The sequence below is a fragment of the Gymnoscopelus microlampas genome (assembly GCF_963454915.1).
Source record: "Gymnoscopelus microlampas genome assembly, chromosome: 6".
In the NCBI taxonomy this organism is placed as follows: Eukaryota; Metazoa; Chordata; class Actinopteri; order Myctophiformes; family Myctophidae; genus Gymnoscopelus; species Gymnoscopelus microlampas.
The window spans coordinates 29,921,682-30,065,860 of record NC_139943.1 but is presented as its reverse complement, the minus strand read 5'-3'; the positions used below and the strand labels follow the sequence as shown (position 1 = coordinate 30,065,860).

The 144,179-nt window shown below is 42.2% G+C and overlaps 2 protein-coding genes across 2 annotated transcripts in view; both read left to right on the top strand.

The window, feature by feature from the left end:
* LOC311047608 (receptor-type tyrosine-protein phosphatase eta) overlaps positions 1 to 22,334 on the top strand; it is a 57,901-nt gene extending 35,567 nt beyond the window's left edge. Inside the window, exons 16-37 of the mRNA XM_084060380.1 lie at positions 3,672 to 3,929; positions 4,208 to 4,468; positions 4,956 to 5,210; positions 5,935 to 6,204; positions 6,494 to 6,763; positions 7,377 to 7,628; positions 8,069 to 8,356; positions 8,952 to 9,215; positions 9,849 to 10,142; positions 11,069 to 11,224; positions 11,747 to 11,960; positions 12,297 to 12,418; positions 14,019 to 14,106; positions 14,695 to 14,739; positions 15,754 to 15,841; positions 16,339 to 16,429; positions 17,207 to 17,280; positions 17,969 to 18,103; positions 18,689 to 18,805; positions 19,095 to 19,255; positions 19,943 to 20,078; positions 20,598 to 22,334. Of these exons, the coding sequence (XP_083916506.1) occupies positions 3,672 to 3,929; positions 4,208 to 4,468; positions 4,956 to 5,210; positions 5,935 to 6,204; positions 6,494 to 6,763; positions 7,377 to 7,628; positions 8,069 to 8,356; positions 8,952 to 9,215; positions 9,849 to 10,142; positions 11,069 to 11,224; positions 11,747 to 11,960; positions 12,297 to 12,418; positions 14,019 to 14,106; positions 14,695 to 14,739; positions 15,754 to 15,841; positions 16,339 to 16,429; positions 17,207 to 17,280; positions 17,969 to 18,103; positions 18,689 to 18,805; positions 19,095 to 19,255; positions 19,943 to 20,078; positions 20,598 to 20,729 (3,971 nt within the window). The 3' untranslated portion in view covers positions 20,730 to 22,334. The remainder of the gene's footprint in view (positions 1 to 3,671; positions 3,930 to 4,207; positions 4,469 to 4,955; positions 5,211 to 5,934; positions 6,205 to 6,493; positions 6,764 to 7,376; positions 7,629 to 8,068; positions 8,357 to 8,951; positions 9,216 to 9,848; positions 10,143 to 11,068; positions 11,225 to 11,746; positions 11,961 to 12,296; positions 12,419 to 14,018; positions 14,107 to 14,694; positions 14,740 to 15,753; positions 15,842 to 16,338; positions 16,430 to 17,206; positions 17,281 to 17,968; positions 18,104 to 18,688; positions 18,806 to 19,094; positions 19,256 to 19,942; positions 20,079 to 20,597) is intronic.
* A 1,583-nt stretch (positions 22,335 to 23,917) lies between these two features.
* osbpl5 (oxysterol binding protein-like 5) lies at positions 23,918 to 131,226 on the top strand. The gene is made up of 22 exons (XM_084060924.1): positions 23,918 to 24,199; positions 49,003 to 49,070; positions 90,450 to 90,614; positions 91,522 to 91,604; positions 104,888 to 104,968; positions 105,655 to 105,756; positions 105,962 to 106,165; positions 106,840 to 107,042; positions 114,072 to 114,291; positions 114,910 to 115,094; positions 116,189 to 116,270; positions 118,231 to 118,329; positions 118,500 to 118,596; positions 120,253 to 120,351; positions 120,630 to 120,727; positions 121,907 to 121,996; positions 123,540 to 123,676; positions 124,344 to 124,523; positions 125,149 to 125,281; positions 125,535 to 125,649; positions 126,234 to 126,336; positions 126,611 to 131,226. The coding sequence occupies exons 3-22, from the start codon at positions 90,473 to 90,475 to the stop codon at positions 126,747 to 126,749; spliced, it is 2,592 nt and encodes an 863-aa protein (XP_083917050.1). The 5' UTR covers positions 23,918 to 24,199; positions 49,003 to 49,070; positions 90,450 to 90,472; the 3' UTR covers positions 126,750 to 131,226.
* Positions 131,227 to 144,179: the final 12,953 nt, after the last annotated feature.

Below are 144,179 nucleotides of genomic sequence, written 5' to 3'. Positions count from 1 at the left end.
ACACACACACACACACACACACACACACACACACACACACACACACACACACACACACACACACACACACACACACACACAGTAAACTCTGAGACACACTCTCTCTCTCTCTCTCTCTCTCTCTCTCTCTCTCTCTCTCTCTCTCTCTCTCTCTCTCTCTCATATAACTAGTAACCAAATGTCATTGTAGTGGAGTAAAAGTACAACAGTCCCAACTGAACTCACAGTCTGTCTGGCTGTGAGGGGGGTGTCGTAGCCAAAACAGGTTATGTTAATTATAGTAGCACTAGCACCATCTCTCTACAATGTAGTCTACAAGTTGGGCATTTAGCAGACGCTCTTAATAAAGAGAGATTTACAGTAAGCAAGGTAAACACGAGGTAATACATCTATTGCATAGAAATAATAATCTAGGATCTCTCTCTCTCTCTCTCTCTCTCTCTCTCTCTCTCTCTCTCTCTCTCTCTCTCTTCTAACAGAAGAAATTGTAATACACATTATAAGGGAAAGTGGTATAAACTTTGGCAGGTAAAAGTTGGAAGAATGTCCTAGTTGGATTTGAACCGGGAGACTTCTGGTTACAAGTCCTGTATCTAATCCACTGCACCACATTGGTTCTTACTTGCTCTATTCACTACTAAGGTCTTCACTGAAAGATTAGATAAAGGTGAAAGCGCCAAGAAAAAGTTGGAAAAACATTCTGGCTGGATTTGAACTCAGAACCTTCTAGTTGCAAACCCTTTAGCTAAACCACTACACCACAGTGGTTCTTCCATAGACTGTTCACTTGTGTGTTCTTCACTGTAGAACTGGTAGCCTGCCAAAGTGTGTACTTTTTTTTTTGTCTTCTTTGAAATCATTTGCAGTTTGGGAGATATTTAACTTTAAGCGCCCAATGCATTGTCAATGCGGCAATGCACATTTAAAGGGAAATGAGTGCAGGCTACTAATCCTACATACTTACTGCTAGTAACCCCATTCATACTTTAACATGTTCATCTTACTGTGGACATGTTTGCCTGAAAAGGAATCTTTGAAATGTTTAATAGTTTTAGAATTGTACTCTTTTAAAAGTTCAGAGATTTATAATGGAGGCGGATGGAAGGTTAGGGTTAGGGTTAGGGTTAAGGGACCTCAAAAAAACACTTTCACCTAGAAACTCCATTCAATCTGACTGTCTCTCTCTCTCTCTCTCTCTCTCTCTCTCTTTATCGCCTGCAACTTCTAAATAAAGGTTTCAGACAATGACATGCAAATTAACTGGTATAGCACCTTGGCCATCACTTGGCCAACTTAGGCCCTCACAATGGACTCAGGAGCCAGGTCTTGTGATCCCCCCACCCCACCCCACCCCACCCCACCCCACACACACACACACACACACACACACACACACACACACACACACACACACACACACACACACACACACACACACACACACACACACACACACACACACACACACACACACACACACACACACTTGTATTTTTGTTTTGACTACATTCAATTGCAGTTCGTTTCCATTTGATTTTTAAGTGGATTTGCTAGTTTAGTTTTTACTTTGTGAAAAGGCTTAGTTTTAGTTGATATTTTATTAGTTTCAATCTTCATTTTAGTTTTATTATTGTAAGGGTAGGGGCAATATTCAACTAGAATAGTGAAGATGGCAGATCTACAAGCTCACAACACGCAGCAGTTGTAACATTGCTACTGCTGTCATCGGCTGCGTGGAGACAGAAACGAAAACTGATACTGAATATGTTTTGCTTAATCATTCTGAATCAGCTTTGCTTAATCATTCATCAAAAGTTATGAAAGTTCTAATGAAGGAACGGGACTCTTACAAGGTTCAACTGGTGACATTGACAGAAAAGCATCAGAAAGATACATCAGACATATAAACATCCCACCAGAGAGAATGAGTGTTCTTGTAGAGAACTTGTAGATCTTCCATTTCCACTATTCTGAGCTTGTTGAATACAGCCCCTGACTACCCTTACAATAATAAAACTAAGATTAACACTGAAACAAAAAAAAACTCTACTTCTTTTCACAAACTAAAAACTAAATTAAATTGGCAAATACACTTAAAAATCTAATGAAAACTAACTGCAATTCAAAACATGTAGTCAAGATAAAAATGTGTGCGTGGGGGGGGGGGGGGGGGGGTGGACAACTCCTACACAATAAAATCCTCTGTTGATTTATCTCTGAGAGTGTAGCCTAAAAATGTTTGGATCCACTAGTAAAGTTACTATAGTCTGGTGACAAGCTCACAGTCAAGAGCCATTGTGACGGCCTATTTTTGGCTAGAGACAAACAAAGACCATGGCCAAGGTGTTAAACTAGTTAATTTGCATGTCATTGTCTGAAACCACTGCTGATGGTGTGTATGACTTTGTTTTCCAACCTCGAAAAGTTTTTTGATTGAATACTTTATTTAGTAGTTTGCAGACAAAAAGCACATGAAAGTACAGTTCAAATACAAGGTTGACTAAATATGATTTAAAAAATCCAAGCCATATGGCTTGTTTAAATTGGGGTCCTAAGTTAGTTAGTACATTATAATCTCCTGTGTTGATTTAACTCCGTTTCACATTCTAAAATAACATAATTGTGCCCAAAAGTAGTTTATAATGCATTTTATTGAAATGTTACTTTCAGTTGACTAGTATAGTTACTAGTTACTGCTCTCAGAAAGTAGCAGCTTTGGGAGCTGCAATTCTTGTATCTCTGACTGACTTATCTATCTTCTTCCACCATGTTCCATATAAAGAAACAATTGCTTTTGAATTCATCCTAAGGACTCTTTTTTTCCCTTCTATTTTCCATGTTTTGGATCTGATAAATGTTTGGTTACTAGTTAGTTTGTAGATTTTGAATATTATCACAAAACATACAGTAACCACTTCAGCCCTATACACATTTTGGCCATTTGAAAATAGCCGATCTACAAGCTCACAATGCGTCGCAATGTGACACATAGTGAGCTTGTAGATCTGCTATTTTCAAAAGATTTGTATACATTTTATACATTTGAAAAGTTGTGAAATGGGACATTCCACATAATTAGTAGAGTACTTTCTACTTTTGGTACTTTAAGTACATTTTAATACCAATACTTTTGTACTTTAACTCAAGTATAGTTTTATTTCCTGACTTTTACTTGTAACAGAGTATTTCTACTTTGCAAAAGCAGCAGAAACAGTCTATAGCTATGTTGCTCACTGTGAATGCGCCACCCTGTGGCAGAATGGCCACACTACACACTGAAATAAGATATAATACATTTAGGGGGCGTGTCTGAGAATCTGGGGGAGTGGCCGACAGAGGTACCCAAGGGACAAATCAGTACCTATGGGTACTGCTTTGAAAATCGTGAGGTTCTCAGCTGGCTACTACTGTACAAGCTCATAACGTTATGAGCTTGCAGAAAGCTTATAAGCATACAAGCTTACAAGCTTATAAGCTTGGGTTTTGGTCCCAGGGAGACATCAAATTTCTCTTTTGGTTCTTGAGCTAAAACGTTTGAGAACCACTGCCCTAAAAGACCACTGGGGGTCCCCGGACCCAATATTGAGAACCAGTGCTCTATATATTCAGGAGCTCTCAAGTGATGGTGAAGTCAGGTCTAAACTAAAACATCTGCTGGTACTTGTTCACAGTGCCCAAAGCGGTGAGCGGCCTGTCAGCTGAGGGCGTGAACACCACTGCCATCAAGCTGACCTGGGACAGACAGGACGACTTCAAGGCCAACTACTCCTACCTGGTGACCGTGGGGGACAACAACGGGGACAGCGTGTCCGTCCACACAGAGACGCACACCTTCGCCGGTCTGACCGCTGGACAGCAGTACACCTTCACCGTGTCGACGGTTGTCCAGGGGGTCAGATCCACCCCGAGGAGCTTAACCAGCCACACAAGTGCGTTTATAGTGGCTTTTTTTTTTTTAAATTAAAATAGTTTTAGATTCTACACAGTATATCGTATGTCCAAAACTGTTACTTTTCAGGATTCAAATTCAAAAGTAGCAAAAGTAGCAGATCTGCAAGTTCAAGCTTGCGGATCTGCTACTTTTGATACTTTTGTGTGTGATGCTGATCAAGTAGGGCATTAATTACAAAAGAAACCCACAAAGTTAAGAGGTTTCTGCCCGACGGCAACAATATGTATAATATAAGTTTCTTTTTTCCCCACCCAGAGCCTGCAGCGGTGCCCGACATCAAGGCCATCGGAACCACAACGAGCATGTCTGTGAGCTGGGGCGTCGCCGGCGGTCGTGTGGACTCCTACTCCGTCCTGCTGCACAGAGGAGACGAGTTGGCAGGAAACCACTCAGGCCTGAGCAACAACACCAGACGAGTGCTGTTTGAAGGCTTGATACCTGGAACGCTGTACACCGTAACGGTGGCCACCGCCAGCGGACCGCTCTCCCAGAACTCAACCGCTGTCAACGCCACCTGTGAGCCACATTGCTAGTCATTGCTAATCATTTTGTTTTTCTAAATGTTATTTGATTGATAAATAACAATGAGCAATAAGGGGTAGGACTAGATACGTTTTAAACTTCATCCTATACCCCTTTCGAGCACTCTGTACTACATGTATTCGTTTTCATATTTTCATATTTAAATTATTTTGAAGTGTATTATGTTTATTTTATGGATTTGTCTTTTAACAGTGTCCGAAATAAACAAATCAATCTAAATCAATTACCGATGCACGATATTGGAAATTTGCCGATTATTTGCATGGTTAAATCGAATCAGAATCAGAATCACATTCAACTTTATTGTCACATCACAGGTGTAAAACAGTGGGTGAAATTCGTTTTTGTGCAAGTTCCATCCTTTTTGTTACTTCCATAAAAAGGGGGGAGCAAGGGGATGAGAATACAGTTGCCGGGTTTAAGTGGTTAAACAACACTCTGTTTTCTCCTGCCTCTCCAGTTCCCAACCCTCCCGGTCCCATCGTGGTGGAGTCTCAGACCACTGCTTGCATCAACATCAGCTGGGCCAGACCTCACGACATGGAGCCAGACCAGTACAACTTTACCGTGTTCCACTGGGACCGGTCCACCCAGACCAGTAACAACTGGACGCTGCTGGACAACCTCCTGTCTGGAACGGCCTACGACATCTCTGTTGTTACTGTGGGCGTGTTGGGCTACCTGAGCACAGTGGAAACCACGCGCAACTATACCAGTGAGTTTAACATGTCATGATACGGCGGTTCTCAAACGTTTTCATGTCAAGGACCCCCAAATTAAAGGTAGGGTAAGTGATATTTTTGGGTGAAAACAAAAACGTTTTTGTTAAAAGGTTAAAGCATCATTGCTATAGAGTGTTTGTTCAGTAACAGGGGTCTCTGTGTCTCTCCAGCTCTTTGATAAACAGAATGTTCAGGTAGGTGGCCAATCATCAGCCAATCAGGAGAAAGTGGCAATTTTTCAGCTTCAATTGTATAGTGTTTCAGTTCCAATTTTGTCTGCTTCTTTGTGTCATCACTTCCAATTTCATTTGTTTATCCTGTGCCCTGTGTGAGTTCTCTCTCCTGATTGGATAAAAGTTGTATCCCGACCTGAAAATGTATTTTCTGTTTAATCAAGAGCTGGAGGGACGTGGAGACTCCTGTTACTGAACAAACGCTCTGGACCATGTTATTTTATTTTAACAAAAATATCACTTACCCTTTAATATTTGTATATGGCCACTGACTGAAAACAGGGGCATCATTTGCCGTCTCAGGGGATGGCAATTGCCACTCCCTAGTGTTCACAATTAACCTCAAATTCAGTTCATATTTACCCCCAACTCGGAACAATTCTTTGCAGATAATCTGATTTCAGATCAACACTGGGTGCATCTTAATCCATCTTCATCATGTGACACATGTTATAGATAATCGTATCCCTTTTTCCCCCTCCAGAACCACACTCGGTGAGCATGCTGAAGGAAGCAGGGATCTCCCCCACGGAGGTGATGTTAGTGTGGGATCAGCCGGAGAGCAGACCTGGCTACTCCTACACGGTGCTGGTTACCATATCAGAGAACGGCTCTTGGGTGGCATCTGACATAGTCTCCACCCCTGGATACAATGCCAGCGGCCTGCAGTCTGGCACCAACTACACCTTCACTGTCACCACACAGACAGTAGATGGCACCCAGGCCAGTCCCGAGGCTGTGTCCTATTTCACACGTATGTTTTAAATTATTTGTTTCTCAAACTTTTCGCATGTCAAGGACCCCCAAAGTAACATGTATTTGTCTGTGGGACCCCTGCCTTAAAAAAAAATTTGCCAGGGAGTGGGACCCCCATACAAGATCTGTTTTGAGAATAAAGCAAACTCCATGTTGATCGAATTCTTTTCAAGATTATATGTACATTGTTTTGTGCATTTCAGAGGATTTCTTCTGGATCTTATGTTTTTTTTTTCTTCTTTTGATGTTTTTCCAAAGTTACCAACAGTATGTCTGCTTGTTTTCAGGGCCATACGGTGTGAGTAGCTTGGAGGCCGAGACATGGAACAGCACTACCATCCAGCTGACATGGAATAGCCCACCGCAGAGCCAGAGCGCTTACACATACCGGGTTGAGACCGCCCCCTCCGGGAGCATGTCCACCACAAACAGCACGGTGCCGAGGGAACAGGCCCAGGTGTCAGGGCTGACACCAGGAACCAACCACTCCTTCTGCGTGTTTGTCAGAGCACAGGACGGCACCGAGGGGACACCGTCCTGCATGTCTCAGTACACCAGTACGATCCTGTCTTTTACCGTCACTCTTTGTTTACTTTAAGTCCTCACGCTCAAGTACAAAATCCTAATGCTTTATTTTGCATTGAAATCTGGGTCCCCCACTCCAGTGCTGAAATAGAAAGCCAATAGAGTACGGCTGCAACTATCGTTTTCTTTTTTTTTGCAATTGTGTTTTCTTTGATAATATGTTTTATGTTTTCATTGATATGAATATATGAAAAAATAGACAGAAAAAAGCAACATTTTAATGTTTTCCTCCAAAATCGATTATTTTAATGAAAATAAATTATACATTATTTGTTATTAATCAATTAAATTGATTAGCTCGATTAACTGTTGCACCCCTATAATAGAGCTCGCCTGCTTGCTCAGGAGAGTTACATAGTGTAATTTTAAGGTGTTTTCACCAAGGGAGCGGCACTACGCCTGCGCACTAGTAGAAAAAAAGTTCAAAAGTGATTCAACTCTGGCGTGAGATGATTTTTGCTTACGCAAAAAGATTATTCACCCACTTCTTTACGTCTGTAAACCAGTGATGTGACAATAAAGTTGATTCTGATTCAGAGCTGTAACACATGTCTCTTTCTTTGGTCTTCTCTCCCCTGCAAACAGAACCTGAAGCGGTCCAGCCTACCGTCTCCAACGAAGGCTCTAACAGCAGCATGCGGGTGCGGTGGACGGCTCCGGCCGGGAACGTGGAGCGCTATGTGGTCCATCTGAACGACAGTTCAGACACCTTCGATGGAGGGGAGTTAAACACCACCCTGTTCTCCAGCCTGTCAGCGGGACAGGAATACACTGCCAGGGTCACCACACACAGCGGGCCCTTCAACGCTACGTCTGGGTTCATTACCAGTGCAACTTGTAAGTGTGATGGACATAATTATTAGTTTGATGTGGTTCTCAAACTTTTTTAATTTGGAGGACCTCCATAACCCAAAGTTACAGACCTGTAAGGGTCCATTTGGAACTCCCTCGAGGAATCCTGAGGGTCCCTGGACCCCACTTTGAGAACCACTGTGATAGGGGAACTAAACCCATGACCCATTTTGTGAGTTTGCTGCCATCTGACGGTTAGAAGAGCTGGAGAGGTTGTTTTTTCTATTTTAGACTTTTTTTTGTTTTTTTACTTTTCCCCTAGAATGACATGCTCAAAATAGGGATCGATTATTGATTGATTATTTTATTATCTTATTGAATATATATTTAATTCGATGAACTGCACCCCTACTTTAGATGGCAGCAATCAGACCTTTTCATTAACCATGTACTGCATTCATTCAACTTATTGAAATCTCACCCAGTTCCCAACCCACCCGGGTCCATGGACACCTGGACGACCACCGGCACCATTCAGGCATCGTGGGGAGAAGCCCCCCTGATGACCAACGCCTCCTTCCACTACGTCGTGTCCCGATACAAACAGTCTGTCCCATCAGCCCAGGAAGGCAAAGTCAACGTCTCAACCAGCACCAACACGACACACACCTTTCACAGCCTGGCCTCCGGAACTCCTTACGATATCTGCGTGGCCACAGTGGGGCCCATGGGCTTCACCAGTGAAGAGGTCTGCAGCCCCGGCGTCACTACAAGTAAGACTTTTACAAATACATACACATAGTCCTGTCAAAAGTTTTACATAATCTAAAACAACATTTTTAAAATCACATCAGCACTAGCCTGGTATATGGCCACATTGACCAAACTATATCACTTACTTATGTAGTCTAGTACCTTAACAGCCCTTTAAGACCTGAGGCGATTCTTTAAAAAAAATCTAAATCCTAAGAGTTTTTTGAAAAAAATCAAAAAAATATTTTAGATTTTTGAGCTTGTATATCTGCTATTTTTGAATTGCCAAATTAATCTAAAGTGACACAGATGCATTCCAGGTCTTAAAGGGTTAACACACACGTACTCGTACTCACTCAAACCTTTGTGGTTTGTGGGAACCAAAACATTGACAGTTTACATTAAGTTATGCTGTTCTTTCAAATTTTTATGTTGCTCTTTTTTATGATCTTAATGTCCTGGTTTATTTTAAATATGTGTCTGGTTCGTTCTTTGTTTATGTGACAAGCACTATGACTTGCAGAGAACAGTATCTTGCTCCCATGTATGATGAGTATGTATTGTGAAAGTGACGATAAACTGATTCTGAGTCTATATCTCTGTTTCATCCACCAGATCCAGAGAATGTCACGTCCCTTGCAGCTTATCCAAAAGAGGAGAGCATCTCACTGCATTGGGAGAAGCCTGCTGGCTACCAAGAGAGCTATCAATACTATGTGAGCTGGGCTGACTCCTCTGGCCATGTCAACAACATCACAACACGCGAAGAGAAGAGTACGGTCCAACAGCTCATTCCTGGAAGCTCCTATCACTTCAACGTGACCACAGAGACTGAGAATGGAATACAGGCTGCAACGGTGTCCGTTTCCAGTTGCACAAGTACGTTCACAAGCAATTCAATTTGATATCACTTTGATTCTGTACGAGAAAAAAGACAGTGTTGAGAGTTTACACTTTGAGTTACAGTAAAGTAACGCTTACCATTTAGGAAAAGTTTCAGATTGGGGTTATGGTTTGGCTTAGGCATATAGAGTGAGGTCTAGGTGTTGGGGTTATGTAAAAATTACATTAACACTTAACCTGCTTGAATTATTTCAGATTTTCAGAGATTTTTCATTGAAATTAAAAAAGTACTCAGGAGCCGAGATACAGAATGTTTAAGTTTTAAGTAAACAAGGAAGTGGATGGGAGTCTAGATCTTCGAAAAATCATATCTCCTTGGTCTTTGGGTCAAATAAAAAAAAAAATGCTAAAAACACATTTATGCGTTATTGGCAGGCAAGTGATGGATTCAATAGAACGCATATGCGTGATTGGCAGACAATGAGTTAATAAAAAGTGCTGGGTTAAAACGCTGATGTCCTCATAAGTATAGTTATGTAAAAGTGTGTGCGTGCGTGCATCCATGTGTGCATGTGTCTATTGCAGCTGCTAATCCAACTAACTGTATTGCTTTGTGTTCCAAGTCCTCCTGTCCCGCTGATTCGTGTCCTCCTCTATGAACCCTTGCAGATTCCAGTCCGGTGTCCAAGTTGCAGTGCCAGAACCCCAACAACGGCACGGAGGCCCGGCTCATGCTGGAATGGACCAAACCCAAAGGCCTGTACTCTGGCTTCACCGTGGACACCGTGGAACGTGACGGCGGCAACGGCAAGAACACGGACAACGTGAGCATGTGCGACGGTGTGTGTCGTCACACCGTGCCTCAACTGAAGTACCACACCCAGTACGACCTGACGGTGGTGACTCTCAGCTGTGGACAACCCAGCACTCCTACGCAGACAACCTGCACCACGGGCATCACCGGTACGTTCAACGCCTCCTTTCAATAGACCAGTGGTTCTCAAACTTTTTCATGTCAAGAACCCCCAAATTGACACTTATTAGCCCGCGGACCCCCATTTGAAAAGATATGCCATGGACCCCCATAAGAGAGGATTTTTTTACGGCTCTAGCAGTGATTCTCAACCATTTCAATTTCAAGGACCCCCAGTTTGACATGCATTAGGCTACGGACCCCCATTTAATGGCATTTCTATCTCTGGGACCCCAATTCATATTGTAAAATCAACTCTGAGAGTGTACAAATGGAACCAAATGGACCCTAACGGGTTCTCAGAGTTACAGACCCATAAAGGTCTATTTGGTTCCTATCTATCCATCATTTAGCTGGGGACCCCCTGGAACCTCCTCAAGGACCCCTTGGGGTCCCGGACCCCACTTTGAGAACCAATGCAATAGACCACTTCAGAATGTTTGTAAACAAACGTGTTAGTCAACCTGTGGATATTTAGGACAAAATAATGTATTTCGAATAGTCAATAATGATATCGTATGTGTCCTGTTCTTCCAGAAATAAGGTTAATGAATAATACTGCTCCATTGTGGCGCTATCTCCCCGGAAATACATTTTTGGTTGTAGTGATGTCATGATGATCTCGTCTATACTGTCATAGATTTGAGTCAGATAACAGTTAATAATGAGATAAGTTGTAAATCTCATTGAATGAGTGTGTTGCATACACAGTCCTTTCAACAGTCTTTAATATACTCACGTCACTAGATTTTTTTTACATTGCGTACTACACAATGTAAAATCCTCAGTGTATCCAGGACCATTTGTATATCCATTTTTAACTCTTGACAGCGTACAAATGGAACTGAATGTACCCTTTCGGTTCCATTTGTACACTCGGAAAGACTAACATTTCTTCCTCTTTGTTTTTGGGAAGCCCCCCCTGTCCCGTCGGAGCAGATCCTGCAGTCACTGGTGAAGGAGGACAGCAAGAAGCACAACCAGTTCTCCATCCGCATCGACCCGGATCTGTTCAACAGCTCCGGCGGACCCATCAAACACTATGGGGTGCTGGTCACTAACCAGCTGGGAGGTTTGTTTTGTTCTCTTATTCACAGCAGTGGTTCTCAAACTTTTTCATTTCAAGGACCCCCTAATTAAAAAAAATCTAATTGTATCCCATCAGAAATGATTTTGTGTCAGGGACCCTCACACAAGATTTGTGTTGTGAAAATGTTTCAGAAATAGTAAAGACTTTCCAATTCTTTTCAAGATTTGCCTCTGAGATGTAGTGGAGTAGAAGCAAAAGTATTTACAGTATTAAATTGGAAATACTTGAGTAAAGTACAAATACCTCAAAATTGTACTTAAATACAGTACTTGAGCACTTGTACTTAGTTACTTTCCACCACTGTCAACAGGTATATTTACAGAGGAAGGAGGGGTGGGGGGCAGAGGATGCTACTACCAAGGTGTTCAAGGAGTTAAACTAAGCTCAGCCATTCTTTTAGTTTAGTTTTGAGTTTGGGTAGGGAGTTGAGGTCTTTAATGGGTTTTGGAAGTTCATTCCGCATTATGGTTTAAGCATGGACATGGTTTCTTTTTTCTCCCCCAGATGTAGATACTGCTAATCTCAAGCAGTACTTAGTGAAGACCTATGAAGACTGGAGCAAAGAGAGTGACCCTAGTCCCATGTACCTGGCCACAGCGGGAGACCTGGCCGTTCAGGGCCGCAGTGGAGAGGGTCTTTCTGTGACCGTTCAGATAGGAGACACAAGCCACTGGAAGAGCTACAGCAATGGCGCCCTGAGCTCAGGAGACGAGTACCGGTACGAACACACACAAAACATAACGTACCACTGGAGATTCACAGAAAAGTATAGGGCTGTCCCGATCATGACATTTAACTGTCACTTAAATAATTGCAATTAATGATTTGATTGCGTTTTTGTGGCATTGGATCACTGGATCATTGGAATAAAGAAATACATTTCTGTTTGGCTTTTAAGCTTTGTAAACTAGAAATTCTACAGGGCAGATAATGAGAGTCTACTTTTTCTTGCTATTTTTGGAAAATGTTTGAAAATGGGTTAACAAAAATAAGATTGTGGACAAATCATTATTTTAGTGCATTGGACTGATTTTAGTTTTTATTTATGTTGCAGATACGCAATAGTGCTGTTCACCGATCTGAAGATAGGCTCAGATGGCCTTGTGGATATTGAAAATTCCTTCGTCTCCATAACCGGCATCCATCCGGTGCCAGTAGATCTCCCAGTGAACATGGGTACCTCATTCACTTTTTTTTTTTTTTTGCATTTACTCTCCAATTTTCTCCCCAATTTAGTCGTTGTTCCAATTGATTCCTCCCCACACACATTTCTGTGTTGTCACTGCTGTTGTATCCTACTGACTCACCTGCCAGTGAGGAGCCCCCACCGGGAGGACGCAGAGCCTTTGTCCTACGCCGCCCAATACTCCCTGTATGACAGGTGCCGCCGCATATTATTTTATGGTAACTAGATTCTCCAGAGGGGACGGTGGGGGCGTTGTCACATTCTAATGCAGCCCAAAACCCTAATTTTGCACCTGCTCCGGTGGCTTGCCTCGCCAAGCATCGGACTGCCGACCCCCTCTAGTTATAAAAATATCACACGGTGCTGCCCCAGCCCGTAGGTTTACGTGCGGTGACAAATATCCCCACCCCCAGAACACGGGCCAATTGTGTTTGTATATAGATGCTCGACAAAGCCGGATGCACCGTGGTGGAACTCACAACCTCTGGTGGTGGGAAGGCACTTTACCACTGCCCCACCCGAGCATGCGGTACCTCATTGCGAAGGACTCTAGTCTAGTTGATTTGTGTGCTGTTGAAGGTAGTGTAAGTGATATTTTATAATATTGTTGCTGTCCGGCAGAACCAACTCCATTTTGACGCTTTTGCATTTTTTCCCATAAATCAGGGTCATTGAACAGCCTTTACGTCTGTGTGTTGGTAAAAAAAATATTGAACCAATGGAAGGCATTAAAAAGCGCTTCTGACAAAACCAGCTAACTCCACCTGAGTTAGCTGGTTTTGCTGACTCCAGGCTCCACCCCCTTTTGACCTCCAACCTCATTGTGTTCTTGGAGGTCCATTCAGCTGTTCTTATCAATGATGAACAAAACCTCCTAACCACTTTTTTTCATTTCCTGAAAAATTAACATTTTGGAGTTAGCTGGTTTCTGCCGGACAGCAGAGATATAGTAATTGTTGTTGTTAAAAAGTTAAAGCTCTATATTCTGAGCGTAATCATTGCTTTTGAAGTCCCTCCAGCTCTTTAATAAATAGAAAATACATGTTCAGGTGGGTTTGCAATTTCAGCCAATCAGGAGAGAGTACCCATTCATCAGCTTAAATTTTGTCTGCTCACTTCGTTGTGTCATTATTACTTCCAATTATGTGTGTTCATCCTATGAGTTATCTCTGCTGACTGGATACAAATGATTTCTATCAGAATGTACACATATTTTAACAAAGAAATATCACTTACTGCACCTTTAAGATCCTGGGGTTTAATGAGTTAAGGACCCATTCCTGCATCTTTTTGTGTGTTTTCATTTAATTCGTTTTCATTTGATTGAATACTTTATTAACACGATTATTAACAGTACAGGTTGTACAGTCAAAGGTTATGCTAAAAGGATAACACAAAAAGCCCCAGGGCATTGTTTCCATTGTGGTCCATACTCAAATTCATCAGCAATACAATACAATACAATACAATACAATACAATACAATACAATACATATTGGAATAAAGCTCAATACAATCATAAGGTAGATTCTACTGAGACGAGATACGATAGTGATCATAGAAATTGTCTTTGTGTGTCTCTTACAATAGTACTCATTGGTATTGGTGTGGGAGCGGCACTGGGGGTATTTGTGGTTCTCTTCACCATCACCATTGTCTCCGTCCTCTACTGGAAGAGGTATGTACTGTATGGCTGTTATCGTCATAAACATCACATGAATTTAATGGCCGCAACTATTTTCTTAGATATCATTTTATCGATTATGTTCTCGATTAATTGAATAATTACACACAAAAGTGTGTTTTCTTATATATCAACAAATCAACATGAAATACTTCTAATTGTTTTCTTTTCTTTCTTTTTTTTTTTTTTTACAATTCACTTAATCGATTTGTCTGATTAAACACTTGAGCTCCATTTTTACCTTTGTTGTGGAGAAAAAAACAAATCTGCGGTTTTCCGTGTTTTCAAAACATTTTGTCAAAACAGAAACAAAAAAATGGCCACCCTAAAATTGATTACTTTTTATAATCGATTAAAATTGATTAGTTTGATTAACTGTTGCAGACCTAAATGAATTGCAATATTATGGCCTCATTGTTGCTCCGTTCTACGGGTCTAGAGTCTAAATTAAGCTTAAGACTATCCTGAAAGCCCTGACAGTCAAATGAATACTCTTTTTTTGTTGTTGTTTTGTTTTGTTTTTTACTGTGAATAGGACTTAATTCCTGTACAATTCATATTACTGATGTTTGTGTTTCATAGGTTGTCTCGGAAAGACTCTCCAGACATCCAGATTCATTCAATGAGGTGAGCTTTCCATCTCTGCTATTACCATCCATTTCATTCTAAACAAATCAATGACTAAAGCTGTTTCCATAAATGTTGTACAAATTGCTGTGTTTTATCTCTATTTTTCAGGAACAAAGTGTGAGTACAAATCCATTACATCCTCATCTGTCTGACATGTTGTCTTGGGTCACACTGACATCGGCCTATCTGACCCCTGGAATCCCCTTCAAACACATTTAAAAACTTGATTAAGTGCCATCAGTTGATATCCACTTTGTTTCTCTTTGAAATATTGTAGTATTTAGCTGCTTATATGTCTTCCTGTCTGTGTTTGTCTTATTGATGTTTGTTGTTGTTTTTATTCACTTGACAATGTCACTGTAAATGAAATTGAATGTTCCATCCAAATCAAATGATGAGGGCAGATTAAACCGCAGCAATACCAGAGACATAAATAAAAAAAGTTTTCACTAACCACTGCTTTCTATTTAACCACTTGAGCCCCAGCATGCCTATTTTTGCATTTCCAAAAATAGCCGATCTACACACTCAAAATGTGTCGCAATGAGACGTGTTTTTGTGCTTGTTGATCGGCTATTTTTAGCAAAGAGATTTGTTGTAGACGGGAAAAAAACGGTCCAAGAACAGTTGTAAGTTAAGTCCGTTTCACTAAGACTAGAGGGTTTAAGTGGTTAAACCTATTGTTTTCTGACCCCTGGATATCTATTTAAATCTATTGTTTTCCAACCCCTGGTATATATTTAAACCAATTTTTTTCTGAACCCTGGATATCTATTTAAACCTATTGTTTTCTGAACCCTGGTATCTATTTAAGCCTATCGTTTTCTGAACCCTGGTATCTATTTAAACCTATTGTTTTCTGACCCCTGGTATCTATTTAAACCTATTGTTTTCTGACTCCTGGTGTCTATTTAAATGTTTTGTTTTGTGACCTCTGGTTTCTATTTAAACCCATTGTTTTGTGACCTCTGGTTTCTATTTAAACGTGTTGTTTTGTGACCTCTGCTACAGAAGTCTTGCTGTGCGGGTGGAGGACTACGAGGCCTATTACAGGAAGCAGAAGGCAGACTCCAGCTGTGGTTTCGCTGAAGAGTTTGAGGTTATAAAGATCAAAGATTATATCGCTGCTGTCGGGCAGAAATCTTCATATATCCATATGTGAATGTTTTTTGTTAGTTGTTTTTTTCGTAAATGAATTCCCTACTTTGCCATTCAAGAGTGTCGTGCAAAAGTAGCTATTTTAGCTATTTTGGAAATTCTTTGAAAGTTAAAGTGGTTAAGCGAGTCTGTGGGTTTCATGAATATTGAAACAATGAAAAGTATTAAAAAGAGCTTGTGAGTAAATAATAACAACGTGGATCCATTGGAACACAAGTTATTTTTTCCATTTCCAGAAAAAAGTTACCGTTTTGGACATACAAGGTTTCCATCCGACATCAACGACATGCTGTTCTGGTACTTTTACAGATGTGTGCACATTGCAAAACTCCTAATTGAAACCAAAGTGTGTGTGTGTGTGTGTGTGTGTGTGTGTGTGTGTGTGTGTGTGTGTGTGTGTGTGTGTGTGTGTGTGTGTGTGTGCGTGTGCGTGTAAAGGATCTGAAGCCTGTGGGCACAGCCCAGGCTAGAACTAGTGCTCTGGCTCTGGAGAACAAGCCCAAGAACCGCTACAACAACGTTCTGCCTTGTGAGTCTCCTCCTCCTCCTCCTCCTCCTCCTCCTCGCCATCAGTGCTGTCTCTGCTGCCATGACATGAGCATTGTTTACTATCATCACTGCTTCTAAAACCTTTTTAATGTCTGGGACATATTCAAAGATATGCAACAATTTTCCACAATCTTTCAAAAATAGCAGATCTACAAGCTCATAGCGCGGCACGAAGTGATGCGCTATGAGCTTGTATATCTGCTATTTTTGAATAGCCCAAGTATAAAATATGGTTAAAGTGGTTAAAATGATTGTAACGCTATATTAACACATTTTGCTGGGGACCCCCTGGTACCCCCCTGGGGGACCCCACTTTGAGAACTAATGATTTACATCACTGCTTCTCAACCTTTTTTTAATGTCAGGGACCCCCCATAAATCTGAGAGCGTACAAATGGAACCGTGGGTGGGATCCGCAGCCAAATCAATTTGGTGGTCCTTGACATGAAAATGTTTTTAGAACCACTGGTTTACATGACTTCAGCTATGATCCCCAGTGATCATTTTGGGGGGTCACGGCCTGAAAAGGTTGAGAACCACTGATCTAGATGAGGGAAGTTGATCCAGAATAGGGAGACTACTAGAGTCTAGTTAGTAGTAACTAGTAACTAGTAACTAACTACTAGACCATCGTGAGAGAGGTGTTCCAGCCTGGCAGCAGGCAGGCATATCAACAATAACCTCTAGAGGGCACTCTTTTTCTGTTCTCCATTTCTATCAAACATTCATTCATTCCCCTTCTCTTCTCACCTCATAGATGATGCTTCTAGGGTGAAACTCTCTGTCCACGGGAGTCCCTTCGACGACTACATCAATGCTAACTACATCCCGGTGCGTACTCACAGCTCTGCCTGCCTCATCATCATCATCATCATCATCGCTTTGCCCTATCTGGCAACCTTACATACTGTATCTAAATGTAATTTTGCACTTGCTGACCTAACGCTATACTCCGGCTCATTCTTTACAGCAGGGGTTTTCTATATGGGTTCCGGACCCCTAGGGGGTCTTCAGAGTAACTGCAAGGGGTCTGCCAAATCTTTGTGAGATGGGGAACATTAGCCGAAAATAGTCGAGCTACAAGCTCACAACGCCTCGCGCTGCGAGACTTTTGAGCTTGTAGATCGGCTATTTTCGAAGAGTTGGTGTAGAGGGAAAAAGAGCAGACCAAGTACAGAGCCAACGGTTAAGTTGACAAAATATTGAGGGTTTAAAAGGTTAACTGTCTGAAAATACACATTAACATGAATCCAACATATTAATAGAAAATATAGTGTATGTCGAAATCTATGAAAAAAGTTTGATTTGCAGCACAGTTTTATACAATATGTAGTGGGGGGTCCCTGCTTCATCTCTCTCTCTCAGTTAAGGGGTCCTTGGTCTGAAAAACGTTGAAGACCCCTGCTTTACAGGTTGATGATGACTATTGTTGAGCATGGCTGCAGTCTCACGTACACATGGAACTTAATTAGTAGAATGACTGTATATGTTTTTGGTTGTCGATGTTTTTGGTTGTCAGGGCTACAACTCCAGGAAGGAGTTCATTGCGGCGCAGGGACCCTTGCCCTGCACGGTCACCGAGTTCTGGAGGATGATCTGGGAGAAGAACGTGCAGACTCTGGTCATGCTGACACGCTGCAATGAGCAGGGACGGGTACGTGCAAATATGTCAACTCTCTCTCTCGCACGCACGCACGCACGCACGCACGCACGCACGCACGCACGCACGCACGCACGCACGCACGCACGCACGCACGCACGCACGCACACACACACACACACACAGAGAGAGCAGTAGGTTCAAATATGTAAACTTTCTCACACACACACACACACACACACACACACAAGCACGCACGCACGCACGCACGCGCACACACACACACACACACACACACACACACACACACACACACACACACACACACACACACACACACACACACACACACACACACACACACACACACACACACACACACACACACACACACACACACACAGAGAGAGAGAGCAGTAGGTTCAAATATGTAAACTCACAGACACACACATAGAGCTGTCTGTGCAAATATGTGTAAACACACACACACACACACACACACACACACACACACACACACACACACACACACACACACACACACACACACACACACACACACACACACACACACACACACACACACTCACACACAGAAAGAGAGCTGATGTCTAGCTCACACACTTGTACTTTTCTCAGGTCAAGTGTGAGGAGTATTGGCCTGCTCAGATGAAGCAGTTTGGGAACATCACTGTGACAACCACCTCTGAAATACCACTGGAAGACTGGACCATCAGGGAATTTAACATCAAAAATGTAAGTTGAGCGATGCAACAACATCATTACCGCAGAGCATGAGTTGACTTTGAATGTTTGGATAGGGATGTTGCTTAGCTAGGACTATCATTGTTCTGGTATCAAGAGATGGAAGACAAGAGTTATATCGATTGATTGATCGATAGATGGATGGATGGCTGGATGGATGGATGGATGGATGGTTTCTTTGTTCTCAAGGAGGACACCAACGTATTATTTACTTTGTATAACACCTACTTTTTCAGGGTGGGTGCTTAGAATTTAACACGTGAACGCTTGTACCCTCCAGGTGAGAACAGCAGAAAGTCGCTCCGTGCGTCACTTCCACTTCACCGCCTGGCCGGACCACGGGGTTCCGGAGACCGCCGAGCTACTCATCAACTTCAGACACCTGGTCCGCGAACACATGGACCAGTACTCCAGACACTCCCCTACCATGGTCCACTGCAGGTCAGTACCCTTCCAGACACTCCCCTACCATGGTCCACTGCAGGTCAGTACTCCTCCAGACACTCCCCTACCATGGTCCACTGCAGGTCAGTACTCCTCCAGACACTCCCCTACCATGGTCCACTGCAGGTCAGTACTCCTCCAGACACTCCCCTACCATGGTCCACTGCAGGTCAGTACTCCTCCAGACACTCCCCTACCATGGTCCACTGCAGGTCAGTACTCCTCCAGACACTCCCCTACCATGGTCCACTGCAGGTCAGTACTCCTCCAGACACTCCCCTACTATGGTCCACTGCAGGTACCACTGACATGTAACGCAGTAGTGACTGGATAAACCCATGCCTTTGCAGTGTATCATTTCTGTTATTGTTGCTGGTGGGCAGAAACCTCTTATCTCCATGTCGTAAGTTAATGCCATACTACAGTGTCACACAAAAGCATCAAAAGCAGAAGATGTACAAGCTGGAAAGCTTGTACATCTGCTACTTTTGCTGTTTTAGAATTTGAATCCTGAAAAGTAACAGTTTTGGAGAAAAAAAATCCACCCGACAGAGACTATATCAAAACTGTAGGTGTATTAATCGTCTCTCTTTTTCACTTCCTTATCTCTGTCACTCTCTCTATCTCTCTCTCTCTCTCTCTCTTGCTCTCTCTCTCGCCCTCTCTCTTTGTTTCTATTGACAGTGCGGGGGTGGGGCGTACGGGTACCTTCATCGCCATCGACCGCCTCATCTTCCAAATCGAACGGGACGGTATCGTGGATGTGTACGGCATCATTCACGACCTGCGCATGCACCGAACCCTGATGGTGCAGACGGAGGTATACGCCATAATTTACACCAGTCAGTTCTCTGAATTGAATTAAAGCTGGAATTCATAAGATTTATTATGTCCTACCCGGGGTTTCAAACCTCGATAATATTACACTTTGAGCCTCATGCAATACCTCTTGTCAACCAGTAGGTGTCCTACCCGACCACAGGTCAATAGCAGAGTAGGGAGACCCCCTCCAACCACCACAATTGTGTTAGTTACTGTATTAATATATGATCTATGATTTGTCAGAATATCATTTTATTAACATAAAAAGCTATGGATTGCAGCTATATACCAACACAATAGACTGTTGGGGTGTAGACCTGGGAGGCCACAAACTAAAGTACCATCGCATTGCCTTTGTTTAATGAATCACTTATGCCCTATTTTAGACTTATTTTTTATGTGCATAGTTCCCAACTTGCATCGTTCCCGAGTAGGCCGGTGCCCGACAGGCACCTGTCTAGTACATATTAATGTGAGGGTCCTGGAACCATTGTTTTAAACGTGTTGTTTTCCACAGGACCAGTATGTGTTCTTGAACCAGTGTGCGATGGACATCATCAGATCCAGGACTGGAACGAATGTAGACCTGATCTACCAGAATACCGCTGCGCTCACCATCTACGAGAACTTCGAGCCCAGGAGAAGCTGAGGCCTTTTTTTCATGAGATTCTTATTTATTTTTGTACTTTCCACTGCTAACACTTTTGCTGAATTCATCTGAAACTGAGCCTTTTGTTTTCTAATATTTATTTGTGGAAAAAATGTTGAACATTTGACAAAGGAGGGAACTGTATATGAAGGTAATACCATGGGCATACAGGATATCCTGGGACCAAATATTAGTTTAGATTTTCGTATTTTTCGTATCACATTTTTGTTTTCTGCTTGCTTACTAGATAATAATTCATTGAAGATACACAGATTTGCTCAGGTCATATTAGTGTACTGTATGTTGGATGCTGTATATATATTATATGAGACCTTTTGTTTGTCAAAGAAAAATCCGAATTCATTTCTTGTATTATATGTTGTTGTTTTTTCCCATTGTTGATTATAATGTTTTGCACAACAGGTTTGCTGGAAAAAGAACAGAAGTACTACCTAATAAGAGATTGTAGCCCTTCCAAACTACTAGAGGGTGCACTTTGTTAATTATTCATTTTCTGTGATTCGGGTCAAAGCTGAAAAAAATGCTTCTGCTCTTGTTCTGAGGCCTTTTGTGAATAGGGTTTCAATACAGTAAATAATTAAATACACATGTTTTTACCACTGGCATTACCATTAGTGAAGAAAGGTTATTTTATACTCTCTATGCACTGTTCTGAGTTCTGACTAATGCACTGGATGCATCGATATTATATGCCTTCCGTTTTTGTTTTTGTTTGTTTGTTTGTTTGTTTTTAGCCTACTTCTTCTTACTGTTTTGTAGATGTGCTCATCATCATCGGTTTAAGTATTATTGGGTTATGAAAAAAAGAAAAAGAATGCAGAATTGTTTGTTGAACTGTTTGAGAGTTTACCGCCGATGGATGTACATGACACACAGTAACATCCTTCCGTTTGATCCATAACACTGGTTATATTGTAGATTCATGTTACGTTTGATCCATAACACTGGTTATGTAGATCCATGTTCAGTCGTAGCCTGCTGATATATCTACTGTAGATACATCAGTGGTGGACAAAGTACTCCTCCCCACTTTAATACTTGACTCAAAGTATAGATACTCCTTAGATAGTAAGGAGTCAAAAGTAGAATATTTGTCTTTAATGTACAGATGCTCAAAACCTTTACTTTAAGTACAGTACTCAAGGAGATATACTTAGTTACTGTCCACCACTGATAAACATTCCTATGACGTTTGGACTGCTGGAAGAGCATACGCTTTATTTTTAGCTTCTAAAGGACAAGTTTTTCCATGAGGCGGTACTGTTTATTTTTTTATGGTCAATATTTGTATGAGTGTACTGTACTGTAGCTTTTACAAATCTGATACTGTTTTATTGCCGTTGTATAATAATGTACATTGTTTCAGTGATATATATATATATAGATCTATAATTTTCTGAAAACTTTTCAAAGCACTTTTTTCATGAGAAAAGAAAAACAGCAAACATTCACTGTTGTAGGAGTGTGCGATGCTTTGTGAGATGCTTGCTGGTACAACGCAGAAAAAGGAAAAAGCCGCAATGACTTTTACCATTTGCAATTTGTCAAACAAAATGGAATTAAAGATGTTTTGCTTTTTCCCCCACATTTGCCTTTAAGAGCTTGTGTCTTTGTGTGAGCGAGAGAAGAGAGAGAATGTGTGTGTGTGTGTGTGTGTGTGTGTGTGTGTGTGTGTGTGTGTGTGTGTGTGTGTGTGTGTGTGTGTGTGTGTGTGTGTGTGTGTGTGTGTGTGTGTGTGTGTGTGTGCGTGCGTGTATGGGGCTGGATGTGTGAGTGCGTGCGTGCTTACATGCTTGTGCAGTAATCCTATAGTTGTATATTTATCACAGACTTATTCACAATCAAGATGTTTTGACGCTCGTAACGCTACAATGCAACATTAACCCGGCAATCTTCTGTTGCAAGATAATTTACAAATTTGCACCGTTCAAATGATAATGGTCTGCGTGACAGCCATTGTAGGTTCTGGCAGCAATCCAGCCGGCTAGCTGCTATCTTCATCACATAAATAGTTTCCATCTGCAATGGAGGAATTATAAGCACAGACAAAATACAAGAATAGGTTGCACAAAGCAGGGGGATGTTGAAGTTGGCACACCTCTGCATTATTCACAACAACTTAGACTTTTACTGGCAGCTATAAGTGCACCCTCATGGGATGAATAAGTAATGGATGCCATTTCTTCTCGCTCCAGGAGAAAAAAGCCACTTATGCTTTACTTACTACTGCCAAGCATCATCAAACCCTCTAATTTTAGAACGTACAGGTTGGTTGGCTAAACCATCTGGGACTTTTGCATATTGAAGAAGCCAAGGCAATTATTTTCACACATTAAGACGTTATCTCCAATTACTGACACTTTGAATCTCTGAAAATGCTATCCTTCGTTTTATTGTCTTTATCGATGGTGTGACACTTTTGGGATCAGGGGTGAAAAACGAGAAAAGACAGGGAACTACCAAGTCTATACCGTCTAATCGTATAGACTCTATCTATACGGTTAGACGGGCACAGAGGTCAGAGAGGGCAAGTCCTATAGTCAAAAGGGCAATGGCATCTCCCCATAAATGTTTCCTCTATTGTTTGGCTGAATTGTAAAAATGTAAGCCTGATCATGTAGCCTTTTTTGGCTACATGATCGGTACAGGCAACGGAATAATTGTTTTGTGTAAGTGTGTGTGTCTGTCTGTGTGTCTGTCTGTCTGTGTGTCTGTGTGTCTGTCTGTGTGTCTGTGTGTGTGTCTGTCTGTCTGTCTGTCTGTCTGTGTGTCTGTGTGTCTGTCTGTCTGTCTGTCTGTCTGTCATTTTTCAAGGTTTACATTATTATTATTATTATTGTTATATTATCAGTCCAATCATAGTGTTTTGCCAATTATTTGGGGGGCCCACTTGCAAAATCCTGAGGGCCCACCAGTGGGCCCGGCTCCACAGGTTGGGAAGCACTGCTAGACTCTCAACCACTTTTAAATGGATGGACAGTGGACACACACAGTCCCATCCAAGCAACATGTGGCCACAGGGGGCGCTGTGCACCCTGTAGAAAAGTAACCCCAGAGGGCCCAGCATGGCCACAACAGTCAGCAACATGTGGCCACAGGGGGCGCTGTGCACCCTGTAGTAGTAAACCCCAGCCCAGAGCCCAGCATGGACATAACAGTCAGCACTCAGCAGCAGCAGCATTCATTCCATTGAAGAGATGACGGAACTTCTCTGATTCCTTCCAGCCAGCAGTCTGCTCTGTCTGTGTGTCTGTCTGTTGCCCCACACACACCCTCAGTCTGTCTGTCTGTCCACTTCATTCCACTATGAACAGTGTGTAACGGACTGTGTGGGAAGGAGAAGGAGAAGACATGTCTCTACTGTTAGTGTTACTGCGCTGAACGGGGGGAAACCAAGAGGAAGAAGAAGCTCCAAACAAACTGCTGCATGCCGTGCCGTTCACCTCACAGTAAGTTTATATTACGGCATATTCATTTCATATGAAGCGACACAGAACACATTCCAGCCTGGAGAATGGATATGGCTCTCCCCACGCGGCTTCTTCTTTTCTTCTTTCTTCTTTTTTTTGTTGGTCCCTTTTTTTCTTTTCTTTCACGCGCTGGACTGGAGACGAGGCTAGCGAGGCTAAAGCTAACTACTAGGGCTGACACTTTAACCACTTACACCCCGTATGGTTGAGCGGAGGAGTCCCTCTGGGGCTCTGTGTGCTAGTGTCTTTTCTGTTTTGCGTAATTGTGGGGAAAGCTTTCGCTGAAATCAGCAGATCGACAAGCTCACAACACGTCGCGCTGCGACGCGTTGTGAGCTTGTCGATCTGCTGTTTTCAGCGAAAGCTTTCCCCACAATAAGGAACGATGCTGGGGGGTTTAAGTGGTCTTAATGTGATTTTTCTTTTTCGCCCCCCCCTGCAACACACACACACGCGCGCGCACACACACGTTAATATGAGGTGACTTGACGAAAGCTTTACGTCGGGTGGGAACTGGACGCCCACGTCTGTCGCCGTTCTGTTCTGCTAGACAGACACTTATTATGTGTTGTGTTTTATCAACGTTACAGTGGCTGCTACACAGTAATAACAACCTGTATGTAATATTAGCTAGTCAGCTAAAACGGGAGGAGGATGCCACATGCTTGCCTTTGACTGTCACTTGTTTGCATGGCAACCATTATCCATTAGCCCTGTGTGTGTGTGTGTGTGTGCGTGTGTGTGTGTGTGTGTGTGTGTGTGTGTGTGTGTGTGTGTGTGTGTGTGTGTGTGTGTGTGTGTGTGTGTGTGTGTGTGTGTGTGTGTGTGTGTGTGTGTGTGTGTGTGTGTGCGCGCGCGGGCCGGTTGAGACACAGACAAGGGCGGATCTGTGTGGAGCTGCTCTTTTATGGATGATATATTGATTCATCTTGTTGCCTGTTGGTTGGTTTATGAATGTGATGATGATTGTAACTCATGAGGAGGGAATGGATCGCCGATATACAACACACAAGTCAGAAATAAGCATGTGCGGATTAGAAGATCTAGTAGTCACAGTCAGGCTATAACCCATGCATAGTAATTATTAATAACCTCTAGCAGAGTCAAAGGCAGTGGTCATGACAGTGTAGTTGCGTTACAACACACAGTATGGTAGGTATCAAGGTGGGCACCAAGGAAGAGTGGGCACCTTGGTGTTAAATTGGCAGTTTTTTCAAAAATGTAAAAAAATGTAATATTTGGAAAATGTTTTAAAGTAAAGCATACACTCTGCAAAAATAGCAGATCTACAAGCAGCTCGTAGATCGGCTATTTTTGGCGAAGATATTTAAGGTGTGGATGGCGGGGGGAAGCAAACTTCCTACCTCAGTACTAACTCAGGTGTTGCTGTTTTACTAAGACTAGAGCAGTGGTTCTCAAAGTGTGGTCCTTGGGGGGGGGGGTTCCAGGGGGTCCCCAGCCAAATTAGTTAACATAGCATCACAATCTTTTAAACACATCATCCATTTATACGTAGGATATTGAAAAATAGCAGATCTACAAGCTCACAGCGTGCCACTTTGTGCTGTGCTGCGAGCTTGTACATCTGCTATTTATTTTGATAAAATGTTGAATGATTTTGATAATTGTTTTTAAACATACATCTTCTCTTCTGGGGGTCCCTGGCACAAAACATTTTCAGATGGGGGGGGGCCAAATACATATCAATTTGGGGGTCCTTGACACGAACAAGTTTAAGAACCCCTGGACTAGAGATTTTGACTCTCTAGTGCCTCTGACTGCATGCATAGAGACCTAGCCTGCTGCCTGAGTGACTGACTGTCTATGTGGAGGTGGCAGACAGTTCAATGTCAAATCCATGCAGTGCAGGGCCAAGCCAAGCCGGGCCACTTCTTCTGCAACGTGATAATCCCCGCTGTTGATGTTGTGGAAGCCACAGGTGTAACCTTTCCCTCCATGTGTTCATAGTCAACACGTGATGGTTGTCAACAAGCCTTTGAGGTGCACAGACCTCTCTCATCTATTGTAGAAGATGTACACAGAAAAATGCTTGCACTGCTGTTTTTTTACTGTCAATTTTGTGTATTGGTTATCTCTGAAGACAGATTCTTCTAACTTCTTCTTTCACTGAATGGGTTCCCAGATTGGTGTATTGGTGTTGATTAACTTTAACCACTTGAACCCCAGGCAGCATCCATATGTTTAATCTGGAGGGGAACATTAGCCAAAAATACAAGCTTTTTGTTTATTTTTGGTGAAGAGCTTTGGTGTAGAGACACAGTACAGAGACGACTCGGGTCGACTTTCCACGTCTAGCCCTATAAGTGGTTAATAGAAATAAGACGCAGATGTAATGATATCCTACTGTACACAGTATGTTGATTACGCCACTGATGAAATATGCAGGTTTGACTCATTCATTCCATTTGGACCAGAGATTAATCTTCTCACTTCCACAGAGATAGAAATAGAAGAGATTTAATGTAGTTTATCTTTCCGAGATGGGTACAACACTGTAGGAACACTTTAGTTAATTGTTAAGGGGGGGGGGGGGGTAAAAATAAATAATCCAGAGAGAAGGTACAGTACACACGGTAAAATCCTCTTTGTTAATTTATCCATTTGTAGGGTACAAATTGTCACTGTCTGGTGGAAACCTCATATGTCCAAAACGGTAACTTTTCAGGATTTAAATTCAAAAGCATCAAAAGTAGCATATTTGCAATCTCGAAACGCGTCGCTTCGAGCTTGCAGATCTGCTACTTTTGATGCTTTTGTGTGACGCTGTAGTATGATCAAGTAGGGCGTTGGTTTGCGGAAAAACACAGAAAGTTAGAATACGGAGATAAGAGGTTTCTGCCCCGACAGCAACGAAATGTATCGTGCCCTCGCAGAGTTAAGTTAACGCTGAGGATTTGAAAGTGTGTTGAAACCACAAATGGAAATGATTAGCTACAAGTGACATGTCAGGTGACGTTTTGGTAAATTGCAGCTTAATGAGAAAAGAGAAGCATAACAATCTCTCCCTTGTTCCCTCCTCCCTCACGTCTTTTTCCCCTCTGGTTTCTTTCAGCCCCGGTACGCTTTTCTTTGCTTGGTTGTCTATTCCACTGGTTCTCAAACTTTTTCATGTGAAGGACTCCCAGATTGATATGTATTGCTGGCTGCGAACCCCCCATCCGAAAAGGTTTTGGGCCAGTGAAGATTTATGTTTGTGCCAGTGAAGATTTATATTTCTAATTATGTTTTTCAAAAGAATTAGAAAATAGCAGATATACAAGCTTGAAGTGACGCGCTGTGAGCTTGTAGATCTGTTATTTTGGAATAGCCAGCATATAAATGGATAAACTAAACTGGTTAAAATGATTGTGATGCTATGTTAACTACTTTTGCTGGGGACCCAGCTCGCCCCAAAACACAGTCGCCCCCATTTCTCTCGCACACCGCTCGCCCCCAGCGGTTCTTGTGTTCTTGTATTCGTTTTACTGAGGATAAGGTTAGGTTTAGGCATAGTTTTACTGAGGTTAAGCATAGGAATAAGGTTAGGCATAGTTTTACTGAAGTTACGATTAGGAATACCTGGTGGCGACCGTTATCAGGTCGCCAGATTTGACCTGGGGCGAGCGTGCTTTGGGGGGAGAGCATTCTTGTATTCCCCAAGGACCCCACTTTGAGAACCACAAGTCTATTCCTTTTCCAACACACCTTTTGTCTAAGTTTGAAGTGCTGAAGTAGCTGCTCTGCCCTATGCAGAACATTCAGACAGGGCTGCAGTTCTCTGCTCACACACAAAAATCAACACAATATCGATCGGGTCGGAACACAAAATATTACCAGACTGCAGATTTTTGTGTTGTAGCGTTTATATCTCCTGCTGCCGGTAGAGATGCTACTATAACTGTAGTACAACAAGGCATTACACCTCTGATGCCCAAAGCCGATAAAACAGATGACTGGGGGACATTGTAAATAGGCCAAATCGATCCGTCAGAGAGCAGACATATATAATTTAGTGTATCCCCCATTCTATTATGTAGACTGTTGACTCCTTAGTGCTTTTTGCAGGTTTTTATTATAGCTTGTCTTTTCCTGCTTATGAAACGGATTTTTATCTTCTTAAACCAAGCGACCCGCTGTTAATACTTTCACTAGAGTTCGGTGTGAGTTGACTCAATTTGGGTCATGGAGGCTTATTGGTATTGATTAGAGGCTTGTGGTGGATCTGATCTCATTCTCTCAGCCCTCTGTCCCGCTGTGATAGAATCTGCCCTGTGCTGATCCCAGTGTTGCACAGTATAACAAAGTACATTGACTTGAGTACTGTACTTTAAGTACATTATCTGTACTTTACTTGAGTGTTTGTATTTTACTGTACATATCAAAGACGAATGTTGAACTTTGTTTTTGACTCCACTACATTTATAGGAATGGAAAAAGAGCAAGTTACGTTATGAATTAATAACCACTTAAGCCCTATTTCAAATAAAGTGAAAACGCTACTCTACGAGCTCACTACGCGTTGCATGTCGACATGTTATGAGCTTGTATATAGTCTCTGTCGGGTGGAAACCTCATATATCCAAAACTGTTACTTCAAATTCAAATTCAAAAACGGTAAAAGTAGCAGATTTGCAAGCTCAAAACACGTCTCTTCGCGCCGCGTTTCGAGCTTGTGGATCTGCTACTTTTAATGCTTTTGTGTGACGCTGTAGTTGGATCAAGTACGGCGTTAATTTACCAAAACACAAAGACAAAATATGGAGATAAGAGGTTCCTGTCCGACAGCTATGATATAACCTGTAGTTGAGTAATATTGGAGCAGGTGCACTATACTTTTGACTCAAGTACCGGGGTTGAGTACTTTGTCCAGCAGTGACTAATCCGGCAGGGCATTTTAATGGTGTTGGCCCTTAAACCTATCAACTAAAGCTGTAGGGGAGAGAGGAGGGGAGGGGAGGGGAGGGTAGGGGGGGGGGGGAGTGATGGACACCAGAGCTTTACTGAGAGAAGGAAACAGTGTGTGAGTGTTTGGGAGAGTATTTGAAGGGCCGTCTGATAACTTATAAGGCTTGATTGTTTGACACTTTTTGATTAATTGATTGAATATTTTATTGACAGTTTTAATTCAGTATAGCGTGTAACTTTGCCCTGTGTTTACATAACAAAACAATATAGATTTTTTAAAACCCATTATTTCCCTCTATACCAGCAGCCATCAGCCACTGGATAGTAGTGTGGTGCATGTTAACCTGCAGAAACACACTGCATGCCCTCTCGCTGTATTTTGGTGTTTTCACCATTTGTTTTGGTAGCCCAAAAACTCCTTTTAAGTTTTCACAAAACTTCTTCCTACTCCTTTTTCGAACATGGAAGGATGATGTTAAAATAACTTTTATTTCCTTTGTGTTCAAAATAAATAAATAAATGAAATGCCTGTCTACCAAAACAAACACCAGAATACATTGTGTTTTTTAGGTATTGTTTTTTTTTTTTATGTTCTGTTCAACAGAACAAGGTCAAAGAGTTTCATAAAAGGAAAGAGAGGCTAAAAATGTGTTATCATGTGTTAAACATAATTTGCTTAGTCTTCTTCTAGTGCAGTCTGTACTTACAGTACTTACTTGGTGAACTTTCTAGGGCACAGCGTGACAGTTTGACCAGTGCTGCTTTTACGTAGGAAGCACCTGCAAGATGTCTCAACCTCCCTGCTGTGGTGTGAGGAAGCATTAGAATGCACTCTGTACACAATTACTGGTACTGTACATACTGGTACTGTACATACTGTTACTGTACAGCATTGGTTCTCAAAGTGTGGTCCCGGGACACCGGGTCCTTGAGGGAGTTCCAGGGTCCCCAGCTAAATGATAATGGGAACCAAATTGACCCTTATGGGGGTCAATTTGTCCTCATGGGCCAAATTGACCCGTATGGGACCCCAACGGGTCCATCTGGTTCCATTTTACACTCTCAGAGTTACGTTAACATTGATTTTACAATATAAATTGAGGTCCCAGAGATAGAAATGCCATGAAATGGGGGTCCGTAGGCCAATACATGTCAAACTGGGGGTACTTGAAATTAAAATGGTTGAAAATCACAGCTAGAGCCGTAAACATCTTCTCGTATGGGGGTCCCTGGCATATCTTTTCAGATGGGGCTCCACGGGCCAGTAAGTGTCAATTTGGGGGTCCTTTACATGAAAAAGTTTGAGAACCACTGCTGTACTACAGACAGGGCTAGGAACTAGAATAGCGTTGCTGTCGCGCAGAAACCTCTTATCTCCAATATTTGAACTTTTTGTGTTTTTTCGTAAATTGCTACTTTATGCAAAAGTAGCAGATCGGCAGGCTCGAGACGCAGCTCGAACCACTTAAACCCCAGCATCCATCCGTATTGTGGGGAAAGCTTTCACAGAAAATGGCCGATCAAGCTAGGCATTACTGATAATTATTTATCAAAAATGTCATTTCGCAAATATTTAGTGAAATCGCTATAGTAACAGTCATTCCTGCAGTATGGTGACAATATGGATATTGAAGCACTAGTTTGCTCAATACTGTTCTAGTTCCCTCCAGCAGCATCATGTGGGGGAATCTAGGGTAATTCTCTGTATTGGAGCTCTTCTCTTTCTGCCTCCAGAGAGGTTGCATTTTTAGCAGCCTTCTGTCGTGCCAATGTTCCTTTCCCTTTCTGTCGCAGGGTTGTTTTTATCCCTTTCCCCAGTTTTTTCCCAGGTTATTTAAGGCTGGCCTTTTTTGTCTAAAAGCAGCTTTCCTCTCAAACACGTCACGGACCATCTTTCTCCCTCAGAGAGTGAGAGAGAGAGAGAGAGAGAGAGAGAGAGAAAACTGTTTGCTGTGAATAAGATAGATAAAAGCACACATTAACGGCAAGATCACAATCTTGAAAACCGCTGAAGACTTGTGATCTAAAGCTGCCTTCGGACATGCCTAGCAGACTGATAGAGGTTTGTTTCTGGCATCCTGTAGATCAGTTGGTTCTCAGACCTTTTTCGTGTCAAGGTCCGCACGGCCAATATTTTGTGCCAACAGGGATCCCCAACGCAAGATTTGTGCCGTTGAAGAAGTATTTAAAAAATGTGTTGTTTGTGTTCATTTATCACCTAAAACCAGATATAGTCCTAATGGAATAGTTCAGATGAAATATGTGCCAGTCTGATATTTGAAAGGTCAGACCTAAGAGACATGAATGGCTGGCCCACAGCACTGTAATCCTGCTGTGTGTCAGCACAGCACAGCATGGAGCTAAGCATGAAAGCATTTTGTTGCTGTCGGCTGGAAACCTTGTATGTCCCAAAACCGTTCCTGTCTTATTATTTAACCCATTGAGACCTGAAGCCGATTCTACACGTCTCCTAAATCTCAACAGTATTCTGAAAAACCTATGTTTCTATATCAGTGGTGCTCAATCTTTTTCATGTCAAGGACCCCCAAAATGATATGTTTTTGGCCGCGGACCCCCATCAAAATATGTTGTTCCAGGGACCCCCCAGAAGCAAAGATTTGATTAGTTAAAAATGTTCGCTTTAAAAATATATGTATTCAGAAGATTTGCTCACATTTTCACGATTTTTCAAAAATAGCAGATCTACAAGCTCGTAGCGCGGCACTCGGTGCCGCGCTATGAGCTTGTAGATCTGCTATTTTTGAATAGCCCAAAGTGTAAAATAATGCTTTTTAGCTCAAATCAAAAAATGACACAGTTCCAGGTCTTAATGGGTTAAATGTTTTCTATTTGTTTAGAATAGTGAAAATAGCCGATCTACAAGCTCACAACGAGCCGCGATGCGACACATTGCGAGCGTGTAGATCTGCTATCGCTACGTTTGTGCGACGCAACATTCATTCAAAAGTTTAAATATGGAGATATGAGGTTGCTGCCCCGACAGCAACGAGTTCTTTATGGCTGACAATCAAGCCTAAGAAGATATGCAAAGGAGGTGACAGACAGTTAGATGCTGTGATGACGTGATCTGTCTGTATTAACCATGTCAGTGCCGCTGGGTCTCTAACACATTTAGCTGCTTGCTTACAAAGGGGCCATTATATACGGCAGTGGTTCTCAACGATGGCTTTGGGGACCCCCCAGGGGTTCTTGACGGGGGTTCCAGGGGGTCCTCAGCTAAATGTGTTAATAATATAGCATCAAGAAAGTCACAAGTCACGAGCTTATAGATCAGCTATTTTTCGGTGTATGACACTGGCACACAACTAAGTATAAATCATGTTTAAGTCCAGTTCCAACCCCTAAACCTAACCTAACCTCTAATTGTCTAATCCTGACCCTAACAGCAACCTGAATCTTTTCCTTATCCTAAACTATCCTAAAAATCTTTTTGTTTAACCATAAGGGTGCAGTCACTCCAAACTTAGATTCTGCCAATGCGGAGGATTCTGCCGATGCTTTTCAATGGGAAAGGAGCGGGTTTTCTTTTTGCAGAAATCATCAAATGGCAACAAATCGCTCCGTTCCCATTGACAAGCATTGGCAGAATCTGCCGCATAGGCAGAATCAAAGTTCAGTTTGACTGCACCTTAAAACAACCATTTCTCTTGTGAGGAGGACCAGGAAAATGGTCCTCACAACGTCTATTTCTCAAATTCTACTATACTAGGACATTTGGTCCTCACAAGTTTAGTTATACAAAACACACACAGACACACAAACAAACACAGACACACAGAGAGAGACACACACACACACACACACACACACACACACACACACACACACACACACACACACACACACACACACACACACACACACACACACACACACACACACACACACAGTCAAGTGACCTATGACCGCTCATGTTTGTTCCGGAGCTGCATGCATGGGCCTGGCTTTGCCAAAAGTGTGTATTTATAGACACAGGTTGCTGCTTGTCTCTCCTCAGACGCAGACACAGCGGGTCAGAGAGAGAGAGAGAGAGAGACAGACAGACAGACAGACAGACAGACAGAGAGAGAGAGTTCTCACGGTGGTGGTGCTTTTTGCAATTTGATAACCACCTCTCTCACTCACTCACTCAGTTCAGATTAGTGTCCTAGAACTGCTGATATATCCTTACTATACCAACTCTATGCCAACTCCACTACAGCCACAGTCATTCAAGTAGGAGATCGTTGTTGTCGCTGCAGGAACCTCTTATCTCCATATTGTACGTTTTTGTGTTTTTTTCATAAATTAACGCCCTACTACGTGATTATACTACGGCGTCGCGCAAACACATCAAAAGTAGCAGATCCACAGGCGCAGTGTTTCAAGCTTGTGGATCTTCTACTTTTGCTGTTTTTTTTAAAATTTGAATACGTTTTGAACACAAGGTTTCCCCCCTCGACAGAGACAAGATGTCCCATGCATGGTGGTCCGGTTCCACGGTGGTCTTCCCAAGAGATGTTACATTTCCTGTTGCGCTGAAGCTAGGCCTGGCACAAAGATGACATAATATTTCCTGATCGCAATTATTATTTGAGATAATCACAATATTTTTTTGCATAATCGTCGTTTCAATGTTGAAAAATGTAAAAACATTTTCCAAAAATAAGTGGAAATAGCGACATTTATTTGTATACTTCAACAACAAGCCTATTCAATGTACTTGACACAAAACAAAGAAAATGTATTACATTTGTATATTTTAATTAGTTTTTTTTAATCTCCATATTCTAACGCGGCGCAAAGCGACACGTTTTGAGCTTGTACAGCTACTTTTGCTGGACAGTTTTGGACATATGAGGTTTCCACCCGACAGAGGCGATATTTGAATCCTTTCATGAGACCACCACATTTGCACTACAATTCATTGCTGGGTTTTAACCACATGACCGACTTACTTACTTACTTACTTAACCACATTATCCCTAGCGTCCCTATTCTGGGCATGTCATAATAGGCAAACATTCCGTGAAAATAGCAGATCTACAAGCTCGCTAAACACATCACGTTGTGTGCTTGCAGATCCGCTATTATAGATTTGGTGTGAAAGTCGGGGGCCAAGAGACCAGCCAAGAGATCTGCGGGACCCCGATCAATGAAATATTTAATGTGTAGTTGTGAGGAAGTGGTTAAATTGCAAGGCTCGTACCTTGCTTAGTAATTACGCTGTAAACGTCTGTTTAATCAAGGCTGTAAGTGGTTGGTTAGTTCCCAAGCTCATCTGTTGTCATCGGTTTCCTAGGAGCTGTTTTCTGAGCACTGGGGACCTCGCCTCGCACAGATGACTGCTCAACTCAACTTTATGATAAAATAGTGGTGGAAAAAGTCAGTCTTTTTGAAAAAAAATAATAATCATGTTTTCAAGATTTTTCAAGAAAAATAGCAGATATACAAGCTCATAGCGCGGCACTCGGTGCGAAAAAAAAAAACATTTTTACCGCGATCGGCCATTTTGTTGCTATCGCCCGTTGAATAAGGCTCGTTTTCACTAAAAAAAGAAGAAATCCGAGCTAGATGTGTTTTTCTACAAATCACAGCATAGGAGTTCCTAAGTTGTGTTTTTGTCCATATTTCGTGCAGCCCCAGAATTAAAAAAATATCGAAATTAACGGTAATTCAAATTTGACCTAACATTTTGTAATGGTCAATTTACTTTTCGGGCAAGTGGGCATGACCTTTGGGCAAGTAGAACGTGACCTGTACTTGCTCAACGGGCAAGTGCCCCCGAGACCTTTAGTGTCAAGTTAACCCCTGCAGGTTTACCGGTGTAAAAAAAGAAAGTGGCTGAAATGTTTGTCTTGAAAGCCCCAACATTGCAGTTTCAAGAAAGATGGAAAAGCGATAGAGAGAGAAAGAAATAGAATAACAGGTCAGATTGATATCAATATGGACAGTGTGAAATGAAATATAGCAGGAACTGTAACACACACCAAAGGCTGTGGTGTGAGGTGATGATGATGACCACCTGGGGACAAAGGACAAAGGTGTTGCACACTCTGGATCCATATGTTGTTCTGCAGTGATATATATATATATATATATATATATATATATATTATATATATATATATCCTCTGAATCAATCAGTGTGAAATATAGACATAAGGTGCATAGTATATACTGTATAAGGTGTGTGGTTAGAAATAGCAGTGTTGTGAGGCAGTTAAATAGCAGATGTTCAGGTATGTACGTTAAGGTGCATAGTTGCAGTTCAAAAGCAGCAGAATAAAATAACAGCCGTGTGTACGTATTAATCGTCTCTGTCGGGTAGAAACCTCATACTGTATATCCAAAACTGTTACTTTTCAGTATTCAAATTACAAAACAGGCAAAAGCAGCAGATCCACAAGCTCGAAACGTGTCGCTTTGCATCGCGTTTTGAGCTTGTGGATCTGCTACTTTTGATACTTTTGTGTGACGCTGTAGTATGATCAAGTAGGGAAAAGACACAAAAAGTTAGAATATGGAGATAAGAGGTTTCTGCCCAACAGCGTCTATAAGGGACAGTGTGCCAGTGCGGCAGGCAGCAGCGGGCGAGGCACACCTGCAGTCATACTGTATATTGTATAGACTAGGGATGCCACCGATTATTCGAATTTTTGAATATTCGTTACAGTCTCCATAATCGAAAATGATTTTTAAAATTCGATTTTAATAATATATATATTTTTTTAATTATTAAAAAAAAAAAAAAAAAAAAATACTTTTTACTTTTTTTTTTTTTTACTTTTTACTTTTGTATGCCTTAGTTTCAATCAAAATATATGCTAATACTAATAATAGTAATATTATAGTCTTAATAATTGTAAATGGCCACAGTTTCAGAGCGTTTCACTGTTTCAGCCCAGCCCAAACATGAACTCTGCAGCCGCACTGAGGCCCCTGCTGGAAAGCATCCCAGCCCAAACATTAACGTAACTAATAATTGGGCCGCGCAACCCGGAAATGACCATGATAATGCTAAAACAGGAGCGAAAAAAAAAAATTGAAAAAAAAAAAACATTTTTTTTTTGAAAAATATTTTTCAAAAAACGGCGCCGTCGAATAATCGAAAAATATTCGCCAGGGCTGTCCGAATTTCGAATTGGCTGAAGGTCAGATTGTGGCATCCCTAGTATAGACACAGAATAATAATAATCCTGTGTGTTGGCCTGTGTTGCCAGGCCAGCCTGACAACAGTTTGGTTTCCCCTAAAACAGTGGTTTTCAACCCTTTCCATATCGAGGTCCATTATTTATTCGGCATTTGAGCCATGGACCACCATTTGATTAGATTTAGCCTCTCAGACCCAAAACGTAGAATATTTTGTTATCGTTGGATAACATTTTGTCCTCAATTCCATGCTGTATTGATGTGGTACCATAGGAGAGATAACAGGCAAACGTTGATCAAAATAACAATTCTTTAATTAACTAATGCAGACATTTAACACTAATTTAACTCTTGAGAGTGTAAAATAATAATTTTACGCTCTCAAGAGTTAAAGATCTATAAGGGTCCATTTGGTTACCAACTCTCCATCATTTAGCTTGGGACCACCTGGAACCCCCTCAAGGACCACTGGCGGTCCCCGGACCACTGGTTGAGAGCCCTGAAAGATAAACCATCAGCTCTGTGGACTGGAGTGGTGGACACCCCATGTCATGCTGATAATCTGCAGCTTTAAGGGCTTACCTGCAGTTTGTGCGTCATGTATACAGGGGAAATGCGGCTGTGTCATCACTGACACATATGGTCCGGTTGCACCAACAAGGATTACCGTAAATAAAGCATAGTTTAGGGGAAAATCAAGGATTTGTTTATCAAGGATTTATTTTGATATGCACCACTTAATTTAAAAACGAATTGGCGCTACCATTTTTACATTTAAACCACCAGTTAGGCAAGCCTAACTGAGATTTAAATCTTGAGTTTAAGGGCAACAGGGTTCAAATTAATCCAGGTTTTCTGTGAAAACTAAAACCAAGATTAAAAGGATGGTTTAAAACTAAACCTGATTAGTGAAAACTAGGTGTGTTTTGTGCAACTGGATTAATAAATCTTTTGGTTCTTGATATATTTTCGGTACATTTTCCAGCCCTACTGACACACTGACTCTCAAGACTTTTGGAGCAGGACAAATATGAAAGAGGAGTTTCTGTGATGCGTGCTGGTTTATACGTCACTGGTTTTAACTAGGGATGGAAATTATCATTGATTTAAATCATAAATCGATAGTCGAGTAGTTGATGAACACGTCCTTACGCCCGGACTACACCAGGCTTTTCAAAACGAGTGTATGCGTGGAATTACTGTGCGCGTACAGCGCGTTTGGAAAAATCCAATTGAAATCAATGATACCGGCTTCACCAGGCGCACGGATACGCAAGCTTTAAAATAAGACTGGATCTATATGTGTGTGTGTGCGTATATGCGCGTGTGTGCGCACATTCTCTGGTGTGTGCCGGCCGTCAGTCTGGGCTGTTTGGAAAGGCTGACACACTGTATGTGTGTGGATGAGGCCTGGATCGACTCCAACTGTAAGCCATGTTGTCATGACGATTGGCCCTTGGAGGTCCCTGGTTGACTACTGATCGTCATCACATCATTCATATCAGCTGTTTGAGCTCGTTCATTTGGCTTCCTTGCTCCTCCTCCATACTCCAGGGTTAGCACCATGGACCCGTGTGTGTGTGTGTGTGTGTGTGTGTGTGTGTGTGTGTGTGTGTGTGTGTGTGTGTGTGTGTGTGTGTGTGTGTGTGTGTGTGTGTGTGTGTGTGTGTGTGTGTGTGTGTGTGTGTGTGTGTGTGTGTGTGTGTGTGTGTGTGTGTGTGTGTGTGTGTGCGCGCATGTGATATTGTTGTTGGGAGGCAGCAGGCTCAAGGGAAAGTGCCAATGTGTCAAATTACCCCCGAGGGGATCTTGTGATGATACCCGAGAGGAGCCCCCCCCCCCCTTCTTAGCCAAACCGCTCACGGAAAGACCTTAAGTTTCAGTGCATGGACACAGTTTCCATAGCAGTGGTTCTCAAAGTGGGGTCCTTGAGGAGGATTCCAGGGGGTCCTTAGAAAAAGTAGTTAATGTAGCATCAAAGTTTAACCACTTTTAACCCGATTTTTTAAAACGTTTTAACAAAACAAATCTTGTATGGGGGGGTCCCTGGCACAAAATAATTTCAGACGGGGGTCCATGGCGCGGCCAAATACATTTCGGGGGTCCTTGACATGAAAAGGTTTGAGAACCACAGTCCTAACATGGCATAGATGAAGTCTACACATTATTATTACCACATCTCAGTGGCATGGAAGTAGCTCACCAAGGAGCAGAGCTGCTCACATTTTGCCCCTTTGTGCATTTGAATGAAGTTCTTTCCTTTTGTTTGGAGGGAAGACTCTTAACTGGAGAGATATGAAACCTGAGAGATCAGAAAGATGGACCTCTTAAGTTCCTCCCGCGTGTGCGTGTGAAAGGCTTACATTGAGCACTGTAAAGACAAGAGTGAGCGACCGCCATACAGGAGAACATTGCCCTACTTCTTCTTGTAATGCATAGGAAGGAACTGCGAAGTGCAAAGGCCTTATAGCACACAGCTATTGTCATTTAATCACAACAGCGTACATAATTCAAAAAGGACAACCTAAAGTAGCACACAGTTGAGCCACGTGACTTCTGCTATATTTTAATGTGAATTTACATCATTACATCGTAGGTTCATAGGTTTGGAATTTGCAGTGTGCCGAAGAAAGAGAAAAGAAGAGAAAAATAAAGGACAAGACAAAGAAGACTAGACTAGGACACAAGAACTCAGTCACACTGTCAGTCAGTCACAACAGGTCACAACAGGAAGGAGTAAAGGCTAAACATATACAGGTTATATAGATAATGCAGGGAAGGGAAATAAATGCCTTGAGTTGAGATAAGCTTTCAAATTCAGCCGATCTAAATCACCCCTCCATGAGGAATAGTTCAGAAGTTATGCATGATAAGGTATTAATCAGTTTCACCTCATCTGCATTACCCTTTGATCACCAATGTGTCAGACATTAAGTAATAGATCTATTATATAAAGTTTGTGTTATGATTTGATGACAGTGTATTGAGTCATTGTGGACAGAGAGACAGACAGCCTCATTACATTAGTTTTGCAATCAGGACACAGCTCAACTAAAAAAAACAACCTGCCTGGCCTGCTATTCAGTTATGAAGATGGATTGCCATTCACATACAAGTTTTCCTTTTTTGGTGCGCTGTTAGACTCAAACTGTTTATTTGGAGCAGGCGGTATCTCCTCTCGATCTCAGCAACCCGCGTTCCGGGAGTTCTGAATCAGGGAGTGGATCTTCGGTCTACGGGAAGTGAAGTGATTTCAATGGAGATTTGATATGCACAGCGCATCAAAATAGTAGACAATTGATGGATTATGGAACACTGAAATACTAAGACATTACCTGTATGTTGATGAGAACATGAGATCTGGCCCACCAGCGATTTCCTTCACTTGTGTGCTGTATGAGCAACTTATGACTGATATATTTTGTAACAAATCTTACTTGTGCTGAGCTGTCAATGCTAATGAACAGAAAGGGCATCTCTCTGCACCTCAGCAACATCAGACAGGCCACAGTGCATCTCAGAAGCAGGATATGTACGTATGTACGTATATGTAGCAATAAAAAGGAAGAGTACCGGAGAAAATGGGCGGTTGAAGCCTATTTTATTTTACTGCAGGTGCAGACTAACGTTTCTACATTTCATCTTCATCAGTCCTCTGATGAAGATGTGACACTGAAATGGGAAATAAAGCTGGCCGTGTGCTCCAGGCCCCTAATATTTCTACAGATATTTTCTGGCAAAAACGTTGCCTGTGCTATGCGCCACTAAGGCTGATATTTTGTTGCCAAACAAAAGTCAGCTGCCAAAAAAGTCAGCGCCCAAAATGTCTGGTGACCATCTAAACTTAAACGCCAAATGAATAACTTACCCAAATGTGGCACTTGGCTGGTGTTAATTGTGGACCCTGCTGATCAGCCCTGATGCAAATCCTAACTGGTCAGTATGGTAGGGCTGCTGCAACTATTGATTATATTCTTTCTCAGTGAATATTCCCTCAATTAATAAAAATCACACCCAGTGTGAAGTGGGCGGTGTGTGGTCATCACAACATGACTCACTTTAAAAAAAGTATAAATGACTTTTTTTAAAGTCCATACTGCTATTCATAGGGCTGCACGTGTGTCATGTGTTTCGCTAGCCAATCACAGTCCTGAATTTGCAAAGTCAGCCAATCACATTACAGTTAGTGGTGATGACACTAGCTGTAATGTGATTGGCTGATATGAAAAAAGTATCGATTTGCATTAACAATGGAAGGGTTAGGGGGTACACACATTTTTTGGTCGGTGTCCAAAACTCACTTATAGGGGGCGGCTACACCGCCCCAAAAAGTGAAAATATGGAGATATTCGATTAGTTCGGTGTTACAACTCTAACTGTATGGCCCTGGCTGGCTGAAACTGTCGCACAGGAACACAAAACCCATGGCTTTGCAGGGATTGCTCCCTGAGCTGAGCAATGCATGTAAGTAAAAATAACAATTACATCACAACACAGTGTGGGCTGGCCAGCGGCTTCCTAACAGAGAGCCAAGAGTGATTCATAGGAAGGAGTTTAAATCTGAGGGTCCAGGCCTGATTCTTTACAGCTGATTTATATTCCTGCCTCAGGCTCAATGTAGGGAAGTGTCAGGAAGGACATAAATAATACCTATAGACATGAACTTCTTGCTCTATATGGGTGGATATACTGTAATAGCTGCAAGCAACTTCATAAGACCACACCTACACAGCAACAATCGGCTGTTCAGAGTTGTTAACTCTGAAACTGAACATTCAGAATTAAATTAAATTTCAGAATCAATTTCCTCAGGCAGGAATCTCCCTGAGGAAATAGGAACTCTTTCTGCCTGAAAGAGTTTTGTACTCGAAACGCGTTGCGGAGTAGCCTGTAAGATTTGAAGCCAATTTTGTGTTCAAAAGTTGAACAAAATAGCCGTTTGAAGGCATTCATTAAAACTATTCTTTCATATTGAGCAGTTGTCTCCCTCCTCAAATGTTTTTTTGTTTTTTGCAGGGTTAAATTAACCCCATCAACCCTGGTATTCCTAGGTCATTATAGGTGAAAACCTTCACATTTTGACGTGCTACATTGATTTTAATCGGAAATCAATGGGGCTCAGATCGGGCTTAAACCTTTGTCCAAATTTGAAGTCATACATAGATATGTACATGATATACCAGTGGTTTTCAACCTTTTCAGGTCGCAACCCCGAAAATAATCTTATTTGAACTGGGAACCCCCCACCCTGACAAGCACTTGGAATTGTAGGAGTTGATGTGATATATTATTTGACAATTTGGCCAATGTTTGACCAGTTTTTATAGTGTAGTTTGTTGATTGCTTTTGATGCAGTAATGCAATTTTCTTTCATTTCATTTAATTGTTTTGGTATAAAAAAAGGTCTTAAAAGACGTCTCAGGCTGGCCACATGAAGTCTGAGACCCACATTGGAGCTACGCAGATCCCATGTGGATCCTGAGAGCCACATGATTAAAAAAATAAATGTGTCTGCAACTTAGATGGATAGATAGCTTTATTGTCATTCAACAATACATAAAATGCATAATTGAACAAAATTCCGTTCCACTGGCTTACTATAATCTAAAATCTAAAACTGCTCCTATAGTTAAATGAATACTAAAATACTACAATACTAAATTCACCACTAATAAAATCACAGTCAGTTCATAATGATACTATTTCACAGCAAAGAGTCCTCAGCAGCATACAGGAGAAAGGATAGAGGATTTTTTGCACTTATAGGGGATTATTGCACTTTTTTTCTGAACTCTGACGGCTTGGGTAAAGAAACTCTTGCGAAATCTGGTTGTTCTGCACCGGATGCTGCAGAACCTTTTTGCCAGAGGGCAGCAGAGTGAACAGTCCATGATGTGGGTGGGTATAGGGTCTGTCCTGATGTTTGTCCTTGATGGGAAGGCAGTGAAGTACCGATGATCTTCTCCGCCATGCAAGTTAATGCATGTGGTTTAGGAGTCTTAATTGCTTGACACAGACACATACAGTACATATACACAAACTCCTGTTGGTCACCAGCGTAAACTCAGCTGCTGTAGAAGACAGCTTGTTTTGCCTTTCAGTTAGTCAGCATTTTACCTTACATTTATTAGGATTAATTTGCCATGAATTAGGGCTGCAATATCTTTCTTCCCATTATTCTATCGATTACTTTTTCGATTAATCTAAAAATCGTAAAGTGCCGTTGTTCTTCCTTGGCCTACGGGAAGTGTACATGCAAGGTTCCACACTGACCAGGTTTTTTGTCCTTCAACTACCTCCCTTCTTTCTATATGATTTTTACTTAGCTTTTATCTGTCTCTTGCTGCCTTGATTCCCATCACAATCACAGTCCAGTTTACTATCATATAATCCCCCCCCTCCCCCAATCCGCCCCAGAACCCCTTCAGACTTTCTTAATGGGCCATTGGGGACTCTTCAGGGGAAGAAGTAGAAGTGTATGTGTGTGTGTGTGTGTGTGTGTGTGCGTGTGCGTGCGTGTGTGCGTGCGTGCTTGACGTGTGGGGGGTGGACAGAAAAGCCACCCCTTGAAAATGAAGTGTCTCTAATCAGACCAAGCCTCCTCCATTTCCCCAATTTTCATCTGCGCCCTCTCAGCTCCCACATGACTTTGATGTAATCGCTTAGTTGGAAGAGACCGAGGCTGGCCATACGGTGCGCAAAAAGAGTAAGACCTTCAAATCAAAGTCAAATATGAGGGGAGTCAAGCGTCTGTTTCGCTGAGCAAACCTTTCTCGGTGTGCGAAGGCGGAGTGAGTCCTTCGTCCAGCTCCCCTGAGCTAATGGGCCCTAAACCAAGTAGATAAGTTAGGTTGATATTTACACGGCAAAGTCGATGCCTGTGGGTTTGCACTTTGCAGACGTTGTTTGTCTAACTAGGCCTGGCTGCTGCTAGGGCAGAACAGACTGCTGTCTTCATTATGTTCCCTTCTCTGCATCCCCAGGATAACAGAACAGTCAGGAGACCGGTATAGGCACAGACGATGGGAGCAGCCGGCCGCTGCTGCTCCTAACGGCAATAGATTGAAGCTCTAAGGAATGGATGGTGCCTGCCTGGTCTGAGGGCAATTAACATTAAGTGCATTTCAATGCCTTACAGACCAATTACTGTTCATCACACATGTTGTCCCCTGGAATAAACACACTGTCTGTGCTGTTAGGTGTTATTTGTACTGCCTGGAACGTAGAGAGAAATTCATAATAATTATAAATGTAAAAAAAAGAATCAGATACACAAAAAATACAAGATCAACAAGCTCAGACGCATTGTGAGCTTGTAGATCGGCTATTTTTGCTATTCAACGGAAGATGAAGTATATAGGGCTTAGTGGCTACTGGCTAATGTCAATGATGTTGATATCAGACGAAAAACTGCTCTTAGACAACCCGTTCAGGTGGCAGAGGTTCATGTGAAATGCACTGACACATTTCTTGTATCTCCGTGCCTGTACAAGAAACGAGCAGTTGTGCCAAAACAGACACACACACACACACACACACACACACACACACACACACACACACACACACACACACACACACACACACACACACACACACACACACACACACATGAATGATGTGTAAATTGTGCAGTTATCCGCAGTTAAAAGCAAAATGGGGCTGTCAAATGATGGTTTGATGTTCAAACACTAATAGAATTGTAAAAACATAATTTGAAAATGAAAGACAAGAATGAAACTTGTCTTTACTAGACAGAGACAGCACTTTAATTTCATGAAAGTTTCAGATATAAAATCTAATCAAATGCAGCACAGGCCTCTTCTTCCAGCTGAAAAGAACCGATAATTCTACAACCGCATGGCCCTGCACTTGGAAGTTAGCTCGGCCGTGGAGAGAGTGATTTCCCCGACTGATCTAAAAAGTCCCATTTGGAAATACTTGTTTAACGTGTTGTTTTTGGTCAGTATAGACTAGAGTACCGAAGTCCTGAAGTCAAACACACGTCCCCTGAGTCATGGAGAATGGGAATATGACTGACGTCGAGGATTGTCCTTTCGATAACCGGTCTTGTGCACCAAGTACTCTGATAATGGGTACAGCACTAGCAATTAATCCAAATGCAAATAGCCATACCTCAAAACCTATTTTATGCCCGCCCGCCACGAGCTTGCTATCCGCAGCACGACAAGAGGCCCTGCACGAAGAAGCTGAACCTAAAACTCCTCACCTGTAACTCAAGATTTAAACTTACGTGTTTTTTTTTTAGACTGAACTGGATATTCAAACGTTCTGCTGGCAGCTCTCTCCTGCCAACCCTTCATCCAAACCTCGACAGGCGCACTGTGTTTTTGGCACGCTGCACTGAAGGCTCAATTCGATGCAGTCAATAATCATTAAAACTGACACCTGCGGTACAGCGGCAGGAGTACTATCACGATTCAACCCACGAAAGCACAAGGACGAGAGCGCGGCCAGTATGTATACTCAACACTTTCAACGTGTGGAGGTAGTATATCGTCGCTGTCTGGCACAACGTGTGGAGGTAGTATATCGTCGCTGTCTGCCACAAACCTCCTATCTCCATATTTCAACTTTTTATGGCCTACTTCGTCGCACAAGAGTGTCGCACAAAAATAGTGAAAACAGTCAATGTACAAGCTCACAACGTATCGCGATGCGACACGTTGTGAGCTTGTAGATTGGCTGTTTTCACTGTTTCTGAAAAATGCCGTTCCATTTCCTGAAAAGTAATGGTTTATGGACAATGGACATACAAGGTTTCCACCCGACATCGACGATATCAAAGCGTGCAGGCCAGGTCTGAGTCACTCACAGCATCTCTGGACTTGCAGGAGGTGGATCCAAACCGTCTGCCAATCATCATCACACTGATGTTGCAATGATGAAGACAAAATTGAGCAACTACCCTCTGCATGATTCTGCACTGCAAACACTGCAATACGCAATTTGTTACATGCACATTCTTACCACGCACACACAATCACAATGCTGTTGCTGCTTACAGCACGACACCCGAACTTCCCTCCGCCGATCGATAACGATTTATCTTCTTACTAGATAGTGAAACAGTGAAATGGAAATGCATCGACTGTCTCGCTCAAGCCCATAAATATGAGGAGATTGCCTGTCCTCACATTAGAACCCACAAGAGCCAGCTGTGGATTGTGTGTGTGTGTGTGTGTGTGTGTGTGTGTGTGTGTGTGTGTGTGTGTGTGTGTGTGTATCCAGTAACCTTCTCCCAGCAGACCACTTGTCCAATTATTGCCTTCAAACCTGACACAAAAAAAACGTCAATGAGTCTGGTGTTTGAACTGCCTACAAAAAGGAAATGGCGGAGGAGGTAGAGCGGCCGCTAGGGAACGAAGTGTCCTTGAGCAAGACACTGAACCCCTAATTGCTTCCGATGAACAGGTTGGTGCCTTGCACAGTTCCCTCCGCCATCGGTGTATGAATGTGTGTGAATGGGTGAACCAATCATTGCAAAGCGCCTTGGATAAATGCGCTATATAAATGCACCATTTACCATTGAATAACTTTGTTTTGATAATTAAATAACCTTCTGCATTCATAACGAATTCTTAAACGACTTCTGCTTTTCAGAAAACAAAGGTACATCGCTGCCTACATCTATAAATGATCAGTTGCACTTAAAGGTGATGGGGACAGTTGCGAACATCACAAAAACAGAATCAGGCAACAGAACCAAGGTGCAGCCACTTTACATCCTTTCCGAGCGAGGGGATCATTGTAGGACAAACAGTAGCACAAAGAGGAGAATCAAGACTGAAATAGCGTAATGTATATTTGACTGTAAACCACATCACATTCTGGCTCACAGTATCTCCCTCGTCCTGTCTACACGTTAGGCCACATCATACGTGGGCCGAGTCTCGCCAGAAAAATCCACACCCTACCTAGGGAAATAAGTAGTAGGTGTAATAGTTCGATTCCATCCTCTCCTCTAGTGCACTGGGTCTCTCGACTCTCGCTGCCTCTGTGTCTTAAATTACCCTCTTCCTTCTCATTCTTTTTTTTCTCCTTTTCTCTTCCTTCCCCCCTTATTTCTTCCATTCCCTTTTCTCTTCTGGTTCTCAGCCTGGAGCGCCGCTGGCTCAGGGATTCTCTCTCAGACTCGGTTCACGTCGTATTTAGTTTAGATGAACTCTCTGGCCGCCGCTCCCCCACACTCTCTGGTACTTAAAGGCACACATTCTGGCCCTGCAGCCCAGAGCGTCTCAATGGGTTTTGTTTTTATGTTGTTAGGCTTAACGATTCAGATCTCTCACACCTTAATGTCTGATCTCTTGTACATAGCTGCTGCTGCCCAGTACATAAATGTAGATCCAAAACGACAGGTGGTGGTAGCTGGGATGAGCAGCAAGTGTTAAAGCAGCAACAGAACAGACAGCAGTAGGTAGCAGCAAACGGCAAGCAAGGAATGAGCAATGCAATTTGCCCATTTAAATAGGGTGGTCTATTATGAAGTGATTATGTGATTGGTTGAGAATGGAAGCGTGGAGCTGAAACCGACCAATGATCGGCCAGCAAGCAACTGCACTGAGTTCCCTGACAGAACTTGCTCTGCGCATGTCTGTACCAAGCGTGACACTCATATATCCTAAGATTTTTGCCCATCCTTGACATGTTTCTCTTTTACTGTTTGATTTCTTTTTAGCCTTGCTCTCCCTGTCCCCCCGGCCTCTTTTTCTTTTTCTCTTCATGAAAACATCAAAAACGATGGAGCTTGCACACCAAAAAACTAATTTTACCCACGTCCTCACACCTGTAAACCTGTGATGTGACAATAACGTTTATTCTGATTCTGATGGAAAAAACCTAGAAGTTAAGTCATGGGTTTTGTGTGGACATACATAGCCTATATTTTGTCAGTGATTTGGGTTTTTCAATGCCTTGCTGGTATCTTTTAACTATTTAGTTAAAAGATCCTGGTGGGCATAATAGGTGAACATTTTGGAAAAAATAGCAGTTGTGAGCTTGAAGATTTTCTGCCAAGAGATTTGGTGCAGAGGGTAAAAAGGTGAGATCAAGTACAGTACAGTAATAATAGAGACCCATGGTCAAATAAGTATATCGTCTCTTTCGGGGTGGAAACCTCATATATCCAAAACGTTTACTTTTCATGATAAAAAATCAAAAATAGTAGAAATTGCAGATTGTCAAGCTTGCGCCGCGTTTCGAGCTGGCAGATCTGTTAGTTTTTATTCTTTTGTGTGACGCTGTACTATGATCAAGTAGGGCATTACTTTACGAAAAGAACCACAAATTTGAATATGGAGGTTTCTGCCCGACAGCAACTGTATACGTGATTCAAGTTCACCCTTCAGTGTTTAGAATATTGCATTTGCAAGAGCAGTATTTGATGGGGTCAGATCCACCGTAATGAGTTCCAGTGACAGAGGGTCTTAATCACAACTCGGCATGTCTGGGTTTTACTAGAGAAAAAGTCAGCTGCGCTGTGGTTGGTCCATGGTTTGTACATTTATATAGGAAACTGAGCACTAGACACAAATTAGATATTGGGACAAAGTGGTTCAGTCATGAGATTTCATTTGACTTAATTCCATGCATTATGTCCATCATGCATTTTTTTTCTCCTTCCCCTTAGTGCCCCAGACTTTAGATATCTATCTATCTAATCATCTAGCTACTGTGAGACCATGTTTTTAGTGGGAGCGCATGTCTGCGATACTGTATGGCTTATCACACTTGCCCAGCTGTTCCACAATGCATTGTTCTGGGGCATGTACAGGATTAAGCAGGGTTCAGAGACGGGGAAGAACATTTACTGTTGAAACCGTAATCAATGCACAGGAGGCAGCAGCACTTACAATGCAGTAAACGTCTACGCTATGATAATGAGAGACAAAATGTTTCAATTAGAAGTGAGCAGCAACTTCCAGTTATATGCAAACGTCTGACTTGTCTGCTGGAGTCACCCGACTCAATAAATCCTCATGGCTTTCCCTTCTAACTAGGGTGTGTTTGTTTAGTATGAGAACAGTAGTGATCTAGGAGGTGTGTTTGTGTGTGTGTGTGTGTGTGTGTGTGTGTGTGTGTGTGTGTGTGTGTGTGTGTGTGTGTGCGTGTGCGTGTGGTTAGGCTGTAACTGCCACTGTAGCCGTGTTGACTCAGTAAACACTATGCACTCTGAATAGAACCCTGTTTCCTCGCATGAAATAGTTCCCAAAAAAGGAGCACTTCTATCACTGCTCGCTGACGAAAGGCCCGGCTAATGACTTTTTCAGGGCTTCAATTATGCTCTAATTCAGTCGGACGCTGGCATGATGGACGGATTAAGTAGGTCTCTAGCTGCTGTAGCTTCAAAAGCCTGCAGTGTGTTAACCGTCGACTGACAATGATTGACTTGACAGTGTTGTTTGCATGCACTTTCACAAGGCAAACTGGCTGGGCTGTGTGCTTGCTTGCTTGGCCCAGGGTGATGGTAGTGTGCTCCAAGCCTAGACGCCATGGGACTGGGTGGGTGGGGTGGGTGGGACCCCTCTCTCTCTCTTTCTCTCTCTCTCTCTCCCGCCCTCCCCGGCGTGACTCTGGCGGTGGTGTGACCAGAAGGGAGGGATGGAAGGAAGGGAGGTAGGAGGAAGGGAATGTGTTTTCCTGTGTATGTGTGTGTGAGTCCGAATGAAGCCTTATTCTCCGTTTGTACTTCTCTCTGTCTGCAGGTGAGACGAGCTGCTTCCCAACTGAGGCCTTCTGGATGCGGTTGCCCCCACCACGGTCCAGGTGAAAGGTAAGCTGAGCCCTCACCTGTGTGTCGACCTGACCTAGCACTCTGATGCACTCAATAATTCACACGCCCCCGTTCAAGCAGGGCTCATTGCCATCTATTGAAGTTAGTTAATCACACGGTTTGCATAATGTAATTCACTCAGGGCTTTCTAATAGTGGCTCCACACGCAAAGCCCAGTTTAATGGGCATGTGTCTGTGTTTGATTTGTGGGTCAGGGTTCTGTCTGGGGTGTCAGTCTACTTTCAAGCAATATGGCAATGCAGGCGATGGTGCTTTTGGCACCCCAGCTTCCTGAGAGGGGTGACTTGATTTTAGAGCAGGACGGCATATAAATAGGACATTTCCCCATAGGGGTATAGTACACTTACTTCTTCTATCTGTCTGCCAGTATATTTTCTTTTTCTTTTTTTGCACTAGCTATTTGGACCACATAATTCTCTTAGGAGGGACAGTAAAATCTCAAGTTTACTCTTCCCACCAGGCCAGCGTTTCACTTGAGTGCAGAGGAAAGATCAGACTGAATCGAGACCAGGGGTTGGCACTAGTGTGCGGCCTATGCGTTGGTGGTGGGCGGCCGGACAGCCGACGTTTGGAGTTGCACTCGGTCAGAGCTGCTGGACTCTGAGCAGACTTGGTGCGATGGTGAGAAAGAGCGCAAACCTACACAGAGCTTCTTTATGCGGCGTCCTCAAAGAGGAACTTTTCCTGGAGTGTTTGTCACCTTTGATATAATACAGCGGTAGAAAGATGGTTCTCAAAGTGGGGTCCAGCTACCCCCGGGGGTCCTTGAGGGGGTTCCAGGGGGTACCCAGCAAAATTTAACTTTAACCCTATTTTATACTTTGGCTATTCAAAAGTTTTCAATTTTTTTCAAGATTTTTCAAAATGTTTCAGAATAATTTTGAAAACTTTTAACACAAACGTTCTCTTATGGGGGCCCCTGCCACAAAACATTTTCAGATGGGAGGTCTGCAGCCAAATACATATCAAATTTGCGAGTCCTTGACATGAAAATGTTTGAGAACCACATATTATGTATACACAGATCCGTTTTATTTGTATTTATGTATTTATTTATTTGACAGCAGTTGGAGTTCTCTCTAGGGCAGCTCAGTGTTCCAGGGTCTTCATCGTGTGCATTGATTGGTTTGGTAAACAACGGCAGCAGGCCAGCTGTTCAGCACATGATGTGCTCTGACTTGGGCTCTGACGATGGAAACCAGGTGTCAGTGTTTACGCTAACAAGCAGCTAGTCTTGAGAGGGACCAGTGGTGGAAAGTAACTAAGTACTGTACTCAAGTACAATTTGAGATATTCTTTACTTTACTGGAGTATTTCCAATTTTCAGTATTTTAACTTGTACTCCACTACATCTTAGAGACAAATATTATACTTTTACTCCACTACAATTATTAGAAAACTTTAGTTACTGGTTACTTTGTAGATTTTGATTATTATTACAAAAGCACTTCAGAGTCAGACCTGTATACTTTGGCAATTTGAAAATAGACGATCTACAAGCTCACAATGTGTCGCTTAGCGACGCGCAGTGAGCTTGTACATCTGCTATTTTTGAATAGCCAAAGTATAAAATATGGATAAAATGGTTAAAATGATTGCTATACTAATGTAGCTGGGGACCTCCTGGTATCCCCCCCAAGGACCCCACAGTGAGAACCAATGCCCTAAGGGTAGTAAGGTGGCAACAGGCTGTGGTTTTGGTCAGTTGGGAGAGAAAAGCAGCACTTGGCCTCTCATATCAGTCAGGAAGTGTTTACATTCGGCCGCCTCTCCCGCCTGGCTTGTTTGTCTTGGCACGTGAAGCAGCGCGAACAGTTATGAGATTTACCAGAAAATTACACATTAACCAGGGTAGCAGTAACAGCCCTCGCCACTCACTCACACAAACACACCATCTTGAACTTCTATATTTGCGAGAACACTTTCGCCTGATTACGATCGACTACGTTCATTTCCCTAATCTTAAACAGTACCCTTAAACCTGTAAAATAATAATAATAATAATAATAATAATACATTTCATTTATAACGCACTTTACATTCTTGCAAATCTCAAAGCCCCTTTGAAAATTAAAGATTGTTCCCACATCTTTCGCTCCTTTATGAGTACGTTCAGTCCTCACAAGGATAGAAGTACACGTACACGAACACACAGAGCTTCTCTGATTTACTATGGTATTTAAATGCTTTTTTATGGCAAAGCTAAGATTAGACTTATAGATAATATCCTTCATGGTTTATTATAATGATAAGAGCCCTTCCCGCTCTGCCCATGGGTTCCATTAATAAGTCATCGTTCATTACACACCCACGGTGTCCATGTACTGGCCTGCTCCTCTCCCACGTAAACACACACATCAGGGTCAACAACAGATGGAATATGGATTACATTTTTATGTCCAATCTGTCACATATAAGACTCAGTCACCCAATAAGTATGAAGTTCACTGCAGAACTTGTGATTTGAAAAACAGAAAGTTGTAGGAAGTTGTAAGATTATCCCTGTTCTAACATCCAACAAGACCAGCTCAGTTCGTTCGTTAGCCCTTCCTTCACTTATTAAAGTCCCTCTTCCATGTCAGCTTCGCCGTCTTCTCGTGACTGAGCATTTTCTTTCCTTCTTTTTTTCGGTCCTTTGAACTTGGGGCCAGACTTTGCATTGAACCTCTCTTTGATGGACTTCTTCCCTTTCTCTCTCTGTCGAGGTCTGGTTCCTACTTACAAGGTAATTGTTGATCTTATCTGTCGGTAGACACACACACACACACACACACACACACACACACACACACACACACACACACACACACACACACACACACACACACACACACACACACACACACACACACACACACACACACACACACACACACACACACACACACACACACACACACACACACTCCCTTGAGGTTGAGTCCAACTCAGACCTGCTGCTGTGGGAACTTGGAAAGACGCAAAGTCATGTGGGCCACGGCTGGCTGAAGAATCATTAGTCACTGATTAACTCTAAACAGCTAATTATAAACCAGAGCTTCAATATTACAGAATGACACATGATAATAAAACAAGTTAGTGGCGAGGGTCAAGGTTACGGACTGCATTTTAACACATTAAAACCTGAAGCTGATTTAAAAAAATGCCTTCTAAACAGTTTTCTGGAAAACCCATGTTGCTACAGTATATATCGTCGCTGTCAGGCAGAAACTTCTTAAACCATTGTTTTTTTTGTAAATTAATGCCCTACTTGATCATACTACAGCGTCACACAAAAGCATCAAAAGCAGCAGATCTGCAAGCTCGAAACGTGGCGCAAAGCGTCACGTTTTGAGCTTGTCGATCTGCTACTTTGGTGCTTTTGAATTTGAATCCTGAAAAGTAACAGTTTTGGACATGTGAGGTTTCCACCCGACAGAGACCATATATAGCAAAAAATCCAAAATGGCACAGATGCTTTCCCGGGTTGAATGGGTTAACTGTATTTCTTCACAATAATATCAGACGGTAGATTTTGACCTCGTGATTGCTCATTAAAATAAAATCAATCATATTGGGAGAACTCATCGCCTTTGAAACGCCAGTCGTGTCCAGCTTCAAAAACGTTTCATTTGGCTCTGACCTTGGAATATTGAAGCCCAGGAGAAATATAATTTCCTGTTGAGCGTCTGGCAGAATAAATCACGGCTGGAGTACGAACTTGGCCAGCATGTTTTGTTACTAGTGCTAAATTGCTTTTTTGCATGAGGTATCATTGTACAGCTTAATTCACAGAGCGACGCGTCGAGTACCCCTTTTGATCAGGAAAAGCCTCGCTTAACCCATTCAATCCGGGAACACATTTGTGTAATTTTAAATGCCTTTGGCTATTGAAAAATAGCAGATATACGGCACCGAGTGCCGCGCTATGAGCTTGTAGATATGCTATTTTCTTTTTAAATCGTGGAAAATCTTTGAACATGTATTTTTTTAAAGCGAACATTTGTAAAATATTTTGTTCCAGGGACCTTCAGAAGCAAACATTTTAGTTAAAAATTGCCGCACTACGAGCTTGTAGATCTGCTTTTTTCGAATTGCCAAAGTATAAAATAATGGTTATAGTTCAAATCTGAAATGACACAGATGCGTTCATGGTATTGAATGGGTTAATGAGCACAATGCAGTCGGGAGACTCATGTTTATTCATAGTTTAGTCGTGCTTTGTCTTTGATCTCACCGCCTCTTCCTCTTCACCAATGACAGGAAGAAACCAATCAAGGGCCTTATTGTCTTCCTTTCTGAGGCACCATAATGAAGACGTGCGCAAAAAAAAATCACACTTTGTTTGCCAGGCGAGCTGTGATATTTCTGGTTTGTCTTCATCATTGTGCGTCAGCAGGAAGCAGAATAGGGCGACGCCCTGTACCTTTGGACCTTTCGCTGTTAATGATGTTCTTGGGGATGATCTTAAAGCACAATGGCTTCTGTCTCTGCTTCTGTATTGAGACAGGGCGCGCGCACTCTCTTTTTTTTGTATCTTTGAGGACTGTGTGCTGCTCGTTGACTAAACAAGGTAGTGGTTTAGTCAAACCACTAAAACTGACCTCCGCTGTTAATGACGTTCTTAAGGATGATCTCATGGATTCAAGAGTTCTCAGTCGCCACGACTGATTTCAGTCATTTGGATTCCATATGAAGCCAGCATGTCTTCGTGGAAGCATGTTGCGTGGCGAAAATAGAAAAAAAAAAAATGTGGTTATTATTTTAACAATAGAGCATTTGAAGTGGTCAAACTAGCAATATGTTCTGAAGCATCTTCCAAAAACCCTAATGGTCTCGGATATTTCATAAAAAGCAAAGGTTAAAGCCTCAATCTGTGATTTCTTCACCTGGTTGGCAGTAACAACAGGAACAATTAGTAAATCATCATCATTTTACATATTGTGTTAATTGTTTTGGAAACTAGTGTGTGGGGCTCACAGCTTCACAAATCGCACATTAGGAACTTGGGCGTACAGTTTTTCAGTCCTTGGATTTTATTTTGCTTTAATCCATGTAATCTCCAGCTAAAGCACAATAGCTTCTAGTCTCTGCTTCTGTATTTAGACAGCTCCCGCACTCTTGTTTTTGAGTTTTTTGGGCCTGTGTGCTGTGCTTGTTGACTAAACCGAGCTGGCATCTGGCAGCTAGAGCCCCTCGCCATATGCTGACGGACTCCATCAGTCTTCTCTCTGCCCCCATATTGAATTGCAGTCGTGTTCATTCGATTAGCACTCAAAGGCTGCAGGCCTATATAATCCTGTGTATCTGTCAGTGAAAAGCAGCTCCTGCCTGCCAGCCAGCTTCTATAAAAAACATCGCGTCTGTCAGTTATATAGGGGCGTCGAGGGACAAGGGAAATGAGACGGGAGGGGTGGACCGTTTTGGGCGAGAGAGGTGCTCATTTGCACCCGGAAAAGAACGCGTCGGTATCGTTTGCTGCCTGATCAATTAGGGCCACTATGGAAACGAGCCCCCTGGGGGCTTTCTTGTTCTCCTATTAGGATAACCTTTGACTGTACTACATGTACTGTTGTCAAACTGGTTAATAAAGTATTCAATCAATCAAATGCAGCTGGGGACTGGGACAGGCCTGGGGGGGGGCAGGCAATGTAACAATGTGGGTACCGTTCGTTAACAGTGGACGGACACGGCTATAGATCTATTATACCCAGGCATTGAATTACTTGGCAGAAAACACATTGCATAAAGTCAACCCCCCCCCGAACAAGACAAGACCATATCAACCACTTTTTAAACGTGGCATCCCTATTTTGGGCATGTCATAAAATGTCAGGAATTGTCCAAAAAAAGCAGGTCTGATTCATAGGTTCAGGGCCAGGGACGTGCACAGATAGACTCTAGGTGGTGCTAGAGCACCTGCCCTTTGCCCTCTTGACCAGAAGTGCCCTTTTGAAAAAAAGGGGAAAAAATGTTTTTTTTCCTTCAGTTTACACCAGGTGTCTTCAACAGGGGGTCCGGGACCCCTAGGGGGTCCTCAGAGTTACTACAGGGGCCAAATACAGCGCCAAATCTTTACGTGATATGATTTTTCTTTTTACCATAACCACTCGAAACCTAGCATCCCTTTTCTGAGGAGAACTGTAGCCAAACATAGCAGATCTACAAGCCCACAACGCCTCGCGCTGCGAGGCGTTGTGGGCTTGTAGATCGGCTATTTTTGGCAAAGAGGTGTAGGTGTAAAGGGAAAAAAGCCCCTCAAAATGTCTGTGCACGCCACTGTTCAGGGCCATGCAGTTATTACACTGCATGGCCCGAGAAGCAGCCCGCAGAAAGAGAAAAGAAAGAGACAAGAGAAAAAGCACAGGACAAGACAAAGAAGACTAGACCAGGACAACAGGAACTCAGTTACACAGTCAGTGATTGATTTTATTTGGTGACATTACATAAAAAGAGCACTGTAGCACTTCCTGACATACAGTCATAGCATCACCGAGGATAGAGACACAATAAAGCCCCCTGGGGCGTATTTTAGATTGGAACAATTGAACGTCAGGGTATAGTAGCAGCAGCAGCAGCAGGGCAAACTAAGGATACGAGCTCACAACGCCGTCGCAACGCCTCGTGAGCTTGTAGATTGGCAAGTTTTGCCACGTGACACCGTCATACGACTGTAAAATATGGTTTGAGTGGTTAATACTGTACAATGCATTGTTATGAATGATTCTCATCTAGCTGCGTCCTGGGGACATGAGGTTATAGGGCAGCTCTCAGTGCCAGTGTCATATTAACAGCAACTTCGTTTTTTTTCGTGCAATTTTGATGAGGATTAATCCATTAAGACCGGGAACGCATCTGTGTCATTTTACGATTTCTTTGGCTATAAAAAAAATAGCCGATATACAAGATATACGCGCTATGAGGTTGTAGATCTGCTATTTTACAAAGATCTTGAACATTTTTGCAAATATTTGAATACATATATATTTTGGAAACAACATTTGTAGCTGAAATCTTTGCTTCTTGGTCCCTCGAACAACATATTTTTATGGGGATCGGCGGCCAAAATCACATCATTTTGGGTGGTCCTTGACAAGAAAAAGTTTGAGTACCACTGCTATAGTAACAGCAGTTTTCCAGAAAAAATAAGACATTTGTTGAGACATTTGATATTTACAAATGTTGACTTTAAAAATTGCAGATCTACAAGCACATAGCGCTATGAGCTTGTACTGTATATCTAACATTTTTTGAATAACCAAAGAAATCTAAAAATGACACAGATTCCCGTTCCCGATCTTAATGGGTTAATACTGTATAATGCATTGTTATGAATGATTCTCATCTAGCGTCCCAGGGACATGAGGTTATAGGGCAGCTCTCAGTGCCAGTGTCATAATAACAGCAACTTTTGTTGTTTTGTGCAATTTTGATGAGGATTAAAAGTGGGACAAGACAGAGAGAAGACCTGAAACCACTGTTGACAGCAGTCACAGTAACCGGAGCACAGTGGCTGTTTAGCCATCGGGACCTTATAGCGAAAGCCTAGCTGTGCACTGCAGCGTAACTTAGCGTTCATTCAAGTTTTCGGGGCCGGCGGCTTGTGACACGGCTATCAAGTGGCTGCTCAAGACAAAGGGCAAGAACTCGCACTCTTTAGCGACAGCGATCCCTGGCACAAAACATTTTCAGATGGGGGTCCGCGTCCAAATATATATAAATGGTAGATGGTGCCTTTATATAGCGCTTTCATGGAAATCGCTTTACATAGATTGTGCATTACATTCACCCATTCGCACACCGATGGCGGAGGAAACCATGCAAGGCACCAACCTGTTCATCAGGAGCACTTAGGGGTTCAGCGTTTTGCTCAAGAACACTTCGACACTAACTCTGGGAGAGCCCGGGATCGAACTGGGAACCTCACGGTTTCCACGGTTCCCATCCGGCCGCTCTTTCGGCCACTCTGAGCCACTGCCGCCCCTATAGAGCGTCGCAGTTCCCGCCCACTTCCTGGTGCCGGAAGTAAATACTCAATGCATTTTTCCCATTGACTTTTACAAAGATATTTATATAAATTAATTTAAGCCTAGAATCAAGCTATCCAGGATACTGGTGAATCATGACCATAAAACGTTTGATTCTGTGAAAAAACTTTTTTGAAAACGGCAAAACAAAGGGTATTTATTAAATATAGTATATCATATCATTAAATATAAAATAAAAAAAAATCACAGAAAAAAAGGTTTTATGGTCATGATTCACCAGGATCCTGGATGGCTTGATTCTAGGCTTAAATTGATTGATATAAATATTTTTGGAAAAGTCAATGGGAAAAATGCATCGAGTATTTACTTCCGGCACCAGGAAGTGGCGGAACTGCGACGCTCTATATATCAATTTAGGGGGTCCTTGACACGTACAAGTTTGAGAACTACATTTAGAAGGCATAAGTAGAATCGGCCTCAGGTGTTAATGGGTTAAAAAACCATGAAGGTGTCTTCCTGTTGTGGCAGTGTCTATTTATTTACTTCACTTTGTATGTGTGTGGGGGTGGAGGGGGGGGGGTGCAGGCTGGCGCCCAATGGCTATTGGTGGCCCAATAGTTGCTGTGGTTTGCCAGAATTCCTCTTTGGGGCCTTTTTAATGGAGTTTCTTCTTTAAGAATGGACTGGCAGTTTATGCCTCTTTCTCTCTCCTCTCTCCTCTCTCCTCTCTTCTTCTCTCTTCTCTCTTTTCTCTTTTCTCTCTCTCTCACACCTCTGAGGAAGGGGTTCGTTGCTGACTGTCGGGTGTAAACCTTGTATGTCCAAAAAACTGTTAATACTTTAGCTCTTGTCAATATTTTTTATTTGTTGAATATTTTTAAAAACCCACAGACAAGTCTGTATCTGCTAGCTCAACAGCAGATCCAAAAGCTCAAGCACACGTTTTGAGCTTGTGGATCTGCTACTTTTAAATGTTGATGCTTTTGTGTGACGCTGCAGTATGATCAAGTAGGGCGTTAATTTGTGAAAACACAAAAAGTAAAAATACAGAGATAAGAGATTTCTGCCCGACAGCGACGCTTTGGAACAGCTCCCATGGTGTGAGGAGGTGGAGGGCCTGTTTAGTTCCTCTCTCGTCTCTAAGATGTTGTCAGCTCCAGTCAGTCTGCCAGACACAAGGGTCCGATTGAAAGGAGAGTGAGAGTGATTTAAAAGCTACCCTGCGAGGAATATTATCAGGCTCTCCATTCAACCAGAATGGGACCCTGTAAAACAGCCTAATAGGAGCTAGGGACTTCAACTTCCTCCTGTTTTAACCCATTCAATCCGGGAACGCTTCTTCTTAAGATTATTTGTCTATTCAAAAATAGCAGATATACACGCTTTTTTCTTTTTTCAAAAAGACATTTGTAGAATCCCCCAGAAGCAAAGATTTGAGTTACAAACGCTTGAAAAAAATATACATTCAAAGAAATCTTAAAATGACACAGATGTGTTCCCGGATCGAAAGGGCTAAAATGAGGCTCTATATCGGCGGTCATGCTTGAGGGAAACTGCAGTCCAACGAGACAAGACACCATTCAGTATCTGAGCTCATGCTATCACCATAAGCTTCTTACCTTCAGATACGGAAACTTGATTTGAGTCGTGGATTAAAGCTCTCAGTCGCCAGTCGACTGATTTCAGTCATCTGGATTCCATAGAAGTCACCATGTCTATGTAAATGCACATTGGCTATTTTAGGTTATTAGTTATTTCAACTCATTGACTGCCAGAGTTAGAATATTATTAATATTATTCTTCCACGATGATCCACCCGCCGATCACTTTAAAAGACGTAGTAGAGTTTTGTAGAATATGAGAAAGAAATCTGTGCCGTCATGATAATCCGTTCCATAGTTATTGGCAGTTTGCCAAAAAGCAACAGAAAGCAGAGACATTTTTATTTTTATAAATCCTATACACGGTAACTAAACCATCTTGATTTTGTTGTGATTACGTGATCTTTGGCTGTACTCTTCCCCATCATCAGCAACATCATTCACAGGCTGCAGAAGAGCGCCCGCCCTCTATCGTAAACCACTGAAAACACCACATGACCAGTGACTCGTCAATGGCGGTGTGAGCCTTGGATTGAAATGACAAGTATACTCATCAATGGCAATGAGTTAAGATGAAAGAGTATTTGAAGTGGTCAAACTAGCAATAGAATACATGTTACGGTAATATTCCGTATTAAACCCTAATGGTCTCAGATAGTTCATAAAAAGCGTAGTTTCGCACGGTGTTTCGAGCTTGCTCATCTGCTACTTTTTTTTTGAACAAAGACATTTATTTGCTTTTTTGCAGGGAAATTTCACAATGTACAATTTTTTTTTCAGCAAATAAACTAAAATAAAAAACAGAAAAACAAAATAGAAAAAAAAAAACAGGACAGTTTGGCAGACATACTAAGCAACCGATTAAATCAGATTAAATATCAGGACATTCACTTGGAGACGAAATATATTATAGCACAAAAATTATCATGGCACATACACTGACACAAAAACACAGACATATGCTTTCATATAGGCAGATTAAAGTACCCTAATACTGGGGCCCAATGTTTTAGAAACACATTGTACTTCATCTGGAGCTTGGCAGTAATTTTTTCCATATTATACATTTTCAATATCCTCTCATGCCACTGGCTGATCGTAGGTGGTAACGGTCTCAGCAAGGAAACGGTAATCATTTTTCGCAATCAACACAAGAACATGTAGGATATAAACCTTCTCTGTCCGCCAACCCCTCTGGAACCACTCCAATAATATATATTTTTGGGTCTAATGGTAAATCTATGTTAAGAATAGCACGGACTTCCATGCATATTCCCTTCCAGTAACTCTCCAATTTAGGGCAGTCCCAGAAAACATGGGTATGATCCCCAATCTGCTTGCAGTCGAGCCAACATAATTCTGTTGTATTTACATCCAATACCATGAGAGGGGTGTTCTGAAACATCTCATTTTTGTTTTCCAATTGAATTCTTTCCACAATGGGCTGTTTGTGATTTTGTGACCTCCTTCACAAGCCCTCTCCCACTCCTCATCTTCTATTATCACTGTCATTTCCAGTTCCCATTTTGATTTAATCTCTAATGTGTTCCCTGATACTATGGACTGCAAGCAGTTATATATTTGAGATATATTCCCCCCCTTTTTTCCCCTCCATTATCCTACTTAAAAACAGCTCCAAAGGGGTTGACGGTTGTCTCAAAATCTCCCAGTCCTTACGTGACAGCAGATAGCTTCTCACCTTTAAGTATTTGTAAAAGTCCTTTGAATCCAAATCAAATCTATCCTGCAAATGTTTAAATGATTTAATGGAATCCCCCTCAAGCAACTGGTGAACTATAATAAGTCCTTTCTCTGTCCACACTCTGAAACCCGAGTCCAGTTTGCTTGGTAGAAAATCCTCATTCCTATCTATTCTAGTGGCTCTTGATATTGATAGAGACTGCTTCAATTTCTTCCTTACCAAAGACCAGACTTTATACGTACAACTCGTCCATTCATTGTTTAACTTGAGATTATTCCATTTTTTAAGCTCCAGAGAAGGCAATGACTCCTGTGGACATGAATATCTGCTACTTTTGATCTTTTTGTGTGATGCTGTAGTATGGCCATGTAGGGCATTAATTTATGGAAAAAAAAGGTAAGAATATGGAGCTAAGAGGTTTCTGCCTGACAGCGACGATATCATGCCGTTTCATAAATCACAGATTAAGACTAGGTCATGAGATATTATTTTGCTTTATTCCATGCATCTTGCTTACAGTAAAGATGCAGCAGCAAAGCAGATTTATGTTCATAGATGGGGAGGGGTGGGGTATTCATTAAGGTTGAAAAAAATATTTTTGGTGACTTATGAATTCATCATGGGTACAGCATTGCAGAGTGTAAATGAGGACACCAGTTGTTTATTGCAACAAGCAGTAACTCACTTAAGGGCGGTGTGTTTGTTTGTGTGCGAAACGGCTCTGTATTCTGAAAGTAATCATTGCTATAGTAGTGTTTGTTCCGTTTCTCTCCAGCTCTTAAGTAAACAGAATATATATTTTCAGGCACTTTACCAATTTTATCCAATCAGGAGAGAGACCTCATATTACAGGATACAGGCTATAAAAGTGAAGTTGGAAAATGGTGCATTTATATAAATGATGCATTAAAATAACATCTTTACCCAAAGAGCTTTACAATGTGCATCACGTTCACCCATTCACTCACTGACGGCAGAGGAAACCATGCAAGGCACCAACCTGCTCATCTGTAGCATTTAGGGGTTCAGTGTATTGCTCAAGGGCACTTTGACACCAACCCAGTGGGAGCCAGAGATCGAACCGGGAACCTTATGATTCCCAAATGTCCGCTCTACCTCCTGAGCCACTGTTGCCCATCATGATCACACACATGTGCAGAATGTTTGGGGAATTGGAACACTATACACAATTGAAGCTGATCAATTGTATTACCTTTGTGGGTAGGACAGAGAGACCCCTGTAACTGAACAAACACTATTGATTACTATCAGAATATGAGCTTTAAAATTGATCACAAAAAAAAGATCTGCAAGCTTACAATGTCCAGTTGTCCACAAGGTGACACATTGTGAGCTTGTAGATCAGCTTTTTTAAATGTATTTGTATTTATTATTTTTTTATTTTTTTTCAAGCTTTTATTGACAGGATAGTAGGCTGACAGGAAATGGGGAGAGAGATGGAGAGTGACATGCAGCAAAGGCCGTCGGGATCGGGAGTCGAACCCGCGACCCTCTGTCAGGCTACTTTGGAGCATAGGTGTCCGGACCGCTAAGCCAGGGTTTTGTTCCCCTATAATGACATGCTTAAAATAGGGTTTGAAACTTGCTAAAGACCAGCTGAAATTTCTTATTGCTATAAACAAAATTGCAAATATGTAAAATAAAAAACATAATGAATAAAAACAGTCAAGTATAATAACAATGTGGCCTTTTACAAGTTCTATACAACACTTTGTGGTGTCTATATTAATTTAGCTGCCTGGGCCAGTGGACATGATGTTGCTGCTTGTGAAAAAAAACAGACTGTTGAGGCCTGCAGTGTGTCTAGCATTGTGCAACAGAGAGGGCTTGTTGCTTTGTCATCCAGAACTTAAGGATGGTCCTCACGTCTAATCTGCACACAACCAGACCTTCCAAGGCCCTGAGCACATACAGCCTACTACTAACCACACCCACACAGACATCCCCCCAGTGTTGCCATGTCCGCTTATTATAAGTGCCTTTGGGCTTGTTTTTCCGTAAAGTTTCTTGTAAATTTGCGTGTTTTTTTGGGGCTTATTTCTAAAGGGTAGTAAGCTTATTTGGGCTTTCTTTAAGACAGTGGTTCTAAAACAGTGGTTCTCAAACATTGACATTTTCATGTCAAAGATTTTGTGCGAGGGACCCCCGTACAAAATGTATGTATTTAGAATGTTTCAAAAACATTACAAATTTGACAATTCTTTTCTAGATAAAAGAATAAATAGATGTGACGCGTTGTGAGCTTGTAGATCGGCTATTTTCAAGTGTGTGTGTGTGTGTGTGTGTGTGTGTGTGTGTGTGTGTGTGTGTGTGTGTGTGTGTGTGTGTGTGTGTGTGTGTGTGTGTGTGTGTGTGTGTGTGTGTGTGTGTGTGTGTGTGTGTGTGTGTGCGTGTGTGCTCTTATGGCCCGTAGTCGCTTCTTTTGGGCTTGTTTTCATAGACCTGGTTGCTTGTTTCTCTTGCAAAATCTGGCAACATAGACATCCCCCACTCTTCCTGTCGAACAGACAGGCCAGCCTTGCCCTCACCGCACGCACGCACACGTGCACGCGCACACGCACACACACTCCCCTGAGGCCCGCCCTTTACACATCCAAAACCCACACCGTCTTAATCAGCCACAGGCTCATTCTCTTTCACTCCCGTGTCTCACTTTCTCTGCAGCCTCTGTCTACAGCTTAGTATTCTGTTCTCTACCGTGGACGGGGGGTTATTCAGCTTCATAAAAAGGCCTTGTCATGATGTAACAGTGCCTTTAACCCATTAAGACCTGAGGCCCATTCTACAAAAATGTCTTCAGTTTTCTGAAAAAAAACGTATGTTGCTGTATATCAGTGGTGCTCAAACTGTCACGTTTCAAGGATCCCCAAAATGATATGTATTTGACCCCCATCTCAAAATATTTTGTTCCAGGGACCCCCAGAAGCAAAGATTTGAGTAAAAATGTTTGCTTAACACAATACATACATATATTTTCAAAGATTTGCACGAATTCTCAAGATGTTTAAAAAATAACAGATCTACAAGCTCATAAGCTTGTGTCTGCGTCGACACACACACTTACATACTGTATATATAGCTAAAATTTCAAATGACACAGATGCTTTACCGGATTGAATGTGTTAAATTGCCGCAGAGAACTGAAAATAGAGCATGGGAAAGGAGCTCATTTGCATAGCCCCTGATGTATAATTCAAATTGCCGTTGCGATATAACTCAAATTGGCTGATGCGTTGCTTTTCCCCGCTGTGGACACTTTCAAGCCTTGTGGGGTTGTGTGTGGAAATTGAAGGAGTGTCATTTAGAGCCGAACGCAAGGCAGGTTGAGATGTAGCCCCAGGCTAGCCTTTTATATGAAGTAGGGTTTGGTTTCTCCGTGGGAGTTTACCACTTAAAAGGTTTCGGCGGAGAAGGTGCGAGAACATTGTGATTCTTCCTGTATTCTTTCATAGCGGAGTCAGTAACTAAATACCAGAAGCATTGTGGTTCGTTATAAATGTCAAACGGAACACAAATTCAGGTTAGTTAGGTTGAGCATTGAGGTCGTTTTGCGCTTTCACAAATTCCCCGTTTTTTATGTCAAGTGAACCCAATCATGTACTATTTAGAATATAGGAATTGCCACTCTATAAGCCCTTTATAATTTTGTTCTGTCTTACTTACAAGGGAGGGTGCATAATTATGTAACTAAATAATTATTAGTCCCACTAGCGAAGAGGCCCTAAAGGATGGCCATGTCTGTCTGTCTGTCTGTATGTCTGTCTGTCTGTCCATCCGTGTGCCCGTCCATCCATTCACCACTTTGGTCGGGATGGACGGGCAGGCGGATCTACAAACAGTCTGTCCATCCGTCTGCCCGTCCATCCGTTCACCACTTTGGTCCCAAAAAACATTATCTTGAAAACTATTGACTGGATTGCTTGCTCCTCCCTTCGGACCGTTTTCAGTTTGGTGTAAAGCAGCAGCACTGCCTCTAGGGGCCACTTACAGAGCTTTTAGACTCTAGTTATTGTTCAGCTATGCCCTCCTTGTACACTCTAGTCTAAAACAGTCTCTTACACCTGGGAGCTGCTCAGCACAAACCCAACCTGATAGTTGGCCACTAAAGGGCAATTTATGCTCTGAGCAACAAGTGTGGCATGTCAAAAGTGACATCAAAAGGACAAAAAAAAGGGTTGCGGAGGACCTCCGCCGACGGTGTCGCGTACCTCTGGAAAAATGAAAGGTTGCAGACGCTTTAATAAAATGTCACATAGTCTGATTGGTTGTGAAGATGCACGAGACTACATGCACTTCCTTGTTTACGCTTTGTGGTAACACTGTCATGTCGGCGAGTCGCAGACTGTATATATGCTCCAAAACCGAGAACATTGTGAGACACATATAGTGCAGCGTGTTGTTCACACACTTGACGCTCAAAGCGTAAATTGTTCAGGAGTTAAATAACCCTGATCGAGCTTATGCACCATAGCAACAACAGGTGTCATGTTTTTTTATTACTTTATAACCTTTATTTTGGGGAAATCCATTGAGACCAGGGTCTCTTTTTCAATGGTGCCCTGTATACAAAAAAGACATTTACAACAATATGATTTTTACAGACATATACAACAAGGTGCACATGAAAAAAGGCTTCAAAAATATTAAAACCAAATATTACACCAAGCAGGTGCATACGTCTTCTTCCAGTATCAAGTCAGCAAAAAAAAAAAACGCTTAAAAATAGCAAGAGAAACAAGGTCATCCAGCTTCAATTTTCCATACATACAGTAAGGTGCGTACGTGCTGAAGGCTGCATCGCCCAGATTAGGAACAGTTTTTCTTTTGATATTTTTCGTAATGAGTAATGACAGGAAACGGGAAAGAGTCGGGGAGAGACAGGCAGCAAAGGTCCGTCGGACTCGGGATTCGAACCCAGGTCTAGCTTTTCAGGCTGCATCAGAGCCTATATTTGTGGTACGTGTCTTAACCACTAGGCTATCGGCGCCCCCAGTTTAGGAACATTTAATATGTGTCTCTCTCCCCCTCACCTGGGGGAGATAAACTCATCCCCAGCCTCTGACCTTGTGCTTAAAGAAAAGGCTCTTTTTTTCACGGTCCATTTGAGCTATCACTTTCAGCACGTCCCTAGAGGCCCACCTCCATTGTTCCCTCTCCCCGTCCGTCCATCCTTCCGTCCATCCGTCCGTCCATCCATCCATATCTTCCCATCATTAGTGTTGGTTCGGAGGAGCTGCTCTTAAAAGCCTGTGTTTTGCTTCATGAATGAGAGGTCAGGGGGAGGATGGGGCTCCGTGACCTTGACCCCTGACCCCTGAAGCAAAGCCCCCGGTCAGGGTTCAGTCCCGACATTCTGACACAATCGCCGCCTCTGTTCTCAGGAAGTACTATTTGTAGAGAGGGATGCACTTGGTACATACACATCGTCGCTGTCGGGCAGAAACCTCTTATATCCATATTTTAACCTTTTTGTAAATGAATGCCCTACTTGATCATACCTCACACACAAGCATCCAAAGTAGCAGATCCGCAAGCTCGAAATGCGGCGCGAAACGACGCGTTTTGAGCTTGTAGATCTGTTACTTTTGCTGTTTTTTGAATTTTTATCCTGGAAAGTAACCGTTTTTGACTTATGGGGTTTCCACCCGACAGAGACGACATGCGTGTGTAAAAAATAATTAGATTGATCTGAATAAACCTGAATAGATTCATTCTCTGACATGTGGTTTAAAAAAGAAAAAAGATCCCTTGCTTAGGTTAACGTACTGTAACAGAAATATGTTCATGATTTCTCTGTCTTGTCTATTTCTGTCCCCGCTTCCTCGCACAGGAATTTCAAAACAAAACCGTGAGTTCAAAGCATGAATGATTGATGGCTGCTATTCCAGCTGAAAGTGTGAAAATGGAGCCGGATTTAGCCGTGCAGAATGAATCCACCGAAAGTAAGTGTGTGTGTGTGTGTGTGTGTGTGCATGAGTATGTGTGCTGTGTACTCCCACCCACACACACGCCTGCGCAGCCACTGTAAGATCTGCTGCTTCTCTCAAGCTGTTTGTTCCATTGATGCTGAGAGAATCATGAACCACTTTCAACCTGCCGTCCCTATTTTGGGTGTTTCATTCTCTACTAGGAGAAAAGTCTAGGAGAAAATTGTACGACGCGTTTAAGTGGTTAAAGGAGCACTGCACCCATTTTCAACGTTATCTCCATATAATTGGTGCTTACTAATTTGCTCATTATAAGATGGCTTAATGGCGGTGTACTCGCTCTTTGTCTCATTTGTGGGCTATGGACGGTTCAGAAACCTGCCTACCTGTGACATCATTGATGGGGATTCCAAGATAATCGAAGCTACAGTGTTTCTCTTCCTGGAAAGTTAGCATGCCGAAATAAAAGCCATCGTTTTTGCATCAATAACACATATTTAAAAAAAATACACAGCCCTCCTCTGAGACACAGATTGAGTAGACTGGCACCATCTTTTGTCAGCACCATTCTACAATGAGCGTTAGTGAGGACCAATTATATGAAGATAGGACGAATATGAATATGACGAAAAAGGGTGAAGCAGTCCCTAAAGTGTGTGCCAGTGGCACTGCACTGCATGCTGGCTGTGCGAGTGCCTTGATGCTGAGACAAAAGGAAGTGAAGTGAATGGAAAACTGATGCGGAGGAGAGAAGGTACCAGTCAAACCACTCTGTGAAAAGCCAATGGAGCCAGGAGGTGCAGTAATGACTCATTCCCAGTGTTGCCATGTCCCCTCATTATAAGCGACTTTGGGCTTGTTTTTCTGTGAAGTTGCTTGTAAATATTGGTAGTTGCGGGTTGCGTTTTTTTGGGGCTTCTTTCTAAAGTGCAGTTTGCTTATTTGGGCTTTCTGTCTCAGTGGTGCTAAAAAAAGATCATGTCAAGAACCCCCCAAATTAATATGTATTTGTTTGCGGCCCCATATCTGAAAATATTTTGGATTTGAGTAAAATGTTCCAAAAATATTCCACTTTCTTTTCAAGATTCTTTTGAAAATAGCAGATCTACAAGCTCACAACACATCGCAACGCGTTGTGAGCTTGTAGATTGGCTATTTTCAAATAGCTGATGTACATAGGTTTAAAGTGCTCTTGGCCTTGGTCGTTTCTTTTGGGGTTGTTTTCATAAATCAGCTTATTTCTCTTGCAAAATCTGGCAACACTGCTCATTCCTCCTGGGCTAGGTAGCCACACTGCCTGAGACAACAAGTGAAATGACTGCAGATCAAACTGATGCCTGATCCCCTCCTCAGAGAGACAGATATATAGTTGTGTGTGTGTATGGGGGGGGTGTAGTAACTCACAACGTTCTGGCCAGCTAAACGCAACACAACCTCACAAGGATCTGCTGGCTAGCTAAACACAGCTCACTCTGTGTGTGGTCCTGTCCCTGTCACCGCTAGCACTGCTGCTGTTTGCTGCTGCTTTGTCGGTTGTGTGTCTGCTGCGTGCTATGTGTTTAGTGTTTGTTATGCATGTGTGCATGTAAACCAAGGGGCCGCGCATCGCATGGTGGAGGTATGCCACGCCATGCCACGCGGCTGTGGCTGTCTTAAGACTGGCCTACATACTGTAGATGGTCGTTCGCCCGTTCCTGGTTTGGATCAAACTCACTTCCAAGGTTTTAAAAAAAAGGGTGATCCGGGCACTCGATGTTAGAAGAGGGAACAGCCTTTATTTGATGCAACACCGGCATGTTTCGACCTGAAGCGGTCTTCATCAGGGCTAAATGGGCTCATTTGGCCCTGATGAAGACCACTTCAAGTCGAAACATGCTGGCGTTTGTATTGTATGTTTTAAATGAAGGCTGTTACCGCTTTTAACCTTGAGTGCCCGGATCTTCAATGTTTTGTATCTGATGTTTTATCCCATCTGATCCAGGAGCACCTTTTACTATTTTAACTGGTTTGACTATTACGTCTCCGGTGAGCACCTGGTTGCCTAGTTCTCTCTCCCTTCCAAGGTTATTATAGATGTATTAGTTTTTATTTCGTTTTGACTTATTGTTTTCATTTTCAGTTTTTTTTTAATTGCTGGTTGAGGTTTTGCTAGTTTAGTTTAGTGTTTTTAAAAAAAAAAGGAAACAGTTGTAGTTAACTATAATAACCCTGTCACTCCTGGTGCTAGAGCACCAGCTCTAGACTTATTTTCATGGACAAAAAAAAGCTGACTTTGAACGGCAGCAGACAGTGAGCATTTTTGTGTTTCGCGAAGACTCTGCCTCCAGTTATAATGTCAGAAGAAAGAAGTCTTCTGTTTATCTTCTTGGCTTTGTCCTGGATAGTTTTGGTGCGTTCCTGCAGCCATAGATAAATCGTTAATTTTGCCAGAAGAAGACTGTCAGTCAGTAAAACAGGTCACCGAATAATAAGAACCCACAGGAAATGGAGCCTTGAGGGTGTGAGCCATTCTGTTCAAACATTTAATTCTACAGTCTTTCAGTCAAAAAAAATAGACCATAGCAACTAAAAGCACAGCACTCGCAGCAACTGGTAAAATAAACACTTTAAAATTGCCAGGATCGAGTACACAATTAGAAAAGGTGTCAAATACAGAAGAGAAGGCATGCCTATCCAACCATGCTCGGGTGCCAAACTTCATCACACACATCACAAATAAAGGCAGAAAAAAAAATAAAGTTTGCACGCTCAGAAACTCCCTTCATTAACGTGACAAGAGTTTAGAGTTTATTTTAACCTTACGTAACATTTCCTTCTCAAGGCAGTGTTTATCTTGTTTTCCCCTCCTCACCGCAGCACTGACAGAAGCCTCTTTCCTCTCCGGAGCCAGGCTGTTTACCAAGGGCAGAGAGCAGCAGCAGCTACTGCCTGCCAGAGCTATATCCCTAACCCTAAGGCACTGAGAACTGAGGAAGTATTCTGCCCAATTAGCCCTGAATAGCTTGTTGCTTGCCATGTCCCCGGTTGGCCCGAACAGACGGGAGGAATGCCGGGAGACGACCTTGACGATTGCTGTCATCCCTCGCTCTCCGGCTGGCTTTTGATCAGCGGGGCGCCGGGTAGTGTGAAGTGCACGTTCGAGGTGTGCGTGTGTGTGTGTGTGTGTGTGTGTGTGTGGGGGTGTGTGTGTGTGTGTGTGTGTGCTGCGCATGTTTATGTTGGCGATGTCAAAGTTTCCATGACTTTGTTTTTGCAGACGTGGTGGTATTGAAGGATGCAACTGGAATTGCTTTGTTTTGGTGATGGAACTGCAAGTTGTAGCAAGGGCAGCAAAAAAAGAATAGCGAAAATAGCTGATCTACAAGCTTTATATCAACAATTTTTTGCTGTTTGTTGTACGACAAAGTAAGTGGTTAAAGGTAGGATACGTGATATATATATTTTTAAATAAGTGTTAAATAATTCCATATTCTGATAGTAATCATTGCTATAGAGTGTTTCTTCAGCAACGTGGTTCTCGCCATCCCTCCAGCTCTGTATTAAACAGAAAATGCATTTTCAGGACGGGATATTTTTTTTTTTATCCAATCAGGAGAGTGAACTCATACGGGATAAACAAGTGGAATTGAAAGTGATGACACAAAAAAATAAGCAGCCGACAAATTGGAACAGGAACACTGTAAAATCGAAGCAAATAAATGGGTACTCTCTCCTGATTTGCTGAAATTGGCAACCCAGCTGAAATGTATTTTCTGTTTATTAAAGAGCTGGAGAGACAGGAAGAGCCCTGTTATAGAACAAACACTCTATAGCTATGATTACTATCGGAATATATGATTTAACCTTTTAATAAAAAACGTGTTGTTTTAACCAAAAAATATCACTATACCCTACCTTTAAAATATTTCATAAATAGCTGATCTACATAGCTGATCTACACGCTCACAATGCGACGCACTGCGTGTAGATCAGCTATTTTTGTTGCACGACAAAGTAAGCGGTTGAGGGCAGACATGGGTTCAGGGGGGCACACAGAGACACTGTGTGTGTGTTCCTATTTTTAATCCAGAGATCAAAGCTCAACTCTGGCTTCAGAGCATTTTCCCCCACGTCAGCTTCCCCGAAATACACCTGCACCTCCTCCCCATCCCACTCACCCACCACCGGGTGTCCTAGAATAGAGCAGCCACATCATCTGCACCTCCCCGGTGACCCCGTGTCACAGATTTAGACAGGATAGGAATCTGGAGTAGCACATGATGCACATCTAGTTCTTTTCAATTTCATCCTTTTCAGAAAGGAGGTGATTATCCTCATCTGTCGTTACGGTGCATTTACTGAATGTAACCATGACTAAGATGCATGCTTTTATTTTCGGAAACGAGACTCGGTCAGTTATTTAAAAGGACCGTCTGGGAAGGTCAATCAAAGATTTATTTTGTGAACCGAGTGATTAACCCATTCTATCCGGGAACGCATCTACAAATGTCTTCTAAATCCTAATTGGTTTCTGAATATACATATTCAAAGATTTGCACAAGTTTTCAAGATTTTTCAAAATTAGCAGATCTACAAGTATATTTGTATATTTGCTATTTTTTAATAGCCAAAGACATCTAAAATTAAACAGATGCGCTCCCGGAGTGAATGGGGTAAATTATAGTAAAAAAATACCAGTGTTTTGGAACGCGCTACGCCGCTACACATTCATGTAGTAGACAACTGAACATCAACCGTCCTGCGCGCCCACTCAGCTCTCCAGGCGTGACTCTGTGTGTTTTTGCGTATCTGCCGGGGTCTCCCGTGACACCGCATGTACAGTATTTCTTTAAAAGATGCACGTAGCTCACACATGGCTACACACACACTGCAGCAGCGCTGGGCTTCCATCTCACTGTAGTGTGTACATGCCTTGCGGCAGTGGCACACTCCAGCCATGTGTCTGTGTATGGCGGTGTCCGCAGCTCCGCCCCATGAAGTAACGTTGCTGTCGGGGCAGAAACCTCTTATCTCCATATTTTTATTTACTTTTAGTGTCTCCCCCCCCCCCGTAAATTAACGCCGTATTTGATCACACAAAAGCATCACACAAAAGCATCAAACGTTAGCAGATGCTTAAGCTCGAAACGCGGCGCCAAGCAACACGTTTCGAACCTATGCTGTGTTTTGAATTGGAATCCTGAAAAGTGACAGTGTTTTTTTTGGACATACAAGGTTTCCAACCCGACAGAGACGAAATGTAGGTCATCCGGCTAGACTGTAATCCTGCCCGTCGTTCGTTGGAGACGGGCTGGGTGAAAGGGAAAGGGGAGAGGAGGGGGGGGGGGGGTCCTCTTGGCAGGGACGATGGTGATGGAGGGATGCAGAGTGATGGACTGATGGAGAGCATTATGTCTGGATTCTGGCTCTGCAGTCTGCACTTTAACCCAGTCAATCCGCGAACGCATTATGTGCAACCACTTAAAGCATTATTTTATACTTTGGGTTATTCAAAAATAGCAGATTTACAAGCTCATAGCGCGGCACCGAGTGCCGTGCTATGAGCTTGTAGATCTGCTATTTTTGAAAAATCTTGAACATTTTGTGCAAATCTTTGAATATGTATATTTTTTCAAGCGAAAATGTTTTACTCATATATTTACTTCTGGGGGTCCCTGGAACAAAATATTTTGAGATGGGGGGGGGTCCGCGGCCAAATACATATAATGTTGGGGGTCCTTGACATGAAAAGGTTTGAACGCCACTGATAATAGCAACATATGTTTTCCAGAAAACTGTTTGTGATTTAGAAGACATTTTGTAGAATCGGAACCTCAGGCCTTTAATGGGTTAATCTGCAGCATCATGCTGCTGGCGAACAGCTGGCTTTTTATACGCTGGATGTCATAGGATCGCATTTACGGGCGCAACAGTTAATTGAGCTGATTGATTGATTTATATATCGTTGCTGTCGGGCAGAAAGCTCTTATCTCCACGTTTTTAACTGTTTGTGTTTTTTGGAAAATTAACGCCCTACTTGATCATGCTACAGCGTCACACAAAAACATCAAAAGTACCAGATCTTACAAAGCTCGTTTTGAGCTTGTAGATCTGCTACTTTTGATGCTTTGGAATTTGAATCCTGAAAAGTAAACAGTTTCGGTTTCCACCTGAAAAAAAAACACCTTACAAAGAGATGTACAAGCTCACAATGCTTCACATGTTTTGTTGACACAAAAAAAACAGAGGCCGTGGACCCCCATCTCAAAATATTTTGTTCCAGGGACACCCAGATCGAAAGCAACAATTTGAGTTACAAATGTTCGCTTTAAAAAAATATATATTGAAAGATTTTCACGAATTGTCACGATTTTCCAAAAATAGCAGATCTACAAGTGCCACGCTATGAGCTTGTATATCTGCTTTTTTTAGCAGATATATAAGAATAATCACCAAGAAATTAATTGACCCTTTGTCAAGTCCCGCCCGTGGTTGTGCCCCTCTTCGCACCGATTGGTTGCTGTTTCATGGTTGGACAAAAATCCTTCCTCTCCATCTACTACCATTGAAATAACGTGTTTTTCATTTGCTTCGTATTGATATTCTGTGCATTCAATTCTTATTTTAAACTTGGTGTTAGTAAAAAGGAACATCTCAGGTGCAGTATAGTGACTGGGCATATCATGTGTTTTTTCTCCAAAAATTATGTTTTTGCAAATTCAACATTTAACAACGATAAGGCGGAACAAGAGCAGAACCAGAGCCGTATACGAGAGTTACGACACTAGCGTTGACTCACATTGTAAGAATGGAATGTGGAATTGCTCTGTCTATCTCAATGAGATAGTTCCAATGTTTGGAACTATTGCCCATAGCAGCCAGCTTTGCGGCGAGATCAAAGCGCTACTCTCTTTACTACACTCTGGGCAAGAACAAGGCCTGCTGGTTAGTCAGTCAGGGACCAATCAGAAGGCTGACAATGGGTCAATTAGTAGTTGCAGTCCTTCTAGGGACAGCTGTGTCTCTCTCTGTGCTGGAAGTCACAGGGTTGCAGTTCCACTGCACACTGTGACAGACTGCTCATACACACACACACACACACACACACACACACACACACACACACACACACACACACACACACACACACACATACACATACACATACACATACACATACACATACACATACACACACACACACATAGCTGCAGGCTGTAGATAGAAACATAGACATTGTCTGGGGGTCATAGTCATGTCAGTGCTGGCTTGTCACTCATCACCACCCATTGTGTGTGTAACTATATATATCGGCGCTGTCGTGTAGGGCAGTGGTTCTCAAACTTTTTTGTGTCAAGGACCCCCCAAAATCATATTCGGCTGCGGACCCCCCATCTCAAAAATATTTTGTGCCAGGGATTATTCAAAAATCGTTCAAAAAAAGCTCATAGCTAGTGCCGCGCTATGAGCTTGTATATCTGCTATTTTTGAAAAAAACGATTGTGACGCTAAATGAACTAATTTAGCTGGGGACCTCCGGATACCCCCCCCCCAGGAGAACCAATGGTGTTGGAAACCTTGTAGATCTCAAATGGTTACTTTTCACATGAAAAAGAAAAAATGTATCCAATGTTGTTATTATTTTATCTCTTGTTAATACTTTTCATTCGTATTGATAAAACCCACAGACATGTTTTTATTTATTTATATATTTTTTTGCGGGGGGCTTTTCAGCCTTTATTGTGATAGTACAGTTCAGATTAAAACAGAAGAAGGAATTGCTGTCTGGGTTCAATCACAGGGGCTTTTGCAAACAGGTGCTGTTCAGTAGAACAGCTAGGTATACATAGAAGCAAAGGAACACAAAGTTCTGCTTGTGGTGAGGCAGACTGTAGGGGAAAAAAATACTGAGGCACTCCGTCTTCAGGTGAAAAAAAATATACAGATTTATTGAGCAAGGCAACAGCTGATCTATCTACCATAAATGTTGGGAAGGACCCAAGGAACAAAGTATATTATTGCTGGTTAGGTGGGATTGGGATCGATGAGGACGCATGGATAATGGTGGAGACCAATGGCCACCCTTTAGGCATACACAACTGCTCATAGCACAACCGAGTGACAGGAAACAGGGAAGCGGGGAGAGAGACACGTGGAGTGACACGCAACAAAGGTTGTCAGGCTTGGGAATCAGACCCGCGGCCATCGGCGCCCCAACCCACAGACAAGCTTAACCACTTTCATTTGAAAAACCTTTCAAAAATAGCCTATCTACAAGCGAACAACTTGTTGCATCGTAGATCGGTGAGCTTGTAGATGGGCTATTTTCTGTGACACTGTAGTATGTCGAAGTAGGGCTTTAATTTGTGGGAAAACGTAAAATGTTGAAATATGGAGGTTTCTGCATTGTGACCCATCCCAGCGACTAACGGGGCATGCTCAGTGTACTGGAGAGCAGAAAAACCACAGACTCAGTATCTTCAAATATCTAAAATGTGCCTGTAAATATCAAAATAATGCATAAATCAATTCACGTAAGGTCCTCCATTATTACATCACATGACTTCCCGGTGAAGTTTACCTCACGTGGTAAACTTATGGCCTAAAACTATAGCCTATCACACTCATCCAGTTAGCGTTACAAGATTATTCCCTTGATTTGTCTGCCATGTCAAGTCCAAAGAACAATTAACTAAGCATGACATCAAGTTAAAATGACCTAGTTTAGAAACAAACAGTCCTGTTTTCTTAGGGCTGTGACGGCTGTGGAATTTGTATTGCCCGATTAATCATCACCCGGGTAATTAAATCAATGGCCATAATCGGGGGTTACGGCCCCCTGTGCGGCTTGTTTTGATGATGGCGTTGTAAACAAATGGACACAGACTCTATATTAACACGTCAGCTGCCTCTGTGTAATTATATCGGGGGCCGAGGAAGAAGTGCATGCATGTTATTTGATACGATCATGATTATTGCTATTCTTACTATTATAAGATGATGATTGTGACTCCTAACATGAACGCACACAGTTGAAAGCATTATGGTCAGTCTTTGTTTCATTTTGGTGATTTCAGTCTCTTACATTATTGAGAGACTTAAGTGACTTGAGAGAATATCCGTTTTGTTTAGAACTGATTGGAAACAACTTTGTTAAAACTCATATCGTCACTGTCGGTTGTATATAATATAATAATAAATATAATTTGGCGAATATATATATTTTTAAGCGAAGATTTGTAACTCAAATCTTTGCTTCTGCGGGTCCCTGGAACTAAATATTTTGAGATGGGGGTCCGTGGCCAAATACATATAATTTTGGGGGTCCTTGAGTCACAAGTTTGAGAACCACTGATATTATATGCGACATAAGTGTTTCAGAAGGATTTAGAAGAGATTTGTAGAATCGGCTTCATGTCTTAATGGGTTAAAACCTTGCACATATGCAGGACGTTGAGTGAACCAAAACAAGTGCTTTCCAGCTCAACAGTGGTGGGAATCGCTTAACACACGATTATGATGGACCTTTTTTGCATGTGTGTCGATGACCGGCCATCGTACAATTATGAAATAACTAGGCAAGTCCTATACGGTTTAGGAAACTGTAAGATTAGGTTTGGGAACTATGTTTGCTAGTAGGATTAGGAATTATAGGGCGTGTGTTCACCATTCATTGTTGGTTAGGTTTAGGGATTGGGAAACACATTTTTGTCAATAAAAGGCGCCCACACACTTTGGTGTGTGTGTGTGTGTGTGTGTGTGTGTGTGTGTGTGTGTGTGTGTGTGTGTGTGTGTGTGTGTGTGTGTGTGTGTGTGTGTGTGTGTGTGTGTGTGTGTGTGTGTGTGTGTGTGTGTGTGTGTGTGTGTGTGTGTGTGCGTGCGCACGCTCACAGAGGGTCGAGGACTCGGTTACCACACGGACCACACAACCCCTTTTATTTCCACTCTGAAAACGTAGGCTAATTCGGGGGTGTTTTAGAATGACATGACATTATCCTCCGTAAATAGCAATAGTGTGGACAGATGTACAGTGCTCACCATATGATTTGGCCTTAAGGGGCTCTGTGTAAAACAAACTGTAGGCTTCCTCCAACACTGTATGCCAGAGCTAAGCTGTGATCTCATATTGCTGTTGTCGGGCAGAAATCTAATTCTATCTCCATATCCTAACTTTTTGTGTTTTTTCGTAAATTAACGCCCGACTTGATCATACTGCAGCGTCACACAAAAGTATCAAAAGTAGCAGATCCACAACTTAAGCGACGTGTTTTGAGCTTGTCAGTCTGCTACTTTTGCTATTTTTTTATTTGAATCCTGAAAAGTAACTGTTTTGGACATATGAGGTTTCCATGCGATGGAGACGATATTCTTCCTATAGCTCCAACACAGCGTCTGTGTGTGTGTGTGTGTGTACGCCTTTGGGTCTGTGTTAGCCCCTACGGAACCTCTCCCTCCGCTATGTAGCTCCGAGATGAGGTCCCTCTTTAGTTTGTGCCGTATGCTGTCGGCCTTGTCGCACATTTTCCACTTTACATGTTTCTTACCCCTTTCTGCACATCGTATCCAAAAAGTAAAGCATTTGCGCCACTCTCTCAGATGTTTGAAGTTTTAGCTGGCAATAAAATCTATCCAACGAGTTGAAGAAAGTATTTAATTTGCCTCGGTTTTCATCCGGTTCCATGTTTTTAAGACATTGCGCAAGAGTTGCGCCCGTAGACATAACATTACTGATTCCCCTACTGGTCAAATGTTGAATTGCATCTTCTAATGCAAAATATTATGGAACCGGATGAAAACCGAGGCAAATTAAATACTCAAAAATAATCAAACATCTGAGAGAGTGGCGCAAATGCTTTACTTTTTGGATACGATGTGCAGAAAGGGGTAAGAAACATGTAAAGTGGAAAATGTGCGACAAGGCCGACAGCATACGGCACAAACTAAAAAGGGACCTCATCTCGGAGCTACATAGCGGAGGGAGAGGTTCCGTAGGGGCTAGGTCTGTGTGTGCTTGTGTGCTTGTGTGTGTGTGTGTGCATGGGTGTGGCCCAGAACCTGCCAAGTCATTAAACTCATGCTCATCCAAACCTCATCAAATTGTTTTTTTTTTACTTCACCTCTCCCTGAAGGAATATTGTGCCAGCCAGAACAAAACGAAGCGGCTTGACTGGCAGAGCATGGCGCCTAAACAAAAAAACACTTCAGGAAGGTTTCAGGGCTTCATTTAACTACAGTACAGCGGCCTGGGACGATTTCTTTCCGTCCCCAACCTCTTGCCGAAGGCTGTCATCATCAGCCGATAACATCTCGGCACATCAACAGCCCCCGTACGGACTTCATAACAGTGACAGAAACGGTCACGGTGCGCTCATTAGATCACTCAGGCATATTACCATCGCACAGGTTGCGGCATGTCGCCGTGATCCCTTGCAGACACCTCTCTCCCCTACTCCTCCCGTGTGGGGTAATGACTGATGAAAAGCAGCTGGCCCCCTGCGGAGATAAGGCCGCAGTGTTTCCATCATCGCAAGGTGCCTGGGGGGGGGGGGGGGGGCTTGAACTCTTTGTTTTTGTCTGCCTAGCCTCTTCACTCACTCACGACTTCAATGTCATTGCAGGACAACCACCAGCAGCACTATTGACTGACCCAGTTCCCTCCCTGCTACCTGGGGCGTTATCTTATCCGCAGGTAGCCCCTTCGTAAGCACATATCAGAGGGTAAATATTAGCGTAGCGCCTGAGGGAGCCATGCACATGGCGAATAGGGTTAATATTAGCCTAGTTTAAACAGACGCTACGTGTCGCGCAAGTAATTTGGACTTTGGGGTGAGGTCACGGGGATGAATATTTTACGCATTGTTTTGTTGCTGTATTAATAAAAGATGAGTCCGCTCGGCGTGAAACACAGCGAGTCTCGTGTCTTTGGGGTTTTGCTCGAGAGCAGCCGTAGTGAAGGGCTCCATTTTCCCTCCGTCAGCAGATTTGTTGGCCACTACGTCGGGACAAATTCCTCTCACCCCATATTGTCCTTTGTCAATATGCGAACCCGTGATAGAATGTGACGAAGCCAAGTGAAATTCTCCTGGGAAGGTTTCTCAGCAGGAGTGCTATCTTCAGAATGTCAAAGGGAAGGACAGAGGTGGTGGGGGGGAGGAAAAAAAAGTTTTCCTTTTCTCAGATAGGCCTACGTCCAGTGTTGCCATGTCTGCTTATTATAAGCGACTTTGGGCTTTGTTTTTATTAATGAATTGCATTTTTATGGCATTTTTCTCCAAGGGTTTTTTGAAAATAGCAGATCTAGAAGCTCACAACGTCTGAGCTTGTAGATCGGCTATTTTCAAATAGCTGATGTATATAGGTTTAGTGCTCCTTGTTGCTTATCTCACAAAATGTGGACACACTCCCTACGTCTCTCCTTGCCATTGACCACAAGGACACGTAGGCCGATGTCGACTGCCTATTCATGGCTCATGTGTGTTTTGTTTTGGCTCTTTTGTATCACTACCGAGTGGAATTTCCCCCAGTGGTGTGTCTTAACTGCTCGTTCCTGTAGCCAACATCAAGTCAATGTGTTTTCTCCTCCTCAGTGGCACCTTCTCCGTTACACATGGCCTCCGTCTACCGTTTCCGTTGCAAAGGCCAAACGCTGCACTGTTTTACCTCCGACCCTGAGAGCATTTGTCACATCACAAGATAATGAGGTTGAGATCTGAGATGGACCGGAGCGTATTGACTTGTTGGCATTGATATACCTCGCCTTGTGGTTGACTTTGTTTGTTGTCATAGAGATTGAAGTTCTCAGTCGCCACTACTGATTTCAGTCCTTTGGATTCCATAGAAGCCTGTCCTCAATGCGCATGTTGCGCAGCAAAAATAGCCTATCTACAAGCGAGCTTGTACAGTAGGTTTTCTGTGATTATTTTAAGATTATAGCATTTGAAGTGGTCAGACTAAAGTACAGGGTAAACTATTCTGCCCTTCTTTGACCTTGGTTGAGGGTTGACTGCAGGTGCGGAGGTCTCAAGAACATAATGGAAAACAGGCAACTTTCAAGGAAGACTCCTTAGACACAGACTAAGAAAATAGTTTTCATTTTATTTTAACATGCTCATAAAGTGCTCTGTGCTCAAAGTGAAATGTGCAAAAAAATAGCAAACGTTTTGGTGATAGGACCTTCGTCAGCGCTATATAGCACTGACGAAGGTCCTATGAGCGAAAGTTTAAGTCTTTTTCTGCCAGTTTTCCTCCAAGCATCTTCCATTAAAACATAGTCTCAGATATTTCATATAAAAGCAAAGGTCAAAGCCTCAATCTGTGATTTCTACACCTGGTTGGCGGTATGTAGAACAGGACTGGAACATCATGATTTTACATATTGTGTTAATTGTTTAGGAATCAGCGCTAGTGTGGGGGGCTCCTTTCATACAGTTTCACAAATCGCACATTTAGGATCTGGTCTTACAAACATTTTCAGTGGTGAGATTTTATTCTGTTTTGATCCATGAGGTTGACTGAAAATGAGTCAAAAATGAATGAAAACAGTCCAAGGAAAAGTGCAATACCAGCTGCACACTCATAGCCCCGATGACAGTATCAGGCTTATTTTCATTCAAGTATTAAAACCTGTAATTCTAGACCAGTGGTTCTCAAACCTTGTTGTTTCATGGACCCCCATAACTCTGAGAGTGTAGAAATGTACACATTTCAAATGGGCGAAATGAATATGAATATAACTAGTAATTAAGTTTTCAAATAATTGTAGTGGAGTAAAAGTACAATATTTGCCTCTAGTGGAGTAGAAGTAAAAGTTCAAATTGGAAATACTCCAGTAAAGTAAAAAATACCTCATTTTACATTTTACTTAAGTACAGTACTTGAGTACATGTACTGTACTTAGTTACTTTACACCACTGGTAGTAAGTCTAGACACAGCGAGGCCTGTCGGTGTGAAAGCATGGTCAATGGTCAAGTTTCATGAGAGTGACAACAGAGGAACAGAGGACTTAGCCACTGTTACCGGAGCCTCCGCCAGGTGCAGGCGCAGGCTGCCAATCAGCTCATCCTGGGAAACCCATTCCAGCCAGCCAGCCTGCTGGTCACATGATGGAACCAGAGCTGATCAGTGTGCCCAGGTGCTTAACTAAACTTAAGCCCTATTTTTTAAATGTTTCAAAGATTGTCAAATATTTTGAAAAAGCCAATCTACAAGGTCATGCCATAGATAGGCTAGTTAATTATTATTGTTATTTTTTTTTTAAATGTTTGCCTATTCTGACATGCCCAAAATAGGCACACCAGGTTGAAAGTCGTTAAATTGTGTGATTACTGCGAAAACTATTTGATGTGTTTATGGATGTTTAACTTTTAATAAAAAAAATGGATATTCACATTGTTATACAGTATGTTTAAAAATAAAGAATAAATGAGAGGGAAGCAATTATATTTAAATATATTTTAATAACTACTTTAAGTATCTTTAACCCCGTCAAGCCTTTTCATTGTTTCGAACACAATATATTTAGTGTTAAAGATGAAGCAGTCATACTTGTTGCTGGTCTAGCCATGAATTTATTGAGCAAATTCCAACGTTTTGACCGAAGGTCTTCTTTTGACAGAGCATAAACATGCCGTTGGAAATCAATTTTATTTACTGCGACAATAGATGTGTCCATAAACTTGTACTATCTACATTTTTGACATATTGAAACAATGCACACAAACCTGTCGGCACAACCCCCAAAGTAGTTGGTGTTCTTTTTCCACACAGTGCCATTGGTAATATTAGTTCAACATTCTTTTTCTGTAATTGTATAGTCATAATCGTAATTGGCTATTGTAGCTAAATAATTTGGGTGGCATATTTACACTATGAGCCCATTTTCTGACCTTGAGGAAAAAAATACAACAACAATAAATGGAAATAATTAATCGAACTTGGATGATTGGATACGATAGTATATCATATTTATAGTATACATATGATAAACAGTTTAATTGTATTGGTATATACAAATGACCATAGTTCCTGGACTGTTTGAAGATGGGGATGGGGTGACAAAGGGAGTTGTGGTTTATGTTTTGGGGATCCTTGGACCATATGGATAAATGTCACAGATTTGCAGTATTGGCACTTTAGGATGAGTTTGAATCTCCTCTTCAGGCTGTACTGGCTTTGTTTCGAACTATCACCACAAAGAGCCTAGTTATCCAGATGTTCATACCAGGCTCCAAATCAAACCCACCACTTGTTATGTGCACAGCATTTCAGTTGATGTTGCACCAAGAAGCACTCAGAATCTCAAATCACATTGTCTAACTGAAAATTAGACTGCACATGAAGTCACTCAACTTCTACAGTATGAAGTAGGATTTTTGCTTTGGGTCTGTGAATTCAGTTACTTGTTAAGAAAGAAATTCATTATCTTTGCAGTCGTCTGCAGAGGGCCATCATTGCCACTGCAGGTCATAAAATGAAACTCACATTTGTCCCTATAGGGAGTAACGTGAGCGAGATCGCAAATGCAATACTGGTGTAGAATCTCAGGCAGCTTTGAAAACTATCTCCCTTTAATGTTGTCATGTTTAATGGAGGGGGGAAAAACACACTCCCAGAATGACAGGAGGTGAAAAGCTGTCAGATTTGAACTCATGGTGGATTTTCAAAGTAGCCTACCAGTTTACGTACTCGTCGCTGTCATGTAGCTACATGTAGTACTATATAGGATTGATTCACCACTGTGTTTATTGGCCAGAGCCAAGGAGGATAAAATATGCTTCAGGCCTGGAATGTCATCATTTTAGGAGCAAGGACACTTTGGTTTCTTTTTAGGGCACAAAGGTCAAATGGCATGGGGCAATGTGGTTATTAAATAAAACACTGATTTTAAGTCCATAGCAATAGTCAATTAAACTTAAGCATCAAGGATGATTTTAACTTGTATTACATAGTGTTCAATACATGAAAAAAACATTAAAACCGGGAAAGCATCTGTGTCATTTTAGATTTTAGAGTTGGCTATTCAAAAATAGCAGATCTACAAGCTCACGGCGTGTATGTGCGTGCGTGCGTGCGTGCGAAAGATTTTGGTTAACTAAAACAAAACTGAAAACTAGCCATGAAAAAAAAAAACATTTTAGTTATATGAAGCATAGCGTTAGTTCATGCAGGACACGGAAGTCTTGCACGCCAAAGCTGTAACCAGCTGTCAGTCAGCTGATGTGAACATCAGCTTTCTATTCCCCATTCACAGCACTGCTGGTCATTACGTCACACACTCATACTCCAACCACAGCTCATGCATGAGCAAAGAGGTTCCTATTAATACGGCTTCGTATTCACGAGGCCTTTCTTGGTTGCTGAACCGATGCATTCTGCTAGCTCCTCCTCCACCCCAGCCTCCACCTTTTGATTAGAGTCTGGCATAGGCTCAAATACTTGTGATTATCATGTATATCTGCTAATTCAAACTAATATGACAATGTACTGCTTATTGTTGACATTGTATCCCTATGGGGATTTGCTTAGCATTCCCTGAATATATGCTTAGCAGGCTGCTTCGACAAAATTCAGGGAATATCTCCAAAGAGCGGAGCTTTAACGCCAAGCTTAACTGTATTGCATTTGTTGCAATAAATGGTTTAATCTACTTTGACATGAGTGTTTCTGATTGAATTGAGATATTGGTCAAATGGTCAAACACAACAAGCATGAAGAGGTTCATTATGCTTATTGAGGTTTTTGTTAACAATGAAAACTTAAATGAGCAGAAAACCCATTCAGGGAACCGACTGACTCTAAACTGAACTGAACAAAATGTACAAAAAGTTAAAACTAAATCAAAATAGACACTAATATAAAATCCAGACCTATAATAAATGCGGCCGTGCTCTTCTCAGTTGCTGGTGATGTGTGGGTGTGTGTGTGCGTGTGCGTGTGCAGCTGGGGCGGACAGTGTTCTCTGTCTCCTCCCTGGAGCTGCTGGGTCTGCTGTAATCCCTCACTTCACTCACACACAGCAGGCACAGGCAGGGAGCCACACATGGCCACGTCCCCCCCCCCCACACACACACACACACACACACACACACACACACACACACACACACACACACACACACACACACACACACACACACACACACACACACACACACACACACACACACACACACACAGACCCTGACATACTCCCTCCCTGCCCTGCAGGCCCGCAAGAAGCAATGACGTAGGCACATTTACATTGCATGCATTCCCATGCTAGTCATACATAGGCTATGTGATGTTCTTGTACACCCCCACACAGCGCACACACGCACGCACGCACGCACGCACGCACGCACGCACGCACACACACACACACACACACACACACACACACACACACACAGACACAGACACAGACACACACACACACACACACACACACACACACACACACACACACACACACACACACACACACACACACACACACACACACACCAATAGAACGATTCCTCCCAGCAATTCCACCCTGCAGCTGTGTGTGAGTTCCAGCTGTGATTGGCTTTCACACCTGTCACTCTGTTTGTCTGGCCATAAAACCTTGACCCTCCTCCCAGGGCTAGGTGTGTGTGTGTGCGTGCGTGCGTGCGTGGGTGGATAGCTATACGATCACACCTGTGTACACACACAGTTATCAGTACACAACCTGTGTACTGATAACTGTTAACTGCAACAGTAAGATACAAGCTTATCGTCTCTGTCTGGTGGAAACTTCATATGTCCTAAAACTGTGACGAGCTTGTAGATCTGCTACTTTTGATGCTTTTGCGTGACGCTGTAGTATGATCAAGTAGGGCATTCATTTACGAAAAAACACAAAAAGTTGAAATATGGAGATAAGAGGTTTTTGCCTGACAGCGACGATTTGCTACTTTCAAACCGGCAGCTACAAAAAGCTACAGTCTAACCATTCAATATTCAATTGAAGCCAGAGACATGAAGATGCAAAGCCACGTCTGACGTTTGTAGCTGCTACAAAATCTACAAAGCTACAAAAATGCTACAAGTGTTGTTTTTAGTCAGTTCATTGTTATTTTTAACCCCCAGGCTTTATTTCTTTCCTTTTATATTTTTGTCGCTCATCAGACGCTATGCTTGACGTCAACGAGCGTGTCGATCGAGACTGATCAACAGCAACTCGGTGACAGATATGGTCTCGGTCGGGTGGAAACCTCACTCATATGTCCGAAACTGTTACTTTTCAGGATTCAAATTTAAAAAACGGCAAAAGTAGCAGATCGACGAGTTCTAAACTTCAAGCTTGCGGATCTGCTACTTTTGATGCTTTTGTGTGACACTGTAGTCATGATCACTGTAGGGCGTTAATTCACGAAAAAAAACAAATTTGGAGATAGGAGGTTTCTGTCCCGACTGCGTAGCTTTGTATCTTGTATAGCAGCCAGTGTGAACGCAGCATCATGCCACGCTGTCTTTTACATGCAGCTGCACCACACCCAGTGTTCAGTACACACACACACACACACACACACACACACACACACACACACACACACACACACACACACACACACACACACACACACACACACACACACACACTGCAGCAACTGGAATGCTATTTATAGAACAATCCAGTGGAGCAGCACACACATGGGGGACTCTTCCTCTTTTTTTTTAGGAAAAGGATAGATCTACCTTTCTTTCTGTTGCTTCTTGTCAAGAGAACAAAGGAGAAAAGGAGGGTGAAATGAAGAAGAGAGACGGGAGATGATGGAAAGGTCAGAGAAAAAAGAGAAGTTGAGTGAGGAAATTGAAGAGAATGACTCACTGGACCCAGGGAGTGGTTGTGTACTTTGAGTACACGTTGTGCAGTGTTTTTCAACCTTTTTCTAGTGCAGTGCTTTTCAACCTTTTTCATGCCAAGGACCCCAAAATTGATATACATTTGGCCACAGACCCCCCCCATCTGATTTTTTTTGGTGTGCCAGGGACCCCCAGAAGCAAAGATTTGAGTTAAAAATGTTCGCTTTAACAAATATATATAATTCAAAGATATGCACACATTTTCACGTTTTTTCTAAAATAGCAGATCTATAAGCTCATAGTGCAGCACTCGGTGCCGCACTATGAGCTTGTAGATCTGCTATTTTTTAATAGCCAAAGCTGAGTGGTTAAAACGATTGCGACGCTATGTTAACTAATTTCACTGGGGACCCCCCTGGTAGCCCCCCCCCCCCCCAAGGACCACTGGTGGAGAACCACTGCTCAAGTGTGTACATGAGAAATTGCAGTACTTCGTATAAACCCCATACAAAGCCCCTCAGCATATCGTTGCTGTCGGGCAGAAACCTCATATCTCCACATTTTAACTTTTTGTGTTATTTTGTCAATTAACACCCTACTTGATCATTCTACAGCGTCACACAATAGCATCAAAAGTAGCATATCTACAAGCTCGTTTCTGCTACTTTTGCTATTTTTGAATTTGAATCCTGAAAAGTGTACAGTTTTGCACATATGAGGTTTCCCCCCCGACAGAGGCGATAATATATGCACACCTAATAAGCCAGAGGAGTCTGTCTATAGATCGCTAGATTGTGTCCTTACCGATCTACTAACACAAGGATTAAACCAGTGTCTCTCTCTCTCTGCTAAGAGCAGCTTTTCAATATCTCTAATGCGTTTTGTGGGAAAGAGCATTGCGGCTTGTCTGGGCCACAGCTTACACACGCACGCACACACACATACACACCCGCGGAATTCCATTCAGGGACAAACAGTGGAGCGCCGCTGGGTTTCATAGCAACGCCGAGCTAACAGCCACCGCCACGGTTTGAACACAATGTGGGAGATCTCACGTCTACGATATACTATGATATTTTTACACAACACACACACACACTCTGCAGTCAGAGGATGTGTGGGCGGAGACCGCTGCATGCATGCTCGGGCCGGTGGTTAGAAAGACAACTTGTGTGTGTGTGTGTATGTATTAATATACTTGTGAGGGCCAGACTACTCCACAAGTATAGTAGAATTCGAGAAATAGATGTTGTGAGGACCGTTCTACTGGTCCCAATATTTTCAGAAAACGTTGATGTCCTCAACGTATAGTAATACAAACGTGTGTGCGTGCGTGCGTGCGCGCTGCGAGGGGAATGGATGCAGTGGTTCCCAAACTTTTCAGCTCGAGACCCAAAAGACAAATGTGATGTCTCCCTGGGGCCCAAACTAGTGAGAATAACGGATCTACAAGCTCACAACGCATCCACGTTTGTGAGCTTGTAGATTTTTTTTTTAAGGTTGATTTTCTTTTTGGTGGAAATTTTTGAAAATCTTCTGAAATGATAATTAAAAACAAAAATGTAGGAAACAAAAAAACAAAAACAAAGGGACGTTTGCTTGTAACCCATAAAAATCGTCCCGCGGCCCACAAATGGGTCCTGGCCCACTATTTTGGTAACCGGTGAATTGGAAGGGATGTCCGACTGGACGGTCCCCAGGTGGCCGACGGTCGCTCTCGCTCCATTAACTCTCAGCATCTCTCTAGCGCTCAGGCTGCCTGAACGAGCGCTAATGATCTGTCTGGATGCAGGCGCGACAACGACCCTCCTGCAGTTGAAAATACCCGGGGCTATAAATAGCTTCAGTCACGCCTCGTCGATAAGCCTGGCGGAGCTCGATGGAGGAGAAAACAAGAGAGGGAGAGAGAGAGAGAGAGAACCCAGAGAAGAGGGAGGGAGGGAGGGAGGAAGGAAGGGGGAGGGAGGGAGGGAGTTGGAATGCTTCATCACCGCGTCCCCCCTGGGAGTGAAAGAATAAGGATACCTTCACTCATTAACAGACTGATTGTGCGAAACGATGTCAGTCTGGCTGTGTTTGTGTGTAAACTGTGAATGTACTGTTTGTTGTTGCTGTCGTGGAAACCTCTTATCTCCATATTTTATGTGTTTGATGTTTTTTTCGTAAAATGAACTTCCTACTTGATCATACTACAGCATCCGCAAGCTCGAAACGCGGTGCGAAGCGACGCGTTTCGAGCTTGTGGATCTGCTACTTTTGGCTGTTTTTAAATTTGAATCCTGAAAAGTAACAGTTTTGGACATAATGAGGTTTCCACCCCGACAGAGACGATATGATGTATGTTCAAGGTTCTTCACAGGCAGGAGATTGCTGTACTTAATCATTCTGTACCTCAACAGTGTGGAAAAGATGAGACAAAATGAAGTTATCAACTTAGGAGGATGAAAAAATATCAGTAATAAAAGTGTGTGTGGGTGTGTGTGTGTGTGTGTGGTCGTGTGTGTGTGTGTGTGGTCGTGTGTGTGCGCGTCTGCGCACAAGCATTTGCTTAAGCAAAGGGTTTCAACTTAAAAAGAAACTTCATCTGCACTCCACACCCAACCGTACATCCTGTGTGTGTGTGTGTGTGTGTGTGTGTGTGTGTGTGTGTGTGTGTGTGTGTGTGTGTGCACGTGCGTGCGTGCATGTGTGCGGGCATGCATGCGCATACCCACACACGCATTACCGCAGTGTGTGCTCACCACACCCTAACAATACATCCTTGTTCATTACAACAAACGATAAAACGCTTCCACACTGTCACAACTGTTGTTGGGGGCCGGCCAGTGTGCGTTCTGCATCGGGAGCCTTATGGGTGCCGGGGGTGCCGTTTATATTTGAGGATGGAGGGGTCCTGGAGGATACATTCTCCTCATTCTATTGGTCCGTTAACACCACCAGCTGGCACTCCCCCCACACGACTCATCAAGCACACCCTTGTCCCAGTGAGGGGGAGTCATTTGGCTCTGTCTTATAATCACTCTCTGGTATACCTATATAAATGTATAAATAATGTATATAGTATATGGCCACTCCCACTGCGGTTTGTGGTCGCGCTGCAGAACATTCTATTTATTTTCATTAACCTTTTGAACCCTACAGCAGTAGTTCTCAAACTTTTTTGAGTTCATCTGAAAATGTTTTGTGCCAGGTACAACGTTTTATGTAAAATTCAAATGTATTCAAAGACATTCAAATGTTTTTGAATAGCCAACATATAAATGGATAGAGTGGTTAAAATGATTGTGATGCTATATTAACTACTTTTGCTGGGGACACCCTGGACCCCCCCACCCACCCCAAGGACCCCTGGGGGTCCCCATACCCCACTTTGAGAACCACGTCAATAGCTCATCTACAAGCTGACAACGCATCTTCTATTTTAGTTGTTTTTGAGAATTCGGGGGGAATTAAAAAAAATAAATTTAATAATATTTTTTTTTTAAACAATTTGATTAAATTAATGTGGTTAAATGGATACGAAGACTAGTAGTCTCAGGGGGCGTACGTGCATGTACAGTACAGGGCCTCGCAGCGCTTAGCTAGCAGCGTGGCGAGGCTAATCTGTCCCATACAGTGACATCATGCAGCGTGGCTGTCCCTGTCACCACCACCACATACACTACACTACAGTAGATTATAGTACTGTGTGCCTTTGTGTGGGAGCCAGGCAGCGACAGAGGCTCGTACAGTGGTTTCTTGTTAGCCTGGTAATGGAGCCAGAGAAAGAGAGAGAGAGAGAGACGGAGAGAGAGAGACGATGAGGAGAGAAGGATAGGGAGACAGTGAGAAATAAGGATAACTAACATCAGCTATGTTTAGAGAAAGCACTATGGCATCATGCTATTAACCCATTCAACACGGGAAAGCATCTGTCATTTTAGATTTATTTTGGCTATTCAAAAATAGCGGATATACAAGCTCATAGCGTGGCACCGAGTGCCACGCTATGAGCTTGTAGATCTGCTATTTTTTTGAAAGATCTTGACGATTTGTGGAAATCTTTGGATAATATACAGTATGTTTTAAAGCGATCATTTGTAACTGTGAAATGTCTCAACAAATGTCTTCATTGTTCTGATTGGTTCTATTGTTCTATTGGTGCTATATCAGTGGTGCTTGGCCATGGACGTGGTTTTTGGCCATGGACCCCCATCAAAATATGTTGTTCCGGGGACTCCCCAGAAACAAAGATTTTAGTTAAAAAATATATGTATTCAAAGATTTGCACAAAGGTTCAAGATTTTTCAAAAATAGCAGATCTACAAGCTCATACTGTAGCACAGCACTCGGTGCCACGCTATGAGCATGTAGATCTGCTATTTTTGAAAAGCCAAAGTATAAAAATAATAAAAGCTGAAATCTAAAATGACACGGATGCGTTCCCGGATTGAATGGGCTAAAGAAGGCACTATCCTATATATAATGCTATTAAATGAACAAAACTGTCATTCCGCTCTCATAGATTTTTGGATGTGAAGTTGCGCATGGCCATTGACATAATGCAGGGAGTGAGGAAAAGCCTATTCAGCATTTTGTAGTCGTGATGGCGGTCTGGCATCTAGTGGCGGTCCATAGGCCTGGGTGGAAATGCAGGTATGGACTAGTACTAGTGGTGCTCAAAGTTGGGTCCAGGGACCGTCTGGGTTCCCTGAGGGGGTTCCAAATGGACCCTTATAGGTCTGTAACTATTGAGTGTACAACTGGAACCAAACGGGTCCATTTGGTTCTATTCAGTGCTTCATTTGTAAATTATTAGGTGCCCGGAGCTCATGAATCCGACTTAAAAGACCAGTGGTTCTCAAAGTGGGGTCCGAGGTCCTTTGGGGGGTGGGGGGATGGGTTCCAGGGGGTCCCCAGCAAAAGTAGTTAACATATCACAATCGTTTTAACCACTTTATCCATTTATATGTTGGCTATTAAAAAAATGCAGATCTACAAGCTTGTACATTTGCGATTTTTTTTTAAATATTTGAAAAATATAAAAAATTTAAAGAATAATAATATATATAATCTTCTCTTCTGGGGGTCCCTGGCAAAAAAACCTTTTCAGATGGGGGTCCGCGGCCAAATATAAATGAATTTGGGGGTCCTCGACTTTGAGAACCACTCCGCTAGACTCGTAAAATGCGGGTATGAACTAGTAATGAGAGAATGGATCACCTCGTGGAGTGAAAGGCTTTGACACTCTCTCACAACATTTCAAAGTCAGAAACGATCGATGTTGAAATAATGTTCACATGACCTTGATGACACACCTGTGGATTTGTTATTGATTTGCTTTCACTTCTCCTTTGTCTCTCTCTCTCCCCAGAGGACGAGCAGCAGCCTGTCGCGATGAAAGAGGAGAATTTGTTTCAGCGGAGGTTTTCCCTGTGCCCCAATGCCACCTCCCCGCCCAAGATTGACCCCCGCTCCCTCACCCGGAACCTGTCCTATGGAGGAGGAGGGGACAATGAGCTCTACCCCCTCAGGCCAGGTAAAAGACCAAGACGCGGCACAGAGTGCCACGCTATGAGCTTGTAGATCTGCTATTTTTGAAAAATCGTGAAAGTTTTTGCAAATCTTTGGTCAGATGGGTGGGCCGCGAACGTGAAGTGGGCCCTGATCCCGAAAAGCTTTAGAACCACTAGTGACAACCTCTCAGGCAATAATGTACTATTATCATCTCTGTCAGGTGGAAACCTCATATGTCCAAAACTGTTACTTTTCAGGATTCAAATTCAAAAATAGCAAAAAGTAGCAGATGGACAAGCTCAAACACGTCGCCTCATGTCGCGTTTCGAACTTGTAGATCTGCAATTTTTTATGCTTTTGTGTGACCCTGTAGTATGATCAAGTAGGGCGTTAATTTATGAAAAAAACACAAACAGTTAAAACTTGGAGATAAGAGGTTTCTGGACGACAGCAGCGATTTGAATGTACTGTAGCAACGAACATGTCAGGTTGACATGTTCCAGCTCAGCAGAGTGCCTCTTTTCTTTGCCCTCTGCCTCCCGTCTGTTTGTGTATTTCTAGTTGTATTTAAACTGTACGCTCTTCTATCATACCTGCCAACATTAGGCTGTGATCGTGAGCCTGTAGATCTGCAATTTTTTGCTGTTTCTGAGCGACACTGCCGCACAACGACATAAAAAGGCATAAGTAGTTAATCGGACGAATGAGTGTAGTCAAATTGTCTTTTTGTATCAAGTTAGTTCATGTCAATTCCTTAATAAAAAAGAAAAGAAGACAAAACGTGCGTCTCGATTATCCGATTAATCCAAAAAGTAAGTGATAGAATAATCGTAAAAATAAGTATTTATATTTTGTAGCCGTATTCTATACATGTAAAACATCTTGTAACAGTGTTTTGTTCTTTGTGCTGTCATACTTGCCTCCACCAGGGGGCGACACAGACAGAAACGGCATCCCGATGCTGAGTGACGAGCTAAGCCCCTCCAGCCCCGCCCAGTCACCGAGCAGCCAGGTAGGAACCGAGGTCACTGATTGGACCACTCCTTAACAAGGTTCTACCTCAGTGGTCTGAAAATGGTGTGTGCCAGGAACGCCCAGAAGAGAAGATTTGTGTAAAAACAATCTTAATGCTTAAAGATTTTTAAAGAAATGGTCAAAAAGTTAGAAAATGGAGATAAGAGGTTTCTGCCCGACGGCAACAATATGTGTTTTTCTCCATTCCAGTAAACAGAATGCTGTTCATTCCAGTAAAAAGAATACCGTTTACTGGAATAGATTGTGCAAAAATTAGGCAGTTCAGAGTAATCCTTCATGATGTTGATTGGCAATAAGATTGGCTGGCAATAAATCTAAATATACTCACAAGTCAGTCAGTGACAATATTAAGTATTGAGTGTTGTCTCCGTGCATCAGTGGCTAGAGCTTTGGGACTGTTGATTAAAGCTGCACTATGTAACTTTCCTATTCTGCCCCGGATTTGAACCCGTTTTCCTGCGCAAGTGCTGACATATTTAACCATTGAACTAATAGAGCCTGCCTGCTTGCTCAGGGGATAAATTGAATCTTGACCATCAGATCCTGTGTCTAGGTGAGACATGACCTAGAGACACAGGGAGACAAAATACAACCACCCCAATTGTATAAGTTATATTGTATTTGCATACTCTACCATACAGGAAAAAAATGCATTTTAAGCTTTTGTGGAGATCTTTGTACAGTCTCCTCTTAGATCTTTTCAATTCCAGTGGTAATGTTTCATAGGACTGGATCATGAACTCCATGTTTCCATGGTTGTGATTAGTGGTAGCACCATGGTTTCACATGCACGTTGTCAACACAACACTGCGACCCCACAGTGAACTAACTGACGGCTGGATGTTTCACGTCACATAACTTAAATTTGACCAGTGGTATAAAGTAACTAATACATTTACTCGAGTACTGTACTTGAGTACAATTCTGGGGTATTTTTTACTTTCCCCAGTATTTCCAATTTTCAATACTTTGACTCCACTACATCTCAGAGGCAAATATTGTTCTTGTTACTCCACTACAATTATTTGACAGCTTTAGTTGCTAGTTACTTTGCAGATTTAGATACATTACATACATTAACCACTTCTGCCTTACATATATTTCGTGCCGCCGCGATCATCTGTTCCATTATTGGCAGTTGAATGTAGAATGTTTTCGCAAAAAAAGCAACAGAAAGCACTCAAAGCAGAGAAAAGGGCATTCTTCCAAATCCATCAGAATGGAAGTGAATATGGATGGGTTTTTTTTGCGATCACGTGATTTGCTGCTTCACTGGGAGTCAAATGGTGACTCATAGGTTAGCGAAGAGCGTCATTGGCAGAACGTCATTGGCAGTGAATGAGTTAAGTAAAACATGTGTCTTCCATCACTGCATTCGACCTTGTTTTCATGTCATTTGATCTACGTACTGTAAATCGCTCTAGATTAAGAGCGTCTGCTAAATGCCTAAATTGTAAACGTACTGTACATACAGATATGACATTCCAAAGTTTCAGAGAGCCTGCCATTGACACATCGATGGATTGTCCCGGCATTGTCACGGACAAAGGTGGGGATTTGTGTGAAGTGTGAATTGGCCTCATTTCACAGTTTGGCAAATCAGGCACGACAGTGCGGGGGGGAACAAAAAATAACTTTACAGGGAAAGATCAGGAAAAGTGAAGAGGTCAGATGTCATGTGTATACATAGCACAAACCAGCAGGTACAGTATGTACATGAGGTTAGACATAAAGGTGGTAGCACTTCGGTAGCTCCCACATAGCAGCAAGGTACAGTATGTACATGAGGTTAGACACATAAACCAGCAGGTACAGTGTGTACATGAGGTTAGACATAAAGGTGGTAACACTTCGGTAGGTCCTCACATAGCAGCAAGGTATGTGCATGAGATTAGATATTAAAGGTGCTGAAGAGTATCAAGCATTGTACATGAGATTAAGGTTCAATAGAGTATCAACGCATTGTACATACATGAGATTAAGGTTCAATAGAGTATCAACGCATTGTACATACTACATGAGATTAAGGTTCAATAGAGTATCAAGCATTGTACATGAGATTAAGGTTCAAAAGAGTATCAACGCATTGTACATACATGAGATTAAGGTTCAATAGAGTATCGACACGTTGTCAGGTTCCCAGTGAGAAATGTTAAAAAACATAATACTTATATGATGCAATTTCATCCCGTCATTACAGAAAATAAGGTACATTATTACCACATCCTCCACATCACCATGTGTGTCCATGCATAGACGTACAGTATGTGAGCAGTGACGGGTAGATTGTAAAGGGAGTATGAATGGGCCTTTAATCAACAAAGCTGTACAATTGTGTTTGCTGCATAACGATTGATTGATTGATTGATTGAATACTTTACTAACAGTTCGCAAAAAGTACAGATGTAAAGTTATACAATAATGCTGAAAGGATAACACAAAAAGCCCTGAGGGCTTGTTTCCACTGTGGTCCTATGTATTCAATTCATCAAGACATATAAAAACATACAATACTATTTAAAAAAAATCATCAACACTAGGAGCAATACAAATATATTTACAGAAAAACTGTGGAGAGGTAATTTATTTTTTCATTTTGGCACTTGTCCAAGTTCAGTTACAAATTGCATACAGGTGCTCTTTCGTGGCGGTTTTGAAGGAGGATAATAGGGAGTAACACTTTTTTGATGGCTGTCATAGGTAGGGCATTCCACCTTTTGGTGACATAATAGTATAATTAATTAACACATCGGGTGCCAGAGGTTTATTAACACATTGGACGACAGAGGTTAATCTCATAATGTACCTACCAGTGCCAAGCTCTTTTTGTTGTTTTTTTGTTTTTTTCATGTCGTCATAGCCCCCGCTAAATCCATTTAAAATCCGCGTTCATTTGGTTCGACACAAACACGGGATCCGTGAAAAACAACAACAAAAAAATCCGAGCCGATCCGTGCCGCCATTTTGAAGTTACAGGCGAGAACGTTAGACAGGACGATGCGGTGAGGAAACCCACAAGGGAGATAAATCGATTCTAAGCTGACGCCCAGACAGGAAACGGATGCGAGCGAAAAAACCGGAACCAGTTTTATTCCGTTTCCGGTCGGCCCCGGAACCGGAAATGGGTCGAAAAAAATTCCGGAATGTGCACTTTTTCGATTTAACATGGGAAATGCGAGTCGCGTAGATCTACGCGACTGGCACACTGCGGCTTTAAATCGTTTGGCGTAGATCTACGCGACTGGCACGCGATGTGTTAAAATAGTATACGTTGAGTGCCTGCTATTCTTCCATCCACTTACGTTGATACGTTTCGTGCTGTAGAAGCCCCGACGCGGAAGTGCATGTAAACAAGCGTGCCTGCGAGATGGCGGAGGGTCCCGACTAACGCCTGGAACGATAATATTTCTAACGCGATCCTCCATTGCAGAGTGATCGCCGATCGAAAACGGCTCGCTTCCACCACGTAAAAAAAAAATGGAGATATTAAGCTTTTAGTCAAGGAGTTAACATTGGAAAGGCCGACCGGAAGGATTTTTGACATGGATCCACATCCGGCCTCTCCTTCTCAGAAACTCCTTGGATGATCCCAAAGTTTTGTTAGAGCGCCCCACGTGGGCCCCACGTATAGAAATAAAATTGGGTAAAAAAAATGTCGGCACTCCTCGTTTGGATTCTCAAAAACGGTCCGGACCGTTTTTGGCACACAATGTGTTAATTCCCATGTTTGTGCAGAATCTGGGGGGAATGAGATCAGTGGAGCTCCCTCTGGTGTTGTGCCCGTGGGCGTTTCTCACTCTTTTGAAGTAGTTTGACAGCTACATGGGCACTGGTCCCTTGAGTATATCTTGAAAACCAGGCCCATTGCAAGTTGCTGTATTACTGTCCTCTGCCCTGAGCCATCCCACCATAGCATAATGAGCAGTAGTCCGGGAGTCATGGGGCTGAACGTGGTTTCGTCGGTAAAAGTTTTTTTCTCAACTGATTCTTGCTGCTGGGGGTCCCCTCTTAAGGATTCAAGAGGGTGCCCGGTGAAATCCCTTGAGCATTTTTTATTATTAACCCCTTAATGCCCAAAACACTAAAAATTCACCCAAAATAGACTTCTATAGTATTTCATGCAAAATACTTGATCTAATTGCTTAAAAGTTGCTTTCTACAGTGTGTATCCATGTAAGTGGATGTGTACAGTGCATTAGATTTAATATTTGTAAACTTTTAAATATTAACCCCTTCATTCCCAGAACAACTTAATCTTTAAACTGTGATATTGTGAAATAGAACATGTAAAGAAATCAAATCAAATCCATCAGATCTGCTTTCTACTAAGTCTAATAGTGGAACTGGTCATGTTTCCTTTGAGGCCAACCATCTTTTAGTCATTAACCCTTAAATGCCCCAAAACAAAAAACGTTTTTTATGGCATTTTATGCAAAAATATTGATATAGTGCATAAAATTTGATTTCTACAGTGTTTATCAATGAACGTGGATGTGTAAAATTTTGTTTTTTGATTTCACATTAGAACATTTCATAGATATTAACTCCTTCACACCCGAAGCACCAACATCAATTAAAATTTTTGATTTATGACATGTTATGCACAGTAAATCAATTCAAATGCTTCAAATTAGCTGTATAAGAAATTAATAATGTTTATGTGGAAGTGGTCATATACAGCATATCCCATGTTAAGGTCCAATGATACCAACTAACCACATTTTCCTGAGACACCAGAATCAGAGACGGAGAGAAAAACCAAGTTTAAAGGAATTTATAAAAGAAAAAGGAAAGAATCCTATCTAAAACTGTCTTGAGCATCCTACAACATAACAGTGACAGGACAATGTGCATGGCAAACCATGTACTCTGCAGCTGCATTTTTTGGAATTGCATGGGTTGTCAGTTTTGCAGCCACATTTAATCATTTGCAAAATGTAGTCTGGGGCAGGTTTGCAACCTTCAGGTAGAGTGGTTGGGCTCAGTGAACTGTTAGTTATGTCTTTTTCCCATCCAAATTTCACTGGGTCGCATGCTGGTGGAAGATGCCCGTCAACGGACGCTGCTTGCAGCCTGCGGGCCCAACCAGGCGCGGAGGGACCACGTGCGGAGAGGCCTCGGTGGCCTGTCCTCCGCACTCCTCCGCGGCCGACCCCGGCCTAGCGAGACCGAGACACACCGTCTGACCAAGTTGCCCTGCCACGGACCGCCTGAGGGCCCCCACTGTTGGCCTCGCCTCGAGCCCCATCACGGGGCTCGGCGAGGAGATCCGTATGCGGCGGGGGCGCAAAGGCGCTCTCCGGAGACTCCGTTTCTCAAACCCTGCTTGCGTCGCGTACTCCGGCGACCGACCAAACAGCTGCGTACCGGGCCACGGGCGCCGATCCCCCGTAACATGCCGTCGACCTGGCTAGGGGGCAAAGGAGGAAGTGGTGACCGTCGCAGTGCACGCCGCCGGGAGACTATACCTCCGAGATTCCGCGGCCGGCTCCGGTCAACTCCCCCGTGTCCTGTCTATCCCTATCCCATTTGATAGGCTGTGTGTTCTTTGTGGCGTACCTATCGTCGGTGTCCTTTCACTGGTTCCGCTTTTTGCGTCCAGACACCATGATTTGACGGTAAGGTACAAATGCAGTAAATGATACCTGGGAGAGCTCTAAACCGCGTGCGGTGCGGTGCCACTTTGCCTGGTGCAAACCGGTTATCGTGGACCAGCGCCGGGCGTTGGTTAACTTTTCCTGTGGGCTCTGTTCGTTCAGGGCCCTCTCACGTGCCGGCCGGACCAATCACATGCTAAGCAGACACAAATAACTGAACATGCCAAGCGAGAACCCGGGACGTGGGAAACAGCAGGTTCGGGGGCGTAAGCACCGGCGTTGGACCGTGGAGGAGGTCAATGAGCTACGAGTTCTTATGAACCGTCCCAGAGATACCTGGTCGTGGAAGTCCGTGGCTAAAGACCTGGGGCGGGGGAGGACGGAGGAGCAGGTGAGGGGTAAGGCTTGTAGCCTTGAAAAGGCTGACCGTGCGAGAGGCGGTTGTCCCCCAGTCGTGCTGGATGATGAAACACTCGTCCAAGGGCTGAAATTTCCTGACATGATTCCGTTACAGCCCGCGTTGATGAAACAGGCGCTTCAACGTCTTGTAGAAGACGCGGGTATTGATGGGGTCAGACTGGGGGAAGACTCCGACCTCTTTTTGAAGATTGAAGAGTGTTCGGTGCGATCCATTGAAGCCAAAGCTAACTGGCTAATTAGTAGCCTGGGGTCTCCGCCGAAACAGTTGCGTCGCCAGAGAGAGATAAGTGGAGAAGTGCCTGGCAGAAGGGGCAGTCGCCTGCAAAGGTTTCACCGCCGGGTGTTTCTGAGGCGGCTGTACCACTCTGATAGGAAGCGGTTAGCCAAAACTGTCCTAGACGGGGACAATGTTATCGGGTGTCCGATACCCATGCATGGAATACATCGTTTCTACCAAAATGCTTGGGGACTAGAGCGACCGTTTCTTGGACTGGGCCATTTCCGTTCCTTCGGTGGGGCTGACAATACTGTCCTCGGCGATTTGATCTCGGGTGAAGAGGTTCACTCTTGTCTCCAGCGCATGCAGAATGGCAAAGCGGCCGGTCCCGACGGTATCACTCGTTCTGAGTTGCTACTATGGGACCCTGACGGCTCGCAACTCGCGCACATCTACTCGTCGTGGTTGGTCGCTGGCTATGTCCCCCAGTGCCTGAAGCGGTGCCGTACGACGCTTATCCCTAAAAGTGATGACCCCGCCAAGCTAGTCCTACTTGGCAACTGGAGGCCCATTACCATCGCCTCGGTGATTATCGGTCTCTTTTCCCGTATCCTCGACGGGCGAATGAGAGCCGCCTGCCCCTTACACCCTCGACAGCGGGGGTTCATTCCCTCGTCTGGCTGCTCGGAGAACTTGATGTTACTCGAGTCGACGTTAAAGCACAGTAAGGGGCAGGGCAAACCTTTGGGTGTGGTGTTCATCGATTTCCAAAAAGCGTTTGATACGGTCTCGCATCATTACCTCCGGGCGGTGCTGGAGGGGCGGGGTCTCGACCGGCACATGGCGGACGTAATCTTTGCGGGCTACAATGGATGTACGACGAGGGTCAGGTGTGGGGGAGGGACAACACCAGACATTGAAATGAAGGTGGGTGTGAAACAGGGTGACTCCCTGTCTCCCCTACTTTTCAATCTAGCGGTTGATCCATTAATCACCACTATCGAACGCGAAGGGCGGGGATTCTCCTTCGGGGATGTCTCCGTGGTGGCGATGGTGTTTGCTGACGATCTAGCATTGTTGCGACCGTAGGTCGCACTTACTACAGAAAGCTGCTCCAGGTGTCCGTCCGTCACTCCGTCACTCCGTCACACACGTCACACTTTTGCCCTGCTCATATCTCCGCACCCATTGCCCCGATCCATGCCACATTTTGCACACACACTCCTTACCTGCCAAACTACACCCTCCAAGGACCCCCGGAGCTCCAGGGACCCCCAGCTGCCTCGGGGACCCCCAAGTGTAAAAAATGAGCACATGTGGACAAATTACCAAATGACCACCCCAACGGGGCTGCTCACGGGGCATTCCCGGGGACCACCCACTCCTGGTGCTCCAGAACGGATGCAAAAGTGGTGGCGCCCCCAGTGGAGGACCCCCTGCCACTGCAGCTCACATAAAATGCCGTAACTCGGGGGCTTGCCCCCCACAAACAATCCCTCCTTTCCCCTATAAACACACTCTCTCTCCCACACAACTATCCATTGCCCACACAACTAGGAACCAATCGCCGTTACAGCCCTCTTCTGTATACATGTGACCTACGGTCGCTTATCTCCCGATTAGGGAGTCTTACTGGTTTAGTGACTCAAGGGAAGGCATGCGGAGAAACTTGAACATTCTGGGGGCTTTCTGCCAACTTACCGGCATGCGGGTTAACGCCGGTAAGTGTCATGGGTTCTTTATCGAAAAGAAGGGCGGCCGGCTCACCTACAATGTTAACACCGATTGGGCCTTTGACGGTGAGCGGTTGCACCTGATCGATCCTGCTGGTTACGAGAAATATCTCGGCCTCAGAGTGAGCCCGCTTGACGTTTTTTCGGCTCCGGCCTGCGAAGCCTCGATCTCCGCGTGGAGTGACAGGATCGGCAGGGCCCCCCTCGATCCCCGAATGAAGTTTGATCTGTTGAACCGCTTTGCCCTACCGAGGGTTCTTTACGCCGCGGATCACATAGGCACCGCCCCCACACCCTTGAGGGATGTAGAGGCTATCCGGGTCAGAGTGAGGGAGTGGTTCCGCTTGCATCAATCGTCTAGCAACGGGATCCTCTACTCATGCAATTCCGATGGCGGCATCGGCCTCTTGCAGCTCCGCTCGGTTGTCTCTGCAGCCCAGGCCCGCCGAGTCTTCCGACTCGGGTTGTCCAATGACATGGTTATCCGGAAGGTGGCTCGCGTGGTTATTGGGGCGGATAAGTTGAGGCAGTGGTGGCTTAGGGCTGGGGGAATATATATATATATTTTTTAAATGTTTTTTTCTTTTCTTTTTCCCCCCCAGGGGAATATGTTCTGTAGATATTTTTGTGCAGGATGCTCAAGATGGAAGGCCTGAAAGGGTTAATGTGCATTCATCCAAAAGGAAACAAGTTCCACTATTGTAGAAAGCAGATCTAATGCATTTGATTTGATTTGATTTCTGTGCATGTACAATATCACAGTTTAAAGATTAAGTTGTTCTGGGCAGGAAGGGGTTAATATAAAAAAAATGCATAAATATTAAATCTAATGCACTGTACACATCCACTTACATGGATACACACTGTAGAAACCAAATTTAAGCATTTAGATCAAGTATTTTGCATGAAATACCATAGAAGTCTATTTTGGGTGAATCTTTAGTGTTTTGGGCATTAAGGGGTTAATAATAAAAAAATGCTCAAGGGATTTCACTGGGCACCCTCTTGAATCCTTAAGAGGGGACCCCCAGCAGCAAGAATCAGTTGAGAAAAAAACTTTTACCGACGAAACCACGTTCAGCCAAAAATCACCCTTTGGCTCCCGGACTACAGGGGCAATTTTCATCGTTGTCTCAGTTAGGTCAGGGCCGGACTGGGACCAAAATTCAGCCCTGGCATTTTGGTCCGGACCGGCCCCCCCCCCCATTTTGTCAACGGGGGGGGGGGGGGGGGGGGGGGGTCGTTTCACTGAGCCAGCCCAGCTCTGCACATGAACTCTGCGGCCGCACTGAGGCGCCTGCTGGAAAGCATCCCAGCCCAAACATTAACGTAACTAATAATTGGGCCGCGCGACTCGGATATGACCGTAATAACCCTAAAACATTTTTAAAAATATATTTTTCAAAAAAAAAAAAAAAAAAAAAAAAAAAATGTTTTTTTTTTTTTTTGGCCCAGTGGCCCACTGGCCCAGCGGCCCACCGGGCATTTGCCCGGTACGCCAAATGGCCAGTCCGCCGCTGAGTTAGGTTATTTGTGCTACTAACGCAGATGACACAGGACGGCATGAGCACAGCACACGGTTGATAGGTTCTTATCGTTTCACAGCATCAATACCCACAGCAGTCTTCCGTCCATTGAGGACATCTACGTCAGCAGGTGCAGGAGCAGTGCGGCCCGTATTATGGAGGACCCCACTCACCCGGCCCATAAACTGTTTGACCCACTCCCCTCGGGCAAGAGGCTGTGGTCCATCAACGCTAGAACTGAAAGGCTTAAATGCAGCTTCTACCCAGGGGCTGTTAGACTGATGAACTCTACGCCCCAATAAATGCACTTTCGCTGTCCTGCCTTGCCGTGCTGTTATAAAGTATGTCATGCTGCCATGTTATCTTTTTGATAAATGCTGGATGCTAGTGTTTTTAATATGCTGCTTAGTTTTACTTCTCTGCACTTTAGGATTTTATGCTTATTTTTTATTTATTGATAGTTATTTTATCGTACACTGCTGGTCCATGAGTACGATTTTCTTTTCATGTGCAAGCATGTAAATTACAAATAAAGTGAACCTTGAATAAACACTGCGTGTGAGCGCTCTGGAACATGACGCACAAAGTGCTCCTCCGCTCAATAAACCGCTTTGGCAGCACCGGACGAGTCGTTTTGCTTCGTGTGTGGACACGGGCCCTTAGGCAGCATCGCACGGGTCGTTTCGGGTCATCTTCAGCGCTGGCTGTTGTCTTGTTCCTCGGCGCTCCGTTATCCTTTCATCCCGGGCCTCACATGTCTTGGGCGTCAGGGGGTGATGCGGGGACGCAGCTGCATCATCCTCCGGCCCCTTTGGCCCCAGAAGCCCTTCTCCTGGGACAATGGAAGCCTCGACGCAGCTGAGTCCCATCATGCATCACGTACCATCACTGTGTGCTGCCGTGCTAGAGAAAAAGTCCCTCTTGTCAACACTAAGTGGCTGGTGCCGGGGTTTGGCAAAACAATATGGTCTTCACGCACACTTAACTTTGTTTATAATAATAAAAGATCATGCATGAATGCAATGATTTCAAGACGGCTAATCTCATTGAGACCTGAGGTCACAGACAGCAGCGAGAATCACACAAAGTTCCAGACCAGACGGGACATTCTATATTTAAGAGAGAGAGACGAGACAAAAACAAATTATAAAGTGTGCTAAAAATGCTAACGATATTTAAAACCGCTGAGACGCTTCAAAGGGACTACGTTGTGAAATCGCAGGAACACTTTAACACTTATTTGTGTTTGTACTGACTGACAGTGGTGTCAAGTAACTAAGTGCATTTATTCAATTACTGTACTTAAGTACAATTTTAAGGTACTTTTCCTTTACTGGAGTGTTTCCAATTGTCTATGCTTTTACTTCTACTCCACTACATCTCAGAGGCAAATATTGTACTTTTACTCCACTACAATTATTTGAAAACTTTACTTACTAGTTACTTTGCAGATATAAAGTATTACATTCTAAAACATACATTAACCACTTTAGCTCTATTTTATACCTAGGCTATTTGAAAATAGCCGATCTACAAGCTCACAACGTGTTGTGAACTGGTAGATCTGCTATTTTCAAACATTTTACTACTTTTACTTTTGGTACTTTAAGTACATTTTTATACCAACACTTTTTTTTTTTTTGCACTTCAATTTTATTTACATTTTCATACATTCTGTAATCACATTGTGGAAATACGGGCATACAAAAAAAATAAAAACAGTTTTGTACATTTTTTATTCTGGACTTTTACTTGTAACAGAGTACTTCTACATTGCAGTATTGATACTTTTACTTAAGTAAAACATTCGAGTACTTTTTCCACCACTGACTGAATGACTGACTGACGGACTGGATAATATTGGATGCTACAGTGCTCTGTGTCGCTAAGCCCCCAGCTATCTCAGCTTGCAGGTCATTGGGTTGATGGTTCAAGTAGGGTCAGACCGAGTCACTCACAAACACCACATGACTGCTGCAGTCCTGGCTGACCACAGCGTGATTACTTTTTCATCTATTTCCGGGACCGTGCATCTTAATGAACATTTCAATCAATACACATGATTTTATGTTTATATGCCGGATTTAGCTAGATGCTCATTACCAGCCGTAGTCCCACATACAAATACACCACAGTGACAACACAACAAATAGCGAAAAAAAAACTGTCTACAAATAAACAATACAAATACCATACCTAATTTAAGCCTAACTGACAACTGGCTAAACCTATTTTGACACATCTAAGATTTAAAATGAGTCAATGGTCACATGCTTGAGACATTTTTAGCAATTGTTGTATTTGTGTTTTAGAACTAAATCTAAAAACAAGGTGGGGCTTTCCCATAGAGCAGTGGTTCTCAACCAGTGGTCCGGGGACCACCAGTGGTCCTTGAGGAGTTTCCATTTTACGCTCTCAAGAGTTAAATTATAAACATCTGCATTACTTCATTTACAAGAAGTCACACAATTAGAGAATGTAGAAGAATTGTTATTTTGACAAAATCTTATCCAACGATAACAAAATATTCTTTAATAACTTCTTAAGTTTTGGATCTGACAGTCTAAATCTCATCAAACGGTGGTCCGTTGCTCGAACGCTGAATAAATAACGGACGTTGATATGTAACCACTGTCTTTTTTTAATTTGATTTGATTTATTTGAAAAGAAAAACCACATGGTTACAGCAGTTCGAGGATTACACAAGAAAGTCCTGAGACTTAATTCCGTTGAGGTCCTCTCACATTTAACAGCCAATACAAGTTACAATACATTACAGTACAAAACACATGACATTAAATATACAGTACATACATACGAACAAGTGCTCCCTTATCTTTCCCTAGTCCACTGACTCTCTATAGGGGAACCTTTTCAAATAGACCTGCTTTTGTCTGCCGCTTAAAAGACCTCAGATTGGTTGTCAGTTTCACACTGGTTTGGGGGTTGTTCCACTGTGTGGCTCCAATGTAAGTAAATGATTCCCTGCCCACTTTACTTTTAAAAGCCGGATGGCTCACATCTGCTGTCCCAGAGTGACATCGTAGGCTTCCCCTGATGGAGAGGACATTCTGTCCGAAAGCGGTCTGCCTATACGGTGGAGCTCACAGTCCTCCTCTGGTGTCTGACCTACTGCCACGTCCAGTGTCTCTCTTCCTGTGGATAAACTCCTCCCCCATTGGAGGAGGAGCTAGTCCATGTAGGCACTTTACAGACAAAGCAGTGATGTGGTACACATGTTACAGTATCACTCTACATGAGATGAGGGGGTCCCCAAACCATTGCAGGGACCACCATAGCCTCTGGCTGCGAACCCCCGTATTTTCAAAATAGCTTTTAAAGAAATGAAAATAGCTGATCTATATGTATGCATGTATGAATACGTATGTACGTACCAGTATGCATGTATCATATCGTCTCTGTCGGGTGGAAACCTCATATGTCCAACACTGTTACTTTTCAGGATTCAAAAACAGCAAAAGTAGCAGATCTACAGGCTCAAAAGGCGTCGCTTCGCGCGGCGTTTCGAGCTTGTAGATCTGCTACTTTTGATGCCTTTGTGTGACGTGTGAAGTAGGGCGTTAATTTATGAAAAAACACGGAAACCTCTGCCTGACAGCAACTGTGTCAGTCGTGTGTGTGTGTGTGTGTGTGTGTGTGTGTGTGTGTGTGTGTGTGTGTGTGTGCGTGTGTGCATTATTGCCCTTTGCCCCTGTATATTTGTGGCATATATTTGACCTTGACCCCCACCCTTCTGCCCCCATCAGTCCGAGTCCAAGCTGTTCAATGATGTGGAGAAGGACGACACCTCCCCCACAGACAAGCTGGACCGCAAGGAGTCTCTGAAGGTACCCTAGTCACATCTCCTCCCCATGTCACATACACAGTGAAATGACTGGGTCCATTTGGTTACAGCTGTAAACTCTCAGATTTACAAGTGTACTTTGCATGATGTCAAATAAATTGCTGTATATATTCTGTATGTATCTGTATTTGGCCGCAGACCCCCATCTGAAAATATTTTGTGCCAGGGACCTCCAGTAGCTAAGAGTTAAAAATGTTCGCTTAAAAATATACATATACAAATATAATAATACATATACATATACATGTTTATACATATATATTATATATATAAAGATTTGCACAGATTTTCAAAAATAGTAGATCTGCAAGCTCTATATCTGCTACTTTTGAATAGCCAAAGTATAAGGTTAAGTGGTTACAATGATTTTGACGCTATATTAACACATTTTGCTGGTGTTTTACTTTGTTTGACGTTCAAATTAATGTGGTTTCAATTTGATTCAGTTTGATTAGCTTTTTTGTTTTAGTTGTTTTGTATCTTCTTTTTGAATTGTATTCAAAATTATATATATATATATTTTTTTTTAAAGAAAGGTTGTGACAACAACCCAAACCACTCCTGCACAAAATCTCCTTTGACTATACTCCCCCCTAGTGGTGGTGCTTGGTAGGCCTGCCAGGCTGAGAGTGATGATTCATGAAGGTGTATGTGTGCGTCATGCCACAGGTCCAGAAGCAGAACTACCGTACGGAGAAGAAGCGGGCAGCCAAAGAGTTATTTACTGCCCTGAAGGACCCCACTGTTATCATCATGTCCAACTGGCTAAAGGTATACAGTACAGTATTAACATGGTAACATCATGAAACAAAAGACGTTTATTTCCACTATCACATTGATTAGAAGTTCTCAGTTGTAATGAATGGTTTCAGTCATTTGGATTCCAGAATCTTTCCCTTGGCATTATTTTATTTTCCATGTTTGAAACCTTGTAAATAGGTGACCGTATTTTAAACTTATACGCGTCTGGCTTCAGATCCGTGGCTCTCTAAAGAGCTGGACCAAGCTGTGGTGTGCCCTGAGGCCTGGGGTTCTCCTGATCTACAAGAGCCCCAAGTCAGACCACTGGGTGGGCACCATTCTGCTGAACGCCTGCAAGCTGATCGAGAGGCCCTCTAAGAAGGACGGCTTCTGTTTCAAGCTCTACCACCCGCTCAACAAGTCCATCTGGACTGTCAAGGTCAGTAGTCCCCTTAGGCCTCTCACAATTCGCCCTACTTGGTCATACTACAGCGTCACACAAAAGCATCAAAGGTGGCAGATCTACAAGCTCAAAACGCAACGCATTTTGAAGTTTAATCCTGAAAAATGTGAAGTTGAATTTTTAAGTTTAATCCTGAAAGTTTTTAAGTTTAATCCTGAAAAGTAACAGTTTTGGACAGGTTTTCACCCGACAGAGAGTACGAATTATGACAATCGCAATTATTCTTGCAATAACCTTAATTGTTTCCATTCATCTGTATACATTTTCAAAAGTAGTTGTGAGCTTGTAGATCAGCTATTTCCGCTAGTTAAAACAAAATTCTTAGTACTTTTAATAAATGTATATGGCCTGTTTTAGCCATAATACATTTATTTATTTTTGATTAGATTTTTGTCTACAAAGCTTAAAAGGAAAAAACGGAAATTTGATTAAATCGTTGATCACAATTATTTGTGTGACAATTAATCGTTAAGTAAAATTCCATGATCATGACAACCCTAAGCCCTACTGCCTGTAACGAATACAAACATTAAAGACTCTCATGATCATATTGAGTCGGACTTGGAAGTGATCTCACTGGCAACCTAAATGACTCTTGACAGGAGCTGTAGTAGTTAATTATTATTATTTTTTATTTTCTTCGCCACCAGGGTCCCAAAGGTGAGAATGTGGGCTCCATCACTCAGCCTCTGCCCAGCAACTACCTAATCTTCAGAGCGGCGTCCAAGTTGGACGGCCGGTGCTGGATGGACGCCCTGGAGCTGGCTCTGAGCTGCTCAAGCCTCTACAAACTCACCCCCAGGAGAGAGGGAGACATGAGCACCGCCTCGCTCAGCGACACCGACCTGCTGCAGTGAGTAGACAATCTGGGAACCCATTCAGTAAAAAAAAGAAGGGATTTTTCCCCCCCTTTTTGTTTTTGCCTCTGGGGGCACCACCTCCTTTTTTGTGTAGAAACAGGAACTTGGTTTGGCTCCTCCCCTTTCATAGCCCACTTCCTCTCAGGTGTTTCTGTGTTTATTCCTACTAACAGCAACACTACGTGATTAGGGCAGTGGTGCTGAGAGATTCTGCTGTTAGCAGAATCTGTCTTGAGAGTATAGTTAGTTAATTTTTTGTTGTTGACCAATCGGCAAGATAAATGCTTGCCAATAGCTTTCTTCACAAAATAATGTGTTCATAATGGTGTCTACTAACACCTCTCAATTTGTTCCAACCCAACTCCCATGGGAAACTTCGTGGCAGCCATCAAAGTTGGTGTACCCGGAGGGCCTGGGCAAAAAAACTGGACATTTTTAAATTGGCCAGTATGAACTTGTGGGATGTCTAACCCTAACCCTAACTTGTGGGATATCTAATCTAACCTAACCCCTAACCCTAACCCAATCTCAGGGCTGACGCTCTAGCCACAAGGCCACTGAGCTGGTAGCTCGCACAAAGAGGCTGGATAATCCTGACCTTCACAGCATGGATGCTGTCTAAAGAGGGGCAACAAATCTCTAGACTGAGTTCACTGACACTGATGTCTTTTGTCTTGCAACCCGATGGTACCATCAGCTATGCAAGCACACCTACGCTCAGATCACCTGTATCAATTATTAGCATAAATACTAATGCTAATAGCGTCCAATAATTAGCTATTTATGCACATTTCGCAAACTAAACACAACAGTAGAAAATGGTGATATCTTTATTTGGCTTTCTAAGAACCCCAATAATCAAAATATACCACTCAACAAAGATAAATAAGTGACAATTACGGGCACCACAATTTAATGGATAGACCCCCTAAAAAGTAGGCGTGGCCGATTTTATGGCCAGGAGTCATTTTGTACTAAAAACTAATGGTTGGAATGGATTCAGGACCCCCAAAAACCCATAATTAGACATCCCACAAGTTCATATTGGCCAATTGTCTCATGTTATAGTGGGTTGGAACAACTTGAGAGGCATTAGTAGACACCTTTATGAACACATTTGTGTAGAAAGCTATTGGTAAGCATTTATTTTGCAGATTGGTCAAAAATGTGGTTAACTTTCCCTAACTAGTAGCACAAACATAGCCTGGAATCCAGACTGACTCGCTTCCAAATGTTCAGCGTTTGAATTGTTTCACACTCATGCTTCTCAGTCTTCTTTTGTTGTGAATGAGGTGTGTGGGCGAATGCATGTCAAACAGCTCCATTCATAAGCACATTAGAGAGAAATACAATACATGTGTCAATACATCACTGGTTCTCAAACGCTTTTGTGCCAAGGACCCCCAAAATTGATATGTATTTGGCTACAGACCCCCCCCATCTGACTTGTGTTTGTGCCAGGGCCCCCTAAAAGAGAATATTTGTGTAAAAAAATATCTTAATTATTCAAAATGTTCCAAACATTTATGAGATTTTTAAAAAATCTAAAAATAGCAGATGTACAAGCTCGCAGCTGTGAGCTTGGGGGTCCCCGGACCCCACTTTGAGAACCACTGCACTAACGTCGCAGCGTTTGGATTGTTTCCCTCACGCTTCTCAGTCTTAATTCTTTGTTGTGAATGAGGTGTGTGGGAGAGAATGCATGGCAATCAGCTCCATTCATAAGCTTATTAGAGGGAAATACAGTGTCTAATACATGACATACCGTACCCCAGCCTAGATCTGGAGTGAATCTCGGGCATATCCTATCCTCTAGTGTGATCCTAATTTCAACAAAACAATGTATTGATCGTTCAAGCAAGAGTGTTTTTCATGGCGTTTTTAGAGCAGTCAGACAGTACGACTACTAAGTTTATACCACAGGGGGAGAGAGAGTGTGGGCCAGGAGAACGAGTTTGACGTCATTGAAAAAGCAAGGCAAGAAGTATTCGTTGCTGTCGGGGCAGAAACCTCTTATCTCCGTTATTTAACTTTTATTTTTTTCATGAATTAACACCATACTTGATCATACTACAATGTCACACAAAAGCATCAAAAGTAGCAGATCCACAAGCTCGAAACGTGGCGCGAAGCGACACGTTTCAAGCTTGTCGATCTGCTACTTTTGATGCTTTTGAATTTGAATCCTGAAAAGTAACAGTTTTGGACATATGAGGTTTCCACCCGACAGAGAAGTATTGACGTACGACTGAACGCCCCCTCCTACACAGAGCTGCCTGTAGTACATCACAGCCTGCCAAACAGCTCTGCCCCACGGGCCTTATAATCCACCTCCTCCCAAATGGGTTTGAAAGAAAAATGTGAAAATGTAGGAGTCATTCATAGTTATTTTGCTAAACATTGTTATGTGTTTCTGTCGGACATTGCCATGCCAATGACGGCCACCTCCCACAAGTGGGGTAAATATCATATATCAAATATCATATCATCAAAGTACAGTACTTGACCTTGTGTGCTTCCTAAATGGATTGAGTTGCTGCCATGTGATTGGCTGATTAGAAATAGATAAGATAATGTGCGTTTGGAAAGTGGCCTGTGAGTGTGTATCGTTGATGCTAGACATTTACGATACACGTCTATAGGTCAATATTATACCAAGGACCAAGTCAATACAGTTTGTACAACTAGCAAACTTCCTCCACTCGTAATGTCGTCACTGTGCAATTCCTTTCTGTTACCTTTTTAAAACTATTTATTTACATGTCAACAGATGTCTCGGATGTCAAAAATGGTCTTGAAATTTGAATCTGGAAAAGTGTGGAATTTAAAAAAATCTAGTTTGCCTTGAAAAAAAAGGATGAATAAAATCAAATTTTGTCCAATCTGTATGATTAATACAATATAACTACAAAATTGTTAACTTTGAACACTTTGGTGGTTATTTTGTCTCCCTGCCCTTCTATTGAGACATTTAGAGCGTGTCAAAGGTCATGTCTCACCTAGACACACAGGCTCTAGTAGCTCAATGGTAAAAATGTCAGCACTGGAAACCGGGTCCAAATCCGGGGTAGAAGAGGAAAGTTACATAGTGCAGCTTTAATTATTAAAGTGGCTCATTTAATCACATGTTATTTAGCTTGGAGAGAAATTTGTTAAAAAAACGTAACAATGTGAACAGTTGTAAAAAAATAAATAAATACACATTTTGAATGGGCCGTCCAGAACTATCACAGACTAGATGGCCATGAAATGTCATTTAAATGTAATTTAGGACCGGGACCTTGTGTACTGTAACTACAGTCAGTTACATTATCGGGACGGGACACTGTAACCCAAAACTCATTCTGAATGCCCCGTCAGCTGTGGTTACATGAGCCACTTAATTCAATTAATCCCATTGACGATTCATTTAGATGTTGGCTGAACAAAACGATCCGCATGATAAAGACGTGACATGATTTCTGACATGCATAAACAAGACATCCATTTTATGAGATTAGTGACCTGCCTAGTAATGTTATTAAATGCCTGGGAGAAGGCCAGGCCAGGATGAACTTGACCGCAAGTGCCGGATCTAAACCTTGAACCATACCACAGGGTCAAACCTTTTTCATGTCAAGGACCCCCAAATTGATTTATATATTTGGCCACGGACCCCCATCTGAAAAGGTTTTGTGCCAGGGACCCCCAGAAGAGAAGATGTATGTAAAAGCTTGCAGTGAGCTTGTAGATCTGATATTTTTGAATAGCCTACATATAAATGAATAAAGTGGTTACAATGATTGTGATGCTATGTTAACTACTTTTGCTGGGGACCCCCTGGAACCCCCCCCCCCCCCCCCCCCCAATCATGATAATATACTGTAGGTAAAAATGTAAATCATAGTAATTACAGTACAAAGTCTCGACTAAATTGATATGATCGGGAATAAAGAGATGTGTAAACAGAGCTGTGTCACATTAGAAAACTAGTGTGCAAAAAACAGGATAATTGTGCGTTTGCTGTTATACATGTAAGCATAACTTGGTATGAAGCTTTTTGGAACATTTGCAATATTTCAAGGTTTAGCTGTCTGTCATTCATTCATTCATTCATGCATTCATTGCAAATTCATCAGTGGATCTAAACTTTGTCCAGTTCAATATTTCCGGTTACTTCTCATTTATACCTACTTCCAATTATTAAAAGCATTTTAATGAGCCTTATATGTATGTGTTTATTTAATGTGCATTTGTGTGTGCTAACAAAGACTTGCATTATGGCACTGCTTACACACTCTACCATGCACAAAGACATGCCTTATTGGGTCTATTTTGCCACAAGTGCCTCGAAAAACCGGTTGCGTTTGGTCTCTGTTTATGTTCTCCATTACACATCCCTGTTGTCCCCACCCCTCCATCTCCTCCTCCTCCTCCTCCTCCTCCCTCCAGTCAAACCCATCCTTCCCTCCTCTCTGCCGGCCAATCGGAGCTGCCTGTCTGAGTCAGCTGACTCGGAGAGGAGCACGACGATTGAGCAGCATAGAAATCTTTTACACCACCCAGAAAGAGACAGCAGACACACTGCCACACACACACACACACACACACACACACACACACACACACACACACACACACACACACACACACACACACACACACACACACACACACACACACCCACACACACACACTGGTACAATCAAGTGGCTGCTGTGTGCGCACGCACACACACACACACACACACACACACACACACACACACACACACACACACACACACACACACACACACACACACACACACAGGAACATGCACAAATTGAGGAAGCAGGAATGGTGTTGAGAGGGAAGCAAATCTGCACGTTTCAGTCGCTACATCCTGAATGGAGATATATATATACACACACACATACAGTACATTACATAGAAATACATACATACACGTCACATACACACTGTCCATAAATGGTAAATGACTGGGCTTGGTTAAAGGACAGGCAGGAACAGACAGACTGTTGCGTGTGTTTGGATTTTTAAATAGACCTGTCGGAGGTGGTGCGTTTTTGAGACGAGGGGAAGGCTTATTATCTGTGCTGTATGTTTGTCAGGTAAGAGACGTTTTCTCTCCAGTGTTAATAATTTACTGTTGTTGCACAGCCAATCGTGCAGTCTGCAGGAATGGCATCTTGCAGATTCATTATTTATTCATTCATTCATCCATCCATGTAGCCATTTATTTTTTACATTTGCATCTAAAAACAAATTTTTGCAGTTTTTCCTAATTCCTGCCATCGTGTTCCTGATCAGATACAAGGGTTTCTGACATATTGTCTGTGTTCTCTGTGTGTTGTTAAAAATGATGTGTGTGTTGTCCGATACAGTGTGCATACAACGCTGTGAGTCTGTCTGTCTGTCTGTGTGAGTGTGCATGTACAGTATGTGTGTGTGTGTGTGCGTGTGTCCCCCAGTCACCACAGTACACAAAGCTCTACTGTGAGTCTTTTCCATTGGCTGGTAGATTGGATCCATGACGTTCCCCTTTAGCCCGGAGTCCTCATTTCCCCGTCAGTCTCACTGTCCCTCTGTGTCCTCTGTGTCCTCTGTCCTCCTCGTGGCCTTTTGGACACAATGCCACCGCATGCGTTGAATTCCCACTGTTTTCCTCTCTTGTTTGATTTGGTTGCTTGGAGACGGCTCAATGTATCAATAAGAATGATCAATCCGTTATCCGGTATCTGATAAAAATGTAATCCCAGAATTTTATTAGTTTTATTATGTGCGGGGACGTGCGTTTGTGCGTGGAAGTGCAAGTGTCTGCGTGTGCGTGCATGCCTGTTTGTGTGCGTGCGCTCATGCATGTCTCCGTGCACACAGTAAAGTCCTCAGTGTTAAATTCAAGGTCTATACATACCGCGAGCGTTTATTTCATCTGTGAAGCTGCTGTTTGTGTTATGAGGACCTCCACACATTAAAGCATGAGCCTAGGGGGCTGTCACCATTATGAAGTTTTGCTTGACGATTAATTCTCTCTCAAATTATTGCGATTAACTATTTAATTGTGTTTCTGTCATTGAACATTGGAACATTATGAATACAATTCAATTTATTTTTGGCGTTTAGGTCAAAATTACAATGCATGCAAAAGATAATTGCGAATAGGCGGTCATGTAATAATTGTGACAAGCCTAGAACCAGTATGTATGAAGCATCACCAAAATCATACGTTGATGCATTTTCGTATTGTTGATTTGCGTCACTCCTGGTGTGAAAGGACTGATGGATAAATTAACCACTTTAAACCCCATATGGTTGAGCGGAGTCCCTCAGGACTCTACCTGTATACTGTTTTCTGTTATTGTGGGGGACAGCTTTCGCAGGAAATAGCCGACACGTCGTGATCTTGTCAGTCTGCTATTTTCTGTGAAAGCTTTCCCCACAATACGGATGCTGGGGGTTTAAGTGGTTAACACTGAGGAATTAACATGGCCCCGTTACATGTAACCTTATTGTAGAGGCTTTTGAATACTTTATTAGTCAGAAATGTAAACAGCACGTTGACATTTTACACCACTTGTGCCCCACAAGTGGTGTAAAATGTCAACCATCATTGCCATAGCGATGTGACCAACAGGCACTTCAGGGTCAGCCCAGCGTGACGGCATTACTCATCACAAACAGACACACAATCAGTGAGCCCAGAGAGGTGTGAATGTCACAGTCGCACACACACACAAGGGACTTTAAAGTCCCTCAGCGCTTCAAGGCAGACACTTATCTGTTGTGGTACAAAATCATGTTTTTTGTTTTGTTGAATGTTTTTTTTTTTTTATGATTTTTTAAAAACGGACATTTAAGAGGCATTTATTGGATTTGTAACATCACATGCCGTCATTCATCTGTCTTTTATATCAATTATATATTCTTATCTCCATATTTTAACTTTTTGTGTTTTTTGATCAAGTAGGGCGTCAAAAAAAAGGGTTCACAGCCACAGATCTAAGCATTCCGTTTTTTTGTTTGTGTCTCGCCGCCTTTAGGTTGAATGACGCCGTGCTGCTGGGCATCAATCACCACATGGAGCATGACGGCTGCTCGGACAAATCGGAGCGTGAGGGCCAGGAGGACTGGGACGGCGTGGCCAATGAGAACGGTGCGAGGGTGACGGAGGAGAGCGACATGGACCAATCGGACGAGGCGCCGTCCCCGGGGCTGCACGCCACGGCCTACGTAGAGCAGGGGCCGGAGGAGATGGCGGAGGTGAGACAGCGGCGTGACGCCATGACCGTGTGATTTAGAAAGCCCATAAACGGGAAGTACCCTAACCCAGTATGAGTAGGCCTATAAGCAGTATTATGTATTCAAAGTTTGTCAGACCACACAATATGTTATAAACCACCCAGCCATATTGGAATGATTGAAAACATTTGTTAAGTATATACAATTTGGTTTCAAAGTCATGAAAAATCCAGGGGGGGGTCCCCAGCTAAATTTGTTAATATAGCATCATAATTATTTTAGCCACTTTATCCATGTATACGTTTGGCCATTTAAAAGTATTTTTGGAATAATTGTGAAGTTTTTCTTAACACAAATCTTCTCTTCTGGGGGTCCCTGGCACAAAACATCATCAAATGGGGGTCCGCGGCCAAATATATATCAATTTGGGGGTCCTTGGCACAAAAACGTTTGAGAACTACTGCCTTAAAAGGTTGAGAACCACTGCTCTACAATGATGCAGTGTCATAAGATACGGGTCATGCTTTTATTCACGGTGAAAAGGAAGGGCACGAAAAAGTCTGACAGCTGCTGCCCTAATAGTCGCCATCATAGCCTTAGCTTAGCTTCCGTCTGTGTGTGTTTGTCCCGTATCCCTAGGCTGGCGAGGCGTCCCAGACGGAGACGGTATCGGAGGAGAACAAGGGCCTGATCTGGACCCTGCTGAAGCAGCTGCGGCCGGGCATGGACCTGTCCAAGGTGGTGCTGCCCACCTTCATCCTGGAGCCACGCTCCTTCCTGGACAAGCTGTCCGACTACTACTACCACGCCGACCTGCTCTCCCAGTCAGTAGCACTCAGGATCTATAGGGCTGTACTGTCACAATCATGACTGTTTTACTTGGCGATTTGATTGTCAGGGATTCCGGTTATTAGCGTTTTAATTGTGTTTTTGGCATTGGACGTTGGAACATTTAAATGTATTCTATCTATTCTGCTTGCCTTTTAGGCTTTGTAAACAAAAATTGGATACATACTGATAATGATAACGACAAAGAAAACATTATTGTCCATTAAATTTAACATGAAATAGAAATTTGCCTTTGGCACACTGGCATCCAGTATACAAACAGTAAAAACACAACTAATACATAAAATACACAAATGCAATAAAATAACGTAAATATACAAAGAAATGAAGCACAATGTACCCATAATCAAAATAAATAATGTATTATGGCGAAAATAGGCCATATTATTTGTACATTTTATACTTAACACATTGAGTGGCTTTGAGAAGCTGTGCGTTATGTGCCATAAACGGTCCGGACCGTTTTTGGCCCATTTTGAAAAAATATATTTTTCCCACGTGAGGCGCTCTAACGGAACTTTGGGATCATCCAAGGAGTCTCTAAGAAGAAGAGGCCGGATTTGGATCCATGTCAAAAATGCTTCCAGTCGGCCGCTCCAATGTTAACTCCTTGACTAAAAGCTTAATATCTCCATTTCTTTTTAACGTGGTGGAAGTGAGACGTTTTCGATCGGCGATCACTCTGCAATGGAGGATCGCATTAGAAATATTATTGTTCCAGGCGTTAGTCGGGACCCTCCGCCGTCTCGCACGCACGCTTTGTTTACATGCACTTCTGCGTCGGGGCAGCACGAAACGTGTCAACGTAAGTGGATGGAAGATATGCTGGCACTAGATGTACCCTATTTTAATAAACCTCTGGCACACAATGTGTTAAATGTTTTTATTAAACATAGCAGAAAAATAGACATCTGCTATTCCCTCAGTTTTTGACAATCCTGGTGTTGAGTAGTTAATTACACCAGGATTTACTAATCCATTCAGACAACTACACTCGATATGGGTGAATTTGTTTCCCTGTAATGGAAATGTGTTATTGATTATGTGTCTTTATTTTCCTCCATCTCAGAGCTGCACTGGAGGAGAGCGCGTACGGTCGGATCAAGCAGGTGTTGAGATGGTACCTGTCCGGTTTCTACAAGAAGCCCAAGGTCATTCATTAGTCTTATTTTCATTTTAGACGTGGATATTTGTGTAGGGCTTACTTCGTGGTTTTTCTTTGTGTGTGGGTGATTGGGGGGGCAGGAGAGAAGATTATATTTTAATATATTTTCAAAAATAGCCAATGTACAAGCTCACAGCGCATCACTGACACGCTGCGAGCTTGTAGATCTGCTGTTTTTGAATTACTACAGGGGTACCGCCAAATCTTTGCGTTATTGGAACTCTTAAAACATTTTTTAAATGTCTGAAAATACATCAACATGAATCCAACATATTATTTTTCAAAGGTAATGTATAAACAAACAAAAAACATGACAGTGCTGTCAAACAAATCTCCTAGAGTTACGGGGAGTCCTTGAAGTTATAAAGTTTGTGAAAGACTGTTCTAGAGTAATGCCTAATTTAGACACCATGGCTATGGCTTATAAATTGAACTTAAGTTGTATGTGCTGTCCCACTCCCTACTTCCTCTGTCCTTTGTAAGCTGATGTAACACTGAGTAACTGTGGACCCAGTCACACCACAGAAGGTTTGAAACAGATATGACTGGTTTAACTGGTTCTTCATTGGAGCAAAAAAAGTAGGTCGGAGAGGCTTATTCTCAGTATTATCCTAGAACACGGGACTCTATCCCGTGACAATGCACTAGAAAAGGGGTCTTCAATGTTTTTCAGGCCAAGGACCCCTTAGCTGAGAGAGAGATGAAGCAGGGACCCCCACTATATTGTATAAGATTGTGTTTAAATTAAACTTTTCCATTGATAGCTTCATAGACTTGTTTGCGTTGTATTGGATTCATGTTAATGTGTACTTTCAAACCCTTAATACTTGGAAAACTTGCTGAAAATAGCAGAGCTTGTAGATCTGCTATTTTCTGTTAATGTTCCCCTCAGAAAAGGGATGCTAGGGTTCAAGTGGTTAAAGGACGACTTCACCCACTTTCAACATATCTTCATATATCTGGTCCTCACTAATGCTCATAAAATGGTACCATAATATGGTACCATTTCTGTCTAGTTCAGAAATCCACCAACCACTGACATAATCGGAATCCAAGCTAATAGAAACTGGAGGCTTTCTCTTCCTGGAAAGTTAGCATGCTATAATGGAAGCCATTGTTCTCGCGCTTATACAAATAAAAAATAAGATGTTTGAGAAAAAAACCTGCCTAACGATGATGTCACTGATAGGCAGGTTTCTGACGTGTCCACAGCCCTCCTATGAGACACAGACCGAGTAGAAAAAAATCGTACCATTTTATCATGAACATTAGTGAGGGCCATTTATAGGAAGATAGTTTGAAAATGGCGGAAGTCGTCCTTTAATGTAAAACAAAAAAGTTCCTATCACACAAAGTCAAGATTTGGCGGTGCCCCTGTAGAAACTCTGAGGGCCCCCTAGGGGTCCCAAATTCCTCTTGAAGACCCCTGCCCTGCACTAGACCCCCTGGGAGATGGATTGCTGAGGTGGAGCACAACACCTTCCATCAGCTCCCTGTACTTAAATACGCCGATTTGGCGGTTCCCGGGATCGAACCCAAAACCTTGTGCTCGAAAGGCAAGCGTTCTACCTGACTGAGCTACCTGGGGACACAAATGGACTGCTGTAAAGCCTGATATATACTTTGTTGCACGCCGGTGTCGTCTCACTACAGCACTGCGACGCATTGTATATCGTCTCTATCGGGTGGAAACCTCATACATCCTAAACTGTTACTTTTCATGATTCAAGTTCAAAAGTATCAGATCTACAAGCTCAAAACACTGCGCCGCGTTTGGAGCTTGCGGATCTGCTACTTTTGATGCTTCTGTGTGACGCTGTAGTATGATCAAGTAGGGCTATAATTTACAAAAAAAACACAACGTTAAAATATTCCCAACAGCAACGATATGTTGGGTGTGCGGATACAGAATTAACATGTCATCCTTAATGTTGTTATTGTTGCAGGGTCTCAAGAAGCCTTATAATCCAATCTTGGGAGAGACGTTTCGCTGCTGCTGGCTTCATCCTCAAACTAACAGTTGTACCTTCTACATTGCAGAACAGGTTCGACTTGTCTCGTAGCCATCGCATGCACGCACGCACGCACACACACAGATGCATGCCTGTAGTATCTCATCACAACCCTATTCATATACTGCAGATCAGTGGTTCTCAAACTTTTGTTTCTATGAGCCACAATTCTCTCTCTCTCTCTCTCTCACTTGTCCTACCAGGTGTCCCACCATCCGCCCATCTCTGCCTTCTACATCTGCAATAAGAAGGATGGTTTCTGCATCAGTGGCAGTATCCTGGCCAAGTCCAAGTTCTATGGTATGCTGCTCAGAACTATCTTTTCGAAAAGAGGGATAAATGGGAAACTACGGGTACATGTACAGTATTTACCCAGTGAATGTCATGTGTACTGGGTGTTTTTGAATGTTTTGGGGAATTTGCTGTTTAAAGAAATCTACAGAGAAATGTGTCAAACTACATCCTGCATAGTAAATACTACAGCCCTGCTGGGCTTGAAGGCCATGCAAATGGCCAGTTTGTTTAAAGAAGGGGGGACACCTGTGTGTGTTTGTGTGTGAGAGAGAGAGAGAAATACTGACTTTTGAAAAACTAGTTGGATCTAATGGGATTTGGTTCACTGTGCTCATTTAATTAGGCGTGTTCATAGATAGCCTACTGTAACTATGGTCAGAGGATCAACAGGCCATTCAATAACAACAGGCATACAGCCATGTTACAAGCAGCACATTGAATTCAATGGAATCGTTGGTTAAACATCATTGTATAGTTAAGAAAAGGATGGACGTTTGAATTCTTAATTCAACCTTTGCTCAAAGGACTATATTCGGCTGGATTTTAGTTTTTTATACAAAGCCACACTTTAGAATGCATAAAAAAAACCTGCAACGGCCTAGACCGTGGCGTCGCGGTCTAGGCACCCTGGTTGAAAATCCTTAATAGCAGTGTGCCGCGGGTTCGCGTCCCGTTCCCGTCGGCCTTTCCTGCATGTCTTCCCCCCATTTCTCTCCCCATTCTTCCTGTCAGACTACTTTCCCTGTCCCTCTTCAATGAAAAATAATAAAAATCTACCACAAACAAATCTTTAAAAAAAAAAAAAAAACCTGCAACAATAACGTAACTTTTCACAAAGAATAACGGTGATATTTTGTGTGTTATCTCAAGCAAGTTTTCAATCTGAAGATCGACTGGTCAGCTTTATCGCAGTGTTCCTACATTCATTCTTGCAGTTGCATTAAATGCACTGATGCGATATGATCAGTGCATTGACAGTAGGGTGCATTGCACCCTTGTTAAATCCCATTAGCCTTGCTCACGGATTTAGCAGAACACCGTCCACAGTGTTGTGTGCCAAACACTCTGGCCTGAAACATCGATTTGTTTTCCATTGTTTTTCATTTCCGCTGGTACTGCCTCAACGAAACAGGGACTTCTGTTTCGTCATTACTGCCGACCGCAACGAAGGGCTTTGTGTGTAATTGTTGTGAGTGTTTGTCACAGGAGGGCAGTAGTAGTCTTATCCTTGTTGTCGGTCAGAAACCTCTTATCTCCATATTCTAACTTTTTGTGTTTTTTCGTAAATTAACGAAATTACGAAATTAATTGGGCATTCATTAATGGGTAAAAAAAAAGAAAAAGATATGTAGATGGCGGTTTCTGCCTGACAGTAATGATATTCACTGATAATACACCCTTTTCACTGCAATACTAGGGTAATGCATCCTGTAACATGTGTTACCAGTGACACAAATTATGGTTGTGTTCCAGTCCGGTCAAACAGAGTCAGGGACGGGAGCTCACTGTGAAAGCTCTGCATCAAATGGATCAGAGCCTTAATTACTATCATTGGTAACACCTGTACAGGATGTGATGTCCTGCTATTTATGTCAATATGGCTGCCGTGAACAGAAACCCTGCCTTTAACATCCTGTTTTTTCCCCTGTCCTCCGATTGAAGGTAACTCTCTGTCAGCCATCTTGGATGGGAGAGCAAAGCTGCTGTTGCTGAACAGGGATGAGGAATACATCATCACTATGCCTTACGCCCATTGCAAAGGTAACGGATTCTCAGGTTAATATAATGTTCACTATTATAGTCAACATTATATTCACATTTATTATAGCGTAATGAAAGTTAACCACTTATGCCCTTTATATAGTTTGACTGATTTATTGAATACTTTGTTGGTTACAATTAAAAGTTACACAATTAAATTGTTAATCGCAATTACAGTAGACAATTAATCGTCAGGGATCCACTTTGCTCAGTAGTGCTCAGTAGTGCTATAGTGACCAGATGGCAGTGCTAACGCTACACCCTCCATCCATGTCCAGGTATCTTGTACGGTACAATGAGCCTTGAAATGGGAGGGAAGATCACAATCGAGTGCGAGAAAACCAAGTGTGCGGCAGAGCTGGAGTTCAAACTGAAGGTAAACCTAATATACAAGATAGTGTGACTGAACTGTTATTTCATTTTCATTTCGTTTTCATCTCTAACCTTTATCCATGCTCGAGGGGCTCTGACGTTAACCTAATTTACATTGATGTTGAGTTACAATATAAAAACAGCAAACATCAATAAGACAAACACAGACAGGAAGACATAAACAAAACTAAATCTAATACTGGTATTTAGGCCAGGTGCTGATAATCAATACAGGAATCAAGCAAAAGGTTAAAAACCAAACTAGCTGTAGCCATGCCATCTTAACTACACCTCAGCTGGGAAAAAATCCCCTGAAGAGGTGGGTTTTGAGTGAGGTTTTAAAGGGGGGGGGCAGCGTCTTTGATATGGTTGGGGACTGTATTTCAGAGGGAGGGGTCAGCAACAGAGAAAGCCCTGTCCCCCCAGGTACAGTACTTTGCCTGGGGGACCTCAAGGAGGTTGGCAAGAGCTTGTTTATCGTATTCAATTAATCTCTCTGTAAATCTAAAAATTATTAGAACACCTAGAGGGAATAAAACACAGACATTACTCTTGTGTAGCCAGACGATTGGAGATCTCCGCCTACCAATCTTCTGGGGGAAATGTAAATTCGATGCTGGTGGTGCTAAACATGGGAGAAAACCACCGCTAGCAACACCTACACCCACTGCTCTGAAAAACAATCCTGGGAACAACCTAAAAGTGTTTGCATTGGTTCTGCAGTACTGTTTGTTTTAAAATGTTTTTTTCCACCCCAGTTCTAGCCCCCTACTTTGCATTTAGATGATGTATCAGTAGGCAGTCAATCTGGGAACCCATCGTCAAAACAATTGAAAAAACAGCGCCCTCTGCTGTTTTTTACCTGAATCTGTTCTTGAGAGATGAGTAGGCAGTTATCTCTGGTCACCTGGCTATGTGGTGTGAGACTACTCAGTCAGACACCGCTGATAGGGACGTCATTATTATCAACGAGTAGGGCTGTTAAATGATTACATTTCCTCCCCTACCCTAGAGAAAATAACCCTCAAAATAACTCCAGAATAAAACCTACCTTGGAGAAAATAACCACTAAAATAACCTCAGAATAGGGCTATAGAAGCCGTTTTAGTCTCTTTTTTTGGTTTTTGTTTAGTCCACTGTGAGATGAAGGTGTTAATCTTAATGGGCGTTCTTCTCCTCACAGCCCTTCCTTGGAGGTGCCTGCTCTTTGAACCAGATCTCTGGGAAGATCCACATGGGAGAGGAGCTAATGGCTACCGTGGATGGACACTGGGTGAGCGCAGCGGGACTCCCTACATGTCATCGTTGCTGTCGGGCAGAAACCTCTTATCTCCATATATAAACGTTTTGTGTTTTCTCGTAAACAAATGCCCTACCTGATCATACAGTGTCGCACAAAAGCATGAAAAGTAGCAGATTCGCGAGCTCGAACCACGGTGCGAAGCAACGTGTTTTGAGCTTGTGGATCTGCTGCTTTTGCTGTTTTTGAATTTGAATCCTGAAAATTAACAGTTTTGGACATATGAGGTTTCCACCCAACAGAGACGATATTCCCCTTCCGTCCTTGTTCTGCTATTCTGCTCTGTCTTCCTGTGTTTTGTTGCGCCTTACGGTTCTTCCCTCAGGCTTTCACTGTCATTGACTCTGTCTTGCAATGATTGATTTCTGTTTTTGTGGAGGTGCTAACATTTCTAGAGTTTCCCTTATGAATGGTACAGGCCACGACGACCCTCGCCAGGCCATCAAAATCCCTCTTTATGACATAAATAATGCCATATAATACCCTTTCATACAGAAATCAATAATCATGTATGCTTGGGAGCCTATTTTATGTAATAAATACAGATTATTAACCCATTCAATTCGGGAACGCATACTGTGTGTCATTTTAGTTTTTTTTTTAGCTTTAACCATTATTTTATACTTTGGGCTCTTCAAAAATAGCAGATATACAAGCTCATAGTGAGTGCCAAGTTATGAGCCTGTAGATCTGCATTTTTTTTCTGTGGAAAAATCGTGAAACTTTGTGCAAATCTTTCAATCAAAAATGTTTTTTTTTCTCCTTCAACTTATGTTGCTGTAATATCAGTGGTTCTCAAACTTTTTTCATGACAAGGACCTCCCAAAATGTATTTGTCCGCGGACCCCCCCCCCCCCTCTCAAAATATTTTGTTCCAGGGAACAAAGATTTGAGTTAAAAATGTATATATATATTCAAAGATTTGCACACAATTTCACGATTTAAAAAAATCAGATCTACAAGCTCATAGCTTGTATATCCACTATTTTTGAGATGCGTACCCGGATTGAATGGGTTAACTCTCCTTGTGATCAGTGTGTTGTCTGTTGTGAATATACAGAGTGCCGTTGCAGACAGCGTGCTGCAGGCTCCCACCATGGCATTATGTCATCCTGCATGCTGCGTCTGTTTTAGGCCTGAGAACAATTGTTGTGGAAACACAAACAGTCTCTCCCTGACGGGTGGAAACCTCATAATTATGTCCAAAGCTGTTACTTTTCAGGATTCAAATTCAAAAATAGCAAAAGTAGCAGATCTACAGTACAAGCTCAGAATGCGGCGCATGCTACTTTTGATACCTTTGTGTGACACTGTAGTATGATCACGTAGGGGTGTTAATTTACAGAAAAAAAGAAGAAATTATGGAGATAAGAGGCAGTGACTATATTTTGCCAATTTGTTGATAAGTTTATACCCCATTCACACAGTAACTCAATGGTAATTGCCCCACATAGCAATACCCCAAGACAAATTCCATAGTTGTTTTTGTTGATGTGTTTGTTTTGTTTCTCTCCAGGACGGCGAGGTGTTCATCAGTGAGAAGAAGACAGGGCAGCAGGAGGCCCTGTGGAACCCCACGCCGGAGGTCCGAAACGGCCGCCTCAAGAGACAGGTGGTCCTGCTGGAGCAGCAGGGCGAGTTTGAGTCTGAGAGGTACTAGACTAGGGCTGTCATGATCGGGACATTTTAACTTGGCGATTCATTGTCACACAAATAATTGCAATTAGTGATTTAATTGTGCTTTTGGCATTGAACATTGGAACAACATAAATTACATTTCTGTTTGGCTTTTAGGTTTCGTAAACAAAGGCTGCACAGGGCAGATGTTAAAAATGATATTTTTATTTTATACAGCAAAGCAAGAAAATGAATTCCCAACATATTGTTTTGGGGTGTTTTCTGGTTTCAGTTCATTCAACCTCCTCTGGTGTGTTGGCTAGTGAGGCGCGTCCTAGCGAGACATGACAGAATGGGTTTCATTTGGTGCCGGCCTGCGCACGCATACTGGTTCTTATCAGTGTGACGTCGTCTGTTAAGGGGTCTATTATAACCTCAACCAGGAGTTAATGAAGGCAGAATATCAGAAAAGAGCCCCAAATGTTGTTATATATTTTGGGTCTTCTCCTTACATTGTACAGGATCTTCTCAGGAGTACAATAAGAGGAAAGTTCATTCAACCAATGATTTTGTGATGGAGAATTTTCAGACTTTGGGCATATCAGGCAAAAGAAAACTGTACTCTTGTTTAACATTGTTAGTCGTGAGATTTTATTTAGCTTTAATCCATGTTTACGCGGGGACCCTGTGCTGTCCTTCCCAGACTCTGGCAGCATGTGACCAGAGCCATCTCGGACCGGGACCAGAACCAGGCCACCCAGGAGAAGTTTGTCCTGGAGGAGGCTCAGAGGAGAGAGGCCAAGGAGAGAGGAGACAAGCCCTACGACTCACGCCTCTTCCACTTACACCCCGTCACCTCCGAGTGGACCTACAAGCACATAGAGTATGTATGGACGGACGCACTCGCACACCATGCACCATTCACACACATTTCACAGACATATACACAGCTTACGAGTCCATTTGGTTCCATTTGTACACTCTCAGAGTTAAGGGGAGCCGTGGTCCCTGTGGTAATACTACATACCAAACCGTGAGTCCTCGATATAAAAATGTTTGTGAACCACTGGTATACACTACAAATCTTGTTGGTTAGTTGTTTAGTTGTAGTTAGTTAGTTAGGTAATTAGTTAGTTAGTTAGTTCATTCGAATTTCAAATAACCCTCAAAACATGTAGAAATATTTGAGGACAACCCACGTGTGTGGCAGTCATAGCTGTATAATAAATCAAACCATTGTACATCTCACAATGACATTGTATAAAATAAAATACAATTTAATAACTGGACAAAATATTATCTTCCTTTATGCTTAAAGAACTTTGCATTTTTATTTCCATTGCAAATCACAGAAAGCCTGTGATTTCAACTCGTGCTCCTTTCAGTCATGTGATCAGGGGGTTTTCCCTGGTGCCCTTAAACGAGGGAGAGAGACGAGTCTGTGTTGTGAAGGCGTGTTCAAGAAGCTTAGACTATGGTTTAAATAGGATTGTGTTGTCTGTGTGCAGCACGCAACCGTGGGACCCAGAGACCTGCCTGGTTCAGTACGAGAAAGATGGAGTGGTCCACACCCAGGAGAAGTCACGACACAGGCGACACAACGGCCTCTCATACAGTCACCCCTGGTCCAGCAAACAGAAGGTCTCACACACACACACACACACACACACACACACACACACACACACACACACACACACACACACACACACACACACACACACACACACACACACACACACACACACACACACACACACACACACACAACAAACTTCCTCTTGTGTTTGCTTGCAGACAGGTTCATGTTGAACACGCTCGGCTACCTAGCTTGTGTAGTGTGTAATGTGTGTGTGTGTGTGTGTGTGTGTGTGTGTGTGTGTGTGTATACCAGGCTGAGATGAATGGGAAGCGCAGGAAGACCAGCACCCAGCCGTCCACATGCAGTCAGAACACGGAGAGCAGCAGCACCACGCCAGAGCCTGCACACGAGTCCTCCGACAACGAGGGTAAGACACAGCCACGGTTATTAGCTAAAACTCACTAAAATCATATCGAAAAATGTCCTTAGTTTTAGTCTCTATATTCAATACCTTTCTTCAAAAATATTGAAAATAGCCAATCTAGAAGCTCAGTGGTAGAGCTCAGTGGTAAAGTTCCTTGCCCACCACCACGGAGGTTGTGGGTTCGAATCCACGAGGTGGAACCAGCTTTGTCGTGCGTCTATACGAATACATTTAGCCCGTGTTCGGGGGAGGGTGATAATTGTTATTGCACTTAATCCTACGGGCTGGGGTGGCACATGTAAGCAGGGAATGTTGGGCGGTAGAAGTAGGATGAAGGCTCTACGTCCTCCTGGTGGGGGCTCCTCACTGGCAGGTGAGTCAGTAGGATACAACAGCAGTGACAACACAGAAATGTGTGTGGGGAGGAATCAATTGGCACAACGACTAAATTGGGGAGAAAAAGGGGTAATTGGCTACTCTAAATTTAATAAAAAATACATACAAAATAATGAAAAAACACAAAATGTTAAAATATGGAGATAAGAGGTTTCTGCCCGACAGCAACGATATGCTCATTGTTTTTGCAGAGTTCTCAGACCAGTGCACGCGCTGCATTAAGGAAGGGAAGGACATCGCCTTGATAGAAGCCTCCATCACGTCCATACAGAAAACACAGCAGGATATCCAGAGGTGAAGAGAGCACACACACACACACACACACACACACACACACACACACACACACACACACACACACACACACACACACACACACACACACACACACACACACACACACACAGTCATTTTACGCTCTCAAGAGTTATAGATCTACCTAATAAGGGTCCATTTGGCTACCAACTCTCCATCATTTAGCATGGGAACCCCCTCAAGGACCACTGGTGGCCCCCGACCACTGGTTGAGAACCAGCGCTCTTAAGTTGTGTGTGTTTTTGTGTTCCAGGAACCTGGTGGCTCTGGGTCGTCAGCTGACCCGTCAGCACGCCGGGGCCGAGGACGGAGTGTCGCTAACGGGACGCCACTGCCTCATCCTGTGTGTCCTCCTCCTCTCTCAGCTCCTCATCAACTACGTCTTCACCTGAACCTCCCCTCACCGCCCCCCAAGGACCCCCGTCGGCCGCCCCCCCCCACCCCATCCCAGCACTGATCTATACCGTCAGATCACCCCCCCCCCCCCCCCCCAAAAAAAAAAAACCCACAAACACTACAAAGATTTATACTTGTTTGCATAACCGAAAATAGCTGATCTGCTTACGTTTTTATGTTGTTGGATCGTTCGCGAGTGATTTAGTTTGGAGTGATTTGTTCTTTTGTTTTGGTGAATGGTGAACGAACTCTGTCACTTCCTCAGAAAGTTTATCGTTTCCTCTGTGTGGAAAGCCCTGGTGACGTGAGGTTCAGTGAGTCAGTCAATTTGTTTTACATTTATTTATGAAATAATTTTAAAAATGTCTGCTACACTCCCCCTGAACTGATAGGATGTTTTCTGTGCTGCACCTCACAGTCTCCTGTTAGACATGGTGCCAATGCCAGTGCATGTTCTCTTTTTTATTAACTCTCCCAGAGGAGGTATAAGGTTTTATAAATGATGACCTGTTTTAAAATGCTAGAATTATCAAAACTTAAGAGACAATATTTGTTAAGGTTGATAAGAGCAAGGTTTTTTGGGGGGGCTACATGCAACAATTATTTACCATCCGACGTCCGAACAAAGACGCCTTTCATACTCCTTTACTGCCAACCGAACTTGTTCTGAGAGCTGATTCCTCCCCTCTTCCCCGCTCAGTAATCTGGTCGAATTAATCACAGCTGCGTGCAGTTTGCTCTTTCATCTCCAGATGTTGGCGCATTGTGTACAATCAGCGTGGTTATATTTTAATACCTAGATATCGTTCATTCTGATGTGCTGTTGGACATTTTGTCATGGAGGTATGAGTCTATGGAGGTTTTGCTATTTTGTATTTATGCACAGTCACTAGAGGGGGATAGAGACTTTAGTTCATCCCGCCTCTGTTCCAAGCTGCTTTCACTGCTGCCTGGTCTGAATGCGGAAATACAAATAAGTATATCACAACCACCCAACGACCAATCACACTGTCGGAACCGTCCCGAAAAGAATTGGGACAGTGAAGACATCTAGGTGTGCTGGGGTGACCGCCAAGAGTTCTGAGGCTGCTTATTGGAACTTCTTATTGATGTCATTTTGTAGTTATACCCCATAAGAACCAAGATCGGACATCGGATGGTAGCATGTACTGTAGCCTCCTTTAAAAAGCTCTTCTATTGGTTTAAGCGTCATCATCACACCTGTGAAGGACCAGTTTGTGAAGCAAAATAATAGAATGTTGGTGTTCAGAGGCTCTGAGCCACTCTTGCTACAGTACATGAGCTTGTAGATCGGCTATTTTCGGTGCACGGCTTCAATACGCGACCAAGTATAACTCAGGCTTAATCAATAGGCGGACGGGGGACATGAGAGACATGCAGGGAAAAGGCTGATCTTAAATCAGTTGTGAGGGGGGTTGTGGGTAGGACACAATATTGCGGGCACAATAGCAATAAACACGACGGCACCCACCACCACCACCACCTGTCAGTCACATTCCCCCTCACCCCCCCTCGTGTATGGAGAGAACAACAGCACGGGGCACCCACGCACTTTGGACACGGAAGGGAGGATGACAAGGATACTGAAGGACGGACGGATGGGGATTCAGTTTTTTAGAATGGAAGCAGAATCGTCGGATGTTGTTGTTTTTTTGCCAAGACGTTGAACGAACGAGAGGATGCTTCATCACTCCTTTCTTAATCGATGTGGTTTTATTTTTGTTTTTGTAAGACTCTGCAATACTGTCAAACTGTGTGTCTGTGTGTGTATGTCTGTGCGCGCGCGTGTGTTTGTTAGCGTGTTGTCAGTATGTCTACTAGGCCCTATGGGCGTGGATAGAACATCGCTTGAGACTTTTTCTTACTCCCCTTCCACACAAGACTTTGGGCCTTAATGCTAAAGCCAAAAAAAAAAAAAAAGAGAGGAAGAATTGGACATCTTACACAAGATGATGATGAAGAAGGAAAAAACGAAAAGAAATTTCCAACAGTGCAATTCAGTTTTTTGTTTTTGTTTAGTTTCGTTTTTTTTGTTTTGATGCTCCAGTACACACTCTCGTCTCGTCTTTTAATAATGACGATTTTACCAAAAGAGTATTTATAACCCGAAAAGAGACAAAGAGTACTTGTTTACAGGGTGTTATGTTTCCTGTGACACATTCTGTAAAGAAAGAGAGGTTTTTGGGGTTGTAACATGTTAACGGAGCGTGTTTTGTGTTTGTGTGCCTGTCGGTTCGCGCCATCACAGGAAAGGGTTAATAGCATAGCACTACTTTTGGTCTAGAGACCATTAAAAACTAGTGTGTACAATCAGTTATATATTTACGTAGCATATACGTATTGTATACCATTACACTAGTTGTGTACACCAGTGTGTACAATATATGTATAGCAGATGGAAGGAAATCACGGAAGGAAAGTCTCTGTCGCGTGGAAACCGCATATGTCCAAAACTGTGACTTTTCAGGATTCAAATTAAAAAATAGCAAAAGCAGCAGATCTGCATCTAGAAACATGTGGGGCGCTAATTTTACGAAAAAACACAGAAAGTTAAAATATGAAGATTAGAGGTTTCTGCCCGACAGCAACGATACGAAAAAAAGTTTTTTTTTTAAATGGCGTTTCTAGAGAGCACAGGCTGAGAGGACTGCTGCAAGCAGGAACCAGTTGAAGCGGGTTTTGGTTCGGGTGTTGCTACATCTAGGGTGCGTTCGGAAATACAGCACTGAGCGCACTGGCCAATGAAACTAATAGGCGAGTGCGCTCCGGTGCGCAATGTCCGAACGCACCCCTAGGTTCACGCTGTTTCACAGGAACTGTTTTTAGTAAATTGGTTGTTGTTTTTTTTGTTAGTTTTTTATCCATGTATCAAATATATGTATATATATGTCTGGAGCACATTCACACTCAGTCTGTGTTTTCCACAAAGAGATTTCAGAATGTATTTATTATTGGGTTGATTATTAACCTTGATTTTCTGATCTATAAATCTGCAAGCTTGGAGGAGGGAAAAGGACATGGTTGGACTATCGCTCCTGAGAGCCGCCATATTGGTACTTGAACCCCAGCATCCGTACCGTGGGGAAAGCTTTCGCAGAAAATAGCAGATCGACAAGATCACATGAGCTTGACTATCGGCTATTTTCAGCAAAAACTTTCCCCACAATAACAGAAAACTAAAAATACACTAGTATAGAGCCCTGAGGGACTCCGGTCAACCATATAGGGTTTAAGTGGTTAACAACTTGAACCGCAGTATCCCCATTCTGGGGCGAATATTCACCAAAAAACTGTCGATCTACAACCGCACGTAGATTGGCTATTTTACGCGAAGAGATTTGGCGAAGGGGGGAAATGCAGTCCAAGTACATTAAGTAACTCAGGTCCGTTGAGGTTTTAAGTGGTTAAAAGGCCAATACATGCTCCTTCCGGCCTCGGAAAATCTTCTGTTTCTTACAGGCTTTCCGAACCATAGTTCGGAGAGTCATCTGGACATCTGGGAGTGCACGGGTTCCGAGAAAAACGTGCGGAATGATGTAAATTTGTAGCCTAGTTATATCGCCTCCCTCTCTCCAAAGAACAGTGTGGACGTCAGAAGCAGTGGTGGAAAAAGTACTCAAATTCTTTACTTAAGTAAAAGTATCAATACTGCAATATAGAAATACTGTGTTACAAGTAAAAGTCCAGCATTGGAAATGTACTTAAAAGTACAAAAATATTGGCATCAAAATGTACTTAAAGTACCAAAAGTAAAAGTACTAAAATGTTTGAAAATACTCTCAACGTGTCTGAGCTTGTAGATTGGCTATTTTCAAATAGCCTATGTATAAGATAGGGCTAAAGGGCTTAATGTATGTTTCATAATATCATAATTTATATCTGAAAAGTAACTAGTAACTAAAGTTCTCAAATAATTGTAGTGGAGTAAAAGTACAATATTTGCCTCTGAGATGTAGTGTAGTAGAAGTAAAAGTATTGAAAAGTAAAGTACAAATACCTCAAAATTGTACTTAAGTACAGTACTTAAGTAAATGTACTTAGTTAGTTTCTACCACAGGTCAGAAGGAACATGTACTGGTCTGAAGGCTGATGTATGTGCCGTCATACGGCGGAGTGTAAACTTGGAATTACTGGGGGTCAACGTTGAAAAGTTCAGTTGAGCGATTGGTCGGCCGTGCCAACGAACGGGATGGGAGAGAACAGAAGAGCACACAGCGACTCATTGAATGCTTTTTATTCACTCTTCTTTATTCCTTTTGTTTCATATGTTTTTCCTTCCCTGTTTTCTACTCTAGCCTACTGCCATGTTGTGGGTATTCTGCATACCAGGATAATTTTTGTCATATGGAATGATACAACACAGAACATGAGTATGCCTAATGTTTTTGTTAATAACTTGTTGTATACTGTAGCACTACAGTAAAAAAAGAAAAAAGTTACATTTTAACTCAACGCTGACTTTTGCATCTTATTACTTTTAATTGATTTATTAGAAATGATTAACCATACAAAAGGAACAATTGAACAGGTTGAAACAATTGAGGATAAAACACAATAAAGTCCAGGACTTATTGCCATTGTGGTCCTCACATAAAAACATGACAAATAGTCTACAACTAAGTAGGTTAAAGAAGCAATTTTCATAACAAAAGACATCACATATCAGAGACAAAAACAAAACAACCATTACTAAAATGACTTCTGCACAAGAGAAAATGTGATAAATGTGACTAAATGGAATGGGCAGAGCTTTTTAGATTGGACCAAAGTTGAATTGATCACCATCATCTCCACTAGAGGGAGGTGTTGTATTGGAGTCTTCATTGCCGTCTCTTATTATCCACAGTGTTGGAATAAGTACTTAGAAATACTGTATTCAAAATCTGACTTGAGTAAAAGTACAAAAGTATTGGCATTGAATATTCTTAAGGTACTAAAGTAAAAGTACTAAAATGTTAATATATTTGTCAAACCTATTGTAATTTTTTAATACTCTTTTTATTGGAATCTTTTGTATTGTCAAACTTTTTTAATGAAGTCTAAATGGGGCTTAAATCGTCTGTCGGGTGGAAACCTCATATGTCCAAAACTGCTTCTTTTCAGGATTACAATTCAATCAATAGTATCAAAAGTATTAGATCTACAAGCTCAAAAGCACTGCGTGTTGAGCTTGTGGATCTGCTACTTTAGAGACTTTTTTTGTGGTGCTGTCAAGTAGGGAATTCATTTATGAAAAAACAAAGTTAGAATATGGAGATGAAAGGTTTCTGCCTGACAGCAACAAAATGGATTTTTTTTTTTTTACATTTGCCTCTGAGATGTAGTGTAGTAAAAGTACAATGTGTCTCAAGAAATGGAAATACAGTACTCGAGTAAGTATCAATTAGTATCTCGGAAATGTACTTAAAATACAGTACTTAGAGTAATGTACTTAATTACTTTTACATGTAATATCTTGAGGGAGTAGGTCAGATGTAGCTGGAGGGCATATTGGTTACAAGGGAAAGAATTCATTGAACTTGGAGCCACACAAGCAGCAGCAGCAGCAGCAGCACACAGAACCAACTTTAATCCTCCCCTAGACACCAGGAAAGCCTTCAGGGGGGCTTTGATACTGGGAGGACAGACCACACACACACACACACACACACACGCACGCACGCACGCACGCACGCACGCACGCACGCGCACACACACACACACACACACACACACACACACACACACACACACACACACACACACACACACACACACACACACACACAGCCCCCACACAGGCATGAAAGTTATAGACCCATGCAGGTGAAAATCCTCCGGTAGACACCACACTGATCACACACACACACACACACACACACACACACACACACACACACACACACACACACACACACACACACACACACACACCTAAGTCATTGAATTGGCACAGCAGAGTCCCTCCTGCCGCAATGCAGAATGACTGCAGACTGGATCACGGTTCAAACAGCTGAGGTTGTGTGTGTGTGTGTGTGTGTGTGTGTGTGTGTGTGTGTGTGTGTGTGTGTGTGTGTGTGTGTGTGTGTGTGTGTGTGTGTGTGTGTGCGTGCGCGTGCGGCTGTGTGGCTGTGTGGCTGTGGCTGGATATATCAGTCAAAAGTTACTATATTTTTCTGGTCCACGTGAGGCATTTCTTTTGCTCATTAAGACCTTTAGAGTTTGAGTCGCATCACACGTTTGTTTTTTTTAGGAATTAGGGATTTTGAGATTACGGTTAGGTTTAGGTGTGGTTGTGGTTGTGGTTATGTTAAGGTTAGCTTCAGGGGCCCATTACACGAAAGGAGAATTAAATAAGCCTGGGTTTCAGTCAAATCTAGGTTTGACAAAGTCTGGTCCGTACAGCCTGGTTTATTCCGTTCCATGAACGCCAAGCCAGGCTGAAAAGGAGCGACTTTGTCAAGCTAGACCTTGTCAAGCCAGGCAGTGTCGAGCCAGGCTTCACGTATTCCTATACAAGACCATGAAAGTCATAGCAGAATCCTTGAACTTGACCAATCATGGAGCCCAAAACCAGAGCAGCGTTATCTCTGTGGCTGAACAGCAGCACTGCCGCAGCTCATGGAACAGTGGCGTTCTTGAGTCAAGACCCCGGCTCCCGGGGAGACATCAAATTTCTCTTTTGGGTCTTGAGTCTTGGAAATCAAGATCTTGACTCAAGACTCAAGATCTTGACTCAAGACTCTTTTGGGTCTTGAGTCTTGGGACTCAAGACCCAAAAGAGAAATGTGATGTCTCCCCGGAATCATACGAGGAAGTAAAATGTATAATAAGCAAGAAAGGAAACACGGCCGCAATAAATGGATCCAGGGAGAAAGTGTGGCAAAGTATTGCCGACAAATTAAAAAGTTGTCCAAAAATATATACAATTTATATACAAGTCCATAACATGGAGGAGTGTATAGTGAATATTGGAATTATCGCCTACTAATCTACAATGCGATAGCCTATTATATGCATGCATACAACCAATATGTCTGAGTCTGTGCTCAGGAATGTGTCAAGAACAAAAAAATCTCCATGAATTCAAGGCTTCATGGAGTGTGTAATTGATAGAAAACAAGTATTTATTGGGTAAACTGTTCTTTTAAGTGTCTTGTTCAGGGACACTTTGACAAGTTGGTGAGACCTGGGATTTCTAGCTTGCCAGGCAGGCTTTCTAACCATTCAGCTATGCCACATCATCAGCAGAGATTCTAAGGGAGTTTTACTCTGAAACAGTAAAGGGGTTTCAGGGGAAACCAGCAAAATGAGGAATAATATAATAAATGACTTGCTAATAAAGCGTCATGTCTCTCATTTTTTTTAGAATGTATTTTATATTACCTTTATATTATTTAATAAATTATGCATTTCATCCTCTATATAATATTGTCCAGCAACCTTTGTGATAAAAGCGAATAAAGGTAGTAGACCGGTGGGAGCCAGATTGCTCAGATGCCAAGGTTCCTGTGCTGGGATTCGATTCCATGTTCTTGTGGTCTGAAGTCAAGAGGTCTTCCGACTGAGCTATGGAGAGAGCAGCCGCTATAGGCTCAATTTAGTGCCAATATTATTTTGTACTTGTAAAAAGATTTTGTATTTGTAAACAAATTTTGTATTCGTAAAAAAAATATTTGTATTCGTAAATAAAATATTTGTATTCGTAATAAAAAGATTTGTATTCATAAAAAAAAGTTTTGTATTTGTAAGTAAAAGATTTGTATTCGTAAGAAAAAAATGTGTCCATAAAAAAAAATACTTTTTTGCTATATATATTTTTTGGTGTGTTTGTAACATGTGTTAAACATGTTGTAATTGTAGAATTATATTTACAATGAACATTGTGACCAGAAAAAAATAACTAGATTGCAAAACTTTCTACAGATTGCAAAACTTTCTACAAGTTGCAAAACTTTATTTTTGGCACTCTGCACTTCCGGGTCTGAGCCAATCACGTGAGGCCTTTCCCACTACCCAATCATAAAGCTCCATAGGTCTCCATGGCAACATGGCAAACAGGGTTGCCATGTTGCAACCCCAAGAGTTTTAGCTGCAACATAATTCCATTGCTCAGGAAATAAACAACGGATTACAATAATATAACATTCCCTATAATCAGTAACATGTAGGTGATACCTATGTCTATCAAATATGGTTTTATTGAAAGGCAATCAAAGGCTAGATCGAGTTTAGAAAGTAAACAGGTAATGTCCGGGGGCCTCAGTGCGGCTGCAGAGTTTGATTGAGTGTGAGACTAGGACACTCATTATCCCACATGCCATATGTCAAAATGACCGGCTTCACCGGGAATCGTGCGCGTGTATTTTGCAAAGAGATTGGTTACATAGTTTAATTGATATTAATGTATTAGTGCATTAAATTTCACCATCTACTTTAATGGGAAAATGAAAAAACTCGATTTCAAGTATTTTTTTCTCAGAAACTGTAAGGGCTAGAGTTAGAAGACTTGGAGGGGAGGTGCATAATTTAGTCCGAAATTATCAAAAAGTACACCAGTCGGCTTCATGGTGGCGCTATAATAGCCCCCTTTACGTTTTGGCCTATAACTCTTGAACCGTAGGTCGTAAAATACAAATCTTTTTTCCCTAGATTCCTTGGGTCATGACGCAACTCCCCATATAGGCCACGACCATTTGCGTCAGGATAGATTTTCCGCCTCTTAAGAAAAGACCCGCCCCACCTGCCACTGATTGGCCTACCAAACGCCCCCTTCTGTGACGCACACGGAAGTTGCAGCTTGCCCTGCTGAAGCGGAAGGAAGTGGAAGGCTAGCCCAAGCCTTATATGGGCTAGCCCTGCGGAACAAGGAAGCGTGCCCGAGATACGAACGCTTCAGAGCCGAAGGAGGCGTCTACCTTTATATGTCTATGTTATAAACCACTGTTAAATATTGGAATACAGCCAGTCCACTAGATGGCGCTCGCGTGCTGTTTTTTGGTCCTTGTGTATGATGTCACATCACATCCAGGTCAACAGTCAGTGGATCAGTGGATTTGTCTCCATAGTGTTTACATACAGCTCATCAGACACAAGCCAACAACCTATTATTTGTAAAGGTAAAGTTACTTCTACTAACTGTGTGCTGTGTTATTATTATCTTGTTCTCTTGATGATGTTATTGCTCTTTTATATTTTACCATTTGGAAATTGCCTTTAGATTGGTTTGAGAATGCTAGCAATGCTAACTATGCTACCTGCCTGTGTACACACACATAGGCTACAAGCTACAAGCTCACAATCGTGACGCGTTGTGAGCTTGTAGATCTGCTATTTTCAAACATTGTAGTACTTTTACGTTTGGTACTTTAAGTACATTTTGATACATTTTATAGATACATTTTACTTGTAACAGAGTACTTCCGCATTGCAGTATTGAGTACTTTTTCCACTACTGCCTACGATAAAGGGAACATGAAGTGTAAAATGTGAATATCTATGTAGAATGTTCTCCTTCACTTTGTAGTGACTGTGCCATGGACACTTCTTATGGTGGATTGACTTGTTATATATATGAGCATAACCTTGGTTTCCCTCAGCCAGGCCAGATAAATCACTAGTAGTTCTACTGTAGGCCTACGTTTTCTCTGCACTATTGTTGAAGTTGCATATATTTGATGAATATTTTATGAACATTTTTCATTTTCTTTGGGACATTTCATACAGTTTAGGGAGTTCTGCTCAAGTGAATTATTTATATTTTTCCACACCTGACAATAATATACTAATAATGGGTGTGATAGATTTTATTACGACATCATATGTGTTGCTATGACAACCCATGGTCACTACAAAGTAAAGGAGAACATTCTACATAGATATTCTGTCTATTGTAGGTAGGTGCTAAAATGACTCTTAATTCCTTTACGTTATTTACTTTCTGTTTTTTTCTAACATAGAGAGGGATGATAATATTTTTAAACCTCTCAGAGCTGACATTGTGAATCTACATGAGTTTGGCTTCATGTATTTATTTTAGCGTTGCTTAGTTTGGGAGTGTATAACAATATACACCAATTTCACAGATTTTTCATTCATTATTTTTATACAAGAATCCATTTCATGTATGGGTAAGAGATGATGAAAAACAACCTTGTGTTTGGTTCTACTACCCCCGGTAAGGAGATCTTTAATGTGTCACTAGTCTAATAGGCAGTTTGCTTCCTTATGGTAAGTTTGATGTTATTGCATTATTTCATTTCAGTTGTTGGGGACTTGACAGATACATGCAGGGACATAATTGGCCATTTTATACAATAGACAATATAGCAGATATGTTGATTCTAACCACACTACTTTATTTGATATTTTCTATTATGTCTAGCGTACATGATTGGGCGACTAATATCTACAGACAGAGTTTAGGCTTAGTTTGGACCAATAGAGACGGACAGAAATCTAAGAAAAAAGCTTAAGAGGGCTGCAGTGTTTTTAAAGTCTGTGTCAGATACATGGTAGGAAGGTGCTCTTTGGTTAGAAAAGGGGGGAGCCTTCAAAGTTTAAAAAGCTTTCATATAAAGGCTAGCTCATCTTTGAGCAATAAAAGCCAACATGTTTCGGCCTTTATGGCCTTCTTCAGGGCATGTTCTTGATGATTGGGCATAATGTGTTCATATTATGCTGCCAACTAGTGTAATATATAGATATACAGACAGAGTTTTGGACTGATAGAGATCTGTTGATGTGAATACATGTTCATGTGTGCTACAGTAGTGGTTGTAAAACGTTTTCAAGTCAAGTTAATATTCATTCCTTTGCTCATTGTTTGTGAGTTATGTCGGTTAATGTCAAATGTAAAAGTGTCCTGTAAGTCCGTATGGGCGGGGCTTCCTTGGAAGGATGACACTTTAACAAAGAAAAATCAATCAATCATGTACTGTATATTTGGCCACCCATCTGAAAAGGTTTTGATAAACTTTCTAAAAGATCTACAGATCATGTCAATTGCTGATCTTGTAGATCTGCTATTTTCCAACGGTTGATGTATACAGGTTTGAAGTGGCTACGCAGATTTTGATGCTATATTAACACAAAGTGAGAATCACAGTGTTATTGTATACTTTGATTACAGGTTGATCAGTAAACACTGAAGGAGAGCTGTGATGGTTCTTTTCTTCATGTTCTGTTGATCTGTGATACTACAAACTGTATTCACATCAGTGTTGATTTTGACAGCAAGTTTTGATTTAGTTTTAGTCACAGTCTTTTGAATAGAATTCCATATTTTAGTCATCTGAAATGTTTTTGTCTAGTTTTAGTAGACTAAATATAAGATTATAGTCGAATAAATCTACAGTTGATTTAGTCACCACCTTGATGGTGTCGTAATGGCTGATTTCACACCTGGTTGCATGCTGAAAATAGCCGATCTACAAGCTCACAACGCGTTGCACTGCGACGCGTTGTGAGCTTGTAGATCGGCTATTTTCAGAGGCAACACCCGAGCGCAACTAAACATAAAATGACTTGCTTTTTACTGGATCAACACTGATTCACATGCAGGTAAGGACATGGTGTCAAAAAGCAAAAGGCGCTGGTAGTATGGTGCTCCTGCTTTAGCGGGACAGGGTTCAACTCCCTGGGGTGCCCTGCTGACCTTTTTCACCTTTGTCCTGTTGTATGTTTACCTGAAATGTTGAGATAATTTAAGGACATTTAAAACCCAAACTAAACTATATATACAAACTGGTCAAATTGTCAAAAGGTGAACATAGCCGATCTACAAGCTCACAACGCATTGCGTTGTGAGGCGTTGTGAGCTTGTAGATCTGCTATTTTCACCAAGTATTTCCAATTTGCAGTACTTCTACTGTACTTCTACTGTACTACATCTCAGAGGCAAATATTATACTTTTACTCCACTACAATTATTTGAAAACTTTAGTTAATAGTTACTTTGTAGATTTTCATTATTATTACAAAAGATACATTACCCACTTCAACCCTATATGAGCCATTCTACCGAATTGGTTCAAATTCAGAGTTGGAAATTGTGTGCAATTTGAATTCTGTTTTGGAAAGACTTTGACCATATTCACGTTGCACCAGATCTAAGGGACACATATTTAGTAAAAGTACAGTCAATTATCATATTGTATTTTCATAATCTTTTGGAATATCTTTCCTCTCCCAAAATGTGTCACTACCGAAACATGTAGAATTACCTTAGAATAAAGATACTTATATGAATGTATTAATTTATTTTTTCATCCTCCCCTACAGACTTTAAAAAATAAATAATGCAGGCGGTTTCTACAATTAAATACATTAAAATGAATATTCTAACTGATTTTTTTTATATTGAATTCTTAAGATTTAACAACATTAAATGCTATATTTCTTTGTAAAATGTATAAAGTTGATTATATTGATTTCAGAATTAACGATAGTTGAAATTACACATACACCTAACCAATCATTATCATAAAATATTGGTTGATAACTCACTATCTTTGATTTTTGACAAAATAACTGGTGTTTCGGTTGTGACTGCACTCTTTCGGTAGTGACCATAGTATTTTGTTTACAAGGCTGTGTCATAGTCACTTAACTCTTTTTGCTAAACATTCATTGTTGACATAACACATACACCTAACCAATCATTATCATAAAATATTGGTTGATAACTCACTATCTTTGATTTTTGACAACATAACTGGTGTTTCGGTAGTGACTGTATTGTTACGGTAGTGACCATAGTATTTTGTTTACAAGGCGGTGCCATAGTCACTTAACTCTTTTAGCTAAATATTCACTCATAACAATGTTATGATTGAATATGTTTGCTTTATGTTAGAAATATAATGAAAAATAATCAATAAAATATAGTAATTCATTATTGAAGCTGTTGATGTCTCAAAAGCATGAACATCCAATTTTGTCACTACTGAAACAATGATGTCACTACCGAAACTTGAGCTCAATGTTTCGGTAGTGACTGTTTTGGTAGTGACAATTTTTGCTAGTTTCTTGTTTTAAGCTCAAACTCAACCATGCTAGGCAAGACATGGCTTGCAAACACAGCTTTGAGCAGTTGTACATGGATAAAAAAAAACATCACATTTGAAGTAAAACCCAAAAGGAGTTTATAATTGCAGAAATGATGTGTTCGGTAGTGACAATCCTTAAAAATACACACTGATTTTCAGTCTTTGGAAGACATTACTTCTGACTGAAGTAAACTAGCTACTCACCAGGTGGCCATGATGAACAGGAAGTCTATGTCATTTCTTGGTGAAAAGTGTGGGAGTGTGGCTAAAACCAGGCTCCACCTATGGTCTAAAACTCGTTGTGTTTCGGTAGTGACATGAAAACATGGGACAGCTTTTTTATATAATGTTTTTTAATTTAAAGAAAATCCACAAAATCAATCTTAATATTTCAACTTCCCTTTAAGATAAATATAAAGGATGTATTTAAAAACAAAATGTCATTTAGATTGTTTTCATTAATTGAAATTTAGGAGTTAGGGGTTGGGCCAGCCACCTCCCAATATGAAGTAACATATAAAGTATATTTTTTTATATATTACATTTTGTTCTATCTCAATTAATGTTTTGTGATTCAATAGATCATAAGATGATATTAGTACACATGTAAGGTCTGACTACTTAATTGTTTTTTAAAATATTTTTTTCATTGTGGGACTGCAATTTCAACCAATTCGGTAGAATGGTCCATATACATTTTGGCCATTTGAAAATAGCAGATCTATCTTTGAAACGCTTTTTATACATTTGAAAACTTGTGAAATATCCTACATAATGAGTACTTTCTACTTTGGTACTTTAAGTACATTTTGATACCAATACCCTGGTACTTTTACTCAAGTAAGACTCAAGTAATAGACATGAAAAAGTTTGAGAACCGCTGGTATACTGTACTTACCATGTTAGCTCAGTCAGACCCACTGGCATACTGTACTTACCATGTTAGCTCAGTCAGACCCACTGATATACTGTACTTCCCATGTTAGCTGCAGTCAGACCCACTGGTATACTGTACTTACCATGTTAGCTCAGTCAGACCCACTGGCATACTGTACTTACCATGTTAGCTCAGTCAGACCCACTGGTATACTGTACTTACCATGTTAGCTCAGTCAGACCCACTGGTATACTGTACTTCCCATGTTAGCTGCAGTCAGACCCACTGGTATACTGTACTTACCATGTTAGCTCAGTCAGACCCACTGGTATACTGTACTTCCCATGTTAGCTGCAGTCAGACCCACTGGTATACTGTACTTACCATGTTAGCTCAGTCAGACCCACTGGCATACTGTACTTACCATGTTAGCTCAGTCAGACCCACTGGCATACTGTACTTACCATGTTAGCTCAGTCAGACCCACTGGCATACTGTACTTACCATGTTAGCTCAGTCAGACCCACTGGTATACTGTACTTACCATGTTAGCTCAGTCAGACCCACTGGTATACTGTACTTACCATGTTAGCTCAGTCAGACCCACTGGCATACTGTACTTACCATGTTAGCTCAGTCAGACCCTGTGCCAATGTCATGGGTCTGACTCTTGTCTATTGTTTTTATTCTATTTATGTATGTATTATTTATTATCTCTCCACACTCTCTCCATATACCACCCAAGGACCACTGGTTGAGAACCACTGGCGAGCTGGCGAGTGGTTCTCAACCAGTGGTCCTTGGGTGGTACCAGGGGTTCCCCAGCTAAATTAGTTAACATAGCTTAGAGCCTAGGGTCTGCCTGACGTTTCTTCCAGTTAAGGGGGAGTTTTTCGTTGCCACTGTCGCAAAATTGCTTGCTCAGGGTGGGACTGTTGGGTCTCTGCTCTACATGTAAAGTGTATTGAGACAACGTGTTGTGATTTGACACTTTAATAAAATTGAATTGAATTGAATAGCTTCAGAATCATTATAGCTTAGCTTTATCTTTGGCTATTCAAAAATAGTAGATCTACAAGCTCAGTGCCGTGCTATTTTTGAAAAGCTATTGCATGCAAGCAATCAAACTCATCTGTGTCACATACTCCCCCTTCTTAGAAACACTAGTTTTAACATTTCAGTGCTTTTTGAAAATATTCGGATACATGATTGCTTGCAGCAGGATTTTACATGAAGCAGGGGAGCAGTTGAGAGACACACTGCCGTAGTCGGGTCTTGAGCCTGTGACCTTCTGCTCACCAGACAGTCACTGTGCCCATTCACCTATGGCTGGCTCTTTGATTACAGTGGTTCTCAAACATTTTCATGCTCCATGGTTACTGAACTAAATATTGGACCCAATCATCACAAGCCACACAATATGTACAAGATTTTCATACTAAAATGGTTTTTTTTAGAGACACAAATTAGGAGAAAATCTACTTTGTTATCAACCTTTCTCTATCCAAGCAAAATGATTTCAATGAAAAAAATCTCAAGCACGCATGTCCACAGTGAGGTGGAATTTTCGAACTGTGAATGGAGTTTCTAGGTGAAAGTGTTTTTTTTAGGTCCCTTAACCCTAACCCTAACCTTCCATCCGCCTCCATTATAAATCTCTGAACTTTTAAACGAGTACAATTCTAAAACTATTAAACATTTCAAAGATTCCTTTTAAGGCAAACATGTCCACAGTAAGATGAACATTTTAAAGTATGAATGGGGTTAGTAGCAGTAAGTACCGGTATGTAGGATTAGTAGCCTGTGTAAATGTCAGTTTCCGCATTGACAATGCATTGGGCGCTTAAAGTTAAATATCTCCCAAACTACAAATGATTTCAAAGAAAAAATCTCAAGCATGCATGTCCACAGTAAGGTGGAAGTTTTGAACTTTGAATGGAGTTTCTAGGTGAAAGTGTTTTTTTTTGTGTTTTTTTGATGTCCCAAATTCTTCCATCGACCTCCATTATAAATCTCTGAACTTTTAAAGGAGTACAATTCTAAAACTTTTAAACATTTCAAAGATTCCTTTTCAGGCAAACATGTCCACAGTAAGATGAACATTTTAAAGTATGAATGGGGTTACTAGCAGTAAGTATGTAGGATTAGTAGCCTGTACTCGTTTCCCTTTGCCGCATCCACAATGCATGGGGCGCTTAAAGTTGAATATCTCCCAAACTACAAATGATTTCAAAGAAAAAATCTCAAGCATGCATGTCCACAGTAAGGTGGATTTTTTTTAACTGTGAATGGAGTTTCTAGGTGAAAGTGTTTTTTTGTGTTTTTTTGAGGTCCCAAATTCTTCCATCGACCTCCATTATAAATCTCTGAACTTTTAAAGGCGTTCAATTCTAAAACTATTAAACAATTCAAAGATTCCTTTTCAGGCAAACATGTCCACAGTAAGATGAACATTTTAAAGTAAGAATGGGGTTACTAGCAGTAAGTATGTAGGATTAGTAGCCTGTACTCGTTTCCCTTTGCCGCATCCACAATGCATGGGTTGCTTAAAGTTAAATATCTCCCAAACTACAAATGATTTCAAAGAAAAAATCTCAAGCATGCATGTCCACAGTAAGGTGGATTTTTTTAACTGTGAATGGCGTTTCTAAGTGAAAGTGTTTTTTTGATGTCCCAAATTCTTGGCTGTTAGGAGTACGTTTCAGGCAATTTAAAGTTGATTGGTAGTGACTTTTTTTTTGGTCCCTAACATTCATCGAGCTCTGGACTTAGTACATTTTTTTCCGTTTTGGTAGTGACACTACCGAAACGAGAAAATAAAATATTCCCCCAAAAACCTGTTATGAGTACGTTTCAGGCAATTTAAAGTTGATTGGTAGTGACTTTTTTTTTGGTCCCTAACATTCATCGAGCTCTGGACTTAGTAATTTTGTGTCACTACCGAAACGAAGTTAAATCCGAAAAAATCACCAAGTGTGGTACCTAACATTCATCAAGCTCTGGACTTAGTAAATGTTTTCCGTTTCGGTAGTGACACTACCGAAACGAAAAAAAAAAAAATCCCCCAAAAACCTGTTAGGAGTACGTTTCAGGCAATTTAAAGTTGATTGGTAGTGACTTTTTTTTTGGTCCCTAACATTCATCGAGCTCTGGACTTAGTCATTTTTTTTCCGTTTCGGTAGTGACACAAAGGTGTCACTACCGAAACGGAAAAAAAAATGTTCCCCCAAAAACCTGTTAGGAGTACGTTTCAGGCAATTTAAAGTTGATTGGTAGTGACTTTTTTTTTGGTCCCTAACATTCATCGAGCTCTGGACTAAGTAATTTTTTTTCCGTTTCGGTAGTGACACAATGGTGTCACTACCGAAACGAAAACAAAATTGTTCCCCCAAATACCTGTTAGGAGTACGTTTCAGGCAATTTAACGTTGATTGGTAGTGACTTTTTTTTTGGTCCCTAACATTCATCGAGCTCTGGACTTAGTAATTATTTTTTCCGTT

Bases quoted from the DNA above. Each gene is read 5' to 3' on its own strand.
- osbpl5 (XM_084060924.1), top strand. From the start codon at position 90,473: ATGAAAGAGGAGAATTTGTTTCAGCGGAGGTTTTCCCTGTGCCCCAAT. The intron at 106,166-106,839 runs GTCAGTAGTCCC...CTTCGCCACCAG, and splicing joins AGTCCATCTGGACTGTCAAG to GGTCCCAAAGGTGAGAATGT. The intron at 120,352-120,629 runs GTAACGGATTCT...ATCCATGTCCAG, and splicing joins GCCTTACGCCCATTGCAAAG to GTATCTTGTACGGTACAATG.